The following is a 118,981-nucleotide window of genomic DNA, read 5'->3' as shown; positions in this document are numbered from 1 at the left end:
TTATATTTCAAAGCCGAGTTAGGTCCACCTAAAACCAGTCCTATCTTTGTTCATTGACTTGGTCTTCTTTTCAGATTGAAATTAGGGCTTTTGACAAAAAAAGTATAATTAAAAATATAAAATATAAAAAAAGGTGAGTTTAAAATTAATTATTAAAAAATAATGAATTATGTTGAGTTGAACAAGGTGAGTGTGGGATGCTAACTATAATAACGTTTTTAAGGTCCGGACGCTATTTAAAATAGCGTCCGCGTGAAAAAGTTGAAAGGGGAGGTGGACGCTATTCAAAATAGCGTCCAGCTTTCCTTACAATAATAAAAAATTAATTAAAAAAATTTTAAAGGTTGGACGCTAATTATAGTAGCGTCCAATTTTTTTTTTTTAATTTTTAATAATTTTATTTTATATTTTAAATAAAATATAAATATTATTTTAATAAATAAAATTATAATATGTAATATTATATATTATAATATTTTTGTTATAAATATAATTTTTTAATTTAAAATTAAATTAAAATTTAATAAATTAAAATTAAAAAATAAATAATTAAAAAAAAATTTAAGAAAAAGTTGGACTCTACTATAAGTAGCGTCCAACTTTTCTTTAAATTTTTAATTATTTTACTTTATATTTTAAATAAATTAAAAATATTATTTTAGTAAATAAAATTATAATAATTAATATTATATAATATTTTTAATTATTTTATTTTATATTTTAAATAAATTAAAAAAATATAAAATATTAAAAAATTATAATAAAAATATAAAATAAAATAATTTAAAAAAAATTAGACTATAAGTTGCGTCTAATTTTTTTAAACCTTTTTATTATTTATTTTTTTAATTTTAATTTTTTATTTTATTAAATTTTAATTTAATTTTAAATTAAAAAGATAATATTTATAATAAAAATATAATAATATATAATATTAAATATTATAATTTTATTTATTAAAATAATATTTTTAATTTATTTAAAATATAAAATAAAATAATTATAATATATAATATTAATTATTATAATTTTATTTATTAAAATAATATTTTTAATTTATTTAAAATATAAAATAAAATAATTAAAATTTTTAAAAAAAGTTGGACGCTACTATAAGTAGCATCCAACTTTTCTTAAATTTTTTTAATTATTTATTTTTTAATTTTAATTTTTTATTTTATTAAATTTTAATTTAATTTTAAATTAAAAAATAATATTATAATAAAAATTTTATAATATATAATATTATATATTATAATTTTATTTATTAAAATAATATTTATATTTTATTTAAAATATAAAATAAAATTATTAAAAAATAAAAAAAAGGTTGGACGCTACTATAAGTAGCGTCCAACCTTTAAATTTTTTTTAATTAATTTTTTATTATTGCAATGAAAGCTGGACGTTATTTTGAATAGCGTCCAGCTCTCCTTTCAACTTGTTCACGCGGACGCTATTTTGAATAGCGTTAGAACCTTAAAAACACTATTATAGTTAGCGTCCTGCACTCACCTCGTCCAGCTTAACATAATTCACCCCTTTTTGATAATTAATTTAAAACTCACCCTTTTTTTATATTTTGTATTTTTAATTACACCTTTTTTGTCAAAAGCCCTTGAAATTATCAGTTTTGTCTTTGAAATTAAGATTCAAAATTGGACTCCAAGATTTCTTAATTCTTTTGATTTTGGTTTGAATATTATATTTGAAATTTTTTTCATTTCGTGAAGAAAAAAAATATGATTTAAAGCAAATCGGTTCAATCACAATGTTATTTGAGAGAAATAAAATATTCTAATTCGATTTAGACCTATAAAACTTTGTTTTAATTGAAATAAATTGTATTAAAGAATATTTGGCTTAATTTATGAAAATCAGTTTATAAGTTAATTTAACTTTATAAGTATTTAAAATTTTAAGTAATTACGTATTTAATTAAATTATTTATAAGTGACTAATAAATAGTTTATGTGTTCAATAAAAAATAATTTATAAATATATTTATTATTAAAATAATTAAAAAACATATTAAATGAAATTTATGATAAAATTAAATGAAGATAACATAATAAAATATTTAAATAAACTAATTTATAAGAATGTAGCTTATAAGCACTAAAATGGAAAGTTAAACCTCCCAACTTATTTTCTTTAGCTTATAGGCTTAACTAATAAGCCCTAGAGTTTTAAATAGAAACTAACATATTTTTGGGCTTATAAATAAGATGGGACTTATTTTTAACCTGTATTTAAGTCTCCAGCTTTTGAGCTTATAAATTAAGCTTATAAGCTAAAAAAAATAAGTTGAGGGACTTAACATTTCATTTTGATACTTATAAATTATATACTTTTAAATTAGTTTGACCAAGTATTTTATATATTATTCTCATTTAATTTTTAAAATTTTATCATAAAATTCATTTAATATATTTTATAGTTATTTTAACGATAAATGTACTTATAAGCTATTTTTTGTTAAACACATCAACTGTTTATCAGTTATTTATAAACACTTTAAACAAACACTTAACTGTTTTAAATTTAAATATTTATAAGTTCAAATTAATTTAAACTGATTTTCCTAAGTTAGACTAAACACCCTCTGAGTATCTCAATTTTAATTATTATTTCATTCAAGTAACTTAATTTTAATTTGTTAAAATAAAATTTCTCAACTTTAATTTTATTTAGAAAAAATTAATAATAGAATTTCAAGTTGATTTTCATTTTTTTTCCTTAACTAACACTAAATTAATATTTAACAAAAATAATCTACAATTATTATTTATTATTTATTATTTTTATTTTCTATATAAAAATAAAATATTGATAAAATGTCATATATTAATAAAATATTATTTAAAATTTATTTTTGTATAAATATTATTTTCACACGTTGTTACAAATTAAATTTTAATTAATAATAAATAACCTATATACAATTAATAATTTTACTAAAAAATTTAGTTAAAATAAAATAATTTTATTGATAATAATTATTAATTAATTTAATTATAAAGATATAAAAGAGAAAAGTAAAGAAAATAGGATAAAAGGATAATTTATTTTTATTAATTTGAAAATCTATTATTGCAAGTAAAGATAACTTTTGCTAAAACAAAATTAATATTGACGTATTTTATTTTAAAAAATTAAAGCTAGGTAACTTAAAAAAAAAAAAAAAAAAAAAACCATATAAGTTGATAGACAATTGGTGCAATTTACCCGTATAATTGGATCTAACTTAATTTCAATGAAAATGTGTGTTGATTTACCCTCGTATTTTAGATAATAATTTATTATACTTTTATTAAAATATATTATAATTATTATTTTGTTTTTGTAAACCTATAAATCCTTATCATTGATATGGATAAAGAGTGTAATTACATGTGTCATTCTTAAATTAGGTATTGTAAGAGTACTATCTATTAACTTTGATTTATAATATAAAACCCATTAAATTTTAATTTAATACACAAAAATTCTTTCAACCCATTGTAATAGGTTCTCTTGATTATAAAGTTGATGTGTCATGATTTTTTAACAAAAAATAAAAATTCTTAAATATCCTTAATAAATGATGTTGTTATTGATTATTTAGTTGGTGAATATACTCTCAAAGGCTTGCAAGCAAAAAATTAAATGCGATCAGTGATTGCTTAAGAGCATAGACCATTAATGAAAAAAATGAATTGTATACCTTGATAGGTGTTAAGGACCTATTTATAAATAAATAGAAAGTGTCTTTTTGAGATCTACGAGATTATGCTAATTCATATTTAGCTATACTTCTATATATTATGAAAACATGACATACTATACTAGCCATATTCTCGACGCCAATATGGCATGTTTCAATGGTCTTTATTCAAACTCTGATTTCAACTTACTTATTTGAACTGGGTTTCTCATAGTTCTTTCTGACCTCCTCATGCTTGGTATTGTCCGAACTTCCTATACTCATTTTTGTATGTACTTCATGTGTTCAGTCTACTCAAATGATAAATCAAAACCTTTCGTTATTAGATCGAATTCGAAAGATCCGAATAATTTAAAAATAATTCGAATTTTAATGTGTATTATATCAATAAAAAAATTATTCACTATAGCTTTCTTTTCCTCCCCTACACATTTAGATCCTCTCTCCTTTTTTTTTTTTTCCTTTCTTTCATCTAACCCCCAACCTATCCTTGTTACCATCACAACCTTCCTTCTAACTTCCCAATCCTCCCATTCCATCGATGAAAAATTATATAACTGTAAGATGTAATTGGAGGCATGGAGCTGAATTATTAATTTTGTGGCATGATCTTGAAAAAAATAAAAATAATAATAAAGTTTTGAGAAAATTAATTTAATTAAATTTAAATAAAATTTTATTTTGTTTAAATTTAATATGGGTAGTTCTTAAATGGATCTAATTAATTTTAATTGGGCTCTATGGGCCTAAGAAAGCCTAGATAGAAATTTTAAATGGGACCCATTTAATTATTTTTTAAAAATTAAAATAACAAAATATCTCTCTCCTCCTTGGCCCCACTCTCTTCCTCACTCCCTATTGGTGCCTTCTATTTTTTCCTGTCTTCCTATTGATTGAAACACCTCACTCATATCCCAGTCTTATTCGAATTCTGCAATCGTAGTTGTTTAAGTCATCTAAATTCTATCACCCTAAGACTTCAAACCCTACCACACCTCTTCCTCATTCCCTATTGGTGCCTTTCATTTTTTCCTGTCTTCTGTTGGTTGAAACACCTCACCCATATCCCAGTCTTATTCGAATTCTGCAATCGTAGTTGTTTAAGTCATCTAAACTTTATCATCCTAAGACTTCAAACCCTATCACACCCTATCATCCTAAGACTCCAAACCCTATCACACCCTATTATCCTAAGACTCCAAACACTATCATCCTACTGGAGAAGGGAAGAGGAGGATGATGGGAGGAAAGAGGAAGAGAAAATTCAGAGCTATAAAAAATTTAGAGATATTCAAGACTCTTTGAGTTCTTCCTTATTTTTTATTTTCTTCAAGAAGATTTTCATACAAGATTTCTGGAAGGTCAGTTTTTATTGTTTTCTTTTTAAGATCTATGCCACACAATATTTTAATTCTATGATATTTGTCTTCAATTTATTTTATATGTTCATATAGATCATATAATCATGTTTAATTTGAGGGGATACACAACTCTGCACATGTTTAGTTTCTGTCTCTCGTACTTTTATTATTTTTCTTTGTTTTCTTTATTTTTTATTATAAACAAAAATTGGTAAGTAGCCCTAAGGTAAGTACCAAAGATGGCATTTGCGCGGAGCTTATATGGAGCTAAACAGGAGTAAGCCAGGGAAATCATTGCCATACTAGAAGAGAAGACCCTTTTTTAAGGGTAGCTTGCCCCAATGGCAACTGCATTTACCAATAGGTAACTAACTCTAAACTTATCGAATAACCATTGGCATGAAATTGTAGTAATAATAGAACTTTTATTTGGTAAATTAAAATTAACTTTGTTTTTAATTTAACTGACTTTTGCATGTAATTAATTTAAATAAATACTTTGTAAATTAAAATTAATCTTGTTTGTAAATTAAACTAACATTGGCATGTAAATAAATTTAATTTAATACTTGGTACTTGTAAAATAAATTTGCACGTTAGAAATCTTTATTAGGTTGTGATTGTTTGGGCCTTATGTGATATTAGAATAAATTACACATGTACATAATTAACTTAGTTCAATTATCCTTAGGGTAACTTTGTGAAAATTAATTAATTAGGTTAAATAGAAACATAGGGTTATTTGAAATTGAATTTGTTTGTAAATTAAATTTTCAATAATAAATTAATTTTAGTCATCTGGTAAATATCATTTAAATAATTAGCAACCCCATAGATAGGAATTACTTGTGCATGAAAATTGTGTGTAAACAATAACCCTTTGTGAATTACTTGCGTGTGTAGGATTAAAATTGCATTTTTTAGGATAAAGTTTAATAAAGGAATAATAAACAAGACTTCTAGAAACATTAGTAGAGGACTGGCACTCGAATCAATGAGGTTAGACCAGGTGTAAGGGGTGCCTAACACCTTTCCCTTACGTACCCACTATCCCGAACCTAGACATTGGGCTATGGTAATGACGGTTGTAGAAATTCTGCAAGGAGTAAGTTGCCATCCATGACCCTCGGAAGAAACATTGAATATGTCCCGGTTATTACCCGGGTGACGACTCCTGTCTATTTATGCCTTCATGGCATAAATCCTTAGTACCGTGGTAGTGTTATGGGAAGACGGTACTTACCAGTAGTTTAATTCTATTAGGATTGTATGGAGTGCATGTCTAGAAAATGTTATCTAAGGAGGTGGTGCTTAAGTGAGACCATTGTGACTCCACCATCTTTCCTGGGCATTACCTGGTGTATTTTATATAATTCTAATGAATGATATTTCGCCTCACGCCCCCACCCCCACACCCCCCAACCAAAAAAAAAAAAAACTCCTCAAGGAAAAACTATACAATACCTCAATTATAGCAATTAGGAACCCTAGTTGATATGGTACACCATTAGAACTTCAATATATGGAATTGTTTTCAAAAACAAAATGAAAGAAAAAAGTCAATAGCATGACATATGCGAAAAATGAAATGGCAAAACTGACACACGGTGTCCTTCAACAAAAACATATTTTAGTTATTTTTTCTTTTAATTTTTGTTTAAATAAATTCACTAGTTAGAATTTAATTGGCTTGCTATACCAACTAAGCTATCCTAATTGGCATAACCGGTTTAGTATATAATTTTCCTTCCTCGAGTCCCTCCCTCCAAACACATCCACAGGTCCTCCATCTTCTATTAAATCCAACGCCAACAATGCTTCCACAACTTTGATTCATTTTAATTTGCCCAAATTTGAGTGCATCGAATTGCTCTTATCAACATTGCATGCATGCATGCATACACAACATCTTCTCTTAATATTTTGTCACAATATTTGCTTTTTTTTTATAAGGCTTCATTTATTTTATAAAAAATATTTATTTAAAAAAAATATTTTTTTTATATTTTTTTAATGTTTGAGACATTTAGAAAAATAAGTTAATGGAAAATATTTTCTTTGTTAAAGAAAAATTAAGCTTATGTTAAAAAAATAACTTTTCATTTTGAAAAAATAAAATTATTTTATTGATTTTGATAATCTTATTAAAATATAAAAATATTTATATATATGTAATATAAATATATATTATTAATTTAATATTATAATTAAATAATAAAAAATATTTTTATGAAAAATATTAAGTTTAGTGTTGGGAAACTTTAATTTGGCATATGTTTTGAAGAAGAGTGAGTGAGTGATCATTTTCAATTTCAACATTTGAGAAGGCACATTCCAGAACGACTCCAAGTTAAAATTTGCATAGCCTCCGTTATATTTGGGTCCCAACAACAACCAACCATGTTAATAAATTAAATTAAAGGTGGAAAAAATAGTTTAATGTTTGTTTTACTAAAAAAAAAAAAGAAAATCAGTATTTACAGGTTGGCGAGTGAAGAATTTTTTAATGAAAAATTTTTATTTAAATTTAATTTATTATAAATTTAATATGTAAATATAAAAGATTTATATATCTAATAATTAAATCTCATAATTCATCTTATCTCTAATATTTATAATGAATCAAATTTAAATAAGAACAATCATTTTTTAAAAGTTGAATAATTAAAAATTATATGGCATACAAAGTCCTATGTGTAATTGAGTTTTGATGTTTTCTTATTGATTAAAAGAAATATCTAAATAAAATATTTATTTTCATTGTTTGAGTATTTACCGACTTCAAATAAAATATATTCACTTTCTATTACTTGTGCTATATGTCAAAAACGAGGTTTGCAAAATGATTTTCATATGACTTTTATCGTTTGAAATTATTTTTATTTTAGAGTTAAATTCAATTAAAAAAATTAATTTAAATGTTTTTATTATAAAACTTATATGTTTATAATAATTTTTAAAATGAAAACATTCATTTAAGTTTACTATTTAAAATAACTAAAAAAAAATTATATTTTTATTTTACATTTATATACAACGGCGCTCGCCCCACTGCCCTCAAAGCTTCTAAAATTCTTTTGTATATATATATATATATGAATGAAAAATTTTGTTTTATTTTAGCTATTAACTCCTAAAAATAATTTATATTATTTTATCATGATATAAATATTAAAAATTATTTATTTATTATTATATATTCAATAAATTTTTATAACATTAGAATTATAAAACCAAGTTTGTAGTTTAATTATATTCGGTATATTTTAAACATATAATAATGACCATTCTAAATATATAAATAATAAGTATAATTAATAATTTTTTAAATAAATTTTATATATAAAATTGACCCCTTAAAAATATTTTAAGATTCCACTCATCTTATTGCCCCACTAAAATTTTAATGAAAATATATCTTATTTTTTGTTATTGCCTTAGTACCACACTAACCCTTAATTCATATTTATATCCTAAATCTGTCATTTTCTCTCTCTCTTTATATATATATAAATTTTTAAATGTGAAAATTAATCATGATACTATTTCAATTTTAGAATTTCACACGCTAAATAATTACTTCAAATGTATTTTATTAGGGCGCATATAATATAAATTAAAATTTATATGAGAATGAGTTTAATTATTATTAAATTAAATATTTATATTAAAAAATATATAATATTAATTAAAAAATATATATAAAATATATAAATTTATATATAAAAAATTAATTTAATAGTGCATAAATTCATCCTTATATCCATTAATACACTGATCTTATTAAGATAAGTTAGATACGCAGGCAGACGGATTTATTGACTAAGGGGATTAAAAGAATTAAAATTGTGGCCACCATTAAATTTTGTCTAAACCTTGACTAAAACTAAAGGCTCGTTTTTTAAAATTTTAATTAAGATTTTTTCTAAACCTTGACTGAAGCTAAGAACACGTTTTTTTTTTTTTAATTTTAATTAAGATTTTTTCTAAACCTTGACTGAAGCTAAGAACACGTTTTTTTTTTTTAATTTTAATTAAGATTGTTTCACGTGCAGCATTAATGCCGCGTTTCTTACCTATAAATTTAAATTTTATTTCTTATTATGATTATAAGGTAATATATATATATATATATATATATATATATATATATATATTTCTATAACAATGATATTTTAAATAATATTAAAAAATAATTTAATAATTTAATTTTCTTAATAAATCACAACTGTTTCTTAAGCCATTAGGTTAGGCTTGCTCACTCTACGAGGTCTATTAGGTAAAATATTTTTAATAGAATTTTTTTTCATTCATAGAGATTTAAATAATTAATTTTATTTAAGAGATATAAAACCTTTAAATTATTTCTTAAATCTAAAATATTAAAACGAAAATTTTCCATATCACCAATAATTGTAAATTATTTCTCAGTTGTCATTATAAATTCACAATACAAGATAATATTTAGAGCTATTGGCGGCCCATTGTTTCCAGCTTTGGTAATTTCATTTTCATTTGGTTTTATATAAATTCAAATTTCTCCTCCGTGGGCCGAGTGGAAGTCATCTGGGCTTGCTTTTGCACCACAGGTCATTAACAGCGTTTGTCTCTGCGCGCCAGGAGTGGAGGCCTCGCTCTGTCCCTGAATTTTGGAGGATAAATTGAAGGGACGGTGTTGCAGCAGACGATGCCCTGTGGATACCAGTGAGAGCTGGTCACTTAACCAGGCATACCATCGAGAGTTGGTCAGTAGCCAGATTATCAATTGGAAAGCAGAAGCTAAAGAAATAAAACACTTATGGTTCTTTGTTCTGTCTGGTGAATATGGCTGCATTCCTGCTCATGGGTGTATGCATTTTATTCTTCCTCATATCACTTATTGGAGTCATTGGTCTCCTGCATTCATCCTGCAAAAAAACAGGAAACAGCTCTTCCAGATACCTTTGTCAATTATTGCTCACCATGGTTATGATAACAAAATTATAACTTTAATAGATCAGAGTCAAAGCTGTGCAATTTGATTGCGATCTCTCTGTCTGGAGCCATGGAAGCAACGTGTTGAATGCAGCCATATTATAATCCATCAGGAGTTTCTTTAATAGGATTCTTAATTATTGCAGAAAGACAATGATGAGAAATTGGCAGGACTGTCTCAAAAATTGAAGCATGGCAGCTAATATAGATCAGGGAGATTGGTATTGCTTTTGCTTTATTACTGTTCTATATATAAGAGGTTCAATGGGGTGGCTTAAACAGCAAGACCATTTCTTCATTCATATTTTTGATAGGTTTTCTTCTGCAGAAAATTAAAATGGCTTCTTTTCATATCCGTTCAATCAGCTTGCCCTCCAGACCTCATCCTCTAATTGTAAATATCGAGGAACAGATAAGCAAGTTGAAGACATCAAAATCCTCATCAATAGGCCAAAAAGTGGCTGGCCTGAAAAGGTTGTATGACTCTGTTGATGATTTTCTTCAAATGCCACTCTCCCAACAATCTCTTTCCCATGAGCAGCAAAGCCAATCTGTAGAGCAGGCATTGAATGTATCTTTGGGATTGCTGGATATGTGCAGCACCACAAAAGATTTTTTTTCACAAATGAAGGAATGCTTTCAGGGTCTTGAATCATCTCTCCGAAGAACAAGAGGTGGAGAGTCAGGCTTGAATGAAGTTGATGCATACATGGTATCTAGAAAAAAATTGAACAAAGTGATCTGCAAGTATCTAAGGAATTTGAAGAGACAGGAAAAGAATTGCAGAACAACCTTTGGTGATAATTCTGATGTGATGAACATGATTAACATTCTAAAAGCAGCTGAGGAAATTAGTCTTGCTGTGTTGGAGTCTATCTTATCTTTCATTTCTCAGTCAAAGGCAAAATCAAAGCTCTCTGGCTGGTCTATCGTCTCAAAATTATTGCAAATTTGCAATCCAAGAATCTATCATCCGAAGGGAAAGTTCAACCCAGCGAAATCGAGAAGATCGATGCTGAATTGCTTGTCTTGAAGTCAAGCATAGACATCAATCAGGTGCACAATGTTTTGAAAGGACTGGAGGCAATGGACTCAAGTCTTCAAGAAGCAGTAGAGGAGTTAGACTGTGTTTATAGAAAATTTGTGAAAACCCAAGTTTCCCTTCTCAACATTCTGAACCACTAAACACAATTTTGTATCTTTCAATTTTGTCCCTTATTGTACATATCATACATAGACAAGTGAATCCAAGTCAATGCTAGCATACTTTTCTTCAAGTGTTTCCCCAAGTTTGCTGTCTGTCTTCGCTCTCATTATATATGGCCTGCTGATGATTTTATGCTTCAATGTAGAAGGATTCAAAATATTTTAATTTTCTAAAAGTATATGGTTTCCAATAAATGGGCATGTTTAACATTACTATTAGAATTGCTGTCAAAAGAAACACTTTTCTCAAATATATAAATTAGTATTAAAAATTAATTTAAAATTAAATTTAATAAATTTTAATTACAAGAATAATAAAATAATAAAATAACTTCTAAACTTTTTTTTAATAACATTTAAAATAATTTTTTTTTTTAGAAAAACAGTTTTAACCCTTCAATTGCAATGCCAAACAGTTACTTAAATGAAATAAGGGCTGTCAAAATTCTTCCTCCTCCTATACAGGGCCAAACACAAGTTGAAATAGTTAGACATAAATATATAAAATTTTGAAATATATATTCATATTTTAAAAATACAAAATAATTCAAAATTAATTATATTTTAAATATTAATTTCAACACATCAATATATATTAAAATCTGAAAGATTAATTATAGTCTTTGATTGAATTATTATTATAAGTATTGATCAACTTGATGCACAGGCTAATTTGTCTAATATTTTAGACAAGCCAAAGCTGTCAAGATTCTTCTTGTTCCATAATCAATTGGCATTGAAAAGCTAAAGAAATTGAACAATTATTATGAGCTGCTGCATCCCCGTCGTGGGTGTACATACTTTATTAGAGTCGTGTAAATTAAATAGGAAGAAATTCAGAATGAAATCATTTAATGCCCATTTATAAATTTTTCTGGAGTCATGGCACCTGCATGTATCGTGCAAACAAATCATGAAACAACTCTGTCAGATACCTACGTCAATTATTGCTCACCAAGGTTATAATAACAGAATGATAACTCGTGCATGTTCAAACTCAAAGCTGTGCAATTTGGTGGAGATCTCTCTGTCTGGAGCCATGGAAGCAATAATCAAACTTGGCAATATTATAATCACCATGAATTCTTTTACTAGTTTGTTCTTAAATTGTTGCAGCATGGCATTGATGAGATATTTACGGGAGTCTCACCGTCTCACAAAACTCAGAACATGACAACCGATACAGGTCTAGTAAGAAGGAATTGCATATGTTCTATTGCTCCTCCATAAGGTCCAATGGGGTGGCTTGAACAGCAAGATCAATTGTATCTTTATATTATTGATAGGCCTTTTTCTGCAGAATAGAAAAATGGCCGCTTTGCATCTGCGTTCAATCAACTTGCCCTCTAGAACTCATCCTCTAACTGTAATTATTGAAGAGCAGCTATACAAGTTGAAGACATCACAATGCTCATCGATAGGCCAAAAGTTGGCCGGCCTGAAAGAATTGTATGACTGTGTTGATGATTTTCTTCAAATGTCATTCACCCAACAAACCTTCTGCCATGAGAGGAAAAACCAATCCGTAGAGGAGGCACTGAATGGATCTTTAGGACTGTTGGATATGTGCAGCACCACAAGAGATTTTTTGTCACAGATGATGGAATGTGTGCAGGGACTTGAATCATCTCTCCGAGAAAAAAAGCTGGAGAATCTGGCTTGAGTGAAGTTGATGCATACATGGTATCTAGAAAAAGAATGAATAAAATGATATGCAAGTATCTAAGAAATTTGAAGAGACAGGAGAAGAACTGCAGAACAGCAACATTTGCTGAGGACTTTGCTTCGGTGAACAGGACTAACGTGCTAAAAGGTGCTGAGGAAATTGGTCTTTCTGTGTTCGAGTCCATCTTATCATTCATTTCCCAGACAAAGGCAAAAACAAAGCTCTCTGGCTGGTCTATTGTATCAAAATCATTACAATCCAATAATGGGGAAGTTGAAGCCAATGACGTGGAGAAGATTGATGCTGCATTGCTTTCTTGAAGTCGAGCAAAGACATCAATCAGGTACAAAATGTTTTGAAAGGATTGGCGGCATTGGAGTTCAGTCTTCAAAAAGCAGAAGAGGAATTTGAGCGTATTTATAGACAATTGGTGAGAACCAGAGTTTCCCTTCTCAATGTTCTGAATCATTAATGGGTGTTACTTCCATCAACCCCTGAACACAATTTTGTTCCTTGTATATATAATTCATACACAAGTAAATCCAAGTCAACACTAATATACTTCTCTCAAAAAAAATTTCCCCAAGTTTTCTGTCCATCTTCTCTCTTGCAATATATATCCTGTCTTGATGATTTTATGCTTCACTGCAAAAAAATTAAAAAAAAAAGTCCCTCGGATCCTGCACTTGTAAAAATGCATATATATGATATTTCTCAGTGAAAATGCATTTGCTTTCTCACCTATCAAATGATTTTGTGCACAAATTTGTATATGCTGTTGCATTTTGTCTCAAACCAATAGCCTCTTTTCTTGATCATTTAAACTAATTATTTATGCTGTTAATAGAGCAAATCAGAATACAAGTTAATGAGCATAAACATTAGTAGATTTTCTTGATAGTCAAGACTTAAATTAAAGTATTGCAAATAAAACTCCAATAGAATTTCTTGATCATTAAAACCATAGAATTTATTCATTGGAGTTTTAGTTTAGTCAATTCGATCCAAATTTCTTAAAAGCATTCCATTCCATCTTTTTTATTTAGTTGAATGACTACATTATCTGTACTTTCCTTGTCATTCAATCATATCAAAGTGTGGATAATATTGCCACTTCTTTATTTAAAAAAAAGATGGAGTGCATCTTAACATTTGGAGCGGGAATAACCACATCCTAATCAAATGCCTCTCACCTTTCTCTCATTGTTTGGTTCAGGAAAAAAAAAAAAAAAAGGCAGCTAAACTTGATCTGCAGCCATATAGATGGATCATGCTTCACTTTTGGTCAACCAGACTCACAATCTCCTCTATGATTGCATTATTAATTTATTTATCTACATCATCATGCGTGGATTGTGCCTAATTTAGAGCAATAAAGGTTGTAAAGATTCTACCTGCTCCCAGACACCATGCATCTCCGCCAGAGTTGCTCAAGAGTCTCAATATCCATTGGCATGCAGAAAATATATGAAAAGAACAATAATGTGCGGGTTCTTGTTTGTCTGGGAAAGAAGCTGCATCTTGCTCGTGCATGTAAATATTTTATTGAAGTTCATCAGATTCTGCACTTGCAAACAAAGCACAAAACAACTCTATAAAATAACAATGTTAAACTATTATTATTATTATTATCATAATAATAGAATCATTTCGTGAAAGCATGGATTCAAGTTTAATGCTATATAATTTGATAGTTATCTTAATGTGTGCATGGTTGCATTATTAATTTAATTACAATTTATTGATCTTCATCATTCATGGACTGTGTCTGAACTTGAAAGAAACCAAGGCTGTCAAGATTCTAAATGCTCCTGGACACCAGTCAGGGAGTTTTGATCAAGAGCCTCATCAATTATTAATGTAACTGCATCCCGCAACTCGTGGATGTGAGTATTTTTATTGCAGTCCTGAGGCTTCTGCACATGCAAACAAAAGCAGGAAACAAACCTATCAAATACCCATGTTAAATTATTAGTTTGATCATCTTAATAGAATCATTAAATGCATTGATTCAAGCTCAATGTTATATAATTAGTTGGAGATCTCTGTGTTGGAGCCTTGGAGACACGGTACTTAAATGTAACAATATATTAATCAATAACCATGAATTTCTTTAAATCACATTGCTTACTCACAACACGGCATTGATGAGACATTGCCAAGACTGTCTAAAAACTCAGGAAATGACAGCGAATGTAGATCAAGAAGATGGGATTTTTCTTATGATATTGCTCATCTATATATAATGGGTTCAATGCGGTGGTTTAAACAACAGCCAAGACCACCACTAGTACATTCAAATTCTTTATAGGCTTTCTTCTGCAGAAGGGAAAAAATGGCAGCTTGTCATCTCCGTTCAATCAGCTTACCATCTAGACCTCATCCTCTAAACATAAATATTGAGGAGCAGTCGTGCAAGTTGAAGGCATCACAATCCTCATTAATAAAGTGACTTATCCGCAAGTATACGGGTCGTCTCAAGTAATAAAGTGATGAATCAAGTATCGTTCCCACGAGGATTTGCTGTTTGATTACTAAACTATGAATGAAGCGATTATTTGGGCTAATGATTAATGAATAAATGGTAAATGTAAATGAGCAAGGTAAATTGATTAATCTAATTGAAATGGGTAAAGAGCAAACAAATAAATTCTAATTCTAGCTCGCAATTAAACTAAAATTAACAATGGGTAATTTAAACGAAAGTCTAATTATGGTAAAAGTGATTCACGAGTTGGGGTTTATGCATAAATTAATGGGGATTTGTAGTGGGCATTCCAATTTTTAGGGAAAACTAGAGATTGAAGGAAATTGATTCTAAATTCCTTTGATATCTTTTTCAAGCAAATCAAAGTGTATTCTAAAATAACCAAACCTACTTTCGTATGTATTTGATTACTTTAAAACCCATTAAGTTTTGTAACCAATAATTAATTCCTCTTAAAGTCCTAGTTTATTTCTAAATCTAGGTGATTTTAAGTTCCAATCCTTGATTAACTATCAATGACCTTCACCTTTCGGTCCTTCAATCAAAGATTAACACAATACCCAATGGGTACCAACATTAGGCAAGTAAATCAAGCACACAAGGAAGGAATCAAAACTCATATTCATATAAAATAAGGAAATACCCAATCCAAATCCACAAATTAATCTAAAACATATTTCCCAACTCTGAAATCTAAAGAAATTACTCACTCATGATGGTATTTACAAGAAATATAGATGGAAGAATAAAGAAAAACATGATAAAAGGACTGAAATAGGAAAACCCAGGTGGAAGAACCAAGGTCTCTGGTTTCTGAGCTCAAAAACTCGTGCAGCAGCTCCTCCTCCAAGAGAAAATGGCGCCTCCTCTCCCTTTCTATTAAATTTTCTTTCCTTTTTGTTTTTCTCCCTCTTCCTCTTGTGGCAAAAATAAGGAAATGATGAATTTATATGGTCCCTAAAAGTTACCCTAAAAGTAAATAAAAGAAAAGGAGTGGATAGAAAATGAGGTGTAAAATTATCCAAGTCAGCAGCACTATTCACGTTCTGGGCATTCTGCTTAGGGTTCGGCTTAACCCTAAGCAGCTTTTTAGCAGATTTCAGCTTCTGGTCACACTGTCTGCTTAAGGTTAAGCAGACCTTCAGCAAATCTCGGCAGATTTATAGTAAAATGGACTTTTCTGCTCATGCTTGACTTGTGTTGCACCTTAAGCATTGCCGCTTTACCCTGAGCATGACCTTAAGCAAGGTCTCAAGCAAATTTCGGCTGGTTTGCTCTTTCAAGGCTTGATTTCTTCAACTTTCCTCCATGCTTAAAGAATCCCAAATTTCTTCAAATCACTTCCTAATGCACTCATTGATCCTCGATTTGCCACAAAATCCTATCAAAAACAACAAAATTACAAAAATCAAATATAAAGTATCTAAAATTAACAAATAAACTAAAATAAAGCTAAAAACATAAAATATACTAAAATATAAGGGCAAAATGGATGCAAAACTACCCTAAAATGCCTATATGAAATGAGTGTAACACAGTCGTGCAAGTTGAAGGCATCACAATCCTCATTAATAGGGCACAAATTGAGTGGTCTAAAGGATTTGTTCGAGTCTGTTGATGATTTTCTTCAACTGTCATTTGCCGAACAGACTACCTCCAATGAGAGGCAAAGCCAGGCCATAGAAAATGCAATGAATGGATCTCTGGAGCTCTTGGATATATGTGATACCACAAGAGATTTATTTTCACAGATGAAGGAATGTTTGCAACAACTTGAACTATCTCTGCGTAGAAGTAAAGGCGGAGACTGCAGCTTGACAAGAGAAGTTGATGCATACATGGTATCTAGAAAGAAGTTGAACAAAGAAGTTTGCAAGTGTCTACGAAATTTGAAGAAAAAGGAGAGGAATTGCACAACAGCAGCCTTTCACAATAGCTCCAATTTGGAAAACATGATCAGCACGCTAAGAGGAGTTCAAGAAATTAGTCTTGTGGTGTTTGAATCGATCTTATCTTTCATTTCTAAGCCAAAGGCAAAATCATTGCCCTCTGGCTGGTCTGTAATCCCAAAACTGTTGCAATCCAAGCGTGTTTCAAGTGAAGTGGAAAATGAAGCAAGTGAAGTAGAGAAGATTGATGCTGAATTGTTTATCCTGAAGTCAAGCAAAGGCATCAGCATTTCAGCAATTCCAAACCTTCTGAAAGGATTGGAGACTTTGGAGTCGAGCATTCAAGAAGCTGAAGAGGATCTGGAATGCATCTATAGGCGTTTGGTGAAAACCAGAGTTTCCCTTCTAAACATTCTGAATCATTAGTGGCATTGCTTCCATGAGCTGGCCAAAAAATTTTGTATCATAGAGTTTTAATCCATATTGTGGATGCATATACAGATAAAGAATGAAATTCAATACTAACATGTTAAGACCTCAAACATTTCCATCATTTTGCCTTCTCTACTTTGAAAACATATACACTTCAAAATTTCATATTCTATTACAGTGCAAACCAGCGTGTATTTATGTTGTTGAGTTTAGGAGAATCAGCATTATATTTTTATCTATATTCACTGAAAGCAATCAGAGGTGAACTTTGTGTAAAACATGATTTCTGATTCTTGGAGTGGGATTACTTCACAAGTTCAAGTACAAGTATACATAACCCTTTTTTTTTGTCCAACCTCCCAAGAAACTTGTAGATATTTCAGAATAAGTATTTGATGAATACCGATCATTTTTCTAAGAATGGCTTGCAGTAAGAAAATGAAAAAGCAAAAGAGTGATCCAGGTGAAACCTGGTGGAAAGACTCCAACGTTTAAGTTAATTCTGACTTTAACGCACATAAAAAGAACAGAGGAAAGAATTAAGCAGAGAATATGGAATTAAGGGAGTAAATATTATGGAGTCAGAAGAAGATTACTTTCCTTGTTATTTAATCATATCAAAGTGTGGATAATATTACCATTTCTATATTTGAAAAAAACGATGGAGTGCATTTTAAAAGTTTGGAGTGGGAATGGCCACATCCTAACCAATAAATGTGCCTCTCATCTTTCTCTTGTCATTTGGTTCAGGAAAAAAAGGACAGCTAAACTTGATCTGCAGCCATATAGGTGGATCACGCTTCACTTTTGGTCAGCCAGAGTCTCATAATCTCCTCTATGATTGCATTATTAATTTATTTATCTACATCATGCATGGACTGTGCCTAATTTAAGCAAATAAAGGTTGTCAAGATTCTATAAAGGTTGTCAAGATTCTACCTGCTCCCAGACACCAGGCACCACAGCCAGAGTTGCTCAAGAGTCTCAATATCCATTGGTATGCAGAAAATATATGAAAAGAACAATAATGTGCATGTTCTTGTTTGTCTGGGAAGGAAGCTGCATCTTGCTCATGGATGTAAATATTTTATTGAAGTTCATCAGATTCTGCACATGCAAACAATGCACAAAACAACTATATCAAAATAACAATGTTAAACTATTATTATGATTATCATAATAGAATCATTTCATGCAAGCATGGATTCAAGTTTAATGCTATATAATTTGATGGTTATCTTAATGCGTTGGAACCTTGGGGCCATGGTATTTGTTGTGACAATATTATAATCATTTATCAAAAGTTTGTTTAATCATATTGCTTAATCACAACACAACAATGTTGAGACATTGCTGGGACAGTAACAAAACTCAGCACATGACAGCTAATGTAGATCAGGAAAATGGACTCCTAATTCTATTGGTCTTACAGATATAAGGTGCTCAATGGAATGGCTTAAACAGCAACTAAGACCACCCGCACCCTCACATTCTCGGTAGGCTTTTTCGGATCAATCAGTTTAGCAGCAAGATCTCATCCTCTAACTGTTACTACTGAGGAGGAGTTGTACAAGTTGAAGGCATCAGAGTCTTCATCAATAGGCCACAAATTGAGTGGCCTAAAGAATTTGTTCGAGTCTGTCAATGATTTGCTTCAACTGCGGCTGGCCCATCAGACCCTCTCACATGACAGGCAAAGCCAGTGTGCAGAAAATGCACTGAATGGATCTCTGGAGCTGTTGGATTTGTGTGAATCCACAAGAGACTTTTTCTCACGGATGAAGGAATGTGTGCAGGAGCTTGAATTATCTCTCCGTAGAACAAAAGGCAGAGACTGTCACTTGACAGTCGAAGTCGATGCATACATGGTATCCAGAAAAAAGTTGAACAAAGCAATTTGCAAATGTCTAAGAAATTTGAAGAAAAGGGAGAGGAATTATACAACAGCAGTTTTGGATGGTAACTCCAATTTGATGAACATGATTAGCATTCTAAGAGGAGTTCAAGAAATCAGTCTTGCGGTATTTGAGTCAATCTTATCTTTCATTTCTCAGCCAAAGGCAAAATCAATGCCCTCTGGGTGGTCCGTCATCTCAAAATTATTGCAAACCAAGCGTGTCTCATGCGAAGTAGAAAATGGAGTCAATGAAGCAGAGAAGATTGATGCTGAATTGATTACCCTGAAGTCAAGCAAAGACATCTGTCTTTCACAACTTCAAAACCTTCTTAAAGGATTGGAAGCATTTGAGTCAAGCATTCAAGAGGCAGAAGAAGAGCTGGAATGCATTTATAGGCAATTGGTGAAAACCAGAGTATCCCTGCTCGACATTCTGAATCACTAGTGGCATTGCTTCCATCAGCTGCCCAGCAAAATTTTGTATCATAGAGTTTTACTCCAAATTGTAGATATATATACAGATAGAGTATGAAATTCAATGCCAAAATACTGAGATTGCAAATATTTTCATCAGTTCGCTGTCTCTTTCCTCTCAACGTACTAAAATTCTATGTTCAGAACTTTAAAATCTAGTTCAGCGCGCAAGAGTTCAACTTAGACTACATGATAACAAAATCACTAGCTACAGAATGAACACTACTGAATTGCAACAAAACATCATTCTAAATTAATAGCATATCCAAGATATACATGTAGTTGTGTATGCATGAAAGTAATGTCTGTGTACGTAGAGTGTGTTATTATCAAAATTAACAGGATATGATGAACTAGGACAATTGGGTTTTCATATTCAGAGATAAAGGAATGAGTCAAAAACACCAACGGATAAAAGCAGTACCGAAGGTTTTGGTCGGGGATGATCCAGCGAAACAAACAACCGAGATATGCAAATCCAGTTGCAGACTCAAACCCACTTAAGGAATTGAACTTCACCTGAAGAGATTATTAGTTAGGAATGGGTGGCGTCTCCTGTCAGCTAATTGGTTTTCATCGCCTCGGCCACGTAGCGGTGCACCATGGCGGACAGTCAGAAATCGGAGAGGGGTAGATAGAGCCACGGCCTGTTCCGGCCAGTGGCCGGGAGGGCTTTTTTTTTTTTAATTTTTTAAATACTATTTTGCATTTAAAAGCCCAAATGGGTAAAGATACAACTTAAAGTTTAGTATAAAAAACTAAAGAGAAAGAAAGCCCACTAAATTATGACTGGCTAAAAGCCCAAAACAAATCAATTTGAATTAGCCCAATTCAAACTAGAAATCAGACCCCTAAATCAGATTCTAAAGCCCTAGAAAACGGGATTAATCTCTTAACAAAAACATTACTACTGTCCACTGTCACCACTTGTCACCACTAGAGGAGCTAAACGGAAATTGAAGCCAAACACCATCAATAACTACGGAGCAACGCCCATCCAAGCACAGCTGCCCATCTGTAATAAAGTAGGCTTTCTAGATACTCATCAGAATAAGAACCCAACTCAGCATCGATAAAAGGGGTTGCCGCAAAGCTCTCTGGCACTATAAACTATCAAGAAGGCCTTCCTGACCGTGTGTAGAAGCATTTCCCAGAGATTTGAAAACATCCAAATTACAAGGAAATCCTCTTGTTATGCAGAAGCCAATTCCTAAACCCAAGAGACGACACCATTTAGAGGTCTCCAAACTACTGTAAGCCATCACCATTTTTACTCCAAACCAGAGACCTCAACCTAAAAAAGACACAAGCTTTGCAAAATAAGCCTCTTCAATGAAGATATGTCTGCATGCATCTCAACCAAACACAAAGTTAACAAACTATATACAACTTAACCTAGCAAGAGAAAGGCATCCCTAAGATCGAGACCCAAAGTTCCCTTACTGGTTGCAATACAATAAAATTAAGGGCAAATTACTATCATACATTTATATAACGTTAAAATTAATTGTTGGTGTTTCATTTTTATAAAATGATACAGTTTACCCTTTATCTGTGAGAGTACTTTTGTAAGATAAAGATAATTTCTTTCATTTGACCAACGACACATACTATTGACTAATAGAATTTGTTAAAACTGACTAAACAATTTGATTTTACACAATAGAATATATTTTAATTGAGTTAAAAAAAAAATAGAACTGACTAATTATTTTTGACATCATAAGAAAATAAATAGTAATCTATCGTGTTATTTTTGATTTAACAATTTTGATTTTGATTTCAAGACGGCTCTAATTTTGATTTGATTTTAATTCAATTAATTGAATTAATCTAATAATTGATTTTTTTTTTTTTTAAAAAAGACCAGTTTATACTGGGTCACACCATTGGTTTTCATTCAATTCGAGCTCTTGAACTGTTAATGTGAATGGACTTCAATCTCAAATTTGAGTGAGCAGATTCCAAGCCTAACCTATACCATAGCCAGGTTTAGAGAGGGGGTAGAGAAGTTGACTTCATCAGTTTGGTTCATATTAAAAATCAGCTAAACTTCATGTCCAGCCATATACAGGTGGATCATGCTTCACTTGTGGTCTACCAAATTCTTATCTCCTCCCGTGTACATGGTTGCTTTATTAATTTAATTACAATTTATTGATCTCCATCAATATCCGCGGACTGTGTCTGAATTTAAAAGAAACCAAGGCTGTCAAGATTCTAATTGCTCCTGAACTCTAGGCATGGCAGTGAGAGTTGTTCAAGAACATCGTTAATTATTAATGTAACTGCATCCTGCAGCTTGTGGATGTGAGTATTTCTTTTTTTTTTTTTTTTTTGCAGTCCTGAGGCTTCTGCACATGCAAACAAAAGCAGGAAAATAGAATCATGACATGCATTGATTCAAGCTCAATGATATATAATTACTTGGTGATCGCTGTGTTGGAACCTTGGAGACATAGTACTTAAATGCAACAGTATAGTAATCAATAATCACGAATTTCTTTAAATCACATTGCTTACTCACAACACCGCATCGACAAGACATTGCCAGGACTGTCTCAAAACTCAGGACATGACAGCAAATGTAGATCAAGAAGATGGGATTCTTCTTATGATCAGTTGCTTATATCTATATAATAGGTTCAATGTGGTGGTTTAGACAACAGCCAAGATCACCAGTACATTCAAATTCTTTGTAGGCTTTCTTCTGCAGAAGGGAAAAAATGGCATCTTGTAATCTCCGTTCAATTAGCTTACCATCTAGATCTCATCCTCTAAACGTAAATATTGAGGAGCAGTTGTGCAAGTTGAAGGCATCACAATCCTCATCAATAGGGCACAAATTAAGTGGCCTAAAGGATTTGTTCGAGTCTGTTGATGATTTTCTTCAACTGTCGTTTGCCCAACAGCCCATCTCCAATGAGAGGCAAAGCCAGACCATAGAAAATGCAATGAATGGATTTCTGGAGCTATTGGATATATGTGATACCACAAGAGATTTATTTTCGCAGATGAAGGAATGTTTACAAGAACTTGAACTATCTCTGCGTAGAAGGAAAGGCGGAGAATCTAGCTTGACAAGAGAAGTTGATGCATACATGGTATATAGAAAGAAGTTGAACAAAGAAATTTGCAAGTGTCTAAGAAATATGAAGAAAAAGGAGAGGAATTGCGCAGCAGGAACCTTCGACAATAACTCCAATTTGGCGAACATGATCAGCATGCTAAGAGGAGTTCAAGAAATTAGTCTAGTGGTGTTTGAGTGGATCTTATCTTTCATTTCTCAGCCAAAGGTAAAATCATTGCCCTCTGGCTGGTCTGTAATCCCAAAATTGTTGCAATCCAAGAGTGTTTCGTGTGAAGTGAAAATGGAAGTAAATGAAGTAGAGAAGATTGATGCCGAATTGTTTATCCTCAAGTCGAGCAAAGACATTAGTATTTCAGCAATTCAAAACCTTCTGAAAGGATTGGAGACTTTGGAGTCGAGCATTCAAGAAGCAGAAGAGGATCTGGAATGCACCTATAGGCGTTTGGTGAAAACCAGAGTTTCCCTTCTAAACATTCTGAATCATTAGTGGCATTGCTTCCATGGGCTGGCCAAAAAGTTTTGTATCATAGAGTTTTAACCCATATTGTAGATATATATACAGATAAAGAATGGAATTCAATACTAACATGTTAAGATTCCAAACATTTCCATCATTTTGCCTTCTCTACCTTGAAAATATATCCTCTTCAGAATTTCATATTCTGTTACATTGCAGAAGTGTTCAGCGTGTTTTTATGTTGTTTAGGAGAATCAGCATTCTATTTTTATCCTTATTCACTGAGAGCAATCAGAGGTGAACTTTTTGTCCAACATGATTTCTGATTCTTGGAGTGGGATGACTTTACAAGTTCAAACACAAGTATACATAACAGATTTTGTTTTCCTCAATCTCCTCAAGAAACTTGGCAGATATTTCAGGATAAATGTTTGATGAATACTGATCTTTCTTCCAAGAAAGTCTTGGAGTAAGAAAATAAAAAAGCAAGAGAGTGATCAGGTGAAATTTAGTGGGAATGCTCCTATTGAACAAAAAAATAAAGGAACTAAATTATGATTTTAGTAATACCTCAAAGATTAAATTACAAATTACTTTAGGAATTTATTTGATCGTAAGAATATGAAAAAATTACTATTTAGTCTCATGTTTTAATAAAATTAATTACTTAATTTCCCTATTTTAACAAAACTAAATTAGTCCTCTTATTTTGAAAAATAAATTAGTAAATCAATGTATTCTTCTGTTTACTTTTTAGTCCTAGGTCTAGTTTAAATCAAGTTTTTTTTATGGCCAATGCATGCAAAGAAAGAAAAATTACCACTAGGGAATTAAATAGTTCATGGCTTAGAAATTAGAGGAGCTATATAGATATGTTTTTCAAATTATAGGAATTGATGAAATTCAAACTAACTTCTGAATGATTGAAGGGCCTAAAGACTAATTAGTTTCTTAGTAGTTAACATAAATATTTAAATAAAATTAATATACATCCATACTGAAGAATTAAAATTAAAAAAACGTACATTTTTATTTTTAATAATATTAATATGTCTATATGGAATAAAATGTATTAGTCTTATTAATATCATTAATTAATATGTGACTTTTTAGTTTATTAATTAATACTTAATTTAAAAATTTACATAAAATCAATTTATATCCATATTTAATTTTAATGCACCTTATTCTTATTTTTTTAGCTATATTTTATTATTAATTATTAATAATTAACTAATATATATATATAAGAAAAAGAAAATTTATTGGTCTTACTAAATTTATGATCATATTATTATCACAAATCACTTATTGATGTGATTTTTTTATTTCTTAATTCCTAACATAATATCTATAATCTATATAAATAATATAAAATTGAGTTATGAAATTAGATTACAATATAAAATTGAGATACGATAAAAAAAATTGATTAATGACGTGTAAAATGAAAAATAACTAATAAACATAACACTGGAAGTGACCTTTGGACCTTTCTCCCCTTCTCGTCCTCTCGGCGTCTCGGCCCCCTCCACCATGCGCCCAGACACGCGAGCGCGGCGCTACCAATATTAACGCGTAAGGGAACCAAAACTAGAGGAAGGTGTCTTTGGCCATAAGCCTCACGGTTTTGTCCCATAGTGTGCTTTGCTGTGTGTGGATTTGCCTAAGGGACCTTTCTCCCTTTCGGGACTCGCCGGTCTTTCGGGTTTGCCCCACCATCGCCCAAGAGGCGAGCGCGGCGCTACGATACCAATTAAACGGGGAACCACAAACCACAGAGGAATTTGTCGCTTTGGCCATTAGCCCTTTTGATTTATAACTGTGGGCTGGGTGGGTAGTAGTGGTGGTTCTTTGGCATTACTGACCATTTAATACGAAGAAGTCGGCTCTGGAAAAAAACCTTCCTTGCTCTGATACCACTAATGTGACACACCCCACCCCTACAGTATAAGATGCAAGAGTAAGTAACACACGCAGTGTACGGCACGAAAATCAATGATCTTGGCTAAAAATGGAGAAAGCAGTTCTTGAAACGTTAAAAACATGACACTGCCCCTACCATGCATGCAGTAGTGAGGTGACACGGACGACATCGCGGATCTGGCAGATCATTTGCCAAGTAACCAATACCTACACACTAGACGGGATAACTGGTAAGCGGCATTGGGTATTGGGTATCTCGTACTCCACACACACCACCACATATGCATCTGCATGTGCAGTGCAGCATATAACAACAGTGTAAATATATCGAGCACAAGGCCAAAGCTAAAACAGAATGGCATATTTATTGCCATGTGCTTCTCGCTAACTGAACCCTATTGGCATCTTCACTGTTCCATTGACACTGTTGCTGTGGGAATTTTAAAAACCACAGCTGCTGGGATGTGCATTCTGCAGAAATTACCATATCTACAAAGACATGAGCAAGTGACTGCCATTGCTGAACATTCATTCATCATTCTAATTCGCATCATGGTGGTCCGGATTGGGGCCAAGTTTATTGGACCAACACAGCTAAGTTTATGTGGCAAGTGGACTGAATTTTTTTCCCTCCTCATCTGTCCTAGGCAGACTGCAACTTGCCTCCGCTTGGCTTAACGGGTCAAAATTATCTGTCTTAGATTGAAAATTATTTTACAATTTTCCCAGTCCCCGGTCTAGGCTCTAGTTGCGAACTTCACTTCCTCCTGCCACCCATCGCTGGGGCGGGCTCGTTTGACTTGGTTGTATTTTAAGTTTAATTATTTTTCCGGACGTTTTCTATCGGTCCGACCACCGATCCCCAGACGATGGGAATGTACTGAGAGTGGTTACGGGAGGTTCGCCAAGAAATCCGTAGAGTTTCTTCTTCGTATATCAAATCATTTGTATTTTGACACTTGAGGAACACTTTGTCGCCAACCCCATTTCTCCTCACACTGCTTCACGTGTCTAGCTACCTACCTTTGTCTTCGCAATTCAGTCAAAAGACACCGAGTTTAGCTTGCTATTGTTGTATACAAGTGCGATTGGGAGGTATAAAATCTCGATGTAAACCTTGGGTCTCGATCAGATATGATGGAAAGTGGGCAATAACTAATCATTCGATATACACTCGCTAACTTCTCCAGGTGTAGTAGTCCCTAATCGGGTAGAAAGTGTGCCGACTTTGTCAATCATGACCCGATCCCATTTCTGTCGCCTTGACTTTGTCGACATGTCAAGCATTTAGTCACATAGTCACTATGTCTTTCTTCATACTGTGCCACCAATATGAAGCTTGTGATCGTACTTCCAGAGTGCATAACATATACACTAGCCTCTTTCTTTATCTTGCCCTCTTCTTTTCCCATCTCTTTACATACGCCTCTCTTCTTGTAATACTATCCATCCGCTTTTTACCTCTCATAGCTTGCTTTTCCTTTCGGGATTTTTTCGCTCAAAGCATCAAGAATTACATTTGCCTTTCCGTGATGATAGTGCCCGCTTCAAGGGTGAGCTCCCTCCGAGTTGGCGCTCTGTGGGGTCGTGTAAATTCAGCATAAGATAATTGCTGCAAGCTCTAGTTCTCATCATCTTAGCCACCCGAAAAGCATAAGCGATCACGGGACACTTTTCCGACATCACAACGGGTGCCTCGCCACAACATAGCCTTCTTTCTCAAAAAAACTCTCGACACTTGTCATTTCGGTCAAATTTATTGTCAATGAATGCGCTCTTTGGCACATGCATCCCTTCACCTCAATCGATGATATCTCTCGCTCCCCTTCAACCGATCAAACAGATCATCAATTCTAGGCAACGGATATTTGTTCTTTTTTACAACACAACAATGGAGCTCCCATGTGTGACACACATCCGTATGAACCCCTTATCAAGCAGCCTTGCAATCAGTTTTTTCAACCTCTCAATAGTGGGTACCATCTCAATGGTGGGGTCCGAAAAGACCTGATATCCTCAATGGGCAACCCTTGTATACTTTGTTCATCTTGATGTTGTCATTTAGTCCCTCTTCAAATCTCTTGCAAGAACTGTATAAACGGTCATAATTAAAATATGTAATCATAAATAAATATTATGTAAAAATATTATTAAAAAAATAATTTTATTAAATCTTGTATAGCAAAAGACCTATAAATAAATTTAAAATCATTACAAAACTTATAATCAAATTTTAAAAATTATGATTAAAAAATACATGGAGATGGTGAACAAGATTCTCTATAATTTAAGATTGTTTTTAATATTTTTTTAATTTAAATAATATATTATTATTATTATTATTATTATTATTATTATTATTATTATTATTATTTATTTTATTAATAATTTTAAAAGTTTAAAAAAAAAAAAAACGCGCACGTAAGTGTCTAGTTAAAGGAAAAAAGCGAGGATCTGCAGCCAAATAGGTGGATCGTGCTTCGCTTTTGGTCAACCAGACTCTATTCACCTCTTGTATGATTGAATTCTTAATTTAATGATTTACATCATGGACTGCTTCTAGTTTAAATGAAACAGAGGCTGTCAAGATTCTACTTGCTTCTGGACACCAGGCATCGGCGCATTCCGGTGAGAGACTGAGAGGTGTTCATGAGTCTCACTACCAACGTGGCATGCTGAAAATACATAAATAAAGAGCAATTATGTGTAGGTTCTTGTTTGTCTGGGAAGGAAACTGCATTCTGCTAGTAGATATATATATTTTAAAGCCGTTCATAGGCTTCTGCACATGCAAACAAAGCAGGAAACAACTCTATCAGATAGCAATGTTAGATTAGTAGTTAGTTTGATTATCTTAATAGAATCATTATATGCATGCATGGATTCAATTTCAAGCTCAATGTTATATAATTAGATGATGATCTGCGTGTTGGAAACTAGGGGGGCATGGTACTTTGCTTGGCAATATTATAATCATTCATCATGAATTTCTTTAATCATTGCTTAATCACAACACTACAATGATGAGAAATTGTTGGGACTGTTTCAAAACTGGACACATGACAGCCAATGTAGATCAGGAAGATGGGGATTTTCAGTTCTATTTCTCTTCTGTATATAAGAGGCTTGATGCATTGGCTTAAACAACAACCAATACCACCTCTACATTCACATTCTTGAGAGGCTTTTTTTCTGCAGAAGGAAAAAAATGGCCGTCTGTCATCTCCGTTCAATCAGCTTACCATCTGGATCTCATCCTCTAACTACAAGTATTGAGGAGCAGCTGTGCAAGTTAAAGGAATCACAATCCTTATCAATAGGCCAGAAATTGAGTGGCATAAAGAATTTGTTCGATTGCGTTGATGATTTGCTACAAATGCCCCAAGCCCAACAGACTCTCTCCCAGGAAAGGCAAAGCCAGTGTGTAGAAAATGCATTGAATGGATCTCTGGAAATGTTGGATCTGTGTGATTCCACAAGAGAATTTTTCTCACTGATGAAGGAATGTGCACAGGAGCTTGAATTATCTCTTCGCAGAAGAAAGGGCGGAGACTCTGGCTTGACAAGTGAAGTTGATGCATACATGGTATCTAGAAAGAAGATCAATAGTGCCATTCGCAAGTGCCTAAGAAATTTAAGAAGAAAGGAGAGGAATTGCATAACAGCCTTGGACAATAACTCCAACTTGACCAACATGATTAGCACGCTAAGAGGAGTTCAAGAAATTAGTCTTGTGGTATTCGAGTCAATCTTATCTTTCATTTCCCAGCCAAAGGCAAGATCAAAGCCTTCTGGATGGTCTATCATCTCAAAATTACTGCAATCCAAACGTGTATCCTGTGAAGTGGAAATTGAAGTCAATGAAGTAGAGAAGATTGATGCTGAATTGCTTATCCTGAAGTCAAGCAAAGACGTCAGTATTTCACAACTTCAAAAACTTTTGAAAGGATTGGAGGCTTTGGAATCAAGCATTCAAGAAGCAGAAGAGGATCTGGAATGCATCTATAGGCGATTGGTGAAAACTAGAGTATCCCTTCTCAACATTTTGAATCATTAAGGGTGTTGCTTCCTTCAACTGCCCAACACAATTTTGTATCATAGTGTTTTGCTCCAAATTGTAGATATCTATATATATATACAGATAGATAACGAATTTCGATACAAATACACTAAGATTCAGAATATTTCCCTCAAACTGCCTTCCCTCCCCTCTCAATATATATCTTCTCTTTGGAAATTTATTTTATATTTCCCTGCAAAAGATTTCAGGAAGTATTGATAGTGTTGCTTTTAGGAGAATCCATATTCTATTTGATGATATCTTGACAAACACTATTTAATATCCATATTCAGTGGGATTGTGGATGCAATCAAAGGTGAACTTTGTGTCTTTAGCTTTGATTTCTGCTTCTTGGAGTTGGATTCTTGCACAATGAATCCTGGCATACTAATTATGGGGAAATATTGATAAATGAGATTGAGAAAGAACAAATTGGAGAAAAATAGGATCCAATTATGAGCAACAATATCAAAAGTATAGCGGAATTTAAACAAAGCCTTTTTGTTGATCTGTAAAACGTCTGTTAAGCTTGTTCTGCATCCTTATTTCTGGATCTTGGTTTGCTCATTGACGTATTGATTATTATCTTTTTATTTATTATTTGTACATTCATGATGAAATGGCCAACTGAATGAACCTTGATTAATTTAAGCATTTCTTTTGCAATTGGTTGAGCTTTTATAAAATGTTAAGCTTGTTCAGATATGTGCCTCTGTTGCTTCTCTCATTTTGGTTCATACAAAGAATTCTGTTAAGCTTCATCTGCAGCCATGTAGGTGTACCTGGATGATTGTATTATTAATTTTTGATCTCTGATTTACATTATTATAAGGTATGGATCAGCATGATGCACGAATGATTATGTCTAATTTTTATGAGGCCAAGGCTGCCAAGATTCTTCTTCCTCCAAAATCAATTGCTATTCAAAAGCTAAAGAAATTGAGCAATTATTATGAGCTGCAGCTGCTGCATCCTGCCCGTGGTTCTATATAATTAATTGGAGTGATGCAAATGAAGTAGGAAGCAACTTTCAGGAACCTGAAAGAAATTATTAATTCCTCATTTTAATTGTCATAACAGAATGACAAAATGGGCAGATTCAAGATCACTTCTATATTTTTGATATTTTTATCTGCTATATAAAAAGTAGATTTCAATACAAATTTATATATATATAATGGTTTTAATGTATATAAATATCAGTTTTTTTCACCGTTATGACTATGCATAGGAAGTCCTGTGGGATGAATTAGCAATTTTTTTTTTTGGAAACTTTTCCTGTCATTTGCCAAAGATCAGGAATTCCCCAAGGGAATGCTTTGTTTTGTGAAGAGATTGCCTGCCCTGTCCTATACCTTTTGCCTCTGCCTGTGTTAGTCACTAACTCCTTGTTTTCTCATTTTAACATTCCTTATAGAAACTAATGAAAGATCAATATGGTTGTGAAGGTTAGCAGAGTCACAACTCCAAATGCGAAAGTGGACAAATGCCAGAAGATGGACAAACTATGGGAACTTAATTTGGGGTAGAAATTGATTGCAGATGAACTTGAAAGGCCATTCAATTTATAAATAATATCAAAAGATGTCCCTTTTTGGGATTCCAGTGTTATAATTTGAAGCTAGACCTCGAAGTCTACAATTAATCTCTCTATATTGAGGAAAATCAGTCGGATAGAGCCTCCATGAACTCTTCATCCCTCTCCATAGCTTGTAATGTTTCAGGCAGAAGACAAGCCTGAATATCCACACTCCCCTCTTCCACTCCTGGAAAAACAGTCATTTTCCCATCATAATTGTTCCCAGCTCCACCTCGCACTGCAACAGGCCTTCCCCAACCGAAGTTATTACCAAAAACATTGAACCGCGGGGAGCTTGCTACAATCAAGGCATTGCTTGCTGCAGCACTAAGTTTTGACAAAATAGGCCTCTTGACCCAATTCTCCAAGTTCTTTCTCACTTCTCCATCTGTTTGCTGAGCAACCATCTTGTTTATCTGCAAAGCAGCGAAGCCTAGTCCATTCTTTAACAGCTCACCTGCTGTTGTTTTTGCTGCTCCAAATAGAACTACATTTCCAAAGTACTCTTCAGGCAATGGCGGCTGCAATCTTTGCCTCATGTTTACCAGTATCCGGCAATAGATTTCTTGATCAGCATCAAGATTTCTAGTGCGAATTATGGATTGCCAAAGACGACCCAAGATTGCTTGAAGGGATGAGATCTTTGACGTGCCCATCTCAGCATTGGCTTTGGCTTTAAGTGCTGCAATTTTTTCCTTGGAGAAATGGAACACCTTTTCTAGCAGAGGTGGTGAGATAAACCTATTGGAAATTGTTTCATTGTATGAAAAGGGAACCCGAATTGGGTGATCAATCCCATCAAGAAACCAATCATATCCAAGGACTGGAGGAGGCTGCAATGTTTCCCCAGAACTTCTAGATATTTCAGACCAAGTATTAACAAAGTTCCAGAATGATGTCCCATCAGCAACCGCATGGTTATAAGTGCAACCAAGGAAAATGCCATCGACAAGCTCAGTCACTTGCACTGCAAGCAAGGGTTTGGAAATGCCTTCAAAATTGTAAACCCCATTCATTAAGAAAAAAGAATGGACAATACTGGGAACACAAGAAGGCTCAAGGATGTCAGCTACAGTAACACCATCTGCAACAGCATGAACAAACTGGGCACCGGCACAATTGCAATCAATGAAGAAAGAAGTCGTCTTATCTTCATTTTCGACGGTGGCAAGGCGGCCGGCGAAAGGAGCAAAGATGTCAAGTGTGCGGGAGAGACAGATTTTCAGGTGATCAATTACATTATTTTTTCGAAGCTGTGCCACCTGTTGTTCAGGTTTGAGAAAGAGAATGCCCCTGTGAGTATAATCAACCACAAGGAATGGAAGATCAAATGGGGTAGATTCGATCCTACGAGATGAGTAACTAGTATTTGTGGGTTTCACTATTGTGGCGGAGACGTATTCAATTTGCCCCATATCCTAGTGAGGGTTTTCTCCACCCTGCTGAAGGAGAAGCTTAATCATTAGCCTTTGCTTTATAGGTAAAGGAGGGACATGCATTGTATTTCTGCAGGTTTTTCTCATTCGCTTGGCCACCTGCCAACTTTCTAGCTAACAGATTGGGCTTCACTATGGATGGAATATCATGGGATTTGGCCAGTCAGAAATTATTCTCTGTGAAAATTATGTAGTTTTCACTAGTTGCAATTTTGGAATTAGCAATGATTGTTATTTTGCTATCAGCCTGTACCATCCTTCCAGTAATCCAAATAAAAATAAACTGTGAATTTCTCTATGAATGAATGATTTTGTTCCAATTTAACTCAGTTTTATGGTCTGCCTATTCATTTTGCATAAAATTTAATTTCTTTTATAATAACTCTAAAATAAACACTAGCAATAACCTGCCAAAATAAAAATATTTTATTCAATAGCAGTTTTTAATGTTAAATAGACACCTAGTCTTTCACACCACAAGAGAGTAATTAGATAATTATTTTATTAAAATATTGTGTAGGAAATATTTCAGAATATATTTAGTTTGAGGAAGCTCCTGGGATGTTGGATTTTTTTATTAACTAAGATGTAATTTTATTTTCTTTTTAATGAAATTATTTTATCATAAAAAATCATATTTATCAAATTGAACCAGTTGATCAGGTTGATTTACTATTAATTTGATTTGATTTAAATGTTAAACCTAAAATATTAATAAACAAAGATTAACCCTGTCAATCCAATCTAATAATCAGTAAACTAGTCAACTCGATCTCTTTTAAACTGTTTATTTACTCTCTTCAAAAAGAAAAAATTGATAATTTTGAGCTCATAGATTTGAACATGAGACCTAAAATAAGAAAGAGGCAAAATGTTCAATTTAGTTTGTATAATTTTTTGAGCAAATTCAATTTAGCCTACTTTTAATTTTTTATTTAAATTAATTCAAAAGTTTTAACTTAAACTTAATTTTACTCAAAATTAAAATTTATAGACTAAATTTTTTTATTTCTTAATTTAAATAAAAAATTAAAAAAATTTAATCTCTTAATTTTAAAATTAAATTTCTTAATATTATATCAATTAAACTCTAATTTAATCCCTATTAAATTTTAAATTTTTAGCTCTTTATTTTCACCCATTTAAAAATCAGACCAATTTTAAAAGTTTTGAAAAAATTTATTAATTTTGGGTATATACGTAAAACGATAATTGTTAAGGTCCAATTGCACAATATCGAGGTTGGTGGCACCGGTAACTTGTACTACCTAACTTCGCCCCTTAAAAAACGTGTCTAAATATAAATAATTACCTAAATATTTTTTATATATAAATTATTTTATATAAAATAAATAAAATTTAAAGAAAATACAATAATTAAGTAATCATTAATCATATAATTTTATCACTTTTTTATAAGTACTCAATAAATATAATTTCAAGATATTAAAAATTTAATATTATAATTAGAATATTAAAATTAATTTATTGTTAGTTGATATTTAATCCCTGTTATTGATAGTCAAACATTTATTGTAATTCAATATCAATATGAATAAAATATCTATTAATTAATAAGAAATATCATATTTTGATAAAAATTATTATAATTTTATTAAGTATGATATATTTCCCTGAATTAAACTAGTAAATGGTATCTATATTCGATAAAAATAATAAAAAGAAAAACTAACCGTAATTGCTGTATTAATCCCTTAATTATAAAGTTGGAAACTAATTAAGCAAAGGTGACACGTGAAACATGTTGGTTGCTTAGACCACTAGAAAATAAACCAAATATTTTTTCTAACCACTTAAATTTCTAATGGTCCAAATTATCCTAGCAAGAGCACGACAGCTAACGCAGCATCAGAGCTTCAAGCCAAAATTCCTACCTACCATGGGTCGACGTGGGTCATTCTTCTTTAATAACGTTAGAAAAGGTGAAAGAGATATTTGAACTCGAAATCTGTCTTCAATCAGGTTAACCTTTGATCGGCTTTTTATTTTATTTAAAAACGTTATAATATTTTTATATTAGTTAAAAACATGGAAATCATCATCAAATTATTAGATTTAATTGAGTCTAAAATAAAAATCGATGAATTCTCTCTAAATCTTGAGCTCTTTAAAAAAATATTTGGTTCTTCTTAGTGTGGGATTGAATTAGATGTTGTAATTCTTGAGTTTCGCAAGATTTATGTATCTTACCTCATCCTCCATAGTTTCTTTTAGCAGGTTCAGAATAGAATTTTAAAAATGAGTTGAATCAATATATTGAATTGAATGAATCAAGAAAAGAAAAGAAACAAATGAAAAGAGATGAGAAAAGAAGAAGATAAAAATATAGAAAGAAAGAACAGAAACAAGGCGAATAGAGTGTGAGAAAGAATGCAAAAGCAATCCCTGATATTGTGCTGCTCTGATACCAACTAATTAATGTGAATTAATTTTTCAAAAGATTAGATAATAAGAAGTTACAGAGAAATGGGTTCCTATAAAGCAAGAAGAAGGGATGTGATGGGGCATCAGTCTGTACGTGGAGCAATAAGCTACACGGCCGCGCCATGTTTTGAGGCAGCTTAACACCGTCATGATGTGTTGAGTTGTGAGGAAAGGGTCTTAGGAAGAAGCAATCCAGAGAAGAACATGGCCTAGCTATGTTTCGCCCAGATTCACACAGAACGAAGGCCGTGTTCTAAATTAATATAAACTTCTCAACTAGCTAATCATCCAGCCAATTAACTACGCATACTCATAACCTAAAAAATATGACAAACTAGCCACCTTCAATAGATCACAACAGCTTCTCAACCATTTTCCCGCTTTTGCAATTGATTTATTATTCTTCCACAGCTATCTAGCTTGTTAATCCAAACAGCACGTATCAAACAACTTGATTCTGGAGGGGACGATGGCAGATAGAGAAAATACACTCAGAAGTTAATGAGGAAGTAGTTGCACATGCTAAGGGAGTGTTTGGATTATAAGTTTGAGTTAGTTGATGGAGATCTTATACTGAACAACTATTTTAAATCAATTTGCCAAAAGTATTGAACAACTGCTATTTAGTTGATATATCATCTGAATTATTATGGTTTAAAAGTTATGAAATTAGAGTTGTTTTCAATTAACTTTTGTTATTTCAAGACCAAAAGATCACTTTACCCTTCTCTGTATATCTTTATATTACACAGGGACCAGTATATATTACACTATTATTCATAATTTTTTTATATTATTAAATTTTTATTTATATATTTTAATAATAAAATAAATATAATATAATAAATAAAAATATTATATATTTATTTAAATAATAAAATAAATAATATGATATATATACTCTTATTAATTATCTTATAAACTAACAACAACATTTAGATAAAGGTTTATTAAATATTTAACATAAATCAATTATCATCAGTTATCTGTTATTAAATAATAGAAATAACTATACTATTAACTATAATTTATATTTAATGGTAAATCAAATAAACCTTACTTTTTATAAAAAAAAATTATTACCTTAGCTATTATTAAAAAAGTTTGTAAAAAATTATTTTATTGTTTTAAAATTGTTATAACTAAAATTTTTTTAATTTAATTTTAAATTATTTTTTTAATATTTTTTAATTAATATATTTAAATAAATATTTTTTTTACAGCAACTTTAACAAAAGTACCAAACAAGTCATAAGTTCTTTGTGAGGTCCATTGATAACACACGTTTCGCCATGTGGGACGTAAATATTTTGGGATTTTTTGTATCAGAAATTTATTTCATTCATTTTCGAAGGCCACTTAGTATAATAAATACAAGCTTTCAAAGTGAATAAGAATGGTAGTAGATAGAGTACTCATTTTAAATTTTATTAAAATTTATTTTTAATTATTTAAATTTATTTTAAATTTAATAATTATTATTTTATAAATACATGAATTTATTTAATTTTATATATTTTAATTAATAATTTATATAAAAAATAAATTTTATTAATAATTTATATTTTAAAATTTTAATAATTTTATAAAATATTTTAATTTTATTTTATATAAAATAAAAAATATATATTTTTATTTAATTAAATATTTATATAAACGAATTCAATCACATATATTCAATATGTAAAACTTAAATTCAATTTAAATTTATCAAAAATTTTATATTTTAAATTCGATCTCACCTTAAATTTAATTATATAATACTTAAATTTATTTTATTAAAATTTAATTAAATTAAATATTCTTAAAATTTAATCCGTTACTAAATCTAGAAGTGAATAAAAGCCAAACCTTTCTCATCAATCACTCGTGTTATTGCCACCAATTTCATTAGATTTAAACCGGCGGCTATATTTAATTTAAAAGGGTGATTAAAATATTAATGGAATTAAATATGATTGAATTTTTTTTAAGAAATTAAATATAATTGATATATAATTTTACTAAATTTAGGGGCCATCTTAAGAAAATGCCCCTGGCGCTATATAGTCACGTACTGCTTCTACTGTGTGCCTGTGTCCTTATTGGACAGGGGGAAATTTTCTACCGTACATAAATTTAATGCGTTGCCTACGCTGAAATCTGAATCATAATTTAGCCCTAAACTTCATGCATATTTGCATTAATAGCCCTTGTACAATAATTTCTTGCAATTAGGCTTCAAACAGTAAAACTCAGTGATCCTTGCGAGATTTCACATCAAATAAAGGGCGTGTACATGTGAGACATAAGTATTAACATGTTATCACAAAATTTTCATGATTTTATAACGGGTGTGTCGCTTATTTATTCATTATAAACTTTTATCAATATATATAAAATAGGCATTAAATTATTATTTAATTTTTTAAATATTCAGATCACTAATGAGAATATTATAGACTATAAAATTTTTATATACAGTCTTAATTAAATTTATATTAAAGATAAATTATAATTTAATTTTTTATTTATTTTAAAAAATTTACTTAACCTCAAAATAATAAAAGAGAATATTTAATTTATTTTTAAAAGTTACAAGATTTATTTATTTATTTATTTTAAACTTAAAGACTTTTCCGAAACATTTGAAGACCATAAAGTTTATCGTAGTTTTGAAGCTCAACCATTGAGCCTGTGCGAAGAAAAAAAGTTTGCTAACACCAAACGTTATGGCAAGTATCCGATTAATCTCGACAAGTAGAGTTCAAGCAACAAGCAGCCCAGAGTCATCAACACAGAGGATTGAGTTAACGTCAAGCGATCTTAAGCTCTTTTTGTTTGGATCCATCCAAAAGGGACTTCTTTTCCCGAAACCCAAACCGAATCCATCATCGGAAGTGAAAAGATTGGATGAAACCTTAATCCAACAATTGAAGAACTCGCTTTCTCGCACACCAGCTTTTTCCACCCCACTTGCAGGCCGCCTAGCAATAGAAGAACACGATGATGAAACTGCCTCTTTCTTCATCGAATGCAACAATGCCGGAATCCAATTTGTTCATGCTGTGGCCGATGATATTACCATTTCTGACATCCTCGAACCCATCTATGTTCCTCCCTTTGTTCACTCATTCTTTCCACTAAATGGGGTAAGAAACTACGAGGGTGTTTCCAAACCATTGCTAGCTGTTCAAGTTACAGAGCTTGTCGATGGAATCTTTATAGCTTGCACCATGAACCATTCAGTTGCCGATGGCACAACGTTTTGGAATTTCTTCAATTCCTGGTCTGAAATTTCTCGCAAGAATTCAGATCGGACTTCTAAACCACCTGTCATTGAACACTGGTTTCGTAGCCATTGCACTATCCGGTTGCCTCTCTCAATCTTCAGAACTGAAAATGGAATCATTCCAACATCGCCTTCGTTCCAGGAGAGGGTTTTCCATTTCTCGAAAGAAAAAATTGCAGGTCTCAAAGCACAAGCCAATGCTGAGGCTGGCTGTGAGAAGATCTCCTCTTTACAATCAGTCTTGGCACATCTTTGGCTATCTGTAATTCGAAATCGTCAACTCATTGATCCCAATCAAGAGACCAACTTCCACTTGATGGTTGGTATTAGATCAAGATTGCAGCCACCTTTGCCAGGAGAGTATTTTGGAAATGCGGTTCAGGGAGTGACAGTGACGTTGAAAGCAAGAGAGGTAATCAAGCAAGGACTTGGCTACACAGCTCTAGAGATGAACAGGATGGTTAACACTTACACAGAAGACAAGGTCAGAAAAGTTTTAGAGTCTTCGATACAGCAGCCTAAGATACTTAAAATGGATGGCATTCCACAAGATGATTTGGCGGCAAGCAGTTCACCGAGGTTTAATGTTTATGGAAATGATTTCGGGTGGGGAAAGCCAATTGCAGTAAGAAGTGGACCTGAGAACAAGTTTTGTGTGAAGATAACCGTTTTTCCAGGAGTTGAGGAAGGGAGTATGGACACTGAAGTTTGCACTTTTCTTGAGATTTTGGAGGCCATGGGACATGACTCCGAGTTCATGGCTGCTGTCAATTGAATTCTCATCTTCTTCAGAAGAGATTTATGAACTTGCTCTGCATTTTGTTTCCACCCCTTAATCAGAATCATCTATCATGTATATGTGATCTTAGTGCTTAAATTTGAAATAAATTTTAGCTTTTTGTTAAAAAAAAATTAAGATTGTAGAATCGGATATCCGTGGGGGTGTACTGAGGGATGGTGAAAGTGCATTTATTGCTAGTCCTTTCTGGATAATTTTCAGAATGTAGGGCACCAGGGATTGCAGAAGCCATGAGGTTAAGAGAGGTGCTGGTGTGGTTGACAGATTTCTATTAAATTAGGGAACTGGTTTGTCTCTGTATTGGATTAAATCAGCAAAAACACTGTAAGAGTTTGATCTCTTTCAATTTTTATGTATTTTTTAGAAAAAAATTTGTAAGTTTTTTTATAAGCAATAAATTTAAATGTATGAGTTAACTACACTTAAAATTTTAAGGTTTTAAATTTTTTTATTTATTTTTAGATTAAAATGAAAATATTTTTAATTTTATAATGGGATGTAAATAAAAAAAATTAAGAATAAAAATTAATATTTTTTTAAATGTTTGTAGTGATTTCGTCTGGTCACTATCACATCAAAATCGCGTCACGTGTATTTTTCTTCTTTATGGCTTTGTCGCCTGCCTTATCCTTACACTTTGTTTGGATAGGTGGAAAAGAGAAAGGAAGAAAAATGAGTAGGGAAAAATAATTTTAAAAAGACTTTTTCATTCTTTGGATAAGAGAAGGAAAATAAAAGAAGGAAAGAAAATAAATTTTATTTTTTTTTAATTATTTTCTCTCCAAATTGGAGAGAAACTAAAAAGAAAAAAAAAAAAAAATAAAAAATATTTTCCTTCTTTTATTTTCCTTCCTCTCCTAAAATTTATCCAAACATACTCTTAGTGTCAAGTTTACAACCACATGCAGGTTATAAAGTAATTCACTGATGCGCTTAATGTCAAATACATTGAATGAAGATGAACTACTTTTCAAATTAATTTGAATTTGCCAAACGACGAGAGACGAAAGTAATTGAGTGTAATTCATCCAGTGATTAAATCGATGTTATATAGAAATTTAAACTAAAAATCCTATAAAAATTTTTAAAATTAACATCGATTGAACTAGTATGGTAATTATGTATATATTTTATTATTCAAATATTTTTATATAAAATTTAAAAATATTACTAAAATTTTTGTAAATATAACTTAATAAATATTATAATTTTATTTTAAATAATTAAAATTTAATTAATTATATATATATATATTATATATTTAATTAATTTTTTAATAATATATTAATTAAATTATTAACTCATTAACTGAAACAAAGGAAGGCCTAAAGCCCACACTAATAGCAAACCTTAAATCGCCTAAATAGGAGAAGATTGAGCCACCGCCCAGAATCATTTTTTGGGATGGTGATGGGTAGGATAGCAATAGATGTTGGGCTGATTGGATTTTGACACGGTGTATTTGAATAATATATAATTAAATTTGTGATATATTTTTATTTATAAAAATAATATTCATAATAAATTTGAATTGAGTTCAGATTTAATATATTAGATATTCACTATTAAATATTAAATATATATTTTTTATAATAATATTTATATATTTTATATTTTAAATGAATAAAATTTAAATATTTTATAAAATTATTAAATTTAAGTATAATTATTAAATTTAAGATATAAATTATTAATTAAAAATAATTTTTACATAAATAAATAATTAAAATATATAAAATTAAATAGGTTCAAGAATTATTCGTATAATAATAATCTAGTTTATGATGGTTTTGGATAATTGATGATAAATTTTAATTCGATTTATGACGAATTCGAATAATATAAATAGTAATCAAATTTAGGTGAGATGGTTTTGATAGGTACCTGCCGGTTGCCGCTCCTAACTACCATTTATCTTGCATTTTAGTCAATAATGCTCTATTGTGGCAAAAGCAACCGAGCACAACACAGCTAAACTAAAAGCACCTACTTGATCAAGCAATAGTTTCCTCGTGACAAGGCAACAAAACCCCAAAAAGAAAAACACCCATAGCCTAATGCAATGCAAAGCACTTGATGTCCCAAATATGTCTAAGAGGGGGGTGTGAATTGGACTAATATAATTTTTTAGTTCTTGCTTAAAATCTTTGAAAAAATATGACTTAGTTCAATAAAATATTCTAATGTGAAGTGTGTGTGTGTGTGAAATGACTTAAACAACTAGTTTATATAAATTTAACTTAAAACATGCTCAATATACTGTTCAATTAAAATATATCAATACTCAGCAAATTAAGCAGTGAACTGATTTAAATCACAACACAGCAAATAGAGTAGTAAACAGAATATATCAGTATTCAGTAAACAGAGCAGTAAACTGATTCAATTCTCAACACAGCAAAATTAAATTAACCAGAAAATAAAATATAAAAATTTAAAGAGTAAGGGTTAAGAAAAGTGAACACTGAATTTTTATAGCAGTTTAACTTAACTAGCCTAATTTACTCTCTCAAAGATGTCACTTTGAGTCTTTATTTCACTATTTTTTTCTTTAAAGGCAAGAGACAAAAGTCCTTTACAAATTTTCATACTAAAACTTTACAAAGAAGCTTCAAACTTCTTACAAGTGTTATCCCAAATACTTTACACCATCAAGCTTCAATAGATGCTTGAAAGACCTTTCATAAATGCTAATAAAATGTTTAAAACTCACTCTCACTCATTATAACAGAATCTAGAAAGAAGAGATGAGTAGATATGCTAATGATGAGCAATGAAAACAAGTGGAACACTTTGAATGAAAGTTTTAAATGACTTCAAAGAGTTAGGAACACTATAGCAACTTTCATTAAATGCAAAATAGCCAAGGGTAAGTGTATTTATTGTCCACAACTGTTTCTGACTGTTTGAAAACTCATTTGGACGTTATAAATTCAAAATTCAAGAAAATAGCCATTATTTATCGTTTTCTGTAATGTTGTGTAGAGTTAAGTCAGTTAAAATGGCCAAGAGTTAGTGTATTTATTATCTAAAATTGTTTTTTGACTGTTTAAGAACTCATTTGGATATTATAAATTCAAAATTCAATAAAATAGCCGTTATTTTATTGTTTTCTTCGATGTTGTGCAGAGTTAAGGCAGTTAGTAAACCAGTTAGCATACTAGAGAAACTTTTCTTACTAACTTTAAAAAATTAAAACTTTACACCAAAACACAATAAAATACTTTTAGGCCTTTTGAAAATTTAAAAATAAGTTTTAAAAACTTAGAATAAAAATTTGAGGGATTAAAAGGTAATTTCATTGGCTCTACTCAATTTTTTTCACAAATAATCCTAAGAAACCTAAACTAAACTCTAAGCTATGTACTTTCATTTTAATATTCAATATAACTTAGAAGGTATCATTTTCTTTTTTGTCTTCCTTATCTTTGATTCATCTTGATCAGTTGCCCTATGATGTCGTCTTCCTGTAAGGCATAATTTCATTAACTCATGAATCTTTCTTTAAATCCTTAGGAAGATACATCACAACACTTAAAGAAAAGTTAAATTAATTCTAGTTGAAATTTGTTATTATCAAAATCTATATTCCTTTGAGCTCATGCGGTCAACAGCACTATGTACTTAGTTATAGGAAACACAGAAAAAATCAAATTGGTACCAAGGATGGTCGAGGACAAAGGTGGAGGGACTCTTCGGCGTCTCACTCACACCTTCCGGATTGACCTTCTAGTCAATATTCTACAAGCAACCACCACCAAGACATCTACTCCTTATGCCATGCAAAACAGAAGTTCAAGCTAACCTTCACTTTGCTTCCCAAAATGCTATGGCTGAAAGTTACTCAAAGAACAAAGTTACTCCTTAAGCCCCGACCTGCAAAAGTAACATCAAAACAAACATATACAACCCATGGTGAAGGGAGCGTGAAACCATACTCATCTGGAGAGGAAGCTGTTGTTTTCGGCAGAGAATAGGAGACGAGCTCCTAAAGAAAATGAAGGAAATTTCTTGAGCTTGGAAACTCCATAAGGGAAGAGTGAGGTAGAGAAACACAAATAGAGAGAGATAAAGAGAGGTAATTTAGGAAGAGAGAGAAGAGCAATGATAATATAGGAATAAAAGAAGTTTCTCTCTCATCATACCATCATTTATAGTCTTTATTATTAGTAAATTTATTAAAATTTAAACGATCTTTGTCTTCGTCGTCCTCGGGCTTGACAGTGCTGTTGCTACTTTCATGGTCCCATGGCTTCTAGAACTCGTCTGTGGCCTTTTTTAGCGTGCGAGTTGTAGGTTCATCTGAGAATGGCCTTCTCTGCTTTGCATGTAGCCGATGTTGATACCGGCACGGCAATGCGGAAGTACGGCAGTGTTGGTTAGTTATTGTTGGATCTTTTCTGAGTTGAAGACTTGGAAGCTTTAGTTTAGGGTTTGATGGCTGTTGGGTTTGGGCCTTGATGTTTGCGGGTTAAGGTTGGAGAGGAAATTTGAAGGGTTTTTTTTTTTTTTTTTTTTCTTTTGGTCAATGGGCCTCATAGACCAGGTTGTATTAGACCTTTGTATTTGTGCTCTAGCCCCTCTTAATCTAATGAAATTAATGCATTTGATAAAAAAATAAAATAAAATAAAAATTAGAGATTTTTTAATATAATTATTAAAATTTATAATAAATCAGATAGACAAGAATTCCTCTTTACAAACAAGAATTTCTCTTTACAAACTCTAAACTCTATAAAACTCAGCTGATTCATCCAAATTTTTATTCATGGGAGTTTTGAAGCTCATTGAGCCTGTGCTTGAAGAAAAGCTTGCTAACACTAAGACATGGCAAATATCCGATTAATCTCCACAAGTATAGTTCAAGCCACAAGAAGCCCACAATCATCTATGCACAGGATTGAGTAAACTTCAAGCGATCTCAAGCTCCTTTTGGTTGAATCCATCCAAAAGGGACTTCTTTTCCCCAAACCCAAACCAAATCTATCATCAGAAGTGAAAAGATTGGATGAAACCTTAATCCAACACTTGAAGAACTCACTTTCTCGCACATTAGCTTTCTTCGCTCCACTTGCAGGCCGCCAAGCAATAGTAGAACATGATGATAAAACCGCCTCTTTCTTCATTGAATGCAACAATGCCGGAATCCAATTTGTTCACGCTGTGGCCGATGATATTGCCATTTCTGACATCCTGGAACCCATCTATGTTCCTCCCTTTGTTCACTCATTCTTTCCACTAAATGGGGTAAGAAACTACGAGGGTGTTTCCAAACCATTGCTAGCTGTTCAAGTTACAGAGCTTGTAGATGGAATCTTTATAGCTTGCACCATGAACCATTCAGTTGCCGATGGCACAACGTTTTGGAATTTCTTCAATTTCTGGTCTGAAATTTCTCGCAATAATTCAGATCAGACTTCTGAACCACCTGTCCTTGAGCACTGGTTTCGTAGCTATTGCTCCATCCGGTTGCCTCTCTCAATCTTCAGAACTGATAATGAAATCATTCCACCACCGCCTTCGTTCAAAGAGAGAGTTTTCCATTTCATGAAAGAAAAAGTTGTAGGTCTCAAAGCAAAAGCCAATGCTGAGGCTGGCTGTGAGAAGATCTCATCTTTACAATCAGTTTTGGCTCATCTTTGGCGATCTGTAATTCGAAATCGTCAACTGAATGATCCCAATGAAGAGACCAACTTCCACTTGATGATTGGCATTAGATCAAGATTGCAGCCACCTTTGCCCGGAGAGTATTTTGGAAATGCAATTCATGTAGGGACAGTGACGTTGAAAGCAAGAGAGGTAATCAAGCAAGGACTAGGAAGACATGCAAATCAAAGAAGGCAGACAACACAGAAATCTCCCAACTATAGTTGCCAAACATGGTATAGAAAACCAACCGAAGAGCAAAGGAGCCTTCTTACCACTATCATCATCCGAATTTACATGGAAGGAAGTTATTGACTATTCCCAGGCCATAAGAAGCACAGAAACCCTCAAGCATCACAGATCTAGTGGAAGAATGAAGTGACATAGCTCATTGGAGGCCCACTCATGCATTATTGGGTCCAACTGCAAACTCCGGCGAGATAACATCTTTTAGGAATCTCCTCATGCCATAGTTCACTAAAAGTTCACTAAAAGGACACACTGATGCTTGAACTCGGAGACCTATAACACACAACTAGAAACAAAACAAAACCACAAAAAAAAATGCAGCTTAAAGAGCCCTCTACCGTTTCAATCTAGCTGCAATACAACCCAAAACAGGAAATTTATAATCTAACACAGGGGCAAGGAGGGAACCCACGCCGAATGAGGGGAAGAGAAGCCTTCCCCTACTCGGAAGAGCAGAGGAAGACCAATGAAGGCACTAATGAAGGTCGCACCCTAAGGAAGAAGAAGAACCAAAATGAGAGAAAATTTCTCTCTCTCTCTCTCTCTTCTCTCTCTCTCTCTCCCACTTATTCCTCGTAGAAAATAATTAGACCTTAGTAATTGGCAAGCATATGAGTGAACTCTCTCTAAACTTTATAGAGAGTTTTCTCTCTATTTTTGTTTTTCATCGTAGAATTTAGTCTTTCATTTCTCATTAGTGTGCACAGCCTCCTCTACCTTAAGGATAGGGGGCCTCCTCTGCCCAAGAGTGGTTCTTCCTTCCCCTATTTTTGAGTGGATTTTAGATAAGGTTTTAGTTTTTATAAGTCAGAGCTTATTGTCGCAATGTGTTTTACGGTTGCCAAGTAATTCACACCAAAGTGGAAAAGTGAGGAATCGCCACTCTAATTTTGCAGAAAAAATAGATAAAATCTTTTATTATATTTTAGAAACTTTTGTTTTAAAGAAAATAATCCACTTCTATTCCAGAGATTCTAAGCTCGGGGTCCTTATACGTGTGGGGAAAGTGTTAGGCATCCCACGTCATCCCAAAATGGTAGATGAATTTAAAAATGTGCTCAAATAAATTAATGTCAATAATTTGAAATGGAGATTAATTTACAATATTTGTTCTTTATTTCGATCGAAAAAGTTGGAACACTTAAATGTCTCACTCTTAGAGTAAATCAAATACATAAGTAAGTGAAGCGACCCTAAAAGTGAATTTTGACTCCATTTGATCTTTTTTTTTATTTTTTTGAAAACTATTTATTTTAATGAGGCTTTTAAATTTGACGAATAATCTAATGAAATTTTATTTGAAAATTAAATTTGGTTTGAAAATTAAATTTTGTTTGAAAATTAAATTGGGCTTTAAAAATTAAATTTGTTGAAATGAAATCTTGCCTAAAATGAAATTATCTTAAAAAATTGACTTATAAATTAAAATTTTTGAAAATTAGATTAACTTGAAAATTAAAATATGTTTGAAATTGAAAATGGATTTAAAATAGATTTTTGGTTTTAAGATTTTTAATTTTTATTTTTTTTAAATCACATTATTAAAAAAAATAGAAGCCAATTATTTTTAAGAAATTGAATTTTAGTTTTATTTTAAAAGTTTTAGTTATTTATTAAATACAAATATTGTTAAAAGAAGTCAAACATAGATGTGATACAAGTGATGCCTACTTAACATTTTATTAATTTCCTCTCTTTCCTTGATTAAAACTTTAATACCAGGAAATGTGTCATTTAGTTCCCAAGGATTGTAATAGATTGTGAAAACTTTCAACTCTCTATTGTTGATCCCATCATTGGTGTCCAAATAACTGAGGGTGTTATGTGTGTGGTGCGTCTAATTATATACAAGTATAACTTATGAGTTGAATACGTATATTACTTACAAGTTGACTGAGAGATTTAGCGAGATGCCCCCAAAAGCTGGATTTTCCAAAATTCGTAACTCTCGACTGGTTAAATAATTTCCATACAAGAATAATATTCTGTTTGAATTTATTATTATCTTTAGAATAGTTTAAGAGAAATTAATCTAATTATTTTATTTTATGGGGTATAAGATGAAATTATCATCATGTCCAACAAACTATTAATTGTTATTTCTTTAGGTCCAAGATGCAATTATCGTCGAACCCATGATCTTTATTTTTATTTTATTTTGTGGGATTTAAGATGAAATTATCATTAAACCTTCAATTATTTTAGTTTTATTTGATTCATAAAGCCTAAGATGGAATTAACATTAAACTCTAAAATCTTGATTATTATCGGACTTATAAGATTTAAGATAAAATTATTATTAAACCCTGAAAGATTTTATATGCTTTATTTCAAGGTTGTAGGATTTAAGATGAAATTATTATTAAATCCTAACAATACTTTATATTTTAAATCCTAAGGTCTAAGATGCAATTATCATTAAACCTGAAGTAATTAATTCTAATTTTTGTAATTAAAAAGATCTAAGATGAGATTATCATTAGACCTAAAATTATTTTAATTTTGTATTTTAGTGCATTTTATGTGGTTTAAGTTATACTTATATTTAAGTGATGAAACTATCAACCAATCCAACAAATTTTAATTAACGATTGATTTATTTTTTTTTCAAATATGTTTAAGGTGATATTACCATTAAATACTAATTAGGGTCCATGATGAAATTATCAATGAACCCAAAGGTTTAATTAATTTATTTCCATTGGACTTTAATAGGACTTAAGAAGAACTTTCCATTAAAACTCAAAATTTAGATTAATTATTTAATAGGTTTAAGGCAATATTACCATTAAACCTAAAGCATTAATTATAAAATTTTATTTTAAATAGGATTTAAAGTGAAATTACCATTATCCCCAAAGCTTTAATTTAGATTTTTATCTTTAGAATTTATGATAAAATTATCAATAAGCCTAACAAATTAATATGATTTTATAAAGTCTAAGATACAATTATCATTAAACCGAAGATCTTGTTCCTTTAATCCAATTTGCTCATTTTCAATTTATTTTTTGTTTTTAGGATTTATGATCAAATTATCAATAAATCCCAACCAATCTTTTAATTAATATTTTTTAATTACAAAGTCTAAGATGCAATTATCAACAGACCTAGAATAATTAATCTCAAATTCATGACAAATAAGGTTTAAGATGAAATTATCATTAGACCTCCGATATTTAAATTTTAATTTAATTTAATTTATTTATTTACTTTGTTTTTCAAGATTTATAATGAAAATATCAGTAAATTTAAAATTTTAATTAATTATATTTTTATTTATTTAATATTTATTTTCAGTATTTACAATGAAACTGTCACTATTTTTTTAAAAAAATTATCTATCCAAACCACAACCGGATGTAAAAACCCATTCTTTAAAAAAATGTCCGACTACTCCCTACTAACATAATACCACTTGAAGGCCTTATATTTGGACTCAACAAAAAAAAAAAGAAAAGAAAATAATAATAATAATAAAATAATAATAAAATTAAATAAAATAAAATAAATTAATTGATGAGATCTAAAATGAATTAACAAGTTTTTCATACTCTGTAAATTATAAATAATCCGAATACTTACATCTTATTTCAACATGATAGATAATTTTTAAACACATAGAAAACTGAATAATCAATTCATATATCAATATATCATCTAGTAGAGTACATTTTCAATCTACCAACATTATAATTGGTTACCAACAAATAATAGTCAAGGTTTCCTTTTCTCAATCACTATAAAAGCAAAAAGAAATCGACTCAACAACTCAAAACAACATGAATTTTAAAGCTACAAATTTCAAACATCATCTTATCAAAGACATAAATTTATTTATTTTAACAAAATCCATTAAGATTGAAAGAAAATTAATCTAACAGAGTTGTTTGGAATCGAGAAAGAAACCTTAATCCTTGGAGCAAAATTGAGAATTGGACAGAAGACAGCTGATACGAGAATCAAATCATGGAGGAGACAATGTTTTTTCTTTGGAGAGGAAGAAGATGAGTCCCCTTCTAGGAAAGCTAATGACGTTGCTATCAAGAGTCCTCAGGAGAGGATTCGTTCTCCCCTTTTAAAGAGAGGCTTATGTCTTTTCGAGAGAGTCAAAGGGAGTAGAAAGGTTTCTCTTTTCACGTAAAACTGGGTTGTTTTCAAGAGAGCAATCAAAGTGAAAAGGAAGAGTTTCCTTGTACAGATAGATAAAAAGTTTAGGAAATTTAATAAAATTAATTCATCATTAATTGATTTTATTTTCTTTTATTTCTTCAAAAAAATGTATAACTAAAATTTAATGGCAACAAATTAAAACCCAATAGAATATTTCTTTTTCCTAAAATAAATAAATAAATTTAGGATAAATTGAAAATGTAAAATGAATCTCAAGATCGAAATTAAAATCAAAATTGAATCCAAACAAACTTTTTAATTTGCACTTTTAATTAAATAATAAAAATAAAATTACTATTTGAGAACTAAAATAAAAAAAAGAAAAATGAAAAGAAAGATTAAAATTGACAATGTCAAGTAAAATTGAGACTGAAAATTGAAAATAGACTAATTATTTTTGACTTTCCTATTTCATTTTATTTAAAAAATTTATTTTAGATCTGGACAAAATATAGTATTTACACTTATAATAAAGAGGTATCTTGATAGACTTGAGCAGCCTGATTTGTCGGCTATATGTGTGTGTTCCTGGTTTGTGATACTCTTGGAAGCTTTTGAGTCTGCAGGGGTTTTTTGGTTATTGTATGCACAGTCTAGCTTGGTGGTGGTGGCTCGTGGGGTACAATTTGATGGGTTGGCCTTAAAAGCGTTAGTGGGACACTGAATAACCCACTATTGCTATTCTCTACGAGGTTTGGTGCCAATGTGAAGTTTTCATGGTACTCTATTGTGAGAGGTTTTTGTGCCTTAGCATTGTGCTTCAAGCTGTGGTTTTTGGGGAACGGGGAACTCGAGGGTAAAAGTGCTAGTTGTCCATCTATGGACCGTTGTTGCCTCCTTCAATTACATGAGAGTGAGATGTTATTAGGGCTCTCCCTCTTCTCTTTTTGTTCTTTTCCCAGGGATCTTTTTTCCTTGTGTGACATGGTCTTGAGCTTCAAATAGTTGTGTAGTGTTTAGCTTTGTTGCCCTCGTTTTAGTGAATATGGCTGTTGATGATGAACTTCCGATGAAGGTGCGGGTGCTTTGGGTGGGAGGTGCTCCTCCATACGGCATTAGTGCTTGTTCTTTTTCGGATTTGCGAGTTCGGGTGCAACCCACCTGAGTTAGGGTTTCTGATAGGTTTTGTTTATATGGATTGGGGTGGCTTGTTACATAGGTTGTGTTTTAGACCATGAACTTCTATTTATTTTGGCCTTTAAGCTTATTGTAATGTGCTCTTTATCACTGTATTAGGCTTTAAGTCCTATTTTTAATAAATTACAACCTATCTTTCAACAAAAAAAAAAAAAAAAAAAAACTGCGCGCATAAAACTGAGGAATTATAAAAATCAAAACTATGCACATAAAACTAAGGAATCATAAAATTTGAAACTAATGGTTGCAAATAAAAACAATGCAATTTAAAAAGTAAATTACAGGATAACCCTTGAAATTTGTCAATAACTAAATTAATCTCCTTTAAAAATGTAATTATTTAAAATTTTAATTTTAATTTAATAAAAAAATCATCTGTTCAATTTCTATCTTAATTATGTTTAAAATTAAAGTAAAATCTAAAATTAATTTTTTGATTATTTATATAATTAATTTTGATTGGACTTCGAACATGAAATCTCAAATCTAATTATTATTAATCCAGCTTACTGCCTTACCAACCTCCCTCGCTTTTGCTCTCGCATATAATTTTTTAGAGAGAGGTTAGTGTAATATAGGGTCCATGTTTGTATAAAAAAAAAAATTTCAAATAAGTAGGGGCACACATTTCTTAAATTAGATTTTAAAATTAAATAAAATTTTTGGAACTTTTCAAAAATTAATTTATTTTATAGAAATTGAAAGGTTTGGATTAAATCACAAAATACGCAAATATTTAACTTTTTTTTAATATGAATATAAGTTTATATTATTATAAAATTATTTTTTTATTTTCACATTTTTAGTGAAAAACTCCCCCAAATTTTTAATAATTTAATTATAATACTAATAACATCAATAAATAATATCAATGCATTCGTAAAAGAAGGGAGTAAAGTAGAATCCTGCTCTACTACAGTCTATCATGCTATACTAACGTGGAAAAGAACAACCTCTCAAGGGTGTTTGACTTTATATATAAAATTAATTTAGTATTTATAAGTTAATTTAAGTTTATAAATATATAAAAAAATTTAAGTAATTATATATTTAATTAAATTATTTATAAGTGATTGTTAAGTATTTTGATATATTTAATAAAAAATGACTTATAAGTATATTTACTATTAAAATTAAAAAAAATATTAAATAAAATATATGATAAAATTTTAAAGTACTAAATAAAAAAATTAGTTTTCACCGTTTTATCATTATTATTATTATTTAATTTATATACTTATAAAAAATTAGAAACAAACAAGTAAACTTGATCTTAAAATTTAAAGGTTCATTTGATCAACTTATAAGGTAAAACGAACATCTTTTATTCTATAAAACTTTAGTATAAAAAAATATATATAAATTATTAATAATAAAAAATTCTCAAAATCAAGATAGAGTAATTATTTATATATAATATTTGATTTCTTTCATAATGAGATCATATATATTAAGTAAAAAATTGTAAAAATTGTCGTAATTTTATGTAAAAACTATTAGATGAGAACTCACGGCTTTTATTATTTGTTATAATGACTATTGAATTTCGATTCTAATAAACTAAATAAACTATTATTATCAACTAATATTAATAGTGTGTTTTGATAAATTTTTAGTACTAATAATAATAAGTATAAGAGTTTAAGGTTTTTTTATTTTATCGATATATATTAATATAGTAAGTCTCCTTATACTTTTAAGCTGATATGATAAGTAAATTCTCATATTTAGTTGTATATACCAGTTAACCTGTTTATTTTCTTATAATAAGGGGTATATGCCAACATATAATTTTTTTTTTCTCATTCTTGCTAACTTTGTAGTAAATTAATAACATGATTATAAAGCCAAATAGATAGAGCCCATATGCCACACCAGCTTAAAAGTATAGAGAAACTTGTCACATTAACATATATTGATACCGTTTAATAATTTTATTTTTAAATACTAATAATATAATAATACAGATCCTTAAAAAAAATTAAGACTTTTATTAATAAAACATGCAAATCACAAGAAATTAAAATGTCTTTATCCATCATTATCATCATCATTATCATCGTCGTCGTCGTCTTCGTTCAAAAGAATTGCTTTTTTTATTAACATAATTGTTAATGACATACCTCAAATTACATTCCTCTTAATTTTAATGGGTAGTTTTTTTTTTTATTATTCCTACAAACAAAAATTTGTTATGTATGAACAAAGTCTATTTTTATACATACAAAATTTTATAGCACTTAAAATTCTTATACATATATTAATATTAATATTAATCAATAATCATACATCTCTTGCTTTTTAAATTATATATATCCAATAAAAATAATGAAAATTTAATTCTAAACATCAAATATGTGGATGATTTTATATAATAATTAACTAATTATAGTTAAAAGCATATTCACAAATATAAATAACTAAAAAATCAATTAATTAAATAAAATTATTACTTTAATATATTAAATTTTAAATCATATGAGACAAAAAATTGTAAAAAAATTTTATTATACGATGTATGTGCTTTAAAAACTAATTATTTAAAAGGTCGAGCTCAAAATTTTGGGCATAGTAGAATTAAATTTGGATCATAAGCATTGGGCCGGCGTGTTCAAAATGGGCCCATGTTCATCTCGTAGCTCCCAAATAGCATCAGTGACAGTGAGCGCCACTGTAATTGATAATCAAAGGAATGCAGATCGGCGGCGGAGTGGTGTTTGGAGCTCCACGCGCCACCTCTATAGTTTTCAGCCGCCGCATACCAACGCTTCGCAGCTTCTCTTCTCTATGTTCTTCTCCTTCATCCTTTACTGGTGATATCACATAACCATCACATTTCATCCGTTACTAAATTTTTTCTCAAAGCATTTTTTTTTTCTCTTTCTTTTTAACATTTGGGTTTTGGAATTGGCAGAGCATATAAGTTTTATGAAAGAAGTGGCTGCAACTGAGCCTCCAAGGCATTTGCCTCATTTGCTGAGATTGCTCAAGACCAGAGGTAAATTAGAAAGGCCATTATTCAACTCCTGGGAGCATTTACATTATGTGTTCATTGAAGCTTTTAAGCTTTTTTAGTTCGAAGAATCTCGAAAACTGTACCTTTTTAATTCAAACTATGCCACTGAAATGGGAATCCTTTATTTAATATTTATTCTTTTTGGGTTTTGTTGCCTTGTGGGTACTGTTAATAGTCTGGCTTGCAATTCTTGAGTTTGGTTTTTCTTTTGAGTTTGCTTCCCGGTGCGTGGGTTGCTGCTTATTACTAGCAGCTTGTTTGTGAGGAAGTTTTGGAAGGTAAGAGATGGGTTTTTAAAGTATGCTTGTTTTGAAGGAAGGTTTTTTCAAGGATACAAAAGTCTCCCTTTTTCAAACCACCAAATTGGTGGGTTGGGGAGGTTTGAATTGGGAAGGTTTTACTATCTTACCTTCCATTACCTTTATAAAACCTTCCCTCACTCCACCCAAACACACTATAAGTGTAGAATGTCTTTGCAGCTATATTGGTCTTCAAAAGCCATGTGATGAGAGTGTATTTTTTTATCTCTAAAGACTTGAACCTTGATCTCCTTCTAAATGTCTCCTGTTTAATATTTTTTATGATCTCTTACTGTGGAATGGAGTGCTCAAATCAATTGCCATCCAGAGAAATTAGAAGTGTGTTTTGAGATAAATATGCTGCTCTTGACTTCTTGTTAATTTGAACAAACGTCTAATTGAATAAAAAAGTTAGTCCATTTGGTATATGCATGCATCTCTCACCATGGCATTCCCCTTCTTGTTTAGTTGTCTCATTAATCCTTATATATTTTTATTTGCACACTACACCTGGTAACAGGTGACGCCATCATTTCCCCTGAAGCCAAGCAAGGATTGATCCCCCTTGTAGTTCCACTGGCTAAAAATAGCTCAGGTAAGGGTGAAGTTGTGCCAATATGTGGCCTTATTCTTGAGAAGCAACTAAGTCTTAGCTGATATGTGATTTTATTTTGTGTTAATAGATGCTGTGATTGCGTTGCTGAGATGGCCAACGGCACCACTTGGGTAATAGAGTCTAACAACTCTGGAATTCTGTTGCTATTAGTTTTCTTTAGCTTGATTCCAGTTTTGTCTGGTACATACAGAATGGAAATGCCAGTGGTGGAGGTTCATAAACATGGAGTTTGGCTTCTGGCAAAGACTGTAAGTTGAGTATTTACAGTGCTATTTATATAACATCGATAGAATTGATAATTGGAAGTTCCTCTATATATTCAAATCTTCAAAGGCTTGAATGTTTCCCTGACATTACAATTTCTTGTCCAAGTACAGGTAGATCAATTTATCCACAGAATCCTGGTTGAGGAAGATGCCAAAAAGCCTACAGAAGGCAATGACAACCTTTTTCATGCTGCAACTGATGCTGGGCAGAATCTTTATACAAAGGGTGATTTTGCTAAATCTCAGATTTCAGATCTGGAAGTGTATCTCTTAAAAAAGGTATGAGTAATAAAATGTTGTACTCTAGTTGGGTGTGCAAACAAATTGCTAAGGGCGTGTTTGATACATTGCAGGTTTTCTGTTTCTTTTTTTTTTTTTTTTTTCTAAAAGCTAGAATCTGTTTAATGCTTTTTGTCATCTGTTTTTTAAAAACTGTTTTTATTGTGAGTTTTTAAACCATAGAAAAAATAAAATTAATGCATAATGCATATATGTCTTCCACATTAAAAAATAAGTTCAAATATTAAAAAAATAATAATAATACTTTTGCATTTGCATCCAAAACATACCAAACATGAACTTTTAATTAGTTAATTAACATTTAAATACAAAATTTCAACTTCATAGTTCATGCCCTACAGTGGAGGAAAAACCACAATGAATAATATTGTTGTCGTACTGCTTGTATGTTCTGCCAAAGAGACATACTCAGGCCATTTACATGCCCCTCATGCTTAGCTAATGACTTCACAAAAAATCATTCTTTTACGGTTTATAGAAAGGCCAGAAGCCTCTAGATGCAAAAACTTCTATTCTTCCACCCAACAATTTATCCAAACAAATTTGATAAGTATTACAGTAGGATGAAGGAAAAATTGCAAATAAAAGCGAAAAAAAAAATTAAAATAAGAAAAGCTGTTGAACTTAAAAATCTTATCCATGCACTTGAGAGAGAAATGATGAATCAACAGTATCAAGTTCAAAATTTTTGGACTAACAACAAATTTGGGCATCAGAGAAAAAAAAAAAAGCCTCCAAAAGATGATTTGCTATCAATCTACTTTCAATATTTAAAGTTTGAATTGTAAGAAACTTACAGCTCATGCAAAATCTGTCAAATTTGTTGTGAATTGCTAACTATGGAGTGTCAAATATATTGAGAATCACTGCTTGGAATGGTGCTGAGACAGAGAAAAAGAGTTGAGAGAGTGATACTGAATGAAGCCTATGCAAATGGTTTATTTGCAGGTTGGTTTGTTTCCGGATGTCCTAGAGCGCAAAGTGATGCGTCATTTTGAAAAAGGAGACCATGTAAGACTCACATGACTGTGGTTACTGTTTACACACAGATGAATTTCTGAGCTTGCTTGTTTATTGTCCATAAATGTGTACTTTTAAAGGTTTCAGCTTTGGTGACGGGGGAATTTTATACAAAGAAAGAGCACTTTCCAGGATTTGCACGGCCGTTTGTATTCAATGCTGAGGTTTTGCTGAAGTTCGTGGAATTTTTCCTATCGCTTCTACAAAATGTTATTGTAAAAAATTTGGTCAGTATTTTCTTTGCTTTAGCATTCTATGTATCATCTATTGCTTTCTATAGGGTTGGGCGTAAGCTAGAAGCCAAGGATGCTGCCAGGGGAGCTCTGAAGTCACCATGGTGGACTCTGGGTTGCAGGTACCAGGTGTGAATTCTCTGGTGATTGCTCTTTACCTCTACTACTACTATGTTTAATTCTTTTGCTGAATTAAATGTGAGGTTTGTATCTATTCAGGAAGTTGCTCAAATAGCAGAATGGGATGATGAACAAATTGAGTATATTAAAGAAAGAGTGACAGAGGCAGGCAGGCAGGAGGACCTCAATAAGGGGAAGGATCCTACTCAGGTTTTTAAGCTGAAGTTCATGTGTCTGTTAATGTGCATATGTGACTCTAGGCAAATTCATGATGAATAATATTGATCTTTACCTTTCAAATATGTAGATTGCATTGGATGAAGCAGCTTTTTTGCTGGACTTGGCTTCTGTCGAAGGTACTTGGGATGACTATTTGGAGCGAATTGCTGCATGCTATGAGGAGGCTGGACTTCATGATATTGCAAGATTTGTAGAATACAGAGATTGACTTGTCACGTTGGTGCAAAAGATCAGTCCTATCGTTTGCGCAGTGGCTGATTGTTAGCTCAATTTGCTTCTAAATACACACAAAATCAAATTTAGGAAAACAATAAAGAAGTTTCAAATTCTTCATTGCCAAACCTGTGGATCAATCTGTACTGATTATTGACATGAGCAGAAAATTGTGATGATTCTTAATCGGTTGTTAGGTGATCTCTCATGTAGCTGGCTTGAGTCGTGCATAATGAATCACAGAGGCAATGTTCCAGGAGTAGGGGAACATTAGAGTCAGGAGTGTATCTTCCATTCCGTTTTCCAATATGGTTGGTTTTTGCATTTTGTGCCATGGATCTTAGTCTTCGTTTTTGAATCTTTCGTTTTTGAATCAACTGGTCCCTCGACTAAATTTACATCCCCATTGTTGGTTATCCTGTTATTGCGAGAACGTTTTCTCATAGTGATGGCCTCTCATTATTGTCGCCACTCATCATGCACAACTGAGGTCTCAGGATCATCCAAGTTTTAAAGTAACCTTGTAAATTGATTGTCTCAACGGGTCGGCAAATCTACTAGATTTGCAATAAAAAACTATATTACTGGAAAAGGATGTACCAAACTGGGTATAAATGTTTTCACACGAAATATTGTTGGACGCAATGTGTTTCCTATTAACAGAAAATACAGAGGATAGCTATGCTATGCACACCATAGAGGAACCTTTTTTTTTTGGCAATAGTACAAAAACTTGTCCAGCCGACAGTTGCATATACAGAAGGAATACACACAGCCATACAAAAATTCTTAAAAGCTTAACAAAAGGCAGAATTTATTGCATCAAATCCTCCCTTAAGGACAACCACCATCATAACATTACACAGTGCAAACCTTTGATATTATATCAGTCTGTTATGGAGCGAATGGAAGGGGTGGTTTCTTGCTGTTTGATTTCCTCTTTCTCCACCATAATTTTCTCCACAAACTTCCTCCTCCCTGTTTCTTGCAAGGTACAATGGCCAAAGAACTAATTGCAACATCATCATCCTGGTGTTGAGTTCCATTCAAAATAAGGATCTTTTCTGAAGGTTCTATAACCCTGTTGGAAACAAAGGCAGAACTATGGTTGTCGCTTTCTTTGACCTTATGGGATTTATTATCCTTTGTTGCAGCGTTATCCTCAGCTAGCATCTGATCTAGAAGAGAGGACCTTTGGTTCAAGATGTTTTCCTTGGGTTTGCTCAAGGCTGTGCTTGCTGTGTTGCTGACAGAGGCAGCATTTGTATCAGTGGAGGTAGAGATGACCTTGTCAAACAGGGCTGCTTCATTTGGTGTAGCCAATGCCTTTAACTGCTTTCCTAGATTTAGAATAGTCTCTTGGCACTCAGCCAACTTTTCTGAAGCAGCTGTTATCTCCCAATCCTGCAAAATTGAACAAGTCCTTTAATCAACAAGAAGATACACATATAGTAGGTAATTTAGGCAATCACAAAGAAACTATATAAAAACTAAATGCGATAAATATCTTACAGGATTTTGCTATTCCTTATTTATTTTAGAAGAATATAAATGTTATATTGTATAAAAGAAATCTTTTTCAATGATATTCAATGCAGCCAGCCATAGCATAGTTGGATCCTCAACAATTTGCGTGAAATAACTGTTTCTCATACTCAAACCCACATCCTCTTGGTTGAGAAAAGACAAAACTATAGCACTAAACAATGACCGTTCAATGTCACTCTCAACGACAACGACTTAGATTCTTCATGGCTACACACAGAATTTCATCCAAACCTAGGAAAACTAAAGTAAATTATAGATAGAGCAGGAATCAAACATCCCATTTCCTAAAGAAGAAAAAGATAGAAGATAGTGATTACATGGAGTTTGTTTTAGCCAGGAAGAAAGCACTTATTCATTTAAAAGACAGATTTTTAAGGTCATGCACTCTTCATAGTAAAAATAAATACTGTTCCCACTTTTTAAATAAAAATAAAGGACTTTATAACTTATCAAATAAAACAAATGAGACATAAGGAATTATTCAACTATCAATTTATCATAAAAGCTATGAAAATATAACAATCCAACAGCAAAATATCTATATACACATGGTAAGTTGATATGAACTTACAGTTCGAAGTTGCTTTTCTTCCTGATGGAGTTCATGACTAGGGACTGCTTTCTTCGTTACACTGAAAAAAAAAAATGAGATCTTTTTCCAATGCAGGGCATATTACTAACAACAGCTATCTTCCCTTTATCATTCCAAGTTTTATTGGATGTCCTAGGGATGATGCCTATATCTTCACAAAAGGGGAATTGAAAATTTGTTTCAGTACCTTTCAAGTTGGAGCTGAAGTTGAAGACATGTGGCCTCCAATTCTTCACAGCAGCTGTTTTTGTTCTCCTGTTCCACTTCCAAGGAAGAAAACTTATGGTGAGCCTCATTTAACTCTGCCTTAGCCACTTTAAGCTGTGTATCTAGATCTTTTTTCGGCGACTTGTGATTTTCACTTTGATTTTCAACCATTGTTTTTGACATTTTCAGAGTTTCCACCTCTTTTTGCATGTTTGCAATGGTTTTCTCTGATACCTGAAGTTGATTCATCAAGGATTCACTCTTATCAATAGCTGATTGAAGCCTCCCTTCCAAGTCTTTCCTTGTATATTCTGTGTTAATCAATTCATCTTTTAACTTCTTATTTTCATCTATTATGGTACATTGAGATTCATCCTTTTCAAAACAGTTATGAAACCCATTTGAAGTAGCAACCATAGGCAAACATGAGAATTTATCATGGGAAAGGCATGGTTTATCCACTTCTGAAAATTGACTAATCATACCAACCTCTAGTTCACTTTCACTTCGGGATTCATCCCAATCAAATTGCTTCTTAATTGCATCCCTCATGCTTGAAACATCTTGAAGGGAAAAGCAGTGGTTCATAATCCAGTCCAGAGCATAATTTAATTCTTGAGCAAACATGTTCACATCAGATTTTCTATTCAACAGATCATAACAAGCATGGACAAACTGCTGCAATACAGCAGTCAATTCAGAGGTCTTCCACTGCAAAACTCGAACCATGTAGCCTGAAGATGTTTCTGTATTCTTATATGGAAAGGAACTCCCATCCTTTCTAGACAAAGTATTTGAATTACCATAAGTGGGTAAAGTGATCCGTTCAACTTGCTCAATTATATTATGCAATGATTTGCCCAGATCTGACTGCAACTGCTGATCACTCCCACCTGTCACCAAGACATCAATTTCATTATTTGCACAAGACGAATCCATCAGAACAGATTTATCTATAGGCTTCCGAGAGATGCAACCACCAACATGAGAGAAATTTGATGCATCAAGATGTTTTGAGCTTTCTCTCGTATCAAGACACCCTGCAAGGCTCCCATTACTTATGCCTACCAAAGCTACTCTGACATCCTCCAGTATTTCATCAGGTTTTCTTTGTGTGGTACGAGTTTGCTCCAGCAACACTTTCAGAATATCCTGAAGCCAATCAGGAGATTTACCAATCAGTACATCCTTGGAATTAATTTCCTGGTTTGATACCCTAGAGCTTGAGTCCAACACTGGAACAATCTCTTTACCAGTTATCTGTGAGAGATACGCATTCAAACCAATTTCCAATGGGTTAACAGTTGCATTAGCGTCATCAAATGGAAGATGAGGACTTCCTGACTGCTTATCAACTGAGACTATTGCAAGCTTTTCCATTTCCACAAAGTCATCCATCAGATTTATGTCTGAACCTCCTACAGTTTTAACTGAAGGTGAACCCCTTTGTTTCCCATATTTGAAGTGCTCCAATTCTGAAATCAAAGCAGAAGCCCATGATTCAGCACAGCTAACCTTATCATCACTGCCAACATCAGATGTCAAGGCCAGAGAGAGCTCATGTGGTGCAAGACCACTCCCTGATGGCTCCAAGGTTGATTGGCCTTTTGACAATTCATCAAGATGTGACTCAACCTGTGATAGTTTGGAAGCTGTGCTAGCATACATGGTTCTTGAAATTTGAAGCTCATTTGATTTTCTATTAAGGGCTTCTTTGAGAGCCTTGTTTTCTTCTTCCATGACACATAACTGCTCAGTCAGAAAGTTGATCTTTTTGCTGGGAGTGTCTGGGGAGTTGTCAATAGCAACGTCAACAATTAAAGCATTAGGACTAGAATATGTTCTTCTCCTCCTCGTTTCAACTGAATCCCTTCCCAATGTGTCAACTTCACTTTTCATCTTTGCCAAGGCAGCGGGGCCTGGCAACCGCTTGCGAACAAGCAGACGTAGCCTCTGACATTCCGACTCTAACTTCGCAATTTTTTTCGCACTCTCTAAGTGTTGCTTATGTGATGCATCAGCTGTTCTACGATTAAATTCTCTCTCCTCATTCCGAATCTCAAGCTCCTTCTCTAGAACTCGGACTTCATATTTCAGTGAAGCATTTTCTTTCTCCGTAGACTCTAACCTAATCATTAGAGCATTAAAATCTGCCTCCACCTGAACCTTCTGTTTAGTTAGATCTTCAATCAACCTTTCTTTTGCGAAGAGATCCTTACTTAGATGAGTATTCTCAATGCCTACTTTTGCAAGCCTCTTACTGGTTTCTGCCAACTTCTCCTCCAAAATCATTTGGGACTTTTCATATTCCACTGATGCCTTCATCACAGCATCATGAACCCTCTGCTCCTGCTCTTCTCGAACAAAGTGCAGCTGTTGCATACACTGCTTGAGGGCAGCATCCAAGTAAGTTGATCTTTCTTCTCCAGCAGCTCTCTGCTTCATGGCTTCATCTAACTCTTGCTTTAGAGTCACTACTTTGGCTTCTGTCTTCTCCCAACCTATCAAAAATTAAAAACAAAAATTATATGGCTAATAAATTTTTTCAATGAAGATAATTTTACAGAATGTATACAACAAAGTAGACAATTTGGCAATATGAAAAACCTTACATGAAGGTGTTCTGGCAGAAAAAAAAGGTACAGTAATTTACCTGCCATGGCATCCTCTACCATCTTTGCTTGTTTCTTTACAAGCTCATCTTTAGCATTACACTCGGACAAGGCAGAAGAAAGCTTATCATTTAAACAGTTCAGTTCTTTCTCCAGTTCTGCCTTATCAGTCAAAAGAGTCTGTATCTGCAAGAAATATATATATATATATATGTTAATAATCCAATGTGTTTGAAATAATTTCTGATGTGCAATCATGATCATGCATTTTCACCATTTTCATGAACAGTTTTTGAAGTTGCCAGGCAAATATCAGCATGAACTAACTCTTTTGAGTTTAAAAAAACAAGGGGTCGAGAACTCTTTAAATCACCTTTAGTGATTGCCCTCAAAAAATTGTTTACCTAACGCATTCCCACAACCACAACCACTTATCACAGTTGTTCTTTTTATTTTTGTCCATTGGGAGGCTTACTGGCCCTGAGATGCTGGGTTGCCTACTTGCCCTCCCTCTCAGAGTAGAACTAGAATCTTAGTTTTAGAGGGACCAAAGTAGACATTGAACTACGGAGTATCAATGAAATAACAAATTTTGAGGGAAACATTGTTATTTTATGAAAATTTTCCATATATCCTAGGAACTTTTGAAATTTTCAAAAGCTTCGGGGGGGCCATGGTTAGTTTTTATGAAAGATTTTATCCCAAAACTTTTTTGAACTCGAGCGTTTAGCTTGAGGTAACCAAACCACCATGTCAATGGTTGGGTTCCATGTCACAGTTATTTTTAATACTTTTTTTTTTTCTTTCAGAAGAGTCCCCACAGGCAAAATAACATCTTTAACATCTTTTATTTGATGGGCTTAATCGTTTTTGGCTAGTCACGGTATTTATTATGTGAATCGGCGATCTGAAAATTAAAGTAGGCATCCCTCCACACCACCACCCACCCCCCACAAAAAAGAGGCCACCGAAACAAAGTAAATAAAATTTTGTAACTGTTCTCTTATCATAATGGTTAAAATCGCGTGAAGGAGTTAATCAATTAGCATGATGACTTATTTAAAGTCAAACATCCACACGATGCAGAGAGAAGAATAGACAGGCTGTCCAATGCCTATTACCCATTCTAGGTGGCATATTTGCGGTAAGATAGACTTCAGGAAAAGCAATCTACAATCCAGTAGTAATGGCCAAGGTCATCACTTTAGAATCTCTCTAATCAACAGAACTCTATCGAGAACAAGTTAAAGCATAAATCCAGTACTAGTCAGTAGCTGAATCTCAAAGTCCATCATATATTTGGGAAAGAAGACCCTTTTGGTGGATATTTGTGTAGCAATTGAAAATTTTCCAAGAATAATTCAGTAACCTTGAATGTTAAACTCTTGAACATGTGATGACAACAATTTCACAGAAAGAAAAGTGTGACAGCATTGGACTTCACATCTTATACTAATAAGCATATAACTGTCTGTAATTTGCATTTTAAGTTGCAAACAAAGAGACCAGCACGTAGAGTAAATTTCACAAATTTTACCTCCTCTTCATTTTCATTTGGAGAGAGGTGTACTTTGTCAGCTGCAACAATCACCTTCTCCGTAGATTTCTTCCTCCACAGCCACGTCTTGTGGTCCATTATTTCCACTTACTAAAACACTTCCGAACACAGAGCTAAAAATCTGCATTAAAAAAAATTACCATCATCGCAAAAATGAGAAGCTATCAGGAGCAAGAACACTCTCTCACCTCTTAGTAACCAAAATCTCACCATGCATGGATCATCAACCCACAAAGATGAGAACTCCGAATTCTGGAACAGAGAATTTTGTAAAAGCTATTTAGAGAATCAAATGCAAGACATGAGAGACACAATGAACATCATAATGCGCCTCGCTCCGATCCTACCCACAAATAAAAGACGAGAGAGAGAGAGAGAGAGGAGTAGATAAACCACAGCTAAGAAAGAGAGAAGGACAAAGAATATGGTGACTGAGGATGTGTTTGGTAAGCGAGAAAAAGTGAAACAGGGGAAAATGTAAAGTACATCATCGCAAAAATGTCTGCAAATGTGTGAGCGGAAACTTTTCCGCAATACGAATCGCGAGGCTAAGTGTGAGGTGTCGGCACCTTGACTCGCGATCTTACCCTACGCTGACGCCACTACGCGCGAAGTTGGCGTGTAGCGCGGGGATTGTCTGCGTTGCTTTGATCTGACGGACCGCAAGAGCGCGGGTCTCTTCTGTTGCTTTTCCACCCGTTTCCTTGGGCAAACTATACAAACGATATTTCAATTTAAAAATATATAATATTAAAATATTTAAATTTTATTTTATAATACAAAAATTTTAATTTTTAATTTAATTAATATAATTTTTTTAAAAAAATTTTAATAATTAATTTTTATATTATTTATATTAACATGATTAAAAATTTATATTTTTATTAAATAATATTAATTATCGTGATTGTAAATAAATTGAGAATAATTTTTTTTAAAAATAAATATTAAATTAATAAGTAACATATTATTATATACTCTTAAATTAAGTACCAAATTAAGGTACTGTAAATTATCATAATTGATAATTGATATTGTATTAAATATATTAATATTTAGTATAACAATAATAATAATAAATTATTTATTATAACTACCTTAAACATCCAACCTCCCCCATTATTTTGTTAATTGATAATACAAAGAAGGTGATCTCTTTACTCTTGGTATCAATCTTTTTAATTGAACTTTTCTTTTAGCTTAATTAAAAAAAATGATAGTGATGCTTAATGGGTTTTGGTTGATGAGTGGTCCCTTTATTTTTTTGGCATAATGGGTTGTTAAGTAACACTTACAACAACTAATAATGCCTTTCTCTTCTTGTGTAGCATTCACGTGATTCATTCTTTTGTTTTTTCTTTGTTAATTTTCCACTAATTATAATATATATCCTCCTATCTGTTTATAATTTTTTTAGTGTCTTATTGTTAGTGCTGTTGATATGTACTTGTCTAGAAGATGTACAAAGCAACCATAAAAACTATTAATTGAGAAAAAAAAATCATAATTTAGACTTTTAATTTTGGTAAATAAAAAAAATTTTAAAGAGAGGGTTTTACCTTTTGTCTCTAGAAACTTTTTTTTTTCCTTTATTTTTTTTCCTTTTTATCTATTTAATCTCTTTTTTGGATAGAGTATTTTTATCGATAGCAATTATTTTTTTTTTCTAATAACTTGTAGACGTATTAATTTATAACAAATTTTAGACGTATCTCATTAAATTTTTTGTTATTAATAGATTTTGAGCGAATAAATCTTCAGATTTATCATTATTGGTGGATTTTGAATTTTTTATGATGTGGTTCTCCTTTAATAAGTTATTATTATAGCAAGCATGTAAATTTAGGGTACATTTATAATCGCATAATCATATAGTTTAAAAAAGAGAAAAAGAATAAACCATAATTTACATGATTCCATTATAAGGTTTACATCTTAATACTATCCAAAAGTGTAGATATTTCTTTTAATAGCCTATTTAAATTTGAAGTTCATTTGATGGGACTCTAAAAAGACTATAGAGTTGAATGATAGAGTAAAAAGTTATTATTTTATTATTTAAAATTATTTTCATTAATGAATTTTAGTTTATATATATATATATTTATGTATAATTTGAAAAAATGGTTTTTCCATACTGGAGTTTAGAATAGTATTTAATAAAACCATCTCAATAATAATAACTATAAAATTTAAATCCTTGACTTTACGGGTAAAATTTTACTTGAAATCAGCTTCACACCACCAATCCAATTACTCTTTAATTATTTTTAGTAATTTATTTATTCTATATAGATCACATGATAAATATAACATTAATTTTAAAACATATGGAAAGTTAAAAAAATTTCAAAAGCTAACTTTAGAATTATTTTTTTCTGAAAAAATGGGTTATCTCTAAATCAAACTGAACAATTTCAACTATAAAATGGAAAATTTTCAAGTTGTTTCCTTTACTTAAAACCCAGTGCAAGAATAGCTTCTTCTGAAGTAAATTCACCCACCCTGGGGTCAAAAGTCACATGATAAAAGACCTTTTATTTTTGTGGCTTGTTTGGATGCTATGAAATTGAATGTGGGCATACAATTGTTTTCTATGCGTTGTTAAATGCTATTTACTTCTTACCAAACTCTTCTGCTCTACGGAAACGTGTAATAACGAAGCTCAAGTACGAGAGGCCCCATTTTGAAGAAAGAGATAAGCACTAAAGAAGGCATGAATTTGTTGTACCTTCACATCAATGGCAATTGCCCCGACCCTTTTCGATCGCTTTCATGTTTAGTACCGTTTGGTTTGAAGTTGAGCTTGAGCCACCCACATATTAATCAATCAATGTATTCTTCAACATCTCATTTATTTATGTAATTAACAGTTGACCTAGCTCAAAATTCCAATTATAATTTATTACCTATGTATATTTTAACCATTTATGAATTAAAAAAATATTATTAATTATACATACAATGATTATATTAAATAATTTTTCTTTATTTCAACAAAGTTAATATAATACTTAAGGATGTAAATTTTTTTATCAATTAGTGTTCAATTATGGTGAAAACTAATTAATGATTATCTTAAATGCACCATATTTATATGGAAGTATATAACTTTAAATTACTTACAAGCTAATTAAAAAATACTTGTTATCTCATATTGATTTGAGATAAAGTGTTTGTGCTATATATAAGACTTGAACATAAAGCTAATTTTTAAGGTGAAGTGAAGCCCAGTCTAATTTTTTTACATGTCATTCTATATTAATTTGGGATAAGGTGTTTATTTTATATGTAAGACGAGTTAAATCTAATTCATTTTTTCTATGATACTTCCAACAACAAACTTAAAAAAAAAAAACCATTATAACTCTTTATATTTCAAATTTAATTTGTTGTGTTATAATGTTAATCAAAATAGGAAGTTGGTAGGTTAGAATTTCTGAAAGTGTAAATAAGGTTTTTTTTTTTTTTTTTTGAAGTGAACTAAAATATACACCACAAGAAATGCTCAAACTAAAACGGATTTGATGATCAATTATCAAGTCAAAGGGGGGTTCCCCATGCAAGTACCATTGACAATAATACTGTATAAATCATTCTCTTCCATAAACTCTCCAAAAACTAACATAGAAGCCAATAACTCTAGACTCATAAAAAAACACTGTATCTTTCTTTAAGCTCAAAACTAAATGTCAGCCTCTATCTCAATTTTCAATCTTGAACATTTTAATTCACAGTTCTTTCACTTGAGCTCAATAATAGCTTATGCAGCACCTTGTAATCGTGCATTCAATTCATTTGGTTCTTTGATTTCAATTGTAGAAGTCAATTCCCTCAGCTTAATGCACTCTCTCTTGTACATCTTAAATGCATGCTCAACTTCCATTTTATCTAATATTTCGAACTACAATAATTCATTCTCTTTATTGAACTGCTCATTCTATTTCCCCTTCACTTCATTTTCATATTTCATTTTTTGTGTTCTATAATTCAAAATTGCTTCTACTTTTAAAAAAATACATACTTTAAAAATATTGACTTCAATGATGATATCAACTTTAATACTATGAAAGTCTCAACATTCTTATCAAATTCATCATGTTTTTGCTAATGACCATAACTATAAGATACTCATTTATCATTAAAAAAAGTATAGTCCTTGTATTGAAAAAGCACATAACTACATAATAATAACTTGTACATTCTAATAAATAATTTATTTTTCATCAAGCTAGATAAGTGTTTATTTAAAATTATTCTCAAAAACTCTCTCTAAGCTTTCTCTCACTAAAAACTCTCTCAACAAGAAAATAGCTTTGTGGAGGGGCTGTCCTCTCTTTCCTTCTCACCTTCTTCATTTTTTATCTTCTTCTTCTTTCTCGTATTCCTTCATCTTTCTTTCTTTTGTCTCTTTATTTTTCATGTGGGTTTTACCCATTTTAGCGAGGGCTTTATGTCATTTTTTGTCTAGTCTCCCTTAGGGAGTTTCTTGTGCTCGGGAAGAGAAGGAATGTTAAATCAGGTGGTGTTTTGGACAGATCTATTTAACATCCAATCTACCTTTATAGCGAGTAGTATTTCTTTAATATTAAAAAAGCTTAGACTATTAGTTTGCAGACTGTCTCAAAAAAGTTTATCCAGAGATTAACAAACCCCACCTCGCTTTGGGACTCACAGTGTCACTGGCTCAGTGTGACACATAGGAGGTCTTCAATCTACATTCCCACCTAATTTTAGGTGGCTCACTTGTCACTAATCTGGTTTCATTTTTTTCTTTCAAACTATGTAAACATTGAATGCATTAAGAGTGCTAAAAATCTATTTGTTTGGAAGTTTAAAGATGTTTTAGTTAGATTTCTAATATTGCACCCTCTTTATTTTATTTGAATGAAATGAGTATTATGATTAAAAAAAAAAAAAAAGGTGTTTGTTTATATTTGATACCCAAAAAAAAATCCAAGAGTGTGGCACTTGCACATTTTCTTGAGATTTAAATTTAAACACTCCTTAATTTGAACAAGCTATCACTTGAATTTCCTAAAGCAATTCATAATCAAGTAAATACTTTTTTATTCAATTATTTCCAAAGTTGTTTGTGCAATTTAACTTTTTTTTTTTTTTTTGCCTTCATCTCCCATTTTGGGTTTTGTTTGAGTCCATAGGCTCTCTCACTTCAAAAATCCAAGAAGCAGCCAATATTTACCCTATGCGAGTTCCGGATCACCTGCGGGCAGGCACACTATTGCACTATCTATAAGCACTTAGCCACTTCTCTCCTTTCCTTGCTCTTTTGTCCGAGCCAGAGAACCCGCAGAAACCTCATTGTTAGTAGCTATTCCAAAGCTCTAAAATGGTAAAAACCAAACAACAAAAGTCCACCAAACCTAAGAAGAATCCCCATGTAAGTCTCTCTATCAAATTACTCTTCTCTTTACCATTTGATTTCTCTAATTTCTTTTCATTTTGTTATTCTATTACAACAAAGTTCCAGTGACTGTAGATTAAAGTAGCTTTGTGAAGCTGATCCGTGTTCTTTTAAGGCCCTATGTTGTGTAATTTATTGTGGGTTTTTCCAAGTTTTGTGTTAGAGATTAATGAAAAATGTTGTACCCAATATGAGGCACATATTACTGGAGCAAATTAGGGTTCATGGCATGATCCTAATGTGGCTTCTGTATTATTTGTCATTTTGCTGAGACTATTTTGTATTTGTATATGGTTGAAGATAATGAAATAGGTGAGACAATGAAAGAAACAATGCTTTTTGTGATTGAAGTAATGAAGTACTTGAGACATTGAAAGATACTAACTAATTTCTGTTTCTATATGCATATATAGTTATATACCTACTTTGGAGGGCTAAGTATGAACTCTTAGTCTTAGAGTAAAAAGATGGGGATTCATGGGATGGGCATGGGCTATCTTGCATAGTGTGGCCATTGAACCAAACAGATGCACAAATATAATAACAAACACAAACACACGTTTGACAAGTTAAAATTCCAGTCAAGGGCAATAGGGCATGCAACCCAAATGGAATGGGAAGAAACTCATGTACAGAAGAAGAAATTAACAAAATTACAACATTAAAAAGATCAACAAAAAATGGGCCTTTATTCCAAAGACAAAGGTTGGTCTTAAGGGGGCTTGAAGGGTTAGAAATTATTGAATGCACTTAGTGCACAAGAAAAACAGTGTACCTATGCTCAAACATGTGAGTTCACCTGAAAATGTGGAAAGTGGGTTTCGTATGAATGTGAGAAAGGGTATACCTATTTCTAATGCACTATATCAAACGTCTAAGATGACATTATGACAACATTGGGGATACTTGAAGTGGGGTTTTAACCAGTCAGCATGTGCTGGTTTGCCCAAAGAAGGGATTGAAGGGATATGCATGAGCTGTTGAGCTGCTGATTTGACCCTGGACTGGATGAATGATTTAAGTTAATTAAGTTATCTACCTGATGTGGTTTGTACAGTGCTCCAGATGATTTCTCATATCCAATTCTTAAATAAACAGTTGCTTTCTAGATAGTGCAATGAGTAATTAACAGAAGCTTGTTTGGATACAGGTGAAAAACCAGGGAAAACAGGCTGATATCACTCAGTTTCAATCCCAGCTTGATGCATTGGGCCTAAAAGTTATCCAAGTGACTGCAGATGGTAATTGTTTCTTCAGGTTTGTGTTTACAGATGATATTAGCATATGTTCATTCCTCAGATTATATTCACTATCTGATATATACCACTAGGCTGTTGCATATTACAGGGAGTCATAGACATATTGAGACTTCAATTCTTCTTCTTCCCCATTTTAACTTTTAATAAGGGAAATGCTTCACATTCTACTACCTAAGAAAAGAATAGGTAATTTATCTTGTAGATGTGCTTTAATGCCATTAAGTTGTTTACTCTTACTAGTTTGCAGGGCGCTTGCAGATCAGTTGGAAGGTAGTGAGAAGGAACATGGAAAGTATCGCAGCATGGCGGTACAATATATAATGGTAAATGGATATTGAAAAAGAAAAAATTGGTTATATAATCTAACTAAAAAAAAAAATCTTATGCTTCTTTTTTACATAATTTGTCTAGTATCTTGCTTTTTTTCCGCCTTACAGTGGAAATCTCCTCTTTGCTACAATTAAATTTACAATTCCTGTAATTCATGTTCCGCGAAGAATGTTCTCTCTCTCTCTCTCTCTCTCTCTCTCTCTCTCTGATAAATTACCAAACTATAAATCAACCTGATATTGGGGCTGTAATTAACAGAAGAATCGCGAAATGTTTGAGCCCTTTATTGAGGATGAGATCCCATTTGATGAATACTGCCAATCAATGGAAAAGGATGGCACATGGGCTGGACATATGGAATTGCAGGCAGCTTCTCTTGTTACACGTAGTAATATATGCATTCACCAGGTGATTCTTTATTTATTTTCTTTTTCCTGCACTCATTTGCAAGTTAAGTGAAATTATAAGAAATACGAATCACAGTTGCTCCTGTAGAAAGGTTACAACATTCTTTGACCAATATGCTTTATGTGCATGTGTTTGTATCCACCAAATGTTTCTGTGATGGCTACATGTGCTACTGTGAAAATTCGCACAAGAATACCTGAACACAACACAGACATGTCACAGTTAGATTGACGTTTGTATGTGTTCATGACCTGTATTGTTGGATTAACCTTTGCGATGTTCATTAACTGATACAGTACATGTCACCTCGCTGGTACATCCGGAATTTTGATCAATGTGGAGCTCGTATGGTTCATTTGTAAGTAGACTAAAATCTTTGTCATTTCTGCACTAGTCTTTTGCATTGCATGCATTCTGCTTGTAGAGAAGGATTGTCTTTATGCATTCTATCTAGAATAGTGAAATACTGACATTGTTGCGTGCTATCTACGTTCTGAAAGGAAAGATGTCATTCTGTTGCCTTTAATGGATCTGATGGAAGATCAAGTAATTTTCTGACAATCTCAAATAATTGGGAGAATACCTTGTTCCATTTTGTTGCATATAGGGATGAGATTTTGAACTGGCAAAGATCTTTTAGTTTGTGGCAAGAGTGCTAGATTTGAAAATGGAAATGGCTGAATGGTAGAAATAATCTTGTAGTTCTGCTGTTTGATTTGCTTTTTTTTTGTTTTTTTTAATTTTTCAGATCTTATCATGATGAGGAACATTACAACAGTGTGCGATTAAAAGAAGACCCTTGCGATGGGCCAGCCAGACCAATTATAATTGAGGTTTCTTTTCTGATTTTTTTCCTTTCAATTATGTCTTTTTATACTAATATTTGTTTATCCATGGTTAAGTTTGAACTTGTAATTGGTAGCAATAGCCTGATAACTTTCAGTTTGTGAAAGGCTGATGCTGACCTTTCTGCAACATCTCATAAAGCAAAAGCTGCAGCCAGCAAGTCTAAAGGGGGAGCTGTTAAGGATATTACTGATGCTGGATCAATCAAATTGGTAATGGCAGGAAGTGGTTGTCAAAATGCTGAAAAAGTCGAACAGGTGAGAAATTGCTTTCAAAATTTTGTTCCTATGTTTTCTCTTCTTCGGCATTACAGATTCTATCACCAATATTTTTGGTAATAGTGCTAGTTTCCCTGTATACTTGGCATGCTTGAAACCTTTAAGATACTCATATTATTTTCTGCCTTATGATGATTCCATACTAGGTTTTATTACAAGTAGATGGTGATGCTGATGCTGCAATAGAGTTTCTGGTAGCAGAACGAGAGGCAGATGACTACTCAGCAGAAAATGATACCCTTCAATGTCATGTAGATACTTCTCATGGTAATGTCTGGGCAATAATTTAACACGAGTTGAATAATTTTATGGCTGCTGCTGATTTCCTTGTTTCCATCTTTTTATTGGCATTTCATCCATTCATTTAACATCGGTCAGGAACTTCTGTGTGTGATAGCCCCCAGATTTCAAGTGTCCTTTTGTTTGTAGATATCAATTTCTTGGAAAAGCTTTTCCTAAAATGTTTTTAACAGTTTTGCAAATTGGTGAAAGATTTGGCTTTGGATGTTTTAACATAGATTGAAGAAAGTTGGGGTTTCTTGATGATTTCCTAATAAAATGTTTTCTTGCTTGAACTATTGATTCTGTGCAGAGATTTAGAAGAGTCAGCTTGATAATTTATGTTCTATTCCAGATATGTCTTGTCGTTTTATTTTTACCCATTTTACCCTTTGTTTTTGGCATTATTGTCATTTCACAATGTTCAGGTAGAAAATGACTTCTTGTTGCTTTCATCGATGGTCTGACACTTGGTCCATGGACTTCCCTGTTTCATTGAATAGCACCATCTTCATTGGTATTATCTGTTAGGGCATGCACATGCATGTATATAAAATGAGATTCAATGCAAGGATGTGGAAGAAAATTTTCATTCTATTTGTTATCTTTTGCATGCGCGCATGTTAAGAATACACAATTTTCAACATGTTTTGCATCATGAATTTGTACAACAGAAAGATAGTCAAGCCAAGTAAATTTTTTATCATCTCAGTATCATATTTGAATTAGTTTTGCCTTACATTTGGTTGGCATCTCTCAGTTTTCCACTTTGGTCTTGCTTTTCATGATAATATTTGAGGTGATTGCATAATATGTCTTCTTAGTCTAATTTTCATTACTCCTAAAAATGCCAAGGAGATGGTGAAGATGGAAACTGTGAGCAACAAAAGGAAGAGTCTCTAAAGGAGACCCACAAACACAGTCCATCCAACAATAGAATCAAACAAACCCATGACAATAGTAGTTCCCAGGCAGATGACAAGGTTGTTATTTTTCTATAAAGAAACCTTTGCTTGGCCAATATCTCCTTGAAAAAGAGTTGCTTTTAATTTCATGTTTTTCATATACTTTATTCTCTATTTTTATCTTTGTGTAATCGCTGAAGATACCGAGAAATAAGAGCTGCCCTTGTGGATCTAAAAAAAAATACAAGGCTTGTTGTGGAGCTGTCAAGGGGAGACCTGCTGCAAAGTTTATAGTGTATGCTTCTTGAACTCCTTATCCTCTTTCCAGGATTCTGTTTAAGCTATAGTCTTTTAGTTTTGAAGTTCCATCTGGTTCGGTGTTTAGGGTTCACTTCCTTTCATAGGTGAGGACAACATTTTTTTCATTTTTTGCAAAGGAGGGGGAGGGGAAACTCAAATTTGGGCCTTTACGCAAGTTGAAAGGTGCATCAACCATTAGTCTAAGGCTTTGAGTTGCATATTTTTAGATATAGAAAATGAGAAGGAAGTCTTCTTAAAAAAGTTCTGTTGGCCATAATGTTATCAAAGCTCAAAAGTAGTTTTCAAAGGTAGTTTCTTAGATCCATTTGTATTATGTTATCTATTAATTATTGTTGATTGTTCCCAAGACTACTTCTCCAACGAGTTATTACAGAAGTTTAGCCAGTCACTTTGCCAAACAATAATCTTTTTGTTATCTGATGTGGCTTTTTTGCTGTGTCAGTAACCAAAATATTGACTCAAGAAAAAGTAGGAAAGGAAGGAAGCAAGGCAATAAAGGAGGTCCTGCTGAATCTGAGTCAAACTGTGGACCTGATGGTGGGTTGCCTGATGTGGGTGCTCTTTGTATATGAACTTGACTTTGATGTGAGTGGCACTGCCAGTTCATACAGTTTTTATGACTTCCCATTTCTATTGTATTAGATATGCATATATCTTTGCTTTCCCGACCAGAGGTTTTTCTTAATTTATTTTTATTTTTATTTTTATCATGTCATTAGAGTTGTCATATAAGTTGCTCCTAATTCATAATTCCACAATCCACCCTGTACCCCCATAATCTTTTCACTCACATTGCTTGTTAGATTTGTTAATTATCTTTGTCTGAACATAAAACTTGTAGATAAGAAAAGGAATGAAATAGTTGGTCATCTATTAAAATCTTAAGTAAAAAGTTCGTCCTGTGATATACACCATTAAGTAAATATTCAGTTTCAGGGATCAGCAAAATTTTGGCATTGTTGCACCACTTCACAAAGTGTTGGCCTTTTTGTGGTTGACTTGTCTTTAAACTATTCTTATGAAAGTGTAAATATTACCTTCTTGGATGTAATGTGACAACACTTGGGATTACAATTTGAGAGGAGCTGAATCAATATTAAAAGATCTCTCTTATTTGTGCTTCTTGTTGATGACTTTGCTTCTTCACTTTTTAGGCCTCCTGATGATTTCACCCCACTTCATGTAGTCAGTCGGGAGGATTTATGCTGTCCTCTTTGATTTATCATGAGGTAGGCAAGCCCCTAAACCCTAAACATCCCCATCCAGGAGGTGAAACAAAGGGGAGGGGTTTTACTGCCGTGACAGGCTACATGGAAGAGTTGCTTAATGATGGCTGCTCATATTTCATGTAGGTGCATTCCTTTTTGGCAAAACTCATTGTATGGTGTAGAAGGGCAACAAAGAAAAGGGTAATGTACGTTACAATTTTTGTTCTTTTGACATCTTGAAGACATTGATGAAATTCCATGCTGCAAACACTTCATTCTGGAAGAGAGGACTTTCAGGCAAAGTGTTGTGCTAGCCAAATTACGTTAGTTATATGAAAAATCTGTCACAGGATGAGCATGTATAAATTTGCTTGGGAAATTTGCTATGGAATTTGGGAATTTGGTCCTGTTGTAATGCATAAGTTGGAAACCAAAATTGTGGGTTTAAATCTTTAGGTTAAAGCAATCTGATCGGATGATCCATGGAGGAATTACAACATTGAAAATGGGTGTATTCTAGTAATAGTAGATGTTGAGGTTAATCAACTCTACAATCGAACCTAACCTTTATGTGGGGAAAGTTTGAACTAGAGTCAAACTGAAGCGTGTGGATTAAGGTTTGGGATTTGCTTGCCCCCTATTTATGGTTTTTCGGCTTATTGCAGGTGTAGCTAAACAGTGTAAGCTTGTTTAAAACCTCCTTGCATTTTGGTCCTGATCCTAAATCCTAATACCCAACTGCATCCTTGGGCTTTAAATTCAGGATGGGTAATTTCCCTCTGTTGGGTTTTGTGGACTCTTTTCTTAGGGCCGACAAGAGCCTAACACATGTAGGAAAGAAGAACCCATAGAGAAACTGTTAAAATTTGCCCTATTATCACGGTTGCTAACAATTAACCCATTACTTGGGTCATCAAAAGTTGCATCATAATCCTCATAACTAGGAGATTCTATAGTGAATTTACTTTGAACAAAAACAAATTAGTAGAAAAGCTTGTTAAAAACGCTGTGTTGCTTAGCTTAACCTAAGAGCAAAAATTATGTGCTAAAACTAGAAAGCAGATGAAGAGAGCATGCGTCATGAGCCAAGCTTCTTCCAATAAGGAAAGGAGTAGAACCCAAAAGTCCAAGGCAAGCAACCAAAAAGCCCAAGTCAATTATAGGATACCAAATTGGTAAAAACCCTTGAATGCGTTTGTTTTCAACCCATTTGCTTAATATAGAAAGTAGGTGGTGGCCGTGGCTTCCTCTGTTTTTGATGGGTGCTCGCCACTATTATTGCTTGATGAGACTCTCACCTTTTCTCTTTTGCAAGTGGGGAATTATCATATAGAAAAATTAAAGCAAAGTTCCCAAATGAGGAAACTACGTATCCCTCCTTCTCTTTTCATAAAAAGAAGTTTTCTTTCTCCCACGTAGGACTAAGCAATTTTGACAACCACAATGATAAACAGTCATTCTTGTTGAGTGATGTAACCCCTCTTTCCTCAAAAAAATTTTTTTTCTCTTCCTGTTATCTTGAACCAACTTGGATGCCATTCATTTCCTCATCATTAAATTATCCTTCTCTTTTTAAATAAAGTAAGTATTAACCATCTAGCCAAGCTTATTCAATGATAGAAAATATATCACTCATTTTGTAAATTCATATTCGAGTCTTTGTTCTCTTAATTTCTTACTAAATAAAAAAAGAAAAAGAAAAATAAGCATTGAATTAATGATGGAAAGACATCCAATACTATAAACATCCTTCCCCATGTCCTATATTAGTAGTCTACTAATAAGAACTTTTATTTACGTGTATATATGGTATATTTTTGCTTTACAAGATAAATATTAAAGAGAAACATATTGCAAGTGTAGGTAGAAAGTGAGTTGTGAAGGAAACTTACAATACTACTATGTTATATAGCATCCAAGCGATGTTAATTTCTTGAGATTGAAAAAGCTTTGATTCAATTATATATGTTTCTCTCATAATAAATAGATACATGATTAAACTCAAAAGAAATATACAAATTATATATGGAAAGCTTATATGCATGATGAGTACAAAATTTCACCTATGGAGAGGAGATTTTTCAACTTCATAAAAACCTATAAAATGGTATTCGAAATTAGGGAAAAAGATATTTAGTTGTTCTCTAAGCAAATGTAGTGCTCATATATACCCATGTAAATACAAATATTTACACAAATGAAAAAAAAATCCTTTTATAATAAAAGATAAATACAAATTTAATGCAAGTGAAGGGAAAAATACATAGCCCTTTAAAAGTGATTTTTCTTTTTATGATGAGAAAAATTAAAAGAGTGGAAACTTTAATCTGACTTTGTCAAATACCTTAATTATTGAATTAAATTAGACTAAGAAAAACAGACTATATTTAATTGCTTGAGATCCACAAAACTTTAATAATGAAAACATTCAACTCACACTAACTGAGCAAGCAAAGACAAAAAGAGGGCAAATTGCCAATTTGCTAGAAAACAACTAAAAACTAAAAACCCATATGAAAAATCTTGATTAAAAAAATATGTGGAGAAAAGAGTGGCCATGACACCAAATACACAACAGGAAGAGGTAGGGCAATATCTCTTGTAATCCACTAACTTTCCACAATAATAATGTATGCCACCTAAAAGGGAACGAATGGTTGGAGATGATTGGCTTGTCGTGCCCACTTTTGAAACCTAATCTTTATTTTCTTTTCAATCTTTCCAAACTTGGAAAGCCTTCTTTACAACCAACCCTTTAAAATTAAATACACAAATCATTATCTCCTCCCTCCTCCTTTTCAATTTTTTGTTGGCAGAAGAAAATTTAGGTGAGAGAAGGCTTTCAATCAATAATTAGGATATTCTACCAATTTTTTCGTGTAATTACAATAAAATTTATAAATCATCTGTTAAAAAAGACAATTGATAAAACTCGAACTCTTAACATAATAAGAGTGTTAAATAAGTTTTATCAATTGAATTAAATCTCATTAAAAAAAAATCATTTATTAATTCTTATATATCAAATTTATTAGATATGGATTTATTGGATATATGAATATATTAGATATCAAATTTGATTTGTTTCACAACCATGGCATGAATAGCTAAGCTGAGATTATTTTCTAAAGAATAAATTGAAAAATAATTAAATTTATTGTCAAAATTAAGTGAAAAGGCAAAAAAATAAAAATAAAAACACTAATTGATTACTGATTCGATGATCCGAAAATCTAAGTGAATCCAAAAAAAAAAATTATCAAGTATAAAAAAATATTTATCAATCTTAAAATTAGAACTTATTTCTTAAATTTAAAGAGTTTTTTTTATGACAAAAAATAGTTTTTTATATTATTTTTTTTCTTAATAAAAAATACATACGTCAAACAAACGAAATTTTAAATGAAATTATTTTACGTGTAGTGAAACAGAAGTTAGTCATCAATACAAGTAGATATTGAATTGTCTCATAATGACATGATCATTCATCATCCATTTTTGTGATAGATTGTACCCTAATGAATGTCACATGGCTAAAACTTGGGCACACTTGGGTTATGTAATAGCCAGGGTCCATTGATGAGCAAACAATGTCCTACTATTGTTATTTTTAATTAATATTTTTTATTTAGCTTTATTGATTTTTAATATTATTATTAAGTTAAAATCTATTAATTAATTAATTAATACTTTAAATGATGAAATATTTTTTACCTAATAAAAAAAATCAAAATTCATTAATTCTTCATACCCTCTTCCTTTTGTTATTGTTTTATTTTGCAGAAATGGAGTTAATCAAATCTAATTTTCTAAAAAATTATATTGAATATTCATGCTTGATTTTAAGAAATTTTTTGCTTAAACCTGATATATTATAGATTCAAATTATAATTATGCATATATTATGTATTTAATAGTAGATCTCACTCTATATATTATATCTTATGTTCATAGAAAATCAAATTTAGACATAATTAACTCAAAATTTTTACTTCTTATAATATAATTTCTTAAAATATAAACATAATTAACTCAAATGAGGTATGTTAATTCTTTTTATGTATATAAAGTGTAATAGTATTATATTATTTACAATAATAATATTAATATAAAAAAATTATCATCTAATCTTATTATAAAAAAAATGGATCGGATCTAGCTCAACTCGAAATACTTACTAAGAGAAGGAGGATTGCTCCCAAATAACTTATATTTAGCTCAAATACTTTATCTCAAATTAATGTGAGACAACACATCTCTTCATTCCAGACATGAACATATAGAGCATGAAATTTATTAGCAAATACATTTTATTTATGAGTGGCCTAATATTAAAGTAAGGTAAACTTTGAAACATTACATATATCCTTTCATGCAATTCTTAAATTATTTATTTGATTTTCTAGTAGAGCTCTTCATCAAAATTGTTGATATCTTTTTTAAAATACACATTTATTTAGTAAAATTAATCAATAATAATTCGACAACAATAAATACCTTCATATAAATTATATGGAAACAATACCAATCAATTCCACATAGAAGAAAAAACAAAATAATCCACAAAGTGAGAGAAGAAAAAACAACAAAAGTAGATTTGTCACAAATCAGAATTTATTGAAGAAATTTTTTTATGCCTTTAAATAATTTTATATATTTTCAAGTAAATAAATAAATTTCATTCATAAATAGCAATACCATATTTAAAATAAAATTCATCTCTTATTTAAAATATCATAATGAAAATGTTATGATATTTTATTTTTTAAATATTAATGAAAATAATTTAATTATAAAAAATAAATTTATTATTTTTAATAAATACACATAAGCACATTAAATGATAAAATATTTAAAAATATTATATATGTGTAGATACTTATATTATTAAAATTAATTTAAAAAAGAAAATTGATAAATATATGATAATAAATTTATTATATAATATGTGATTAATACTTTTATAATCTAATTATTTTGTTTAAAAAACTAATTATTAAGTACTAAATATTTTATAATAAATATTTAATTGTTGACTATATAAAGCAGTATTATTATCCATCATATTTTTTTTATCTACTGAAAAAATAATCTAAAATCTAGCATGGAGCGTGGCACACACGCTCATGGCACAGCAGGTAAGGCTCCGGGCAAAAAGAGGTGAGATAAGGATACTAAAAAAATAATAATAATATTATTGAGAATAAACAACAGAGTCAGAATTCCATAAAAGGAAAGTGGATGAGAGAGAAGGCAAAAGGCTGGCCGTTGTTAAGAGCTCTTCAGAGAAAGATACATCAAATGGCAATTTCGTAAAATCCTTTCTTTTCCTAAGGGCTTGTTTGCCTCACTAAATCGTGAAAGCGATCTAGCACTTGAATATTAAGTTTTCGTTTATTTTACAAAAAAAATATTGATTTTAAATCTTAATTTTCAAGTTTCGTAACGGTTGAATTCAATTATTGCTGATGATAATAATTTAAAAATAAATAAATTGATGAAAATGTTTTATAAAATATTGTAGACTCATAAATATTTTAATTTTTTAAATAATAAATATGATATGACATAATAAAGAAAATGGAAATTAGATGAGAAAGAAAGATACGGAAGAGTGTAGGTGAGGAGGATACGGCAGTGTTTCGTAGATCCGATGCAAAAGAAAGTATCTAAGGAAAGAGTCTTTAAATTGCAAAAGAGCAGACTCTCTTTCATTTGTTCCCTTCATATGTGGAGCTCTTTCCCCTTACGCTAATTTCCATTGCTACCCTCTTCCCTTTTATTCTTGTTACTTCTCTTCTTTTTACACCTATATTTTATTTTCCCCCCATTTTTTCTTTCTAACCTATCAGAGCAGAATGGTAGCCTTTGAATAGGTAGAGAATTTACAAGGCGTCACAACCTTAGAAATCTAGCTAGACTCGAGGCCGAACACAAGCCCATTACAATGGATACCCAACTTGGAACTAGTCGTTTTAGCGAATCTAGGGCATGCAAGGAAACGGATTAAGAAAAAAGATGTGCCACCGCTTCAAGCATCATCCGACAAATGAGGAACTTCCGACAAGGACCAACAAACTCAGCAGGGTTCAGGATAATGTCATCTAGATATGTACTACATCTTCCCATTAGCACCAACCAGACCTACAACAGAATAGAAGAAGCCACAAACAGCGCAAAGATATAAAGAAAAACCAAAAACCATCATCATGGCAACCTAAGCATCCCCCACCCATTTCCTCAACTGCTGCCCCACAAACAAAAGTTATCTATAGCCTTACCCGCTGGCAGGGAGGGACTCATTGACCGGGTAAGGGGAGGCAACCTCAAACCGCCACGCACGACAGAGACAAGGCGAGCCCTTAAAGGAAAAACCAAAGAAAACAAAAGAGTTTTAGGCTTTTTTTTTTTAACTCCTGAATGGTAAAATTCCCACTAGCTAGGGCATCATGCTCTTTTATATTTACACCAAACATATAAAGAAAGGCATGGCCACTGATATGGTTCGAGCCGATTTTACACTGAAACTAACAGTTTAATGCTTTGGGAGGGATTGAACCAAAATCGAATTGTATTGGTATGATTTTGATTGCATGGTGGTTACGATTTCAATTTTTGACAATTATGATTTAGTTCGGCTTCAGTTTTGTCCATTTAACACTCTTTAAAGCCGTCACATTTTTTTAAATTATTTTAAACGGGCCTGATTAGTGATCATACAGTTAATTCTGGTTCTAATTCCTCAAAAGGGGGCCTCCAACCGACCCCCTATAACCATTTCAAGCCCCAACTTAAGTTAGAAACTGTTGACTTGAATCGATTTTAAATTTAACCTAGACTAATTTTAGTTTAGTTCAAGACCAAAATCAATCCTTACCATCCACAACACACACACACACAATTGATCAACACACACACACAATTGATTTTGAGTTTAACCTAGACTAATTTTGGTTTAATTCAGGACCTAAGTCAATTCTTACCGTCCACAACACACACATATTTGAAAATAAAAAAACCGTTTATTTTTGCAGTTAGATTATCAACCAAAATCAAATAAAAAAAATTAAGAATGAAATAATTAGTATTGTAAATGTAATTATTTTTTTAATATATATTTGATAGTACTCACTCTAAATAATCAACGTAATAATCAAAAAGTCAACTCTCAAAAACAAAAACCAAACATAATTAGAATAGATTGGACAAGCAGAATAACAATACTTTCGCTCACCCAACAAGGCGAGCGAAATCTAAAACTGAGCAACAGCCATAATTACCATAAAATCAAGTTGGATCTCTAGGAGATAATCTCAAGAGAATAATCCAAAGTTGTCTCCATAATTATGGTAACGACTATTTTTCTTAAAAGTTAATAAATATTAAAAAAAAGTCAGGAATCAGATATGCATACTTTGTCTCTGTAATCAATCATAAGTTATATTATTATTACTGGTTCTCCAACTTGAGAGTAGGAGTTGTTGACCAAAGGGTTACTGACTTCACTTTTTTTTATTACAGATCTACATAATATTAGGACTGAACCTTTAAAACTCGCGCCAACATTAATATCTTATTAAATTTATGCTTAAAGGTAAATTAACATAAATAATTGAAATCATAACTAAATATATTTTCTTATGATCTTAATTAATTAAGGGTTTAAATCTTCAATCTCGAGCAATAAGATGAAAAATAGACAAACATTGGGATTGGCTTGTGCTAAAAATGGAACTGTATTATCTTAATCTAGGTTAATGAAAAAGAAACAGAGGATTTTGACATGCGTGTCATAGCTCATGCATGGACCTCAACCTTCATATTGAGCAAATAAAAAATCAATGGAATTCATGTGGTAACAAGATAGTAGACGTGTCAACTAAGTATAAAAATATTAGAGAATGAGAACCCAAATTGTACTTAATTAATTTTTTTTATGTTAATAGTATGATTAAAGAAATCGTGGAATGACGACCAAGATGACGAAAATTCACTTGTATTTTATATGCTTTGTACCTCTCTATAATTATTATCTTAATGGCTTGGATTTATAATTATTTATTAATTCCCCAATTAAATAAAATGTCATTGGACTAATCAATATGCTCATCTCTTTATTAGGATTTTTTTGTAATATATTCAAAGCCTGGACACCATTTCCTCGTACACTTCCTCGCTGGTTTTAAACTAGTTAAAAGATGCAAGGATTTAAATTTAAATTTATAGGATGAGTGATATATTTTCAAGGTTGGGAGTATATATGTGTTTTTTTTGTTTTTTTTTTCTCAAATGGGTAAAAGTTAAAACCCATAAAGAAGCCAAATCAGGGGTAATTCCTCGTAAAAACTGACAAGGTTAAACCACAAGTGAGGGTTTACCCATGACGCTCATTTTGGTGTTATAATCTTCTATCTTTTCTTCTATGAAATACAATCCAAAGCAACTGTGTGTGTGTCCTTGGTTTAGGTTAATATGACAGGTCCCTCTCATAATAATAGCCATGTCTGACTGCTTTTGGCCAAGAGAACTGATTCAAAGGACGCTAAAGATAGTGACTATTCATCACCATCCACTGATATTTCCAAGAAATACACAATTCCCATTTAGTATAACCTCAATTTTTTTGTCATTTTTTTTAACCCTCTCTCACTTCATGGAAAACTTTGTGTCAAGTTATTCCTTCTTTTATCTTTTCTTTTCTTTTCTTGCCTTTCAAAGCTTTTTGGCTACATCTTGTGTCGCTCTTTGTTTTGCATATATAGCATTACTCAATTGGGGAACTAAAAAATCACTCCAAAAGAGTTGGTCCTCACCTCCAATGGCCTAGAGAAGGGAAAGAGCTAAAAAGAAAAGCCAAAAACTATGACTCTTAACTTGAACTTTGGGACAGCAGATTTAGCATGCTGTACCCAAATTGAGGTTAGCTAACTCAAGCCATTGATGATTAAGATAAAACAACCAATTTAATTAAAAAAAAAAAAACTTAATAGGGCTGCAACAAATACTCCATAGGGCGGCAAAGCATCCAAGATATTTTTTTTTTTTTTGGCAAAAAAGATAAAATTCATTGCAGTTTTTAGTCAGAAAAGCAGAATGAATATATATATAACTAGCTCAAAGATTTAGTTCCTTTGTTAGTTTTCACTGGTAACCAACATTTCCCAGAGGCTTGGAACTTTCTCTCTTTCTTTCCCTTTCGTGGGTCTCAGGGATGGTTGGGGATGTCACTCTTTCATTGTTCTTTACATTTGCTTAGAAGCAATGCATGGTGAGGATTGAGATTACAGGGTGTCGTAAGGAAGAAAATTGAAAGGCTACTTAAAGAATATGGGTTAAGAGAGTCTCAAGATGGAGTGAAACCCATTTTTCTGCAGCCAGTTTTGCGGAGTCCTAATCTGCTGTGGGAATCCTGATGATGCTGCAGCATTTGCAACCAACTGTTGAGGAGGAGGAGGAGGTCCGGATTGCCATTGTTGCTGTTGGTGGTGGTGGTAATCGCTTGGAGATATGGAAAGATCACTGCCAATTCGGCCTCCATTGCTGCTGCTTGGAAACTGAATCTACAATGATACCAAATAGTAATTAAATTTTGTAATTAGTATCAAAGCAAGATTATATATAGAATACCCACTTGATAGTTTGGCGAAAACCCATGAAGCATCTGGGTCTCTCCAGGTCTCCTGAGTTGTCCGTATATTTGTGCTTCATTTCCTGGAGATTGAATGTGGGTTTGGCTAAGAAGCTGCATTGTTTCAGTCTCACTGTACCCTTCTCTTCTATGGTCATCACTTTCACTACTTCTATACAGGTTTAGCTGCGAATGAATCAATAAAACAACAGTCAGCGAAACAAGATTCTATCAAAAACATGATTAAGCCATTAGTTACATTTATTTTCCAAGCTTCCTTGTACCTTAGGCCTAATTCCAGCGTTTCTCCAATCAGCTTCGAATGGAAGCGATGCTGACTGCGGATCCATTTCAGCATTTTGCCTATCATTACTTAATCCTACACCGTTTTGCTTCAAACCCGAATTGCCTAAACTCAAATCAAGATTGTGATCTGCAGCGCAACCAGACGTTTCTGAACCGCACATGCACCAATTAGTACAACAAATAAAAGCCCGATTGATTCAGGATTAAATCAGAAGAATCGTTCAGGGCTTACCTGCAGAGTTAATCTCATTTTCATAAATGCTGGGATCGAAATTGGTCACTGCCTCTTTGCCATTGCACTTGATAGCAGCCTTATCATAGGCCCTATGTAGGAAGTACCAGAATATTGATCAATTAAGATTCAAATAAGCAACAAAAGAACTGATTAATAGATTGATTTCTCATTGGCTTATCAGAAAGCACACACCTTGCAGCTTCAATTTCAGTATCAAACAAACCCAAATACACGTACCTGTAAAAGATAAAATTCAGCATGTACATATATAAGCATGAAAAAATATAAAGAAACGAATCGAAGTGAGACAGAAGAAATGGATTACTTTTTGCCTAAAAATTGACCCATTCTAGCTTCCCATCTTCCACACTTGTGCAAGGTCACACCCCTATATTTGGAGCTTCCTCTGGGAAAACCGGTGCTTTGTCGGCGAAGTACATGCACAAACTCTTCTTTAGTAAGGTTGCTCATCTGTTACCATACACAAGAATCTTCCCTTTGTAAATGATATGTTTCTTTATTTTTTTATGTCCTCTTTTCTTTTCAACAGCATCACAAAGAAGGCAAAGAAACAACTGTACAAAATAAGTTAGCACTATTGAAGATATATCATATATAACTCTCTCTCACTCTATCTGAGTCTTCTCTCCTTCTTTACCTGTTTTAAGTCTTCCTCATAATCTTCAATACCAAAATTTATATCTGCCTCCACTCCTCTAAACTTGATAGCTGCCCTATCGTATGCACTACACAGAGAAAAAAAAAAGGAAAGGATTTTCAATCTCAGGCTCTGCAACTAGAAATTTTGTTCATTAATTTAGTTTGAGAAAAGGGAAAAAAAATTAGTGAATAAGGGATCAAGAGCTCACCGAGCAGCTGCATGTGCAGTGTCAAATCCACCTATATTAGAATATCCAAGAATAGAAGAACGCCAAGCCCATCCCATATCAGAAATGTTTGAACAATTCATGATAAAGAAACCAATTTTTTTTCCACAAATATTAACAAATATATACTTGAAATGAAGATCAAAATAGACTCCTACCTAGATAGACTTGCTTCCCACAATCCCTGCATCAGAAAAGCACAAAACAATAAGAGACCAAGCCATAAATTCCAATCAGTCAAGAAGAAATTTCAACCACGGAAAAGCACTAAAAGAAAGAAACGTGAAACACTGTACAGCAGAACAACACCAACCATATATGAGACTCCCAGCGGCCGGTCCTCCGGTAGTAGGTGACACCGCGATACTGAGAGCTTCTCGACCGGGGTCCGCGCCGGCTCTTTTTTAACGGTTGCGAGACCTCAACGGATTTCGGAGAAGCAAGTGACTCCGACTGGCAAAACTTGACTCCGACCCAGTGAGCCCGAGGAAATCCAGCTCCACTACCTCCTCCTCCACCGCTACCACTGCCACCAGATGTTGCCCCCATTTCTTGGTCCTCAACCGGAAAGAACTGCCGGGTCACAGGTGGGTCACTCTCCATGGAGTCATCATGGGCGACAGAGAACCCGAATATCTTGCTAGTACGCTTCTTGATTCTACCCCTCTCACCACTACCATCTTCTTCGGATCCATCCTCGATTACCACAGCAGAGGAGCTAGAATTAGACACAGATCCGACGCGTTTTCCCTTGTCATCTTCACCGTCCAAAGAAGTTTTCTGCGAAGAGCACCCCTCCGATTCGTCGTCCCTTCTCCGATCAGGGGAGTCATTCAAGTCCCACATTTTTTTTTCTCTCCCTCAATGGAGAATGAAAGACGAAAATTTTGATGAGCTGAATAAGACTAAGAGTTAATGCAAATATTATTGAGAACCCTCTTAAGTCTTAACATGGAAGTCTAGAATTAAGGGTGGTGGCCATGGCAACTAAACAAAGTTTCTTTCTTTAGCCCTTGTGAATAAAATATATAATGATGTGCATATAAAGAAACCCACATAGAGGTTTTGGACTTTGAGTATTCAAAGGATAGCTAAACCTACGACTCACTGAGAGAGAGAGAGAGAGAGAGAGAGAGAGAGTTTGCAAAAAGGTAGCAGGGGAGATGTTTCAATATCTTGTATCCCTTAACTGCCCAATACCGCATAGACGAGGCCAGTTTGAGCTTTAAAGCTTTTAAGCCGAAAGCAATCTCAATTCTCAATTTCTCACCCACCCAACCCCTCTCTTTCTCTCTCTCTCTCGATGACTTTTTTTTATTAAAGAAATGTGTGACAATCATAAATTTTGATCTGGGTCTATTCTGGCTTTAAAATGATCAAACTAGCTTAAAAAAAACCCAACTTTGCTGACTGTGGGTTTATAATGTTGAATTTTATTTATTTATTTTTTTTCTAATTGGTGCTTGGTGTGTTCAAGGCAAAAACGCAAGAGGGAGATTAGGAAAATGCGAAATAAAGAAAGAAAGAAAGAAAGAAAAAAAAAAAGAACCGTCTCTTTCTTACTCAACTTTCCCACGTTAACCAAATCGAAAAGCAAGCATCCTCTCATCTCTTTCTCTCTATAATTCTTGCTTTCTCTCTCTACATTACCCACTAGTGGAAATAGGCAGCGCAAAAAATCAGAAGATGGCTAATTACTCAATAACCTTTATTAGCTACTAATTATCGTTCTTCACACACTCACGTCACAACTCACCAGCAGTCATCCATCATCCCAATCTTCTATTCCTTTCTTCCCTATTCTATTCAATACAATAGCAGAACAGAGCCACACCAATACCATTATATATATATATATATATATATATATATATATATATATATATATATATATATATATATATATATTCTGTTTCACCTGGTTTTACCATTATTTTATAATGGCCATGACATGGACTTGTGGGGTAAATATGAGGGAGATGTGAGGGTAATATGGGAATGAGAAAAGGGTAGGGGTATTTTGGGATGAAGTGAAAATGCAAAGTAGCAGGAGAGAGAGGGATTGGCATCAGAAAAGGAAATGGGAATAATGTTAAGAAAAGGAAAAACTTTCCAGAAAAGTCCAATCCAAGAGTACAGGAAGAGGCCCACATTTGCCTCTTTCGTTCTCTAAGCGCCCAATTCACTTCCTTTGCTGTACCTCGTATTTATTACCCTTTTTCTTCTCCCTCCACTCTCCCTTTCAGCGCGTTTCTTCCACCTTCCTTGCAATTCTCTTCCCGTCCCTTCTTTTTAAAATAAATTTTAAGTATATATATATAATTATTTAAATTAATGTAAAATAAAATACATATAGATGAAAATATAGATAATATTTTATGTCAATTTATTGTAATTTAATAAATTTATAATATAAAGAAATTTAATAATATATTATACAAATAATATGTATAAAATATAAACATTAAAAAAATTGCCATCTCATGTGCCTAAAATGCTCAATTTTCAAGAATTTTTTGATATGTGCGGACATACATCCGACATGTTTCAGCAGAGAGGTACCACAATGTATGATACACATACAATCCTCAAGTATTAAAATATATTTTTAAAAATTAATAAATATTTAATTTAAACATTTTAATATTTTTATCTACGTTATTAAAAATATTTTATCTCTTATTTAATTGATTTAACGAAAATATAATTAACCCTAATCATGTAGCTAAGATACTTGCAAAATATCAAAACATATATATATATATATATATATTCTTTGAAAATGGTTAGAGTAAAATGTTAAGTTTCAAAGAAAAATGATTATGTTAAAAAGTGATTTAATTCTATGGTTAATAATATTTTTCCTAAAACATATAGTAAATTATAAATATGATATCTTTACTTATTTTTACTTTTTATATAATTAATTTTGATTAAGACTTAAGTTAATATTTTATAATTTTAAAACTAATCATAATATTAATTATATTGTAGTATTGAGTTAAACCTCATGAATTTTATATTAGTGATATGAGAAAATAATTTTATTATGATATATTAAATTTTAAAAATAAATTTTATTATAAATATTATATAATTATTTATATATAAAACTTTTTTACTCTCTAAAAGATAAATTAGGCTAAATGTATAAATTTATCTCAATATAGGGACCTGACCCTCAATTTTAAAGAAAATCATCTCATCTTTGAACTTTCATAATTTAATAAATTTTTAAGAAAATAAATATATAAATTAAATTTATAATTTTTATTAAAAAAACTTAGTAATATTCTCAAATTTTTTTTTATTAATTTTTATGTTTGAACGAGTGAGTTCAATTCTTTTTTAACTTAAAAAAATTATTTTTAAATAAATAAAATTTATATATAATTATGTGAGAATTTTTGAACCTAATGAATTCAATTTTAATACTATTTTAAAAATTGAGATGGGCGATTAACTACTTTTAAAAGTCAAAGTGAATAGGCCTAAATCTCCAACGCTGTGAGCTTGGAAAAAATCCATGAAGCAGCACATTGTCCACGATGAATTTCCATTGTCAGCCAATGCGCCTCTTCACATGCTGAGGTCCAATGTTGCCCGTCAAACTTGGGAACTAGGTTTCGACATGATCCGTGTCAGACATAAAAATCAAGATACATGCATTTTCTCTCTCTTAGCTTCTCCTTTTAACGAGAAGTTCTTATCAGTTTCCCATGTTTTTTTTTTTCCTTTGAATTTTTTTATTTATGTTTAATTTTATCTATTTTTTAAGTTTTTTTATCTAATTAATCAAAATCTTTAGATTTAATCTTAAATTAACCCTCCCTATAAAATTAATTAATCATATTTTTTTTGTTAATTAATACTAAAAAATATTTTATACACTAATCTTATAAGAGAGAAGTTAATTTGAGCTTAAATTAAAAACTTAAAAATGAATAAAATTAGACATAAATAAAAAGTATATGAGTAAAAATAGTGTTTATCTGAAAAAAAAAATTATCAAAGTTTGACATTGAAATTAATAAGAACATTTTTTAAAAAATAACTTTAAATAATAATAATAATAATAATAAATTTAATGACTTAATGCATATAATGAGTATTAATTTGAATCTTCGTTTTTCTAATAATAATAATAATAATAATAAGAGAAGAAGAAGAAGTTGTTCTCTTCAAATTGGAGGCGAAATTTCATCCCTTTGCCCTTGGCCTCGATTTAATGTTTTTTTTTTTAATATTTTATATTATTTTTTAAAATATTTTTTATCCATTTAACAGATTTTATTTCTTTTAAATCTCCTCTATAATAAAGATTTATTATCTCAACATATTATGGATTTATTAAGTGTAATATTTTATTATTTGAACAGGAGCGCAATATGAATTACAAATTTTTTAATAAAACAAAATTAAATATTTATTACATCAAACTCATAAAAAGATTAGAGTTAAATAGTAATAAATTAACATTAAGCAGTAAGTAAAGTATACTCCTTATAATTTGATTAGAATTTAGACTTTTTAAATTAAAATAATTATTAATTTTTTATAAGTGATTTATATTTTAAATTTATTTATGCAAAACTGTGATAATAAGAAATTTTATATTTTAACTTTTTTTTTGACAAAAATTCTCTTATTTTTCCAAATATACGCAAAGTGATACGAAAGTTGATTTTACTTATGAGATTTTACATGTAAGTTTAAGGGATTTCTCATTTTCTTGCATTGCATTTCTACAGGCAGTCATCCTTCTTGAAATCTTCTTACATATAAATATACAATAGTTAAATTTGTTGGTTTTTTCTTCAAATTCTCAAAACATTAATTACTGATTATTAATGAACTTTAGTAAAATTAATGGTATTGTATTAGAATTATATTTAAATTATAAAATTTTAAATTAAAACTCTAAATTTTAATTATTGGTTGAGTTTTTTTTTCTGTTTTTTTTTAATTACAATGTTTTGCATTAACATGACCCATAGGGCAAACCATACATGATATCTATACAAGGTTTTTGAGGCATAATAACCACCTCATTGCATAGAGAACACAAACCCATCTAAACTCAACCCTAGCAGCCGGTGGAACACCCCTGCCTAAACCATTGAAATGCCGCCTTGTGCTGGGCTGGTGCATAAACCGGGAAGAGAGAGAATAGCCACTCCAGCAACAACAGCTGAATGAAAAAGCTCATGCGACAATGCTAACCAGCCACCGCTGGACGTCAAAAAAGCCTCTCAAAACTTTCTTGTGCTGCCGTAGAAGCCAGTCCCCGAAGGAGAAGAAGGGCAGAGCTCGCGGCATTTCACTCTCTTATAGCCTGGTGGAGGGTCTGAACCAAGGAAAGGCTGACTTACTGACCCAAGAGGTACCCTTCAAACGAAACGAACAAATCTTCCTCAGTGGACCACCTACCATCGGCAAACTAATCAGTATAGGCAGAACCAAAACACTAGGTTTTCAATGATGCCTTCCCACTGAAATATATACCTGTAAGCATACACAACCAGACCAAGCAACAAAACCCATATACAGTCAGATTTTGTTGGAAGATGACTGTCCCACAAGCTAGGCCAGAGAAACCAAAATGAAAATTAAATCTTTTCCTGCTGAAAGGCAGGGGAAGCCGACAGGAACGAACTCAGCGAGCCTGAAAGAGGAATGACCATCTAAATTAGCCTAACTTCACTGTTGGTGAGTTGTTGGACCCATCATTTGTCCTGTTACTAACAAGTTAAACGTGCTCATTTAAAATTTGTAACACAATAAAATAAAATAACAAATGAAGCAACCAACGATAGATTCATGTCCCACCTTCTCCGTTGCTATGAATATATCAAACCACCAACCTTTTGTTAGTTTAGAAACAAATAAGACAATTTCTCAAAAAAAAAAAAAAAAGACAAGAAGAAAATTGTTAAATGAGAATAAACGTATGAAATGTAAACCCTAGGTACAACTGAAGCATAAAACAACATACAAATATGAACTTTTTATTGGGTAACATTTAATAAAAGAAAATAAAGGGCAAGAAATATGTATATGTATATGTAGGCGCGTGAAATGCACGCGAGTATAGGAGAGGCTTGGTCTAACATCTGACTTAAATAAATGCAGAAGCCAACTCAAACCCAGTGGATAGATTGATAGATAGATTCGTAGTTTAGAGAGATATCATCATGCTTGACGTCATCGACACTATAAATACTTAAAATATTAGTAGCTTTCAAAAAAAAAAACTTTTCTTTTTAAAAAATAAAAAAACATGATTTGTACAAAGTATTATTTTAAAATATTTAATAAAAATATATTATTTAATTTAAAATTAATTTTAATTTATCTTAATTAATGCATTTAAAAATAATTTTTAATGGTAACTTTAGGTGTTCATTGGACATTGAAGTTCGAATATAAAAAGTGATTTTAAAAAAAAATATTTTGATATTATTTAAAAAGTAATTTAAAAATATTATTTTATTAGTTTATTTTCTGATTAAAATATATTAAATTAATTTTTAATATTAACATATTTTTTAAAAATAATTTTTCTTACTAACAGCGTTAAATAGGCGATAATAATATGAAATATATATAAATTTTAGAAAATGAGATTCAAAAATATATTAAAAAAAAAAAAAAGAAAAAGCAAGATGGCATTGGCAGGCCAAGTCACAAACACACCAGACAAAACCCTATAAAAACTGAAATCCATCTATCAATCTAATCTCTAACATCCTTTTGTGATTTACGAGTGGCCTTTTTTTTTTTAAATTTGTTTCTTTTAAGAAATAAAAAAAATTCCAATAATGGAAGTGGGACGAGGGTATGGTTGGAGAAATGGTTTTCCTCAACTGGAAACAGTACCCTACCAAGTGGAGCCTATCTCTCCCTGTCTATTTATATTTTACATTATCATGGTAGCCAAGGCCCACCTCTCCCCTGCCCCACTTCTTTATTCTTCATCTAAATCCCTCCTTTTTCTTCCATTATTTTAATTTTTTAGACAGGGATTACACTTGCTTGAACATTTCCACGTATCAACAGAGACTTTCCTCGTCTTCTCTAACCATCTCCCAACGTGAGGAGATTTTCTTCATTGGACTGCTTGGTAATGAAGCAAGGCCTAAATAATTTGTTGAGCAAAGAAAAGGAGGCGATAAACCTTGGTAGCACTCATGAGTTACACTGTTAAGTGAAGGGAGAACGCTTTGCAGATTACTGAGTCTTCATTAGTGTGAAGATTGATATGAAACTTGGCCAAATGGCTCCATAGATTTGCCATTCCACCATATGATTCCAATGTTGTAATTTTGAAGTGCCATGACGAGATAGAAAGTCATCTCTTAAGTACCTTGTTGTGCTTGTGTATCATTACCAGTATTATCACCATGATTTGCCGACAAGATTGAGAATTATTTAGGATATGTTGATGTATCGATGCAACTTAGTTTTGAATATTGGATGAAATTTCTACTAACAACTACACTTTCAAACAATGACGGGGCAGCATTTTAGCTTAGGGGTCTAATTAAAATATATGATTTATTATTAAATTACTTTTCAAGTAGTGACGGAGCCAGTATTTTAGTTTAGATGGCTCAATTAAAATACATGATTTATTAATAAATTACTTATTTAGGTATTGATCGAAAGGATTGATTAATTAACGATGATAACCATCTCATAATTATAAAATAAAAATATTTAATATATATAATAATAAAAATAAATGCTTTAATTCTTTTTAAATTAATTTACTAAAAATTAAATGAAATTATTATTAGTTAAAAAATATAATTAATATTATGAATTGCTAAAACTAAATATATTGATGGCCTAATATTAAAAAATATCTAATTTATCTCAAATCTATTTTTTAAAATTATAAAAAATAAATTCAGTTAAAATTATAGATTAAATAAAATAAATAACATGGTTTAACTTCTAATATTATGAAAAAAACTTATTTTCTCTAACTTGAGTAAGAAGACATTTTAGCAAGAAAAAAATTCAAAATAATAATGAGATTATAAGAAAAAAAGTTACTAATGTTTTAAATTGATGAAAAAATATAAAAAAATTATATTTGACTTTTTTTTATTGATATTGTGCAATGATTTAAATTTTAAAGAATATAAATTAGTAACCGTGGATTTATTAGATGAGAAAATAATAAAATAAAATTGATGAAAAATATAGGACCAAGTGACAATAATGATTTAGATTTTTTTTTTAGTATGAAAATTTATATTTTATAATATCATTATTTTAATAAAAAATTTAGAATTTTTATATAAAATTACTATTAAACTCACTTAAAACTTTTAAAACTCTCAAGTTTTCATACTCATCAAAATTTAATATAAGAATATAAAAAAAAATTAAAATTACCATTAAATCTTTAAAAAATTTTAAAATTTCAGGGGGCCAATGACCCCCTTGGCCCCCAGTTGGCTCTGCCCATGCTTTCAAGAGAAAATTCAGGTTTCATCTTCAGAAAAATTATTATTGGGAGAAAAAGTTATAAACTCCGAAAGAAGTAGGACCTGTTTTATTTTAACTATTGAATATAGTTGACAACTGTTAGTTGATGGCTGTTGTAGCTTATAATTGGTAATTAATGATAGTTGATTTATTTTAAGTGTTTAGTAATAACTATATTTAATTATTATTATTGATATATAAAATAACTAATAAAGATATAATTATGTAATTTATTTTATTATTAGAATAAATATAAAATTATAAATTTATTATATTATATTATATATTTATTATTAAATTTAATATATAATTATTAATTTAATATATTATATCATTTATTACATTATTATTTAATTTTGTTATTGAAATAAGAAAATAATTAAATTCTTAAAAAATAATTACATAACTTTAAAAAAGTAGTTATAAAGTAATAAAATAATTATTATTGTTAATAAAGAAAAAACTTATAATTAATTTTAAGTTTTTAAATTAAAAAGCATAATTTTTTTTATTATAAATAAGTATTTTATATTTTATATCATTAATAAAAATATTTTAATAAAGTTATAATGAACTAATTAAGATATTAAAATTATAAATAAAAAAATTAAAAATATTAATTGAGTTACATTAAAAAAACAATATAATATAAATAAATAATAAAATAAAATTAATTATTAGCTGATAAAAAATAACTATGAAAATAAAATTGATGCAAACTGTAGCAGATATGTATTATATCAGTTACTTATCAACCATCAACTCTATTTTTTTTTAAAATTTATCGATCACTACTTCACATGTGTTGAGTGTCTATTAACTATTAGTTATACCAAAAGATAAATCAAATATCCCTTTAAACTTTTATAAATTATTAATTAATGAAAAATGACTCTAAAAATAAAAATAATATAAATTATAACTGATAAATATTACATCAATTACTTATCAATTATCTATTTTATTTTTTTAAATTTATCAAATACTTTATTTTATATCATTAAACATCTATTAACTATTAATTATATTAAAAGGTAAATTAAATATTTTTTTAATTTTTTATAAATTATAAAATAAACATAAAAAAATCTATATGTTACCTTATCCTAATATCTTAAAAAGAAAAAAAAAAACAATAATAATATGAATTAGTTAGGGGATTAGTGGGAGGACATGGGGAATATGAAGATGTAAAATACCTAACTTAAACGTCAAATAACTGCTGTATATAGGAAGTGTTTTTCCTAAACAGAAGTGTCCACAAACAGTAAAAAAATAAATAAATCAGCAAGTTGCCGTGTAGGAACTCACATCAAATAGTTAGTGGAGTGGAGAGTGGCATACGAGATAGGCCTTCACGTGTACTTCCTATAAATGGCAAATCACCACAATCTTTTTTTTTTTTTTTTTCACCGAAGGTACCATTTTTTATTTTACAATCAATAAAAAAGCATATATTATTTTTTTAATAATTTAAAAGTTTTTGAGATAATTTAAATAGGAATATTATTAAAATTGTTTAAAAAATTTAATTTTAATATATGTATAAATTAATTCAAAATTATTCTTAATTATAAAAGTAAAAAAATAAAATTTAAAATTTAATTTAATTAATTTTTCATTAATTGATAATAAAAATTAAATGAGGACGCACCTTTTTAGATTAAAGATTATAATATAAAAGCCTCATAATTAATTTTGATTAAAATTAAATTTATAAATTTTGTAATTATATATTTTTTTTAATATAATATAATAAAAAACAGAATTGGGTTTGTGGGAATTTGGTAATTTGAGGAGTGACAAGTTGTTTCAGAGAGCTCCCATCAATCCATCAATCAACTTTAGGGGTGGGCTGGTTCATAATTGGGCGGGCCGCTTGGTCTGGTTAATCCACAACCGTTGCTTTTTCAGTTTCGTGTGTGTAGGAGAAATATAAGGCTTTGATTATTTTATTTTTAATTGTTAATCATTTTATTTTTGTTTTATAAAAAAAAAAAAATTTTAAACAAAAACTCATCTCCCACCCTTTTCATAAATTTTATTATGAAAATAATATTTTTATTTTTTAAAAAATATTAAAAAATATTTTTAGTAAATTGTAAATACACATGTCGGCGGGGGGAACAGTCTGTACTTGAGGTGGACCATGATTATTATTGAAGTTCATTAATTTTACAATTACAACAAATCGAGTGGAATCATCGGACGGTGTCGAAGTTATCTCACAATATGATTTTTTTATTAATATTAAATTATATTAAATATATTTAATATAATATAATTTATTTAATATAAAATAATCTATTTAATATAATTTAATACGACGTAATCTATGATATAATATTAAATCATATAATAAATATACCAATTTGAGTTAGTGAGTTAATTCGTGACACAACATAATTATACTCGTATTATAAATGGATCGATATGAATATAAATTAATCTAATATAAATTCTATATTTTCGTATCGTATTCATATCGTATTTACAGATCGTGTCTAAAATTATCACTCCTAACTAGATAAAAATTTCTATACATACAAAGATTTTTTTATATAAAAAATTAAATAAATCATGCATTTAAATATTAAAATATTATTTTTAAATTTTTAAAAATAAAATATTTACTCATTTTTATTCATTATATTTTTTAATTTTTTTTAATTTTATTTTAATTAAAAATAATAAATAATTTTTAATATTTAAAAATTAAAAAAATATTTTATTAAATCATAACTTATTTGAAAAATTAAAATGTTTAGTACTTATTTGCCTTAAAACTTAATTTTAAATTTATTTTATCATCCACTGAGTTTATTTGAATTTTTTTTTTCTTTGCTATGTTTTGTCCACTGAACATCTCTATATTAATAATATAGAAAAAAAAATAAATAAATTCAACCATAATAGATTCATTCTATTATAGTTTGGGATTAACTTAGTTTTAAAACCATTCCTAAATTGAAAATTTTCTAGAAGTGAGAGAGAATATTTTAATATAAATAAAGAAAGTTACAGTAAATAATCTTTATCTGACATAATTTAGAAGTTGAAACCATACCTTCCATTTGATAAGTGTCATATTCGAATCACTATTCTTCCCATTTCTCTATCGAACAAAAAAAGTTAAGGTAAATAATAATAAAAATAATAATACAAAGAGACCAAGGGAGCAAGGTAACAGCCTTTCTTGATGATGAAAAGCCAGAAATGTTAGATAGATACTGTTTGTTTTTAGTGTTGTTTATAGTAACAACAATTCTTGCTTTGTCAACTCATAAAAGCGAGATGAGATTGGAAAAAGAAAGAATATGGGGAGGGGACCCTTTTAAGGGATATTATTGATGCCACCCTCTTTTCTCTCTCTCTCTCTCTACAAGGAAAGCAATAGTTTGTGGAGCTAAGACCCTTGAATCGATAGGTCTACTTCATATGCCTAACTCAAGACTTATGATGTTAAGTAAAAAAATATAGAATAAATACATTAGACAAGAGAAAAGAAGAAATAAAACTGAGGGATTCATCCCAGTAACACTGCCTTGCATATAACATATAACGTAGCTGCCTTTGTTAAGGAATGAACAACCATATTAGCTTGACGACGAATTGAATGGATGGAGTAATGGGAACCTTGAGCTAGAAGAGACCGACAATCATCAATTATTACTTGGGCAAAGTTAGAGTTGATGAGGGAAGATTTACTCATACTTAATTCAAGAGTTGCATGATGGGAAATGGGGTCCCTTTGTTGTCCTTCCTTATACACTTAATTCATGTTTCTTATCTCAACAATCATTTCGTCACTTGTCAAAAGTACTCACTGTTTCAATGCCAACAGCTTGTTGTTTGGGGACATATCTCCCTAAATTTAACCCTAACTATATTAACATATATTTGACATTGAGATTAGATTTCAAAATTATTTTTTTTAATAAAAATATTATTTTAGATATTTTTAAAAAATATAAAATTATTTCTTTTTCTTAATCTTCATATTTGAAATTATTTTACTTGTTATTAATTATATTATAATTTTTAATTACAATTTAACTCTATAATTATTTTTATTAATCTGATTTAATAATTATCAAAATAAAATTTGCTCTCAAAAGAATTCATATTTTTACATTATCAAGTAAATAATTGAGGAACAAACTAGACAAATATGGCTTATAGTATTAGAATTGTTCCATTGAGATAGCTTCCAAATACAAACAAGTACCCGTCGCTATATCAGTTTTAGTAGCATTAATGACGAAGAAATGTCTACACAAAAGCACATGGCTATGAAGCTATGCTACTGATGGATTGCACTAAGCTCCTTTAGTCATTGCCTCATCATATATAGCCTTGGGTTCCATAGCCCATCCAATCAAAAGACCTTAATTACTAAGAAGTTTTTAGAAGTAAATTACGAGTTTTTAAAGTAGCAATTTATTTGAAAATTTTTTTTTAAAGGAGATACTTTTTTTTTTCAATTAAAAAAAAAAAATTTGTATACGTGAGCCGGGCTTGGACCAATTAATAATTGAAACTATATAGAAATTGGTCAAACTCATTTTTTTATTTTAATTATGAATAAATCGGATCGAAATTAAATTGAATCATTAAATTTGATTTAAGGCCGAACTTTTATTTAAAAAAAAAAAAAAAAAACTTGGACCTTTTGATATGAACCAAAATCGGAACCTTTTGAATCGATTCTAGATCATGATTTTAGTGAACTGTGAATTGTTAATTTCGAATCAACCCAAACTGAAACTGGGTTAGTGGCTGGGTCTGCATCTAATCATTCTTTGAATCTAATTATGAGGCTGAGGACTAGGATCCACAGTCATAAAGGAAAATCCAATGTGAATCGCCAAACATAACTCTGACCCATAAGCACATTAATGCAAAACCAATAATGATTTTTTGGTGTATTAGAAGGTGAAGCTGACAGAGCTCAACTATTTATAGTATAAGAACCTAAAACAAGTAAAAACAGATGACTCCACCAAAACTCGAAGCTTTAAGGTAAAGAAAAAGTTCTCATAGATGCTAATTGCTAGGCAGGCGCCATCATTTGCTTCCACTTAACCACACGTCGTTTTGGTCGTGCCCTCTATAATGAAAGCATTGACAAGAAAATTTTCACACTCGTCACTAAAAGCTTGGCCTGTTGGTTCACTAGAGATTGATTTAATTGGAGGACTAATAATGATAATTGCCAAGATAATCAAAAGATGTCGAAAACAAAACCAGGGACCAGTTATCTCTGATTTTAGTTCCTCTACCACATCATCCATGGTCACTAACTCAACTACTTGATTGGTGATTTATGCCCTTTTCTTTCCAGTCGTTGAAAGTAATCCATGGCCTTTCTATGACCTGGCCCTGACCCTGATACCATTGGGCTTAGCTACTTGTGCTATGAAAAGCCTGAAAACCCAAAGAGGACAAATCCATAACATTTTGATTAAATATAATTCGATCCGCTTTGTATCTAACCAATTTTATTTAACCCCTTTCAAACTCAACCCATATCATGTGAGGTCGAAATTCTCAAAACTCACTTCAATAATAATAAATTATTATTTTTCTTAAATATGTATTTTACTAAATAAATAAATATATATTATATAATAATTTATTGAAATAAAAAAATTTTTAAAATTCCCTACAAGAAAATCTGACTCGCCCCCTCTTGAGAGGGAGGGAAGGGGCGGGTGGGGGAAATTCCCCACCTCAAATTTGTTTTCGATTTGATGTGAACAGAGAGCAATCCCTGCATCCAACCTGCCCTGTACCATTTCTAACTATAGCGAGTAATTCAGTAATCCAACAGCCCAATGATGGACTGGGAATTATTTGACGGTTATGTTTGGATGCCATCACACCAACTGAAATCAAGGGGCAGGGTGCGATCCACAGCAAACAGCAACCCTCCAAACTCTGTGCAAATCATCGCCTAGATTATGTATGTTCTTAACAATAGGTGCGCGGAGCTTTCATACAAGTAGAAATACTGAGGTTAAGTATCAACTAGAATAGAAGCTCAAGTAACAGGCAAAAATTTGGAGCAACCCCAAAAATACTCTCAAAACAAAGTTTCAAGAAGCGTTCTAAAGGCTCTCAAAAAATTAAAAAAAAAAAAAAGTTTCAGCAATTATTCTAAAAATAGCAACAGCGAGGCTTAAGAAACAAGGTTGTCATTTAGGGACAGCGAGGCCATTCGATTAGTTGGACTATTAACCTGCTGCTGCTGAACGCTTCTAAGCACCTCAATGGCCTCAGCAACTTTGGCTTTCAGGGCTTCTGGAGACTCCAGCAAGTGCAAAACCTCAGTCTGGTCCATCTCTAGAAGCATGCCTGTCACCTTAGCAGCATTATCATGCTCCAACTGGTCCACGAGTGGATATAAATTTTCCCCGAGCAACTACAAGGGCACAAATATTCAAACCATCAAATGTTAACATACTCTATGGTGGCTTGGGCAAATTTCAAAATCTAGATATTGGAGTTGAACAAAAGAATACAGAATTTTATCAAATAATAATATCAACACTAAAACAACAGTGTAACAACAATCTGTGCTCTTTCATAAATGCCAAAATATATGACTTCCTTAGCAGAAATTTACCGTCCTCTGTTGTTCAGGTGTTGCATTAGCAAGGGCAGTGGCCAAAGCCCCAGCCTGCATAGGCTGTGAAAATGCAGCATCTCTAAATGGCATTCCCCCCATATCATAAGGAACAGGAAGCATGCCCCCAGGAAGACCAGCTATGGGAACATCAGGCATGTTGCGACCAGGAGGGTAACGATAGACACGGCCCCTAGGAAGCATCTGTAATTCACCATTAAATAAAAGTAGATTAAAATTTTAATATATAATTTCGAAGCATAAATACATGCAAACAAATTAAATTATTAGCTCAGATATGTCAGAGGAACAAAAACTTAGGGCAAACATCAAATCCCAATATACCTGTGGCTGCATCAGGGGAAGTGGTTGCTGAGGTTGCACTGGGCCTGCTCCAGATCTCCGGCCACCCGGGCGCTGAGCCTGCTGACTCGGTTGGACCATTGGAACAAAAAAATTTGGCCTCATTCCAGGAACCAGTTGCTGCTGATAACCAAGCCCATGCTGTCATATTTACAGAACAGGGTCAGTTATCATTGCAAGCCATTAAGAGTAAAGCAAACACGAACAAAATGAAGATAACTTTATCATATTGCTTGGCTATGATGATGAAAGAAAGGTAAATCTACAATTTTTATCACATTTAGCACTATCATTAATCAAGTATGAATCGCCACCTAAAAGTTTTTGGAGAAGGCAAAGGAAAATCTTAAGGTCAAACTTGATTTATAAAAGAACTACCTACTAATGGAAAGAGCATAAAAATTACAATCCACAGAGATGATCTCCTATGCCTAGCAAAAGCCATAACCCAAAATTTCACTGATTCCCTACTCAAACTATAATGTGATATCTAAAGGGCATAAAAATATAGCTCAACCTCAACTATCTTTAATAATGCCAATAAAAATGACCATGACAATTGGTAAACCATAGTAAAATACAATCAATTCATAAGCAAGTAGCATTTTGGGAATGGCAGGTCCAAGCAATTGTCCCACAAGTTAAGCAGCTCTCACCTGGGGAGGGACAATAGCAGGAGGACCTTGACCATAGAATAGTTGCTGTCCAATCCCTGGAGTTCCAGAGGGATAGATTGGCATACGAGGGCCAACTGCAGGTACCATTGCAGGAGGACGCATTTGTGAAAACTGTGCCTGCGCAGATGAAATGTTGTCCAAGCAAGAATAAGAGCCCGTGCAAGGAAAGAAATGGGAAGTTCACATCACCAAAAATACATCGAGCCGAGCAACACACTATTAAAAGCGATGCAATCCATGCACTCCTTAAATTACCATTACTTTCATATTTCAGCATCTCCAAATAGTATGTATGCTTGAAAAAGTTACCTGCAACCTGGCTTTTCTTTCTTCTTTCCTTTGTGCAAGTGCAACATACAATGGCTTGCCAACTACCATTTTACCATTCATCTCTGCGAGCTACAGAAGGCACAGAAAATGAAAATTGAAATCAAAAGAGAGAAACTAGAACAGGGAAGAAGAGAAACTGTCAATTAGCAGATATTGATAAAATATTAAATAGGCAGAATATAATATTACAGCTCGAGATGCTTCTTCAGCACTTGAGAAGGCCACAAAGCCTGATCCTCTACTTACACCATTCGGGTCACACATAACCTATTAAAACTCAGATAGAAAAATAAGAGAGATAAGCTACAGACGGAAAAGGAGATTCACACCACTTATTTGCCCATATAAATTCATCATGAAGGATGAACACTACAAACCTTGCATGAAGTTATTGCACCGAATTCTGAGAATAATTCCTTCAGTTTATCGTCAGTGATGCTATCCTCTAGGTTCTTAACATATAGATTCAATCCTTCAAATTTGTCAACCGTCTCCTTCAAAGTTTGCTCAAAACGCCCTTTTAATTCCATTTCTCTTTCAGATTTTTTCTGTGCTTTCCCAACATACCACTCCTTATCATCAAATGTCTTCTCATTAAGAGCCTCGACAGATCGAGCTGCATCATCAGGATTCTCAAAATTGACAAATCCAAAACATTTGGACTTTCCATCACCATCTCTCATAACTACAACACTAGTAATAGTTCCATATTCACCAAAAATCTTCTTCAAATCCTCCTCAGTCGTTGTCTCTGACAAATTCTTTACATAAACATTATTGAATTTTGTCTTATCCATAGCAGACTCTCTTTCCTGTTTGCGGAGGAAAGGTCCCACATAAACTAGCTTGTCATTCAGTAACATGCCATTCAATTTATCAATTGCATTTTTAGCAGACTCCTCATTATCAAATTGTACAAAACCATATCCCAAAGACTGACCCGAAGAATCAGTTACTACTTTGCAAGATAAAATATTCCCAAATGTGGAAAATGTGTCATGTAGAGCTTTGTTGTCAATTGCCTTGTCCAAATTCTAACATGAAAAACAAAAAAGGAGGTTGAATATCAGCATAAACTCAAGGCTGAAAAGGGAAGAAACTGCTAACACACTTAAAATGTTAATACCTTGATATATATATTTCCTGCACCACTTTTACGAATAGTAGGGTCACGATGAGAATACATTATCCTAATCGGCTTGCCATTGACAGGAGTGAAATTCATTACCTCTAATGCCCGTGCCGCTGCCATCATGAACAAAATTACAAATTTATTTGCATCAATCCATCAAAGGTATGGATAGTGTAAAATTTCACAAATAAATATTAAGACATGCTGCTAGTAACAATTAAAATTTTCTAACATGTGAAAAAAGTTGAAGAAGTTTTCTTTACTATTTTGCATTCACAAATTATAAAAAATTACATAGAATTACATAAGCAAAATAAACTTCAAAATCCTAGAATAAGACAAAGAAAAAGAAGTTTGGTGCCAAAATGAATAGACAAAACGGTCACACAACAAATTGTATAATCAGCATTTTTAGTTTCAGAAATGTTTCTAAAAGCTCAACTTTAAACATAAATCAATCCATTTTTATCACAAAATCTAATTGTTTTTCCGATGTAAAGCTGAAATTTCCCCACCATAGTGGACTGTAAATTACTAAATTCTCCTCTTTAACTTGATTAGTATCCACATTAAATGTAACACGAAAATGCACCATTTTGCTTAGTTTCTCATTGCTTGTGCTCTTAACCAAAAGATTACAAGGCATTTGGGTCTGGCCTAAGTCTAATAAGCAATAACGCACCTAAAAGATGAAAAATTGAATCTCTCACAGTTGATGTAGCTAGTTTATCTAATACGGATACACAGCATCACAATTCATATAAATATCAGTTAATTTATCAAATGCGCATAAATTAAGACTAACCATCATGGATGTTGCTATAATTGACATAGGCATAACCAAGGGACCTTTTAGTGGTCAAGTCCCTGCATACCCGAATCGATACGACCTGACCCATCTGATTAAACAAATCATAAAGCTGAGTTTCAGTCACATTGTGGTCAAGATCCCCAACATACAACGAGGTAGACACGAACTGGTTCACTTCATTGCTTGCCACCCCATTTGGAGCAGAAACCGGAGACTGCGGTTGTACCTGAACCTGAGCCATTCTCCAAATTTCACGCAACAAAACAAACAAACCCAGAAATGAAAAACAACAACAACAAAACCCTTAACTAATGTTGTTGGAAATGAAAACCAGTGACCAAATAACCGTTTGATAGGGAATATTTGGTTTTGGGTTTGTGATTTTTGGGTTTTTGTTAGTATTTTTCTTCTTTTTTTGATATGTGATATGTTGGCCGAAAATTTCTCCCAAAAATAGGGCCGTAGTTATAAGAGAGGTGATAGTTTGAGTGCGTAGATAGAAGAATGGGCAGCACGAGCGGCACCGCAAGAGAAGAGTTAGACAAGCTTTTGTTTATATAGTAGCAGAAGAGAAGTTGGGCGGTGACAACTGCCCCAACCCTAAAAGTAGAGGTTTTCATCATGCAATTGTCACCCTTCGATCTCTTCTACGTGGACCACATTAACTGGTTTCAGCCTTCACCGGAAACTTTGTCATTCCATTATTCTTTGTAAGGTTGTTTTTATAAAAATTACCCCAATATTTTGCAGAGGAGTGCATAGGCTTGTTTATTTTTTCTTTTTATGGATTAAAAAATTATAATTAATATAATTAAAAAGAATAGTGATACATGATTTGAGATACTAGATCCAAATTTTAACTAATGGATTCAACTTGTTAACCTAATTATTTCCTATTTCAATTTTATCTCTCATTTTTTAAGGGAGGAACTCTTTTTCTTTGCTTTTTAACTTAGGGTTTTAGGTTGTCATATTGCAACCCAATGAGCTTCTTCTGTCCCTCCAAGCAGAGAAAGGCCTATCTACCCTCCTCAACCTGTGGATTCCCCTCCTCGCAGCTAAATAGGTTGTAAATATTTTTAATTTAGTTGGTTGAGCAGTCGATTTTGTGTATTAAGGATTCCTTAAAGATTGCTCTTGGTATTTATTGTGATTTAATCCTCTTTATTGCCCGAGGTTATTTTAAAGTTTTAGATCTCCAACTTAAGAGATTATTTGAGAATGTTGATAGAATGAAGGGTCTATTCATGGAAAGTATCTCGTTGGGTCTAAATGAACAACCCATAAGGCGTGAGTGTGAGCCAATGAGCCCTACCTCCTCCATCCTTTATCGACTACAGTGATGAGCTTGAGTTTCTTGGCCGATCTTTAAGTTGTTGTTCTCTCTACCTTCTCCTTATAATCTAATCGATTAATAAAAATATAAGGCGAAATAATATATATTATTTATATTAAAAAAAAATAAATAAAAAATAAATTTAAAAAGTGTATAAATAAAAATATTTATAATTATATTCTTTTCATTTTTATCCTTTTTACACTTCAATTTAGAATATAAAAAAAATTAAAATTTAAAAAATAAAAAAAATAAAAATTTATCTTTATCTTTTATTAACTCATATTTTTTTAAATAAAAATAAAAAAATTATTTATCCTTCTATACTTTTATTTATTTCTCTCTCACTTCGTTCAAACAGACTCAACTGGTTGGCGTTCTTTCTGTTTACGGTGACGTCTGCCTCTGCAACGCTCTGTGGCGTGAGGGTTCTTTCCAACCGAGTTGAGTTTTGGGTCTGGCCCAATCTCAGCTAGGACTTTTTTATTCGTGAAATTAGGCTTTCTTTAAGAGGGGTTGAGTCTTTGTGTTATCTAGAATTTTTGGCCATGGGCTTGTCTTTGCACTGATCTTACAGGCCTTAATATTTAATAAATATTATTCTTAAAATTAAATTCTCTAAAAAAAATTGTATCTTAATTTTAAATACATAAAATTATAACTTGGAGTTATCAATTTGAGAAACGAACTCTGCTTTTGAGTATGGAACATCCAAAAAAGTAAAAAGCATAAAAATTATTTTGAGTTTAAATGCATAAAATGTATAATAATAATAATAATATTTATAATTTTTGTATATTAAATCTTAAATAAATATAATTTAAATATTTTATGAAAATATTAAAATTTTAAAATATAAATTATTAATTAAAATGTATAAATATATAAAAATAATAATATGAACAGTAATTAAGCGATTAAAATAGAGAGCGATATATCAGATGAGGGCGGTCGTTTTTCCCAGGCGAGAGCGTTTCAGTCTCTATCACCTGCACTTTTATCTTCACTTCCTCCGTCTCCGTTTCCCTTTTCTCCCCTTTAGCCCACCTTCCCAACACCATGCACTCCATTCTCCATCTCCATCTCCCTTTCACGAGCCTACGCGCCGCTGTTCCTCCTACCACCACCGTCACCGTTGCCTTCGCTCACCAGCTCCTTTGTCTTCCCTTGTCCCGCGCAGGCCAGAGATTCCTCCCTTTATCCGTCATTTCTTGGCCTCGTCGTTCCTCCTCTATTGCCGCAAGTGGGACCTTGATGGCTAATTCCGTACCGGTCTGTTACCTTATCCTCTATATGCTAGAGAATTAATTGTTCTCCGAAGTTCAGAATCGTCGTTTCCGTATAATTAACATTTCAATTTAGAGTTTCGTGATTGAATTAGTTCATTTAGTTGTTATATAATTTTACATGAACTGATTAGAGGAAATTCAATTTAATTTTGGTACTTGATTTGTTCGAGCAGTTTATTTCTCTGAAGGAACTGTGTTCTATTGATCAATCATTGATTCAAGTTAATTTTATTAATCAGTTAGTAATTATTACTTTCGTGCTATTTAACTTTCTGTTCGTTTATTGGAATAATATTTAAGCTAGTAGTAAGAGCAGAGGACGAATGCATAACTTTAATTATCTAGAATTTGCTTCTTGTAAGGTTTATTATGGAAAACGGGGTTAAGTAACACTGATGCGTATGAAATATTCTGTAATGGATGCATGATACACTTAGTTTGAATGCAGATTTGGGCTGCTCTTTTTGTTTTTGAATGATCCGACGTGCAAGGGCACTTGGAAGTTATATATTCGTTATGCTAATTCATATTTTTACTTTCTGCTGGAAATGCTGTTTGCATTTTGACTTATGGAGGAGCAAAGTGCTTTTCCTTAGTTCCTGGATGATGTTATTGCTTCCCTGTAGGTTGTTGGTTTGAGTGATGGATATTTGGGGTAAGAATGGGAATTGGGGTTTTAAAACTTGCTAATCAAAAGAATTAACGTCTAGAATTTTGAGCATTCAAATTTCTTGTTCTTCTTTACCTTTACATATTTTCCAACCTCATTCTTTTTCTGCATTTTATTTTTTAACTGGACCTGCTGTTATTCAGCCAGAAATCTTTAAATATTTCCGACCTCAATACCTCATCCATTTTCTGCATATGATTTTCTTTACCACACCTGCTATGCAGCCGAAAAATGGAGTTTATACAGTTGGTGATTTTATGACAAGGAAAGAGGATTTGCGTGTGGTAAAACCAACAACAACTGTGGATGAAGGTATTTATAAGATATATATTATTTGTTGGAGTACACCATATTCTTGTCACCCACTAATGTGCCATTGTTTGTGCAACAGCCTTGCAAACTCTGGTGGAACACAGAATTACGGGTTTTCCTGTGATTGATGATGATTGGAAGCTGGTAAGTTCTTCTTTCTCCTCCGCTCACTCCTTTCTCCTTTTTGGCATGACTTAGTCTATTATGCTAGTAAGATTCTCCCTGTGTTTTTTTCTTTATATTTTGGTTTAAAATGAATGAGAAGCATTCTACATCCAGTGCCTGTATGGCCTAATTTGATGGTTACTTGCAATCTTTATCTCTTAGCATTTTGCTTGGTTGCCTTTACCAATTTTTGGAGGATGTATCATTTACCTTGGAAACTAAATGGACCTAAAAAGCTTTGAAATCAATAAAAATGGCCTAACCTATTTTGTAGGGATTGCATGCAATCTCTAAGCTTGGCTTGATGCTATATTATGTCACATTCATTAAAAAGAATAAGCATGTATACTTTTCAATATCCTAATTGCTTTATTGTTCTTCTATTACATGAATTATTTGACACCTTTTAGAGTAGTTCTAACCTTCCCTCTTTTGAGATGTTAACTTCAATGTCTGGTTCAACATATTTGCATTATTTATATTAGCTCATTAACAGCTATATTTATGGGAATGATTTGAAGGTTCTTTGCTATTGTAGGTTGGTCTTGTGTCAGATTATGACTTGTTAGCATTGGACTCTGTATCAGGTAATTTGAAATCATCAAGACTTGGCTATTCATATTGTTTCAGAAAAGCCAATTCACTACCTTTTGACTAAAAATACCATAGATGATGTTGTTACGCCTGGACATTTCACATGAATCAAAATTGTAATTTAACTCCTGCATCCTATTCCAATTTGCTAGAAAGAACATTTATTTCTCCTTTGCAGTTATAAATATTTTTGAAAGATATAGTCTTAAGAATTTTTTTTTTAAAAAAACATTGTCTTGTCCAAAACAAAAAAGGAATTTCTGTTATGTAGTCATTTTTTATGTTTTACTAGAATGCACTCACATACATTTTGCAAGCATTTTATCGTTAGTGATCTAATTTGTCTACACTAAAGAAGTAAAGAATAACATTGGTGTGTTCTTATGACATGTTGAAACTTTATATTTTGGGTATGATTCATTGCTATGTTGCACGGACACAACACGGAACAATATATATATGTATAGCAAAATTCAATTCAAATAAAAAAATCGACTGAATCTATTTATGTAAGATATTCAGTTTGCGTTTTTTGGCAATTCTGTCTGGTTTGATTTTTTAATTCTAAGAAATTCGGTTTATTTAGTTTGATTTGGTTTTCTAAGAAAAAAAAAGTAGAACCAAACCAAATCGAATATATATAAATTTTTTTTAAATTAAGTGTTATTAGATCTTAAATTAGAGTTAAAAATTGGAAATATAATTGAAATTGGGTTTGAAATGATTTCACAATAAGCCCAAACCAATAAGTTGAATCAAACTGCACTGGTTTGATTTGCTTCGATTCCGTTTTCTCCCTAATTTGGTTTGTTTCAATCTATAAGAATTTCAGCTTATTTGGTTTATCAATTTTCTAGACTGAACCGACTGATGCTTACCCCTACGTATATATACATAAATTTATATATATAGCCTTTCATTTATAATAAAAAGAAAAATTCGTATATACTATCTAGTAAAATATTTTAAAATAATGTCAAACTTAAGAACATACAGTTTAATTCATAATAAATTATTTGAGACAGCTGTTACTTGTCATCATGAGATCCTCATATTTCAATAAGGTCACTATAAAGTAAATCCATTGCCAATACCTATCACTTACATCCAGCTAGTTTCCAATGCAGTTTCTTATTCTTAATTTTGTTCGGATTTAAGTAGTAATCTCCTAATATGATTCTCTTCTATCTAATCTTTTTTAGATTTCAACAATATATTTTTATTTTATTTTATTAATATGTAAAAAATTATGATGAAAAAATATTTGTAAAGTATCAATTGTGTATCCGACAAGCATAAGAATTGTGTCGGACAAGTGTCAGGCATTTTTCGATTCTTTTTTTTTTTTTGTTGGACATGGTTTGAAGTGTTCGATATGTGTTGGGCAAGTCTTGGACACTACTTGCCCTTCGCTGAAGGTGTGTTGAGGCATCATAGTTTAACAGCAAGTGGTAGATATTCTTATCCTTCAAAATAGTTTGCAGTAATTTTAAAGTTTTGAAAATTGGACAATATCAGTCAGTCCAACCAATTAAATGGGAAACTGGTGCGGGTTTGTTCTGGTTTATTGCTATATGTAATGCAGAATAAGAAGTTTAGAATTTTATTTTGGAATTTTAATTATTATAGAATTAGAAATTTGAAGAATTTTTATTGTTTAGGAATTTTATTATTATTAGGTCTATTATTTTTCTAATTTATCTTATTTAGTATTTCTAATTAGAGTTGGATTATGATTTCTATTCCTAATTTGATTAGGTTGTAAGTTCTATAAATAGAGCTAATTTTCTATTATTCAGTAGCTTTGGATTATGATTATTATTGAGATTAAATAAAATTATTGAGAATTAGTTCTTTTTTCTAAGGATTGGTTCTTGATTTCTTTTCTTCTTAGTTCTTTCCCTTTGTACAACATCAATTTTGGTATCAGAGTCTAAAATCGAGCCAAATTTTCATCGCTTTCTGCAAAATTACCAGACTTCCCATTCCTTAGATTCCCACTATTGTTTTTGTCCTTCAAAATTTTTCCTTGCTGCCTATAGTTCAAAAAAAAAGTCAAAAACTAGAAGAACCTAACAACTCGTCGTTAGCCGATCTGTCTCTTCGCATCGTTGGAACTTTAGTTTGATGCCCTTGGAGCTTTAACCCAATGGATCGGGTTTTCATATCATCTTCCTTATCCAACAAACTCACCCTTGTTTTCGGCAGAAATAACTCTTAAAAGCTGAATTTTGAGTTTTTTTTTTTTTCCTTGAAGTAAGGTATGTTTTCTTTCTTCAAGTAAGATATGTTTTCTTACTTCAAATGTTATGAAAACTTATATTGAGAGGCTATAAAAGGAGATCAATTACCACAAAAATGTTCTTGAGGAAATTAATTATGACATTTGATTTCATAAGGGTCAATTACTATCTTTATGTCATTGGATAGATAATTATAGTTATAGACGTGATCGTGAAAGGTATTCTTTCTTACATGGTGAATATCCAGAAGTTAAATAGATTTTACTAGACAAAGAAAGGGAATATGAAGATTTACAACATTTCTTATAAGTTAAGGAAAGAGAGCTTGAAGAATGTAGAAAATAACTTGTGATTTCATATGTGAAAAAATTGAAAGCGCAGCTTGATAAGTTATTAAAAGTAGAAGTACAAGTTGATGAGTTATCAAAAATAGAGCTTAATAAGTTATCGGTAGCTGTGCAAGAACTTAGAGAAGAAATTCAAATTATAAATCAAGGAAAGAAGCTTGACGTTGAAGATAAACAAAAAGGAAAATTCGAAGAGCAGCTTGAAGATGAGAACGAGGGACAAAGAAACCAAGGTTGAAGAGTATGAGATTGAAGAATCCAATGATTCAAGTCTTGAGCATTCACATGTTGAAGAGCCTTTTTCAGAGTAAGAAATTGATAAAACTGCACAATCAAAGCTTGAGGAAGATATATTGGGGAATGAAAAAGATTCTATGGAGACATCAATGAAAATTGAAGATCCTATTGAGTTAAAGGGCATTTTAACTATTGTTCTAATTGATTTTATCTGTCCAGATGTTTCTAAAAATACAAAAGCGAGTGCAAACTTCTTCAAATAATTCTTATTGCTATCGCCCAAGAAGATCATATTGTGTGTTCTCCTTACTTGGTTCTTGATCTTTCAACACTTTAAAACTTGATGTCGGGTTTTCTCCAACCAGGGAGAATAATGCAGAATAGGAAGTTTTACAATTTTATTTTGGAATTTTAATTATTATAGAATTATGAAATTTGAAGAGTTCTTATTGTTTAGGAATTCTATTATTATTAGGTCTATTATTTTCTAATTTATCTTATTTAGTAATTAGAGTTGAATTAGGATTTCTATTCCTAATTTGATTAGGTTGTAAGATCTATAAATAGAGCTAATTTTCTATTATTCAGTAGTTTCGGATTATGATTATTATTGAAATTAAATAAAATTATTGAGAGTTAGTTCTCTTTTCCAAGGATTGGTCATTGATTTCTTTTTTTGTTGGTTCTTTCCCTTTGTTCTAAATCAATATGTGAACCAAATGTTTAAAATTGGAAGAAAAGTTTTGTTGGGGGGGGGGGGTGGGGGGTGTGTGAAAGAATCATTCAAACTGATTAAGACTACTTCGATTTAAACCAAAAATTTTTGGAAAAAAAATATAAAAGAAAAGAGAGTCCTACCTTGTTTAGATTAGATTTTTTGGGCAGTGCTTTTTGTGTTATGGTTGTTATTTTAGTTTAAAATATGAAATTTGGTGATTTGGTGGTGGACCTTTTCTTTCCTCTTGTTTTCCTCTTTGAGTAATGACTTATATAGCATGGCACTTGAATTTAAAATTGATGTTTGATGATGGATGCATTTGAAAATCTTTCTATAATTTACTAAATTTTAAACTTATAGTGATGACATATACTGGTATCGTAAACATTGTTCATATCTTATTATTTGGGTTTGTATTTGTTTGTGATGGAACTTTTTTGACATATTTTAGGGGTTTTTAGCACTAAAATGAAGCAGAAAATAAATAAATAATAGTTTTTAGTATAGCAGGGAAATTAAATATACTGCCATTTTGCAACATTTCTTACCTGCATGAATTTTTTCTGTATGTCAACTAGGTGGTGGAAGAACTGATAACAGCATGTTTCCAGAGGTTGACAGCACTTGGAAAGTATGTCAAAGCTATCTTTGAAACAGTAATGTATACAAATTACGCATGGTCACAGCATAACAAATTATTTTGTGGTAGTTAACATCTTTTGTCATTTGTTTTGCAAGTTTACCTGAACACTTGCTTCCTCTGCACTCTGAAGTGATAAATGGCCTCAAAGTATTCTTTTTCATCTTTCTTATTGTTTTCTTAGATGCAAAGCTGACCTTAGCATAACAAATCAATATGTCAAGAGAGCCTTAATTTTTATTTTTTTTTCACTTGGCTTGCTGCATGATTGTTTGCTGCTGTTTAATATTGTTTGCACAGATGTCCATTCTGGTATGTAGGACTTTTTCTTTCAGGGCCTTCTTCAACTTGGTCTTTGTCTTCCAATTGCTTTAATATGTGTACATTTCCTTCTATCCTCTGAACTGTCTCATAATTTGCACCCAACTAATTTTTCAATCAAAACCTCTAAATGAACTATGGTCTCTTGTGGAGTAAAAAAAACGAAACAGTTCCTCTTTCTCAAGCACCTCTCTTTGCATTCTGTAAAATCTAAAAATTGCTGGATTGTTTTAATGAAAGTTTCATATAGAGTAGATATGTTTTTGTTGTAAAGGGCCCTGATCCTGTGCACTCTGTTCGTGCAAAGAAATTTGGTTAAAAAAATGTTTTCCATGACCTTGTCTTGTCTGTTTAAATTCATGAAACAACCTAAATCTCACTAAGAGAGAGAGCATAATTTTGGTTGTCTGGACTTCTGACCTCCCAGTGGCTCAAGAAGATATTTTGACGTGGTTCATTAATGATAATTGCAGACTTTTAATGAGGTACAAAAGTTACTCAGCAAAACTAATGGGAAGGTTGTTGGGGACTTAATGACACCGGCCCCAGTTGTTGTCCGCGAAACCACTAATCTTGAGGATGCTGCAAGGTTCTCTCATGCCCTTTGCGTTCCCCCTTGCTTGTTAATTGTGTTTGATATTTAAGCCATCTATTTACCTTTATTCCCAAAAGGCGGAGCCTAAATTAACTTCTTAATCTCTGTCTTGTATCAGATTGTTGCTGGAGACAAAATATCGTAGACTTCCAGTTGTTGATTCTGAGGGCAAGCTGGTAAGGGATGTCCTATTTTTTCTTTTGACTTGTCATCATGTGCAATGGTGGTTTTAACAAACCATTATTCCTACTCTTGAAGGTTGGACTAATCACAAGAGGAAATGTTGTAAGAGCTGCACTTCAGATAAAACATGCCACTGAAGGGACAGCGTAATATCCAAATGTTCTGCGAGGAGTTGGAGTAGTGAAATGGCAAGCTGGATCAATTTGTTTCCATGAACTCGTTCAAGTTCAGCAAAGAAGAGGTTGGAAGGAGCTTGGCTACGTGCAATTAGGGCTTATGCTGTACCTCATTTTTGCTGTTCCTACTACACTGTTAAGCTACAAATAATTGCCCGGCTTAGGGACCAATAATTTTTGTTGATCCCTCCATTTTACCACTAGTCCTCCCTCATTAATTGTCCGATAAAAGGGAAGGGACAAAAAGTGAAAAAGAAAAAAAACTGATGTAGATATATCGTTAGAGATAGTTCTCGATCTTATGGAGCACATTATTCTATTTAGAATGGAGGCTTCTTTTGTGGATTTATGATGTTGAAGAATTGGCTTAGTATGCCTGGGTTGTCCTTGCTTCGTCATTGAATTTGGGTAGTTGTAAGTACTTAAATTGCAAGAGCTGACTTATCTTTATCCTCTAAGGCCATGCTTGTTTGCTGAAAATGAATGGTGCACAAGCCTCAGAACATTCAAAGGTTACGTATATTTATGCTGTGCAGATATATGGTACATTTTGAACCCAGTTTTCTTAAACCAGCAGTGAACATTGTCGAGTATCCTAGATGATTTATACAGGAAAAATGTGACCAATAATATCTCAGCTTTTGAAAGCCTTTTTTTTTTATATAAATAAAATCGATCCGCTAATCGTGGGGCAAATGCTTGTCATCTGTCATCTATTCATCTAAAAAGTGGTAAATGAATTTGTAAACTAAGCATAGGGAAGAGCACAAGTCAAAATAGGTTTAGGTAAAATCAGTGTGTGATTCGGGCTTAATTTATATAATTTTGTTGTTAAGTAGAGAAGAGAATGAATGGAAAACAATCAGAGGAAGCAGAATGGCATTAAGTTGGTCCCATCGTCATGATCATCCTGCACTACCCAGCCAGGATAGCAATCACTCTCTTCTGGTGCCCACAAGCCCCCATTTAAACAACAGTGAAGAACCAGAAAATACCTAACTCCAAATCTTATCACTTTAGTAGTTATAACTTTAGTGGTTAGTATGGCTATTTGCAACAACTGCAAGATTGTAGGCCATACATGTTCCCCCCTCCTCACTGCTTTTAACATCCCCCACACTCTCTCTCTCTCTCTCCCCCCCCCTGAGAAGGGAAAGAAAGCAATTCCTGCCCAAGTCCCTTTCTGTTATATTGTATTCATTTCTTCTTCTTCTACTTCCAAACTCAAAATTAGTGAAATTGGAAATTGAAACAAAGCTGTTAAGTCATAATAACCCAACTAATATACATTTATCAATTATACAAGGCCAAAATTTCCTTACCCAAAATTATAAAAATAAAAAAAGAAGGGGAGAAACCCCAAAAAGAAAAATCTAAAGATGAAACTTGCTAAATACCAATAATCCACATAATTTTTTTTTTTTAAATTAAGGCTGCATCATTTCATCTGCCATAACCTTAACATACCTCACTGGCGCATGTTAGCAGCTACTATAATCATAGCCGCATCCACTCTAGGAGAAGAAGAAAAAAAGGAAGAGACTTTGTTTTGTTCCTCTAATTCCTTTCCCACTCAACATCTGAATCTTCCGCTTCTGGTAGCTTGTTCAAGTCGACCCTCTCCACAAAGGACTTGAATTCTGAGCAATCAATCGCCGATTTGTTGCTGCTATTGTTATTAGTGCTATTGCTACTGCTACTGCTACTTCGATGGTGATCATGGTGGTGGTGGTGGTGGTGGTGGTGGTGGTGGTGACTCAAAGCGGTCTCAAGAGCGTCGACTCTAGCTCCAACCTCGGTTGCTTTTTTCCTTATCGAAGCGGCCGACATGTCACCGCATACTCCGCCGATGCTTTCTCCCGCCAAAAACTCGGGGAAATTAAGCCTCGCCGACGGTCCTCTCAAATAGAAGACCGCCGTGTCATAGGCCCGAGCCGCAGCCACGGGAGTTGAATATGAGCCGAGCCAAATCCTCGAGCGCTTGTTGGGTTCTCTTATCTCAGCCACCCATTTGCCCCACTTCCTCATCCTTATCCCCTTGTACTGTCTGTCGCCGTCCACCGCTCCATCTCCTCGCTTCCTCGTGGCCATCGCCTTCTCCACTCCATTTTCCATCGCTTCAAAAAAAAAAAAATTAAATCGACCAACCACTCAATATTCCCAAACACCCACTTCCCTCTCCAGAAGCAGAAAAGGTAGCGATGATCCCAACTTCGGAAATCAGCAAGCTTTCATGGTACAAAAGATTCGTGCAGCTATGGGTTTATGGCTATAGCCGGGTATGAAAAGGGGCAGCCATCTGGGTAATCTTACACGTTAATGGCGATTTTTGTTTTGTATTTTTTATAAAAAAAAAGATGGGTGATAAAAAATCAGAAAATCCAAATTCACCGACACAGATCTTTGTGGAAATTGTTTAAAAGCAAAGGAGGGTATGAGTGTGAAGGGTGTGTTTATGTTGTTTTGCCCTGTATGTTATGAGAGAGAGAGAGAGAGAGAGAGAGAGAGAGAGATGGGGAGAGGGGGCAATAAACATAGTTGCTTTCCTCTTGGCATTTCAAGGCCTTGTTTGGAAAAGAAAGAAAATGGAAATTAATTAAAATAAAGAAAAGTGGGTTTTGCAATATTAGTGGAATATGATGTTATGGTATTAAATTATTACATAAGGAAGTATGTATTATTTGCTAGGTGGTGATGGGTGGTGCGGTGATGCCTTATGTGGGCAAGTGAGGTGGTGGATTTCAAAGGTTGAGGAGGAAATTATTTGTTACTTGGTAAGGTCTTAGGGCAACCCAACATAGATATAGATTATAGTATAAACATTATTTTTTTTTAATATTATTTTTAGGCTAGATTTTGTTCATAGCACCAATTTTTTATTTAATTATTGTATTAATAATGTAATAATTAAACACATATTTTGTAATAAAAAAATAAAATTTAAGTTTTAGTCATTATTTTTTTAAAAATTAAGATAGTGAGTACTTAAATATAAAGAATATATTTTTAATCACCGAATAAATTAATTAAATTTTAATAATTTTATTTTATAAAAAAATTAATTTTAAAAATATTAATATTTCATAAAACTTAAAACTTTAAAATTAAAAGGGTAAAAATTATAGTAAAAAATAATTAAACTAATATTTCTCTTTTAATATATATATATATATATAATTAAAATACAAAAAATTAATTTTAGCCGATTTAGGATTATTTGGTTAGTGAAATTATGGGGTCCGGTGTAGTAATAAGATGTGGGCTCCACGTGGTGAGAATCACAGTGAGGCCCACCTTTCTGTTAGACTCCGCGCTCGCAGGCAAATTAAAAAAATAAAAAAGTAGGTCGGTGGTCGGTGGATAGATACCGTTAGGAATTGACTTTCGCTCCTCCACGCAATAACGATTTGTGTGGATGGACTATTTTGTCCTTAGAAAATATCATCTTTCTTTCAGAATTTTGGGGATACTATGGGCATTTCATTTTAAATTGCCCTACTAATTTATTCATTCACATTAAGGCGGCCTTTTTTATTTACTATGTTTGATTTTACCTTTATTTTTTTATGATTAATGCTCTGCTTATTTTGTAGAAAATAAATAATTTAAAAATATTTTTTAAGAAAATTAATTTATGTTTTGTTATTTAATTATAATATTAAAAAAGTAAAATTATTTTTATTATTTATAATATATTGAAAACTTTTTAAATTATAATATTAAAATATATATAAACTATTTTTATCATTATAATGAAAAAAAAAAAGAAAATATGTAAAATAATAAACTGTAGTGTTGCTTTGCATTAGCCCCCGTGAACAATGCTATTCCAACATCATCAGCTGCACTGGGACTTTCATACTATTGATATGGAATTAGAAGAACTACATCCCAAAAATTAACTAATGTAAGTTAAAGAATCTAAGTCTATATATATTTTACATTGAAATTTCATATTTTCAATGTGAGATATATTAGTGTGACTAGTTCTCCCCCACATAATTCTTCTTTCTTCCTTCAATTTCTTAGTTTTTATTCTTCAATCGAAAATAAAATTGACTTAAAAACCATTTTCTTTTATGAACATAAAATTAGAAGTTCATTAAAATGAAAGGGAACATGTGGCCGTGCGGGGAGAGAGGGGTTAAGGACTAAGAGAAAAAAATAACCCAAAACCCATCAACTCAGAAGTTTCAACTTAGTCCATTACAAAGCAAAGAGAATCAGAGAGGAAATCTCCAGAACATGCTGAAAGAGACAAAAACTATTTACCATAGCTTAGCTTTGCTGCATGGCACCATCAAAAGATTGAAAGTTCACCCATAGGCAAACTCTATATCCATTGATCATACTACATAGCAAAACCAAAATCCAGTCAAACCCAGAATAAAGAAATCAACAGAGAGATGTTAGAAACAGAGAGAATACTCTAGTAGCTAAATCATTTTCTCCTATGCCGCTTGAGAAGACAATGAATCCTTCAAAGATTTTAGCTTTCCTTGCTAAGCCACCCATCGAGGACAACAAATTCGATGTCAAAAGGGGACGCTGGATGACATAGGGACCTACCACCACCAACTTGTTTAATCTCCACTAGATTTCATTCTCAAGGGTGAAAGACCACCAATTTTCTGATTTGACTATGACAACCCCTACATAGATCTACTATTTATCACTCTCACCATGAAAACTTATAGATCTGCAAGAAATAATACACAAAAGACTATTTACTCTCAATCCAATTATAAAAGGGATAAACTACAGTTAGGCGAGTCTTTCCCTGTCTTGAAAGGCAAGGAAAACCTTCAATAGATGAAAAGCTCGACAACTCGAGATAAACAGCAAAGAAAAACTTGGAGAGAAATATTTTTTCTCCAAAAGTTTCAAGTTTTCTATTTTTTTTCCCCAAAGTTTTGAGGGCTTTGGGGCTAATTAGGTACAAATGGGTAATGAGGGAGAGTGATTTCGGTGGCAAGGAGGATGGTCTGCAGTTCAGTTGTGGCTAAAAGTGGTTATGAGGTCTAGCCTAACGAAGGTGCAACGAAAGGCATTTAAGCCCCGTGAGAATTCACACACTTGCATTGTGAAGATTTTGAAGCCAAAGGAGGCTATACATCTATAAACCCACATGCCTGCATCTGTCGCAAGCACGACAGGCACACATTTGTTTCCAACATAATCTCCTTTTTTTGGGCTGT

The 118,981-nt window shown here is 31.8% G+C and overlaps 11 protein-coding genes, 1 long non-coding RNA gene and 1 pseudogene across 27 annotated transcripts; 7 read left to right on the top strand and 6 right to left on the bottom strand.

The window, feature by feature from the left end:
* Positions 1-13,064: 13,064 nt before the first annotated feature.
* Positions 13,065-21,492, bottom strand: LOC110651973 (uncharacterized). 2 transcript variants are annotated; one of them, XR_009151834.1, is made up of 7 exons: positions 20,518-21,492; positions 19,665-20,082; positions 18,662-18,829; positions 14,649-14,829; positions 14,308-14,475; positions 13,655-13,750; positions 13,065-13,558 (listed from the first exon to the last, which is right to left on the bottom strand). It is a non-coding gene; the product is annotated as an uncharacterized LOC110651973 (long non-coding RNA). The 2 variants fall into 2 exon arrangements; XR_009151833.1 differs by lacking the exons at positions 13,065-13,558; positions 13,655-13,750; positions 14,308-14,475 and having other exon boundaries at positions 14,562-14,829; positions 19,153-20,082; positions 20,518-21,473.
* Positions 21,493-22,819: 1,327 nt separating this feature from the next.
* Positions 22,820-23,671, top strand: LOC110651975 (uncharacterized). The gene has a single exon (XM_021807460.2). The coding sequence runs from the start codon at positions 22,820-22,822 to the stop codon at positions 23,669-23,671; it is 852 nt and encodes a 283-aa protein (XP_021663152.2).
* A 4,728-nt stretch (positions 23,672-28,399) lies between these two features.
* On the top strand, positions 28,400-29,671 carry LOC110652526 (uncharacterized). The gene has a single exon (XM_021808133.2). The coding sequence runs from the start codon at positions 28,776-28,778 to the stop codon at positions 29,622-29,624; it is 849 nt and encodes a 282-aa protein (XP_021663825.1). The 5' UTR covers positions 28,400-28,775; the 3' UTR covers positions 29,625-29,671.
* A 1,492-nt stretch (positions 29,672-31,163) lies between these two features.
* On the bottom strand, positions 31,164-32,748 carry LOC110652524 (uncharacterized acetyltransferase At3g50280). The gene has a single exon (XM_058154477.1). The coding sequence runs from the start codon at positions 32,619-32,621 to the stop codon at positions 31,293-31,295; it is 1,329 nt and encodes a 442-aa protein (XP_058010460.1). The 5' UTR covers positions 32,622-32,748; the 3' UTR covers positions 31,164-31,292.
* A 4,959-nt stretch (positions 32,749-37,707) lies between these two features.
* LOC110652525 (uncharacterized acetyltransferase At3g50280-like) lies at positions 37,708-39,540 on the top strand. Its single transcript, XM_021808132.2, has one exon. It carries the CDS (start codon positions 37,799-37,801, stop codon positions 39,131-39,133), a length of 1,335 nt encoding a protein of 444 aa, XP_021663824.2. The 5' UTR covers positions 37,708-37,798; the 3' UTR covers positions 39,134-39,540.
* Positions 39,541-43,896: 4,356 nt separating this feature from the next.
* On the top strand, positions 43,897-50,330 carry LOC131169423 (uncharacterized acetyltransferase At3g50280-like; annotated as a pseudogene).
* A 2,679-nt stretch (positions 50,331-53,009) lies between these two features.
* On the top strand, positions 53,010-57,019 carry LOC110649544 (protein IN CHLOROPLAST ATPASE BIOGENESIS, chloroplastic). Of its 4 annotated transcripts, XM_021804148.2 has the most exons (11): positions 53,010-53,175; positions 53,277-53,360; positions 54,198-54,272; positions 54,361-54,403; positions 54,484-54,541; positions 54,671-54,838; positions 55,808-55,870; positions 55,960-56,054; positions 56,160-56,241; positions 56,332-56,442; positions 56,540-57,019. In XM_021804148.2, the coding sequence occupies exons 1-11, from the start codon at positions 53,055-53,057 to the stop codon at positions 56,678-56,680; spliced, it is 1,041 nt and encodes a 346-aa protein (XP_021659840.2). In that variant the 5' UTR covers positions 53,010-53,054; the 3' UTR covers positions 56,681-57,019. The 4 variants fall into 4 exon arrangements, 3 of the variants coding, with proteins under 3 accessions (XP_021659840.2, XP_021659839.2, XP_058010459.1); XR_009151832.1 differs by having other exon boundaries at positions 55,960-56,234; positions 56,540-56,687; XM_021804147.2 differs by having other exon boundaries at positions 55,960-56,241.
* A 228-nt stretch (positions 57,020-57,247) lies between these two features.
* Positions 57,248-63,759, bottom strand: LOC110649542 (filament-like plant protein 7). Of its 2 annotated transcripts, none has more exons than XM_021804138.2 (6): positions 63,391-63,759; positions 63,182-63,323; positions 61,686-61,830; positions 59,013-61,533; positions 58,805-58,865; positions 57,248-58,089 (listed from the first exon to the last, which is right to left on the bottom strand). In XM_021804138.2, the coding sequence occupies exons 2-6, from the start codon at positions 63,278-63,280 to the stop codon at positions 57,580-57,582; spliced, it is 3,336 nt and encodes a 1,111-aa protein (XP_021659830.2). In that variant the 5' UTR covers positions 63,281-63,323; positions 63,391-63,759; the 3' UTR covers positions 57,248-57,579. The 2 variants fall into 2 exon arrangements, with proteins under 2 accessions (XP_021659830.2, XP_021659827.2); XM_021804135.2 differs by having other exon boundaries at positions 63,413-63,759.
* Positions 63,760-68,358: 4,599 nt separating this feature from the next.
* On the top strand, positions 68,359-74,883 carry LOC110649543 (OVARIAN TUMOR DOMAIN-containing deubiquitinating enzyme 7). 10 transcript variants are annotated; one of them, XR_002493773.2, is made up of 13 exons: positions 68,371-68,603; positions 69,778-69,884; positions 70,134-70,209; positions 70,475-70,624; positions 70,921-70,982; positions 71,373-71,457; positions 71,578-71,727; positions 71,895-72,015; positions 72,883-73,010; positions 73,130-73,227; positions 73,696-73,838; positions 74,408-74,482; positions 74,606-74,883. XR_002493773.2 is itself a non-coding variant. In XM_021804144.2 (12 exons), exons 1-11 carry the CDS (start codon positions 68,553-68,555, stop codon positions 73,823-73,825), a joined length of 1,149 nt encoding a protein of 382 aa, XP_021659836.2. In that variant the 5' UTR covers positions 68,366-68,552; the 3' UTR covers positions 73,826-73,838; positions 74,408-74,883. The 10 variants fall into 10 exon arrangements, 7 of the variants coding, with proteins under 7 accessions (XP_021659836.2, XP_021659832.2, XP_021659831.2 ...); XR_009151830.1 differs by lacking the exons at positions 74,408-74,482; positions 74,606-74,883 and adding an exon at positions 73,318-73,540 and having other exon boundaries at positions 68,359-68,603; positions 73,696-73,924; XR_009151831.1 differs by lacking the exons at positions 74,408-74,482; positions 74,606-74,883 and adding an exon at positions 73,318-73,540 and having other exon boundaries at positions 68,364-68,603; positions 73,133-73,227; positions 73,696-73,924.
* Positions 74,884-83,534: 8,651 nt separating this feature from the next.
* Positions 83,535-86,879, bottom strand: LOC110649539 (floral homeotic protein APETALA 2). 2 transcript variants are annotated; one of them, XM_021804133.2, is made up of 10 exons: positions 85,831-86,879; positions 85,676-85,701; positions 85,500-85,530; positions 85,289-85,376; positions 84,956-85,101; positions 84,823-84,867; positions 84,628-84,719; positions 84,374-84,543; positions 84,093-84,275; positions 83,535-84,015 (listed from the first exon to the last, which is right to left on the bottom strand). In XM_021804133.2, the coding sequence occupies exons 1-10, from the start codon at positions 86,361-86,363 to the stop codon at positions 83,794-83,796; spliced, it is 1,536 nt and encodes a 511-aa protein (XP_021659825.2). In that variant the 5' UTR covers positions 86,364-86,879; the 3' UTR covers positions 83,535-83,793. The 2 variants fall into 2 exon arrangements, with proteins under 2 accessions (XP_021659825.2, XP_021659824.2); XM_021804132.2 differs by having other exon boundaries at positions 83,535-84,021; positions 85,831-86,863.
* A 13,148-nt stretch (positions 86,880-100,027) lies between these two features.
* On the bottom strand, positions 100,028-104,517 carry LOC110651323 (polyadenylate-binding protein 4). Its single transcript, XM_021806623.2, has 9 exons — positions 103,952-104,517; positions 103,141-103,259; positions 102,392-103,048; positions 102,204-102,281; positions 101,994-102,083; positions 101,664-101,801; positions 100,990-101,148; positions 100,645-100,848; positions 100,028-100,440 (listed from the first exon to the last, which is right to left on the bottom strand). The coding sequence occupies exons 1-9, from the start codon at positions 104,196-104,198 to the stop codon at positions 100,198-100,200; spliced, it is 1,935 nt and encodes a 644-aa protein (XP_021662315.2). The 5' UTR covers positions 104,199-104,517; the 3' UTR covers positions 100,028-100,197.
* Positions 104,518-106,220: 1,703 nt separating this feature from the next.
* LOC110651324 (CBS domain-containing protein CBSX1, chloroplastic) lies at positions 106,221-114,241 on the top strand. Its single transcript, XM_021806625.2, has 8 exons — positions 106,221-106,565; positions 107,477-107,564; positions 107,644-107,708; positions 108,268-108,316; positions 112,447-112,499; positions 113,303-113,418; positions 113,543-113,600; positions 113,683-114,241. Exons 1-8 carry the CDS (start codon positions 106,353-106,355, stop codon positions 113,755-113,757), a joined length of 717 nt encoding a protein of 238 aa, XP_021662317.2. The 5' UTR covers positions 106,221-106,352; the 3' UTR covers positions 113,758-114,241.
* A 788-nt stretch (positions 114,242-115,029) lies between these two features.
* On the bottom strand, positions 115,030-116,529 carry LOC110651325 (ethylene-responsive transcription factor RAP2-10). Its single transcript, XM_021806627.2, has one exon. It carries the CDS (start codon positions 115,896-115,898, stop codon positions 115,341-115,343), a length of 558 nt encoding a protein of 185 aa, XP_021662319.2. The 5' UTR covers positions 115,899-116,529; the 3' UTR covers positions 115,030-115,340.
* Positions 116,530-118,981: the final 2,452 nt, after the last annotated feature.

The sequence above is a fragment of the Hevea brasiliensis genome, chromosome 10 (genome assembly GCF_030052815.1).
Source record: "Hevea brasiliensis isolate MT/VB/25A 57/8 chromosome 10, ASM3005281v1, whole genome shotgun sequence".
NCBI lineage: Eukaryota > Viridiplantae > Streptophyta > Magnoliopsida > Malpighiales > Euphorbiaceae > Hevea > Hevea brasiliensis.
This window is presented reverse-complemented; position numbering and strand designations above follow the sequence as displayed.

What these genes read in the sequence shown, in the direction of transcription:
- LOC110652526 (XM_021808133.2), top strand. Translation starts at nt 28,776, where the DNA reads ATGGCCGTCTGTCATCTCCGTTCAATCAGCTTACCATCTGGATCTCAT.
- LOC110649542 (XM_021804138.2), bottom strand. Translation starts at nt 63,280, where the DNA reads ATGGACCACAAGACGTGGCTGTGGAGGAAGAAATCTACGGAGAAGGTG. An exon ending in GGTAGAGGATGCCATGGCAG is followed by an intron (nt 61,534 to 61,685) that starts GTAAATTACTGT and finishes AATTTTTGATAG; the next exon opens with GTTGGGAGAAGACAGAAGCC. An exon ending in CTTCAGCTCCAACTTGAAAG is followed by an intron (nt 58,866 to 59,012) that starts GTACTGAAACAA and finishes TTTTTTTTTCAG; the next exon opens with TGTAACGAAGAAAGCAGTCC.
- LOC110649543 (XM_021804140.2), top strand. Translation starts at nt 68,553, where the DNA reads ATGGTAAAAACCAAACAACAAAAGTCCACCAAACCTAAGAAGAATCCC. An exon ending in ATGCTGAAAAAGTCGAACAG is followed by an intron (nt 71,728 to 71,894) that starts GTGAGAAATTGC and finishes ATTCCATACTAG; the next exon opens with GTTTTATTACAAGTAGATGG. An exon ending in CCTGCTGCAAAGTTTATAGT is followed by an intron (nt 73,228 to 73,695) that starts GTATGCTTCTTG and finishes TTGCTGTGTCAG; the next exon opens with TAACCAAAATATTGACTCAA.
- LOC110651975 (XM_021807460.2), top strand. Translation starts at nt 22,820, where the DNA reads ATGGCATCTTGTAATCTCCGTTCAATTAGCTTACCATCTAGATCTCAT.
- LOC110649539 (XM_021804132.2), bottom strand. Translation starts at nt 86,363, where the DNA reads ATGTGGGACTTGAATGACTCCCCTGATCGGAGAAGGGACGACGAATCG. An exon ending in ACTGCACATGCAGCTGCTCG is followed by an intron (nt 85,377 to 85,499) that starts GTGAGCTCTTGA and finishes TTCTCTGTGTAG; the next exon opens with TGCATACGATAGGGCAGCTA. An exon ending in GGTTTTCGCCAAACTATCAA is followed by an intron (nt 84,022 to 84,092) that starts GTGGGTATTCTA and finishes GTATCATTGTAG; the next exon opens with ATTCAGTTTCCAAGCAGCAG.
- LOC110651325 (XM_021806627.2), bottom strand. Translation starts at nt 115,898, where the DNA reads ATGGAAAATGGAGTGGAGAAGGCGATGGCCACGAGGAAGCGAGGAGAT.
- LOC110651324 (XM_021806625.2), top strand. Translation starts at nt 106,353, where the DNA reads ATGCACTCCATTCTCCATCTCCATCTCCCTTTCACGAGCCTACGCGCC. An exon ending in AACAACAACTGTGGATGAAG is followed by an intron (nt 107,565 to 107,643) that starts GTATTTATAAGA and finishes TTTGTGCAACAG; the next exon opens with CCTTGCAAACTCTGGTGGAA. An exon ending in AGGTTGACAGCACTTGGAAA is followed by an intron (nt 112,500 to 113,302) that starts GTATGTCAAAGC and finishes TGATAATTGCAG; the next exon opens with ACTTTTAATGAGGTACAAAA.
- LOC110649544 (XM_021804147.2), top strand. Translation starts at nt 53,055, where the DNA reads ATGCAGATCGGCGGCGGAGTGGTGTTTGGAGCTCCACGCGCCACCTCT. An exon ending in TTTGGCTTCTGGCAAAGACT is followed by an intron (nt 54,542 to 54,670) that starts GTAAGTTGAGTA and finishes GTCCAAGTACAG; the next exon opens with GTAGATCAATTTATCCACAG. An exon ending in AGGGGAAGGATCCTACTCAG is followed by an intron (nt 56,443 to 56,539) that starts GTTTTTAAGCTG and finishes TCAAATATGTAG; the next exon opens with ATTGCATTGGATGAAGCAGC.
- LOC110652524 (XM_058154477.1), bottom strand. Translation starts at nt 32,621, where the DNA reads ATGGGGCAAATTGAATACGTCTCCGCCACAATAGTGAAACCCACAAAT.
- LOC110651323 (XM_021806623.2), bottom strand. Translation starts at nt 104,198, where the DNA reads ATGGCTCAGGTTCAGGTACAACCGCAGTCTCCGGTTTCTGCTCCAAAT. An exon ending in GTGCAATAACTTCATGCAAG is followed by an intron (nt 102,282 to 102,391) that starts GTTTGTAGTGTT and finishes GAGTTTTAATAG; the next exon opens with GTTATGTGTGACCCGAATGG. An exon ending in CACCTGAACAACAGAGGACG is followed by an intron (nt 100,441 to 100,644) that starts GTAAATTTCTGC and finishes GTGCCCTTGTAG; the next exon opens with TTGCTCGGGGAAAATTTATA.
- LOC110652525 (XM_021808132.2), top strand. Translation starts at nt 37,799, where the DNA reads ATGGCAAGTATCCGATTAATCTCGACAAGTAGAGTTCAAGCAACAAGC.